Source organism: Ammodytes marinus, assembly GCF_949987685.1.
Source record: "Ammodytes marinus genome assembly, chromosome: 5".
In the NCBI taxonomy this organism is placed as follows: domain Eukaryota; kingdom Metazoa; phylum Chordata; class Actinopteri; order Uranoscopiformes; family Ammodytidae; genus Ammodytes; species Ammodytes marinus.
The window spans coordinates 19,823,235-19,957,997 of NC_137234.1; the positions used below are offsets into that span (position 1 = coordinate 19,823,235).

At 42.8% G+C, this 134,763-nt stretch overlaps 7 protein-coding genes across 9 annotated transcripts in view; 4 read left to right on the forward strand and 3 right to left on the reverse strand.

The window, feature by feature from the left end:
- The window catches only part of tsg101a (tumor susceptibility 101a), an 11,420-nt gene extending 8,261 nt beyond the window's left edge, over positions 1 to 3,159 (reverse strand). The window contains exons 1-4 of the mRNA XM_080027106.1: positions 2,804 to 3,159; positions 1,843 to 1,930; positions 1,673 to 1,738; positions 1 to 78 (exon numbers count right to left, since the gene is read on the reverse strand). The exon at positions 1 to 78 is cut by the window's left edge and continues 86 nt beyond it. Of these exons, the coding sequence (XP_079883232.1) occupies positions 1 to 78; positions 1,673 to 1,738; positions 1,843 to 1,930; positions 2,804 to 2,845 (274 nt within the window). The 5' untranslated portion in view covers positions 2,846 to 3,159. The remainder of the gene's footprint in view (positions 79 to 1,672; positions 1,739 to 1,842; positions 1,931 to 2,803) is intronic.
- Positions 3,160 to 9,381: 6,222 nt separating this feature from the next.
- LOC307250221 (GTPase HRas) lies at positions 9,382 to 25,149 on the reverse strand. Of its 2 annotated transcripts, none has more exons than XM_080027243.1 (6): positions 24,863 to 25,149; positions 16,999 to 17,120; positions 15,554 to 15,732; positions 13,448 to 13,607; positions 12,537 to 12,661; positions 9,382 to 12,344 (listed from the first exon to the last, which is right to left on the reverse strand). In XM_080027243.1, exons 2-5 carry the CDS (start codon positions 17,107 to 17,109, stop codon positions 12,542 to 12,544), a joined length of 570 nt encoding a protein of 189 aa, XP_079883369.1. In that variant the 5' UTR covers positions 17,110 to 17,120; positions 24,863 to 25,149; the 3' UTR covers positions 9,382 to 12,344; positions 12,537 to 12,541. The 2 variants fall into 2 exon arrangements, with proteins under 2 accessions (XP_079883369.1, XP_079883370.1); XM_080027244.1 differs by having other exon boundaries at positions 16,999 to 17,123.
- Positions 25,150 to 26,357: 1,208 nt separating this feature from the next.
- On the forward strand, positions 26,358 to 37,490 carry lrrc56 (leucine rich repeat containing 56; the record flags this gene model as incomplete). The annotated part of the gene is made up of 12 exons (XM_080028186.1): positions 26,358 to 26,522; positions 27,223 to 27,310; positions 27,942 to 28,002; positions 29,263 to 29,359; positions 29,818 to 30,015; positions 32,631 to 32,808; positions 33,208 to 33,420; positions 33,726 to 33,793; positions 34,356 to 34,498; positions 35,073 to 35,287; positions 35,477 to 35,798; positions 37,000 to 37,490. The coding sequence occupies 12 exons, from the start codon at positions 26,358 to 26,360 to the stop codon at positions 37,178 to 37,180; spliced, it is 1,929 nt and encodes a 642-aa protein (XP_079884312.1). The 3' UTR covers positions 37,181 to 37,490.
- A 9,286-nt stretch (positions 37,491 to 46,776) lies between these two features.
- Positions 46,777 to 77,507, forward strand: rassf7a (Ras association domain family member 7a). Of its 2 annotated transcripts, none has more exons than XM_080027467.1 (6): positions 46,777 to 46,930; positions 70,572 to 70,776; positions 71,703 to 72,658; positions 74,841 to 75,015; positions 75,390 to 75,500; positions 77,212 to 77,507. In XM_080027467.1, the coding sequence occupies exons 2-6, from the start codon at positions 70,674 to 70,676 to the stop codon at positions 77,241 to 77,243; spliced, it is 1,377 nt and encodes a 458-aa protein (XP_079883593.1). In that variant the 5' UTR covers positions 46,777 to 46,930; positions 70,572 to 70,673; the 3' UTR covers positions 77,244 to 77,507. The 2 variants fall into 2 exon arrangements, with proteins under 2 accessions (XP_079883593.1, XP_079883592.1); XM_080027466.1 differs by lacking the exon at positions 46,777 to 46,930 and adding an exon at positions 55,179 to 55,568.
- A 5,173-nt stretch (positions 77,508 to 82,680) lies between these two features.
- phrf1 (PHD and ring finger domains 1) lies at positions 82,681 to 97,302 on the forward strand. The gene is made up of 19 exons (XM_080028375.1): positions 82,681 to 82,744; positions 83,610 to 83,763; positions 83,934 to 84,047; positions 84,463 to 84,665; positions 84,796 to 84,879; positions 85,004 to 85,137; positions 86,818 to 86,912; positions 87,299 to 87,477; positions 88,720 to 88,852; positions 89,022 to 89,128; positions 90,186 to 90,379; positions 90,708 to 90,830; positions 91,320 to 91,474; positions 91,591 to 93,469; positions 94,225 to 95,516; positions 95,654 to 95,730; positions 96,098 to 96,208; positions 96,327 to 96,458; positions 96,628 to 97,302. Exons 2-19 carry the CDS (start codon positions 83,676 to 83,678, stop codon positions 96,778 to 96,780), a joined length of 5,253 nt encoding a protein of 1,750 aa, XP_079884501.1. The 5' UTR covers positions 82,681 to 82,744; positions 83,610 to 83,675; the 3' UTR covers positions 96,781 to 97,302.
- A 1,672-nt stretch (positions 97,303 to 98,974) lies between these two features.
- irf7 (interferon regulatory factor 7) lies at positions 98,975 to 102,741 on the reverse strand. The gene is made up of 10 exons (XM_080028151.1): positions 102,691 to 102,741; positions 102,120 to 102,273; positions 101,561 to 101,732; positions 101,350 to 101,450; positions 101,195 to 101,246; positions 100,955 to 101,071; positions 100,638 to 100,840; positions 100,097 to 100,298; positions 99,848 to 99,963; positions 98,975 to 99,733 (listed from the first exon to the last, which is right to left on the reverse strand). The coding sequence occupies exons 1-10, from the start codon at positions 102,696 to 102,698 to the stop codon at positions 99,542 to 99,544; spliced, it is 1,317 nt and encodes a 438-aa protein (XP_079884277.1). The 5' UTR covers positions 102,699 to 102,741; the 3' UTR covers positions 98,975 to 99,541.
- Positions 102,742 to 110,002: 7,261 nt separating this feature from the next.
- ascl1b (achaete-scute family bHLH transcription factor 1b) lies at positions 110,003 to 110,593 on the forward strand (the record flags this gene model as incomplete). The annotated part of the gene is made up of 1 exon (XM_080027392.1): positions 110,003 to 110,593. The coding sequence occupies one exon, from the start codon at positions 110,003 to 110,005 to the stop codon at positions 110,591 to 110,593; it is 591 nt and encodes a 196-aa protein (XP_079883518.1).
- Positions 110,594 to 134,763: the final 24,170 nt, after the last annotated feature.

Genomic DNA, 134,763 nt, shown 5'->3' on the forward strand with positions numbered 1-134,763 from the left:
GTTTCACAAAACATATGGGAGGGTTATAGGGATATGTGTCCAGCAACCACAAACAAACTGGGATGTTGTAGACGTTGCCTACAGGAGGAGAGAAAAACACACAAACACACCCATTCACTATGTTATAATGTCAGATTTGAGGGACACATTTGAATTGTTTTATTTTTCATTCAGCAGAAGTCAATTTCAATTATGATATGGTGTAACAATGTTTTGATATCAAGCAAGATAGCAATGAAAAGGAGCAATTCTAACTTCAATGTTAAAAAAACAATGGATTTGGCTTGAAGCTGAGCTGGACAAATCGATCAATTCAGGAAAGAAAGGCTGTGCCATTTTTTTTTTTTGCAGCAGCAGCAGCACGCAGTTGTGGTGCTGTCTGATAAGAATGAGCAACACTACTGCCGCTGTGTGTGTTTAGACTTCAGAATTTGCATCGCCCTTCTGATACTAAATATGTGAGGCTTTAATAATGCCGTCTATGCGTTGGTGGTGATTGTAACTTACTCGGCAGTAAACAGAAACTAACAGAGGGAGGCGGCTAACTGTACAGTCCCTTTAGTCGCAGTCAGATTGTGGACATGGCTCTGTGTATTCAGGCTCGAGAAATGCCATCAGATTGCGGAAGCTGTTCCCCTCAACAATGTTAACAGTCAGGATGACCCCAATTATAATTTTTGCGGTGGCTACGAGTAACTTTGGCGGTTGGCGGCCCCTTTGGACAAAAGAAGTAGTATTTTGAAGCAAAGTAAAATTTGTTTTAGTACCGCTCATTCATTACACTGCAGTCTAGTTCACTCCTGTGAACGTGTGTACACGTTGCTTGGCAACGCCCTCCTCCCGCCCGTCTATCACTCTCCCTTTTAGCTTTTCTTCATAGAATTTTAATTTTTTTCTTTGATGGTTCAGCCCCGTTATCAGTCATTATGACGACAAATAACTGTCTCAAACAAGGCTCCCGCTCCCCTTCCCTCACCTGGAGGGATAGGCTTCTCAAATCGCGTTGCTGAGATACCTTGAAATCTGCGACCGATACGAATATGTGACCATAGAGCCTGCATGCGCAAGCTGAAAATCGGACTGGGTATGCGACCAGACCAAATGCAGTAATAAAAACTATAGTCGGAGACGATGGTCTCGTTTGCTGTTAAAGGTAATTTATGATTATCAGAGGAAAAATTAGGCTGTTATAAAGATATTTAAAAGTTACTCGTAGCTGCTTTAAACCACAGAGTTTTTCTGCACGGCGGCTCACTCGTTCACACCGGCGAGGTCTCCCGGTGAAGGTCATTGACATCATGGTCGTAGATGAATGTTATAACTTTATGCTGCATACTTTACACTGGACTGGTTTTTCCTCTAGTTTGAAAAAAACTTTAGTGAAGCTGAGATTTTAATGCGCTCACATTGCAGAAATGAAGCGCGTGCAGCGCGCTCACGACCACCCATGAACTCGCAACACGGACATACAAATCAAATAAATTAAAAATTCCGATTCCTATTTTTGGAGTCGACTTGAGCACGAGTCAAAAATTGGTCGATGAGTCGACTTGTCACATTGTTCACATCCCTACTTTCTATGCCCCACTCGTTCAGATTTGACAGACCAATAATGTCCCACATGTTTTCATAGATAGTGTTTTTTTTAGAAAGAAAGAGAAAGGTTATTTACCTCTGTAGCTCACTGGAACAGTTCCTGTCAAGCTCATCAGGTCTCTTGTGGATCCATCGTTAAACACTAAATTGGCAAGAAGATCCCATGTCAACAAGCTATACCATCGTAGAAGCTAACAATATAAAAGAGAACAGTCAAAAACAGACGAACGGCGTGATTGAATATACCATAAGCATCCATAAGCGGCTTCAAGTCCTTGTACTGGGAGATGACATTGGTTATCTCACGTACAGTCAGATCTCTGTATTTGTATTGCTGGACGATAACACACAAAAGAAAAGAGGAGAGAAAGTGATGTGAGTTTAGAAACAATGCAGACACTTAAGTTGACACATTTAGATAGAGCTGACACTAATACTCAGTTAATTACTTTTGGAGGAATCAATAGTCTCCAGTTGTTTACTTGCCTGCTAATATACAATCATGTTGGATATTAGGTTTCTTGAAAAAAAACACAATTTGTGGTTGGATTGAAACTGTATCTTCCGTCACCAAAGTCAACACTCTCAGGGATGGAACCTCCTGTCACACCCAGATCAACCCAGTATGGTTCACAGATGTTGTTTGGCCAACAGTTGTATCTTAATTAACACATGAGTGATTTAAATTTTATTTAAATCGTGACCCATTATGAAGCTCACACAATGCTTTTGTTGATGTTTCATTTGAAAATTAAAGTGTTTAAACTTATGTACCTGTAATAAATGCACAGTTGATTGAACCTAAGAATAAACTGTATTTTAGCATGAACCGATTGTCTTCCTTTTACATAAAGAATCATGAATATGTGCCAATTGTTTTTCAAAACCATTTTGAAAAACAGCCATATATAAAACACCGAATAATTATTAAACATGTTAACATAATGGTGATGCTAGCTGGGTGGCTATGCTACATGGTTAAACGCAACACAAACATTAATGCGAGGGATCTCATCTGGATACGTCACATTGTGATCGAAATCACCAAATGGCCAGCACTTGAAGGGAATACAGTCCCTTTATGAAGTATTAGCCATTCCAGGAAATGTTAACTGCTAGCTAATTGTGTCATGTTTGGTTTCGGTAGCATTAGCCAACTTGCGACTGTTGAACAGCAAGTGCCATAACAGTTGAACAGTAAGCTTACCTTCAGCATTTTCTTCAGAGCGCCTTCGTTGACAACTGCCATGTTTTTTGGGGTTGTTTGAACTGTTCCTAATAATGTGTTAAAACCTGGCTTTTTAAGCTAGCTGGTGTGACAGCTACAACAAGCTAACTCTCTCGAGCAAGGCTCCGGTGAATGCTAGGCTAAAGTTAGCCCAGCCTCGGAACCGACTTCAATTAAGTCAATGATTCGGTGTTTGTATGAAACCCGCCAGTCCAACACGAGTTGTTGGAGCAATAGAAAATGGACAAAGAACGGTTAATTATTAGTTGTAAAAAGAATCCGAAAAACAAACATTCGATAGTCAACAAAATGAATTTCCGGCATTCCACCTGACTGCTTCCGGTCCACCGTCCGGTGACGTGACCAACAGACTAGTGGTTCCCGTTCCAGGGGTGTGGTCTGGATGAAAAATGAAGCCCAAAAGTTCTACCTGTTATAATAGGTCCATGGGTTCTACAGAAAAAACAAGCAAAACATGTAATGTATGTCTTTCATTTCCTCAGGACAAGGACGGTTTCTGTGAGGATGACAACAAAGGATTTGTTTTTGAGTGACTCGTAGGGTGAGTTGCCCTAATGTGGGACACTTTTTGCAATTTCAATTTATGTACGATATTAACATATGAAGCCAATACATTTGACCCATACATGATACCATTCTGAAATCCCCAAGATGTTGGCTAATCAAAAGATTAGAAATAATTCAGATATCATACTCAGAGAAGTAATGGCACGTATATTAGTGGTCCATGTGCAAAATTGCTCAGGAAAATGGGTTTGCTCTAATCTGGGACAGTGTGTCGCTCTAATCTGGGACAGTCTGTATTATGCTGAAAAAAACTATATCCCCTTAACTAATTCAAATCAAACGTATCTGCTCATTAACACTCATGGTCTTAGGTACATTACTCAGGTTTGATGGTTTCAATTTGAACAATACTTTTCTTGCCCTGGCTTCATATCCCAACTCTGCACTTTGCCATTATAGCCTGACCTGTAATACATTGCATTGAGTTAACATAGGACATGAGAAAATTACTATTTCCTAGGCACAGGGTTGAGTTAATTTATATTTGCTTCAGGGATGCTTTCTTTATAAGAGTATGACTGTCCCAGATTAGGCAAATCATGCTGTCCCACTTTTGGAAACACCTTTCCGAATGTGGGACAGCTACAGATTGATTGAAGATGAAAAAAACTTAAAACATTTTCCCAATATTATTGCATACTTTGATGCATAATTGTATCATAAACATAATCTGATAACAAATGGCAACATTGTTTTGTTAATGAAAAATGTATAGCCTTAGCATTGAGTTCCTCTCAAACCTATGTCACTGTCCTTTTTCTGGACTTCACATGGTTTACTTCCTTTCTGACTGTTGCCCCTCCCTTATCTTTAAAATCAAAATTGTAAATTCATGTGATTTCAATCACAGGGAACCCCTGCTTGGATTTGACAACAATATTAACTATTTACATGTGTCAGAAATATGAGATAAATGCTCTAGACCTTAGGTGTCCCACATTAGGCAGTGTCCCACATTAGGGCAACTCACCCTATGTGGGTGTGATATGTGATTTTTTCATTTCATTTAATTTAACTTTTATTTTTCCTCGAGAGACCAATTGAGGGGTGACCCTCATTTACAATGACTTCGAGTTCAAAACAAATTCAAATGAAAAACAACAATACATACAAAATATTCAATGCAAATACATAAAATACACAACAACAGGTGAAGAGAAAAAAACAATTGAAACATTTACACAGTGGTGAAGAGTGGCAGCAATTAAAATGAAATGGGTGAAAGTAGCCTACAATATAGCCTAATTAAAACAGTTACAGGTAGAGTTTGGCAGATTTAAGGTAGTTTGTTTAAATTGGTTAAAGGATATGAAGGTATTTAGTTAAATTTGTTTGCTGTAAGTTGTTCCAGGAGTCAGGGGCAGTGAAGCTAAAAGCTGTCTTTCCCAACTCAGACCGGCTTGTGGGACATAAAGCATAAGCATGTCAGTGGAGCGGGTCTGATAAAGCCCATCTGAAATTTGCAGCTTTTCTGTTAAATAACGAGGAAGCTTCCCGGTCAAGGCTTTGTAAATAAAAATGTGCCAATGTGCGTCACGTCTCTCTTTAAGGGAGGACCACCCAACCTTTTCATATAAAAGGCAATGGTGTGTGTCATAAGCATCTCCTGTGATGAATCTTAATTACAGCAGAGTGAAAAATAGAGTCTAGGAGTTTAAGACATGAATGAGATGCATGCCGGTAAACCACATCACCGTAATCAAGGACAGACATAAAAACTGCCTCAATAATCCTTTTCCTACTAAATAAAGAGAAGGTGGTTTTGTTCCTATAAAAAAAAAAGATTAGTCTCTAAAAACTCAAATTATATATCAGAGTTGGCTTAGTGAAAAGTTGGACAAACACTGCATGCAGTAAACCCTCGGTGTCACTGACAAATAGCCTAATGCGTTTGGTCTGCCTGTATGTGACCATAGACATATACGGTATGTGACTAGGCGCCTAGAGAACACAAGAGAATGTTGCATTTTTTAAACCTGTGATGGATGGAAAATAAATAAATACGGTAACTTTTTTTAAAAAAATCTCAGTGATTAAAAATCACAGAATACCAGAAATAGGAAGATGAATAGGCCCATAATATGAAACCACCAGAATGCTGCCAAAAAGCATTTATTCACAGTCCACCACAAATTATGAAACCAAAACACAGTTTGTTTGTCTGTTTGTTTGTTTTTCTTTAAATTCTAACTAAAGTTGTTCCCACAAAAACAAGCACACATTTTTATGTATCTTTATTTACAATAGCAGAATGCATCAGTCACTTTTCACAACAGGATATTATGATGTCAGTTATTAGTCCTGTCTTTAGGAATAGTTTGGACTTTTGATTCAGTGTGAAAATCTGCAGTTAATCTTAAACCTTAGCTTGTCCATCCACTGAAACTTGAAACAATTCACTGAGAAATGATTACAACAAAACATGATGGATTTACTGAAGAAGAAACTTGAAAACGACTGATCAGTAGTTTTTTCACCCTAACTGAAGAGTGGTCAGAACTTCTCTTCTATATTCTCTGTCAAAATTAACTAAGCTGCACTAAACGTTAATCTTAAAAGGTCAAAAGTCCAAAAGGTTTTATGGATATGGACACAACAACTGTCTGCCTTTGGGTGCAGTTAAGGTACAGTTTTATTAGCTGCTTGGAAATCGATTTGAAGCGAAACTCATAGGCATTCAAAGTAGTTTGTAATTTTCATATGAAAACATAAAAAAAAACATGTAGACACAGGCGGACATTAACAATCATACAAGAGAGTGACATACAGCAAGTTGTTTTTTTACCTGTAGATTCACGAATGACACGCAAAATAATCAATGGATACCATCTGACACGGTGCACACGTTAAAACACTTAATCACAGGCAACACACAGCCAGTCTTTCTATAAGAATGACTAACAGTTGGTTTCATGTTTTTGCATAAAAGGCACACCGTCTTCTCTCACTATATGCAGATAGGAACTTCCATCTTCCTTTGAAAGCACCTCTGCTTGTCTCTGAAACTGCAGCCAACCTAATAAAGAAATACAATAATAACAATTACATTTTCTTCCTTCAAAAAGGCTCGTTATCATATCACAACAACTTCATAAACAGGTTGACAAGGGACAGGTATCTTCAGCCCTAGATTTATGACTAACCCACATTCACATTAAATCACGTGTGGCCTGGATATTAATCTTGCCGCTGTCTTATCAACATCAAATTGTATCTAGGGCATATGGATGTTAGTGTTGTTTTTACAGGCTGGCTTTCTGCCATGTGCGAGTGGTATACTTACAAGAGGTTTGCTCAGGCTCTGGATGGGGCTGCATGCACACAGGAGGGAACTCTGTGAACATGTGAACCATCACCTGCAGTAGGCTCAGTAGGTCACATTTGTCCTGTTAGGGGGACAGGTAAAAGTTACACCATTGTAGGCTAACAATGCTGTAAAGCGTTAAAACCTTTAAAGACAACCTCTTTTCTTTTCAAAGCATGCAAGATAAATATTAACATATTCTCACGCTTTCCCACTCCTCCAGGTAAGGCAGCACCACTTCCCCATTGCTGCTGATATAGTTCCCTCTGAGGACCATCATCTCCTTTGTGGGTCTGACATAGCAGATGGGAGCAGTATGGGGGTAACTTTCATCAAGCCACAGGCAAACGGGGATGTTGAAGTTCTTGTCTTGTGTAAGAGGAAAATACATTTTATCTCACATTATTTTTAAAGAAATGACTTGGTCTACCAGAAATTGAATGCATGTCAATGTCTGCTTTCCATTCCTAATTTAGCTGTCAAACAAATAAAAAACGCAGAGTCATTACTTTCAAATTTGACAGGAATGGTTCCAGTGAGACTCATCATGTCCTTTGAGGTTCCGTCATTGAAAACTGTAAAGAAAAACAAAATGAAACAAACACTCTCACGTCAGTACTTGCTGAAATTATCCACACGTTGAGTAACCTCAAAAGCAGAATGTTAGATGGATATCATTTTGCTTCTTACCGTATTTGTCCATCACTGGCTCAAGGTATTTGAAGAGAGCCTGTGCAATGTATATTTCACGGGCTACATGCTTGCCAAAATATCTCTTTGAATAAAACAGAAAGCAAAGCAAACACGCATTGAACAACATCTGTATGAACAATTTGTTGTTTACGTTTGATTTAGAGAACATTCATACTTATTTTAATCGCTGATGATTTTTCTTACCTTTGGAAGCATTTTCTTAATCGTGCTCTGTTTGTATGGCATGATGCATAAGGTTTATCCGAAAGGAAAATATTACCTTGTTTGTCTATTGTCTATTAAGAACACCAACTCACACTATCCACCTTTCGGTCTGTCTTGGGTATATGTATAACCTCCAGTCTTATACGACCTTTGAGAGCCAGTAACAGAACAGCCTCCCAATTATGCAAATCATCCGCCCTAAAAAGCAAAAACAAGGTTCTATGGCTTGAACAAACAAGATAGGAATATAACAGTGACCCAATAGACCATATTAATATATTAACATATGACTGTGTAATCATTTATAGGAGCCATGTTTTGGTTGTTGTGTGAATGGCAAACATTGTTTTAAAGTAATACTTTTCTCACTTTATTTAGATCAATTCAGCACTTCAATGCAATCTTAAAGGTGCCATCAATAATCAATTCTTATCCTTATTATACAAACCTACACCAGCCGTAAAACTATGCATTCAAGTTTACCATTTGGTTTATATACAGGGTAACATAACCTAAATCACTCTCAGCATTAATACAATGCAAATACCTTCCAAGTGCTCTGTTTGTGAAAATGAATGTGTGTTGTACTTTAACATTGTATTTATCAGTAGAGATTGGCTGCCCTACACTTTCTCTACAATTAGCAGCTTCTGAGCAAAGCTACAATATAAAAACAGCTTTGATAATCGATTTGACATTTATTCTTAAAAAAAAAAATTGAAAATAGGTGAAATTATAAATGAGTATTATTCCTATGCCAAGCAACATTTGGGCAGCTGTTTGCCACACCACTATATAGTATTTCCTCCTTCCTGTTCAGTTGCGGGCAGTGACCATAACAACGACAAACACACCCAGGCACTTGACCTATTTTCCGGCAATAGGTTGTTTGTCTTAAACAGGGTCACAGTTTAGGACAATTTAGAGTCAAGACTTTCTAAGACTTTTTTTAATGCTACTCAGAAAAATAGAAAAACACCCACATCAGTTAGGCCTACGTTACTTTGATATGTTATTACTTTATTTCAGTTCCTTCAAAACACCAACTTAAAAGCCACAGATATTGTTTCCCTTCAATCACCCAGAGGTATTTGTAAATGATTTAGATTAGATTATACCTTTGCCTATTATTTTGAGATTTCTTATTGCAATGCCAGAAATAAGAGATACATATAAGAGTAGAAACCATGTCTTTGCAAATTATCTTTATAAAACAGTTAAGCTTATAATTGTCAAGAATTATATGATTAACTTTTTGGGCACTGACATATGCTTTAACAAGTTTGAGACAACCGATCAGGTCTGCTTTGTTTACCTGCACAACCTAAAACTTCTGGGAAGTGATGATGATAAAACGACTTGTGCCAACATAATTTTTAATGAGCGTACTTTGAGCTTTCATCACAGCTGTAGCCTTGCCCACATTGTGTAAAGTACATAATATATAACACATTATAATCCTGACTCAAAGCTACAAGTAAGTAGAATATTTGTCAAGAACATTTATATAGTGTATCCGTCTCTTGATGTGTTTATTTTAGTTGGTTTGTTAAGTAGTACTTTTGTAGGAATAACTGTCTTGTTTGTCGGCTTCTCAGACGTGATGCATAAGGCGGCCTGTAGGTGGCAGCACATTTCAGATTTAAGAGGAAAGATGATATGATAGTTGATGGTTGGCTGAGGGGCCGAAAAAGACACGGTTTTCATCTTGACATCTTTATTCCTGTCCTGCAATACACTTGCCACATTTCAAAGAGTAAATACATCTTAAATAGCTAAACAGTTGACATTTTCACAAATTCCTTCCACACCTCCGCTCCACAGTCAGCAAGGGAGAAACAAGCCCTTGAGCCCACTGTATAGCCTTGTGCAAAACTCCCTAATGGTCCATGAAGTCCTTGTCATGCTTGCAGGGGGGGGGGGAGGAGGGGTCTGACATGTATACCTGTGGTTTGCTGGCTGGAGTGTCCCTGCGTCAACATGACGCCGATATATCTAAATGTGGTGGTAATTTGAATACATAGCTCTGTGGGAATTCTATGGTGGCATTGTTTAAAAGATTGACAGGGAGAGGACACGCATACTATCAGGACTGTCATTACACGTTACAAACGCCACGCTCTTTTCCATTAAAAGTCAGGGGTACAATGGGTTGAAAAAGAAAGTGAGGACCAACACAGCCAAAAGTGGGACCGCAAGGATCAACTCCTGCAATTATTTCAATATTTTCTTTTTTTAATAAACATGAGGCTTCCCCTAATGTATCTAAAGACTCAAGCACATCCACAGTTCATATCCATCCTCCAAACGGAGAAAGGAACAGATTAAAAACAAAGAGACCACTATACCATCCACACAAAAATTAGACTGATCATATTTCCTTAAGCCATATTATGAGTGAAAGAGTCATTTGAACTATACAAAAATCAATTAGGCCAGACATAACTATTTTGTGTTTCCCCTTGAAAGGAGACAATGGCAAAATAACCTTTTAACATCTTGCACGGGAGAGAGGTCTGAAAAGTCATCCGAGGTTTTGCATCTGAAACTCTTTGCCAAAACCTGCCTGTAGTGTCTGGAACTTGGATGCATCATCTTCCTCGACTAAATCATCTGAACTGTTAAAAAGTAATATTAAAATATAACCATTTCTGGCAAACACCATCACATGTTCCATCTTAATGGGTATTAAACTTCATATGGAAATGGGAGCAAGAAGAAACACATGGCTTTGTCTAAAAGAATTCTCTCTTTTTTCAGTCTCATCAAAGAGAATCACATTCGGATGCACACACCATTACACAAACAAACTTAAAAAAAATCAGTGTAGTGTTTTTAGGGACTTGTCTTTCAAATTCTATACAGCGCATGTCTAAACTCAACACTCCTCTAGATATATATATATATATATATAATATATTTTTTTTAGTTGCACATAAAACAAACGAGCAGACAAAACAATGCAGAGAACAGACCACGCAGCTTGCCGCCCCAACATGGTACAAACTGGCTAACAACAGATAAGGCAAAAGTAATCAACACAGAGCAGTCTTTTTCATTTAGGCAGCAAATGAACACAGTCGTTGGAGAGCACAAGCTAGTCAGTATTGAGAAACAAGCTAAAATGCACTCCCATAACTCAATATCCATCACCCATTACACGCACAATAGTCCCATCACATATACAGTAAATAGGCTTCTGACATGATTAGCACCTGATCCGTTATTGTCCCATCGTAGAGCTGAGGTGGTGTAGAGAAAAGAAAGAGAAGCAGTTTGAGGATAGAATGGTGTGTGTGTGTGTGTGGGATAACAAGTGAAGTTTGACTCTGAGGCAGGACGTGTGCATGTTACACTCTGAAAAAGCTAACCGGTGCTAACCCTAATGGTTTCTACACAAAGGAGTGACTCTTGCACGTTTGAAAAATAGCTGTTACAATCTGATTCTAGGTGTCCTTTTGTCTAAAACCATAATCTGTCAATGTTTAACTGTACAAGTGTAGAGTTTCCCCTCCTATTCTACAGGCAACAACATTTCCGTGTGGTACCTCTCCTTCCTTAACCAAAGTAAAAACATGAACATAGGTAGCCGTCAGAGTTGGTTTTATTCCCAATGCTTCGTTTTAAATTGGACAGTGAGGAATACTATTGCACCAGAACCTACGTACACTTAAGCCATTACTACAATTATTATTATTATTGTTCCAGAGGGACAAATTCGAAAAAAACAAAGCAACGTCTGTAAGGAGAAGAGAAGGAAATTCATCTATCTGTTATATTCTCCATTCAAACAATTTCACCCCCCCCCCCCCCCAACAAAAAGGAATATCAACTATGTCAGGCAGGTCACGAAAAAATGTCAAAACCAGGTGCTGTCTCTAATAAAGAACACCCTCGCTCACATATTGCTCAGTGACTTCCAAAAATTTGCAATAACATAATAAAAAGTTCCATATCAAAAAGAAAAAATCCAATTTCTTCTTTTTTTCTTTTACAGCTAAGCTAAATGTTAAAAAAAAAATCAACGACAAATTATAAATCATCCCCATGTCAGCCTCCAACCCCCTTGAATCCAGTATATAATGACGGGACTACACAGCCACTCAAAAAGGGAAACCAAAGGCAGGTGGAGTGGGAGGGAGCAAAAGGGAAATGAGGGGTTATTTACGCAAGAGTTGTATTGGGTAACTTAAAAGTCCATTCCAGTCCTTTTTTCAGTTTTAGTCAGTCAGTCCTTCCCGTGGGCAAGCAGGGGAGGGGGGGGGGGGCATTAGGCTTTTCAAGGTGAGAGGAGGTCAGAGTAGACAACCCCCATTTAAGACCAGTGTTGAGACTGAAAACAATAAGTTAGCAGGAAAACTTGTGGAACCACCCCAGCGAAGACCACACTGGTGTTGGACTAGAGAGTCATTTAGTGGTGTGTTGCTCACAGGTCGACGTATGGACCAGTAAAAGAGGGGCCGGACCAGGCTTAGTTCAGGTATTCAGCCACTTTAGGGCAACAGTCCAAATCCTCCTTTTTTTTCCATTAAAAGGTCTATGGTTTCAGTCAGCTCTGGTGGTTTTCCTTGGAGAGCTTTCTGCTTCAATCATCCTCTTTTTTGAAAAAAAGTTTATATTTCATCATCGAGTTGTTTTTATCGTTCTATCTTTTAAGTCCATGCTGCCGCTACTCGCTGTAGCATTTCTCCTCAACGTGCAACACGTCGGCTGTGGGAAGGAAACCAGACAAGATAGTTAGTGCCATTTAACTGAGACATTCACAGTGAAAAGTCTGACAGAGGGATTTGATTTTACTTAGTGGGCATTACTATAAACTGTATCTAGCATAACACACTCATTTGGAGACGTGCCGTTATACTTTGTAGCTGTCTATAAGAATAACAAAAGACAGTGTCTCACCTGCATCATGATACCACACAGCGACAGCTCATACAGTCCTGACCGCTCTCATCAGGTGGATTCAGCTTCCTCAGCTTATGCTGTCTGATCTCCCTAACCAGTGTGTAGAAGGCATCCTCCACTCCCTGTGAAAGGCACAAACGCGTGAAAAGGTAGCTGAAAAACATGCTCACCCAAACTGTCAATTGTAAGTGGAGTACACTGCGCGCACCTCCTTTCACTGAAGGCGAACCTCGTAGGTGCACTCACCAACATCGCCATGGCAACGTGATAATATCAGACATTGTTAATCAAGAAATAATAATGACTAAAAAAGAAGTCATGGCTAATTATTTTTTTGCATACTCTTCCGTTTTGAATGAGGGACATTGCTGTCAGGTTCAGTGATGAATGCGAGCGTCTGTATAATGTGTGACAGTGAGTCACAGACAGTGGGAGCTGTGCGGCAACTTGTTTCTTTATGGAGGCCTTTCAAATACTGGAGCTGTGTTCTCTAGTCAAGAGAACCTGGCTGTGAGTCATTGCCTGCGGCATAAGAAAATGTTCCCCAGCAACACAAATCACATCGCACCGCGTGGCCATTCACACGGCTCTTCATGTGTATTCTTCACACACATGCAAAATATGTAGTACACACTAGAGCCCATACTAGAACACAGCTATAAGTTGTTGAATACAGTATGGTGCGGAACAGGAGGACTTCAACGTTTTATAGAATAAAATTAATGATTCGTTAAATTTAAACATGGATTTTAAATACCAGAGATAGAGGGAGAGAGTGAGAGAGTGAGAGAGAGAGAGAGAGAGAGAGAGAGAGAGAGAGAGAGAGAGAGAGAGAGAGAGAGAAAAGGGTTCTTCCAAGAAAATGCTTATGGCATGTAGGTGTGTATGCTTCTTGCTCACTGCCTTACCTGTCGTGTCTTGGCAGAAGTCTCTATGTATGGGATGCCATAGGAGCGGGCCAGCTCTTGGGCTTGCCTTGTGTCCACCGTGCGTGCCGGCAGGTCACATTTGTTTCCCACGAGGACCATTGGAACATCGTCCGAGTCCTTTACACGTTTAATCTGTTCTCTGTTTAAAAAACACAAAAGAAGAAAAAGTGTGATCATTTCAGACTTTCTCATTTTGCAAAACTTTGGCTTGTTTCCTTGACACACCCAAGCAAGCAACTGCATTTTAAGTAATGGGGCGACATTTCTCCTGTCTGGGATCCACACCCTGCTTCATAAACAACAGCAGCTCCCACACCACTGGAGAGCCAGCCACCCGGGGAGCACTAGGACCCTGAGGAGGAGCCAGGGCCCCGCCGGTGCTGGGCTGTGCTGCACTGCTGAAGGAGGGACAACAGGCATTACCTCATCACTACAGCAGCCAGCGCTAAACGCCAGGCAGGCAGCTAGAGGGGGGAGAGGAGTGGGTCAGATCAATCTATCAGCTCAGCCTTTCTTCTCTGTAAAGCCACAGTATACAGCAGGATGCATCCACTACAGTACAGTCTGCCCCGTCTCATCTGCAGTCAACGCTGCCGATTGCTGTTTATGACCACAGTTGCTCCTCTCACTCCACTCTCATTCACATTATAGGGATTGTCAAGTCTAATTAAAACCTATTAAAACGTTCAAATTTAAGACAAATAGAAAAAACAAGCTGCACTGCTCATTTTGAAGCAAGTGCTATTCCGGTTAGTGTAAACAGTGGAGGAGTAGTTTAAAAAAAAATGCCTTTGACTATTTTTGCCTGTGAAACAGACAACCGATCTTTAAATAACTGGGACACCACCACCTATGCATCATGCTTTAACAAGTTGCATAATAGTTTTACATTAATACGGGCAATATTGTAAGGCTGACAGCACATGCTGGGCTGAAATGACCTGCAAGCCAAACCCCAATGTGTGTAATTGACTCAAAAACTCTGCAAATCTGTCGAGGTGTTGGTGGCAAAGGTGATATGCCGTCAGTCGACTGACGTGCGAGACTGGCAATTGGGGTGGGGGGGGGGGTCTAATGTGATGAGAAAGACACAATGTGGGGAAAAGAGAGAGAGGGCACCGTCATCCCCCCCTCCCTTTCTCCTTCCCTGTCCTTGAACAGTGCTACCTCTCCTCCCCGCTCCTCTAATTGAGTCAGGATCGATTTCATTGGCATCGTGCTGTAATCCTCCAGTTGGGGGCTTAGCTTTCTTTAGCCGTGTTAAACGCTACAGCATGACATCACCCAACTACTGCAGAGAGCTGGCACACAGACGTACACACACACACACACTCTCTCTCTCTCCATCAGGACCCCATGGGAGTCCCTGTAAAACACACACACATAGCATATAAAAATAGGCCGAGACATGCACAGTAGGGGTGTGCGATATTGATAAAGAATAATATCTCGATATTGAATTGTTAATTGACGATATGTTGCATCTCTCAAATTTTGAAGAAAACCCCACAATACTTGGAAAAGCTTGTATTGTATTAGCTCACAATTGTTTTAATATTTAGAAGATGTTGATGAAAAAAAAACGTATTTAATAAAACCAGGTTGTAAGTAACAATATTTATTCATTTATATTTATCAATTAATAGCTGCCGCACCTTAAGGTCATGTTAGTTAGGTTTCCTTTTCGCTACAGGTGGCGTTTACGCACGTGAACCGGCGCACAGCTGCAGAGAGGAGAGCATTTCTGTTGGTGGGACGTGCGAGTTAGTTAAAAAGCAAAACTCTAAAACAAAGCTCTCTTTCTCTCACGCACACTTTCTCTGTCTCTCTGCCTTCACGGCTAGAAAAAGAAAGAAATATTGCCAAGTGATCCTTCAATCAATGAGTGACATACTCAACGTTATCATTTCACACGCTGTTAGAAGAACAATTAAGATTATGATGGTAGATGATGTATATCGCACACCCCTAATGCACGGACCATGAGAACAGAACAGAAATTCTTGTTTCAGAACACACACACACACACACACACACACACACACACACACACACACACACACACACACACACACACACACACACCTGTACTGGTGAATATCCTCAAAAGACTTGGTGTTGTTGATGGCGAAGACACAGAGGAAGCCCTCCCCTGTCCTCATGTACTGATCCCTCATGGCGCTGTACTCCTCCTGACCTGCTGTGTCCAGGATGTCCAGTAGGCAGGTCTCACCGTCAATCACAACCTGTTTCCTGTACGAGTCCTGCACACACAAAGTAAAAACGAGAAACTCAGACATATAAAGACACGAATCAAATGTGTGTGTGGGTGTGTGTGTGTGTGTAATCTGGAACAAAAAAATCAGACACAAAACAGATGGTTCAGGTGGGATTTAAAGGCAACAGTGGGTCACGCACTGACGCTGTCACATCTTTGGGCATGTGCATAATTAAAGGTAGCGTCATCGATTCTGGAGAATGCTTATTGTCAAAATCTCTTTGTCAAAATCAGTAAATTTCTCCTCATGATCTGCTACCTATCCAAAAAAAATCCAGTTTTAAAACACAGCCTAGACACTGTTAACTGGCATGTTGCTAGGGTAGCTAGAGTGGGGGCCCTTTGTTAACATATCAGTACACAGAGCCTAGGCTGTGTATTAACGCCAGCTTTTTTTCCCAGCGTGCACACTCGTAGTACTGACAGCAGATCGTGAGGAGATACTCACTGCTATTTGAAAAAAAGTGATTTTGACAACACGCGTTCTCCAGAATGGCTGACTCCACCTTTACATGGCATCTGATATTCATTCCCTCTCCACTTGCAGGTCAAACGCAGCACGGACAGATCAGAGGAGCAGGGTATCGGAGCCAATGTTTAGCCTTCCAGCACGCAGCCACAAAAACACAGAGTGCCGTCCCTTTGTTTGTTAGAGCATAGGGGCCAGGAATGCAAACACACAAAAAGGACATTGTCTGGCCAGAGGCAGGCGTGGTGAGAAAGAGAAGGAGAGAGTGGAGACAGAGAGGGAGAAATGGAGAGAGAAAAATAGAGAGGACAAAACATTCTCACTGGCTTCCCTCTCCTCTTGGCAACGTCTGCAATGTCTCTCTCAGTGTTGTGTTTTCATGAAAATGTAAGAATTACAGCTGGGCGGAGTAAATATTTCTTCCTAAAAGGAAAAAAATGGGAATTTCCCTTTCGAGACTGACCGTTTGGAGAAACGCCGGCCACAGCATTCAATTAATTAATTTAAATAGGAGTTGATTTAGACTGAGCTGTCAGTAGGGTCCAGAATATATTGAATTGTTCAATCGCTGGCAGTTTTTTGGAATAAAGCATGTGTAGACTAATGCATGCTCTTTCTAGTGCATAGGTGTCTACAAGCAGCTGAACAAGGAGCACAGAAGAATTAGCGTGGAAGGAGTTCACGTGGTCAACCTTTCTCTACATTTCCCACCAGCAGAAAGTTACCCAAGATGCCTGCCACAAGAAGAGCTGTGTAGAACAACATGCAGAAGCAGCATCATACCTCTATGGTGGGGTCGTACTCATCCACAAAGTGGTTCTGGATGAGCTGAATGGTGAGTGCGCTCTTGCCCACACCTCCAGCTCCCACCACCACCAGCTTGTATTCCGTCATCTTGGCCGCTGCTGCTGGAGAGAAGAAAGGGAGGGAGTGGAGAAAGGTGGAGGTCATTTCACTCTGAACAAAAAAAAGGTGTGGACAGAGCAGCAGACATATATACACAGATATTTGACAATGCCAATATCTGCCGTGATGCGCTCCACACCCGGTAGTACAGACAAAGCATATAGTTATTACCCATTACTGCCCAGTGGTGAGAAACATTAGTGGTTTGTGTGTGTGTGTGTATATGTGTGTGTGTGTATGTGTTGTAGTGTATGTGTGTGGTGGGGGCTGAGGTTGAGACCCTCAAAGGGGAATGTGAAAAATGTGCTGAAGGTACTCAATGTTCCAATCCTCTCCCGCTCAGAGCAGCAGAGTGTGCGTGTGTGTGTGTGTGTTGGGCGAGCAGGGGAGGCTATGGAGGCGTTGAGGGCATGACACTGGCACCTTCATCACTCATTGCATTACTGAAGCCTACCTTTGAACCCATTGTGATAGAGGCCAGAGTAAACAAACAGAAATACTGCAATGTAATGACAAATCCACTTCATGAAAACATACTTTTTAAATTGAAATGTCTTTTAAAGTGATGTTCAAACCCTTCAAAAAAAACTACGCTACTGTGTTATGAACTGTCCCATGTTGGCTTTTCTTGCTTCTCCCATAGGGACCATTTCCAAGAAACCGAATGAGGGGCCTGAAAGAGGATTTTATGACTCCAGGTGTGCCTGCTGCAGTTGTCCCCCATGGACCCACTGAACCCACTTAATAGGTCTAGTCGATGCAACAGGACTGCCCCGGACTATAAATCAAGGCATGTTATTAAAGAAACATGTCTCTTGAGAAAACATAAGTGATATCCATTTTCTCTAGGCTAAAACTTAAACCGGTTCCAACATTGACAGGTAACATTTCAATCAGAGTATAATACAGAGTTGGGAGGGGACATGATGCACAATTGGACGGAATAGGACATTTCTCTCACTTAAAAATGAAGTTTTTCCGCTTTTGGATGTGTCTGTGAAAAACACAGTGCTGAACAGCTAAGGGACATTATTTTTTGAAAAGTGTTTTTTATTTAATTGTAACTCAGTTCAAGGTGTGGATTTCATTGGTTGGGTTGTTACAACAACCGACCGACAGAGCAACAGATAGTAGCTGTGCTGAGGGATAGAGCAGACCTGGAGACAATATCTGGAGCACATGCACACACACACACACACACACACAGAGTGCTGGCCAGTGAAATTCCAGGCGTGTTGAGTCAACGGGTAGAGAAAGTATTCATTGGGTGTTTCCACTCCATACTGTTGCAAAGTGTGACTGAGCTTACTGCAAATTCACCAAATTACCAAATGTTTGACCTGAAAATGACCCGCAGTAGACGTCATGGCACACACACAATGAGTCAGAGAAAGGAGGACATGAAGCTATCATGGAGATTTACAAAACGAGAACACGCTAGGACTAGTGTGACCAAGCCTGTGGCTAACCACAGATCCAGTCTGCTGGAGGCCCGTAGCAACCGTCGGAGCCTTTACGTGGTAACGGCTTCAGTTTGACATCAGACGGACAACAATACATGGTCTAGAGATGTCATCCCAGCGATGTGACATCTCTGAAGTCAGAAAGAAGAAGAACAAAAAAAAGGTCAGAGCAAAGAGGAAAATCACTATGAACTCCTTCACCTTGGCTTGAGTGGCAGTTTTGTTTCACTTTCTGTCTGACAGTCCTGACCAAAAAGAACTCCTGTAACGTTTTATACATTCAACTTTGATTTTAAAGTAACATGGCCGATTTCAACACAATCTTAGAGTGATTGCATCATAATCACAATTATCAAAATCTGACACACACACAAAGCAGCCATAAACGTCTCTTCCTCCCAAAGTAGCCTCTCTTTACAAATCGCAGCTCAGAGTAAAATAAGGGCACATCATGGAGTCAAACCTCTATGCCTGTTCATGGACAGTGTCAATGAAGTCAAGCTGAAGAAGAAAGCCACCTGGTGGAGTCAGTGTGGGTAATCAATCTGTCAAGATTTCATGAGCACCACAGGTCACATATATGCTCTTTTACCTTCTCCGCCCGGGACACAGACTCTCATCCCCAACATAAAATGCACTCCTCCTCCATGTATCTCCATTACGCAAACTTCTTTATTTTCTCTCACTACAGAGAATGGAACATCAGCGCTTTAGCCAACCTGAGCACAACACACACCCTCTCTCTTGTGTTTTACCTCCCAAGGGAGCATGCATGCAGCTTGAGAGAATCTAAAAACGCCTTAACTTGTAGGGAAATAAGGAGTACCTTTACTTAAAGTATAAAAGGACATGTATAAAGAATGTACAATGTTTAAAGCTTATTAAGTCATCAGGAGTTGCGCCTCTATTTGTGTCTGGGGTGTGGTGCTGTATTTATAGAACCTGCATGCACCTCTGTAAAAAACCCTCTGTGTTATTTTTATCGGCGACGTGTGTGACTGTGCTGATGTGGGCACAGGCTAAGATTAGCCAAGACTCAGACTGGCTCACTGATGTTAATGATTGACAGAAAGGCAGGCTCGCTAACTGACAACACAGCCATTTACCTGCTCTCGTTCAATTACACAGACACACATACACAGACACAGACACACACGTTCCTGCAACACATCCATGATCCCCGTAAGCCATTGCTAGCCTTAATGGAACAGGTAGTTCGGAACACCATCACCAATATCAACAATGGCCTCCTTGTAAAAACACCCTCACTGCTATAATTCCCAAGCACAACAGGAAGCGAATTATCCTGACCTCTTCAATCTTGTGGCCAAACATTTAGCTTCCCTTTGCCCCACTGTATATAAATCAACCTGGTGGCGCAGTGCAGCCTGTTCCTGGCTAGCTACTGCAGCACAGAGACGGTGGCAGGGCCGCAGAGCTAGCCTAGCCTAGCTCCTCACAGCCTCCTAACCAAAATAAACAGCAGCTGCTCCAAGAAGAGAGACTATAGAGCAGGGAGGGCAGACTGCAATGGAACACCTTTGGTGACTGTGTGGGCTACAAGCAAAGGACAGGGCAAGGATTCATATCAGGGCCCATCAGACAAAGATATAGTTTTAGTTCTAGAACAACACAAATTAACATGTTAAATTACAGACTGGTCATTGTGGATTATGGTCACAACTAACCATCATTTTCATTATCGATCGGCACATGTTTCTGAAATAACCGATCGACTGTTTGGTGCATAAAATGTCAGAAAACAAAAAAAAGTTGTATATTATATTAGTAATATGTACTGGGCTTATCAGACTTCATGTATTTGTCCTGCCAACAACCATCAAACCAACCTCAACGCTACCTGCTTTACTACAAGGTCCAGGCACAATTAACGCTCACCATGACATAATAATCGTAAAGAAGGCAGTTAAACAACTAATACGGAATGGATAAAAATCCAAACCATTATCCTTAACAGATGCCTTTTCTATATTGTTTATGCATTTCTGTGTCAAATAAATGCACTTAATTGAACTGAAAAAGAGAGATTGACACACACACACACACACACACACACAGATCACAATTGTAAACCTCCCAAACGATTACAATTGACAGCCTAAAAAAAGAAGAAGCAAAAATTCAACACACTAAACCACCTGCTACTGGGAGACCGGAGAAAGGAAATCAACAGACAGCCGCGGTGCCATCTTCTCTCAAACTAGGCCAAGACAGCGGCTGATTAATAATCCACACATACATATGGAGATGAATAGCAAAAAATGAATCATTGATAGCATCGTGATGCTGTAGCTAGCTTTTCTTCCCAGAGCCACTTGTTGTCAGCATTAAGGCCTCATACAGAGCTGGTCTTTGTGCAGGCAGCGAGGCGGGCTGAGGACACGTCCGCTGGAGATCACAATAATAAGTTCACGCATCAGTCTTTTGACATATTTCATCCACACACACGGTCAAATTCTTATACAAGTTTATGTTCGTCTTTACACACAGATGGTGATCCTGTCCCAGTAGGCGTGTCATCCCCACACTGTCTGTTAGTGCACGGTTAACCTGTATATTTGCCCTGAGTGGTGCAACAGTTTACAGTTGCATATGCACAAGTTAGCCTGTAAAAAAATCATACACCTTTTCTTTCATTGAATGCACATATCAGGATAAAGTAATCATCCTAGAGGAATCAGAATCAGAAATACTTTATTGATCCCCGGGGGGAAATTGGGTTTGTTACAGGTACTCCAATTTAGAGAAGAAACACATGTAGAAAGAAATAAGTGTAAAGAATAATGTGCTTAATGCCACAATGTATATATAACCTTAAAAATAGAACACTATAACATAAGAATAAGAAGTAAATAATATGAACATCATATTACAATGTGTACACAATGTAAGTACAGCTGATCAAAGAGTAACCTTCCTGCCACCACTGTTCACATGCAGGACTGCCAGACTGGAAAGCTGCAGTGTCATCTACAAGTTAAATGACCTATTCCACTCCAAGTTCCCCGACATCTTTGTATTGCTGCTACTTTTTTTTTTTCCTTTTTTTTAATCAAAGAGCGGCACTATGCTGTTTGTCTGCATTTAGGAGGTTATTTATAGCTGGCCACCTCCAGGCCTGGGAAATTAACAGTTCGTTTTGAAACCCTAGAGCCCTGCCTGGACCGAGAGGATAATCTTACATGACAGTTTACGGAGGGTGCGAGTACAGAGCAGCGAGAGAGAGAAAAAGAGGGAGAGAGATAGAGAGAGAGGGAGAGAGATAGAGATAGAGGGGTGATGGGAGGAGGAGTGTGGCTGAGGGCGAAAGGGCTACGATATGCCAAGGGCACAGAAAACCACAGCATGGAGGAGGTGTCCAACTGGAAACTGAGAAATGTATGAAGAAATCAAACGATCATAAATGCTCAACATTCCCCAGATTTCTCCTCTATAGTCATAAACATCATCTGCTCGCCTTCTTCCCAGTGATTCCTCGCAACCCGGAAAAACAATGCCATCACTTCCATAGCCACACTGCAAGAAGGAAGGGGGGTGGGGGGGTCATGTGATGTGAACCGCCATCTTCCCCCACAATGCATTCTGCTCCCCCCCATTTAAGTGCTTAATTGGTTAAAGGATCTATACTGGCAGAGCCCACAAGCCCGCTGCAGAGATAATAGATTTTTAATGGAGAGATGATGGTAAGGAGACCCTCTCTAGGGAGGTATCACGGTCGAATGCTGAGACTTCAGGACCCATCCTAGAGCCTCCATAAGCCCACCACACCCTCCCACCACCACTGAGTCTCCAATGACATCATCCCTCCTAAACACCATCCAAAACATCAGCGTTGACCGGCAAGCCCAGGAACCAATATGCTGAGGGCCCAACCAAACACAAAGTGAGTGAGTAGGGGTTTAGCTTACAGCAGTTCTCATGACGTCTGTCAATTGTGAGATAAATCCAGTTGTGAAAAAGACCACAACTCTTTAAAAACAGCACTAGTATATCCATTTCATTCCTCCTCTAGGGTAAGAGGAAGCTGGAGAAAAAAACACCAACATATGAATGAAAACACCATAGTTTTGCTCACAGAAGAGAAAATCCTTTCATCAACAAATACTCCTCCCTAGATTTCTTCGCCCCCCATTGCAAGCATTTATATAAAGAGTGTCTGCAGGCATCTTTGTGCATGCTTAAACAAGCATCTCTTAAAAAGGCACTGGAGTACAAGTGAACTTATACCCACTGGGTCATCCTTGTTGCCGTTGGGTACATGGGTGAGACAGTGGAGATAAAAAGGACAGCTGACGTCCTCACAAATGGCCCACCAGTTAGAGGAGGCTTATCATCCATTGCAAAAAATGACATTAATACACACAATTAATACACAGCCTAGGCTCTATAAACAGTCATGTTGCTAATGCTAGCTACAGTGGGCCCTCTTTGTTTACATACCAGTTAACAGAGTAGTATTAACACTGGATTTTTTGTTGTTGTTGCACAGGTAGCGGATGATGATGAGATATTCACTGGTTTTGACAAACAAGGTCATTTTGACAACAAGCTGCTGTATCCAGAATTGCTGACTTCACCTTTAAACACAAATGCCAGCTGAACATGTACAACATCCCACCCGATGTGTTGTGGTCTGGCTGTTTCAGTTCTCCTCCTTAAGAATTATAATCCTAGAGACTTAGGAACAACAGCAGTATCATTCTTCACATAAAAAAAACCTGCTCACGTTCACACACACACACACACACACACACACACACACACACACACACACACACACACACACACACACACACACACACACACACACACACACACACACACACACACACACACACACACACACACACACACACACACACACACACACACACACACACACACACACACACACACACACACACACACACACACACACACACACACACACACACACACACACACACACAACCTGTACAAATAAAATAAGTGTGGAAAGCAGACATTTTAAAAAAGCCATCCAGAAGAGTCACATTTATTTGGGCCTGCAGCTTGGCAGCACCCTGGCTACAGCTGTTCACAGAGAAAGGGGGATGAGATCGCACCTCTTATCGCTGCTGCCACTGCTGGATCATCTCCAGCTGTTTTCCAGCTGCCTGGATTCTTGCCTTCCTCCCTCTGAATGCAGGCCACAGACACCGATGTCAAATTCACAGGACTTGCACTAGAGCAATTCTTAAACAAAATCCATGAAAGGCCAATGTACTGAACCACGTGGATATAACTACATACAGTAGACCTGTCTGACACATATCACTCATACATGATGTTTAGGTCAGCAGCAGTGATGTGATGGTGGTGGATAAGACAGGCTAATAGATGAGGCACTAACTTCAATAGCTTGATGTGAAAATGTATAATATGAGATAACAATGCAATCTGACATCGTTTGATTTCAGCTTGGGAGGGCTACATTGTTCCTCCTCTTGTCTAACAGCACCTATGGCCACGTTTTGAGTGACTGGCCAATGAAACATAAGTGCTGTCTTTGCCCATCTTTTCCCTTTAAAATGTACTGGAACAGTTTTAATACAAAGGCTATAGCGTCCAGAGAAGAAGTGATTCCAGGTCAGCTTTCTAAATGCCTTGTAATGGAATCTAACTTCCGCAGTGATACATTCAGTTTTTACTCTGTGTGACGGGGCGTCACCCTACTTGTCTGTGTGGCCACTGTCGGCCGCAGCAGCAGCACCTACCTCATAATACTCAACATTGTCTTCACATTACACACGCAAAAATAAATAAATACAGGAGAGTACAATAGGCTAGCGTAAGTACATTCCCCCAACATGTCTATGTTCATTTGAATGCATTCTGTTTCTTTTTTCAAAGTGAGAGGGAAATCCAGGGCGGTCAAATGTTATTCCTTCATAACCAAGTTACTACACCCGAACTCAAAGCGAAAAAAAATAAGAAAAATAAAAACAAATGTGTAGACCAAATCCATAACCTTTGTAACCCCATACAATTCTATCCAGGACTAAAAACAGCGAGAATGTGTTGTGTTGAGCAGGGTAGGTGAAGCTCGCCGGGCGTGAATTAAAATTGTTATGATAGCTAGCTAACATGTTCAAACTGTGGACCGCAGTCACACCGAGTCACACCAGCGGTGCCCCTCCAAAAAAACAGCGAAAGCATTTTTTTTCTAGCGGTAAAATGAGACAAAAGCAGTAACCGGCGACATATTTCGGACACAGGAATGTGCACTGCATACTTACAACAAGCAGAGGTCTAATTTAGCGCCTGGAGCGACGTTGCGTCCACAGAAGGAGGAGAGGAAGAAGAAGAGGAGGAAAAAAATCTTTCAACTCTGTTGCCTCTCAACTGTAATGAGGAGGAAACAAAATGTTCTTGGGCAGCTTCCCGCCGTCCTCTGATATCTGCACCTTATTCTCTCCGGGGGGGGGAAAGTGTTTTAATTTTCAGGAGCTAAAATACACCGAGGCATTCATTAGTTGTGTGGGGTAAAAAACGAGCCCGCGTTGAACAATGTGCTTCCACAGAGAGCAGAGGGGATGAGGAGTGTGTGTGGAGCCCACGCCCAGCTCTATCAAACATAGAACCGCCCCGGTTACCATGCATGTCACTGCTGCATTCGCGTGCTGCCGGAAATATGATGACTCCAACCGTGAAGGCCAGCTATCCTCATGATATGACTGCCCCCTCCCCCCCCCCCTAGATTTTTACTTTGCTGTAGTCAAGTTTACAAGTGTCCCTTAAACGTGACAGGCAAGGAATATATTATTAGGCTGAAGCATGGACCAGCCAGGATTTTAAAAATACAAAGTTCATCATGGGTCCACATTATCCACAGGACAACCCCACTCACCTGAGAAAATAAACCACAGAATTCTGTAAAATTTGTAAATGTAAGTTCATAATGATATTTTAGCCACATTTTATCACATTGTGGCCTTATAATTGTTTTACGAATCCATATCGGCATGTTTACTGAAAAGTATGTATTTCCAACTAAGAAACCCATTTCGATAATACACATATTTTATATAGCCGATTATAAGCCTCATTGTGTTCAAATGAATTTGAAAAGTCATGGCATTTTCAAAAGCAAAGCTTACGACCAGCATTTGAAGGCAGCACCAGACCAGCGTAGTCGGGTACTTGGAGCAGAGATGTACAAATTAATCTTTGATAAACCTAACAATATGAGGAATATGTGTAAACTATAGCTGAGTGTTTAGGTTTAACCCAAGAGTTGTCCTCAAAGCGCCAACTGTTACACTTGCACTACATGTCCCAGGGAGCCACGGGCCTCTCAGTGCAGCCGTATCCAGGAAGTCGTCTGTGGTTGTCAAGCAAACTTTTGCTTGTAAGCAGAGTGCTCCCAGTAACATGTATGCATCTTTTTAGTCTGCAGTTTCTCGCTTCAGGTGAATATATAGACTATTTTAAGAAAAACAACTATACAACATTCCGTTGAAAGAAAAGTTCATTGGAATGGTCTTAGAGTAGAATAGTAGCCTAGCTTAGTAGTAGCCTAGTATTCATTAATTTGCCTACCGCATTACAATCTCAACATTTAACCATAGCAGTTAACACTTGTTTATTGGCTAATTTCAACGCGGGTATACCTCAAATAAACTACATATAAAATAGATTACAACTTAGTATTTCCTCTTTGTTGGAAGAGCCATTCAACCACGTCGTAAACAAAGATGCTTCCACATTGTTCCTTGCAGCTGGCTGTGAAAGATGAGTTGCTGTCATGGGTCCGTAGCCCAGGGGGTCCGACCCGGTACGGCACGGGTACTAGTGACTGAGCTGAGTGGATCGGGCCACATCAACCCAACTCCTGCCACGAAACCCTGCGAGGACTCTGAAACTGCAGGAGAGCTCTACCTCTCTCAAGAGAAGCTGGTAATTTCACAGAACAGCCCTCAGGATATAGTCAAAAGTTCATCATCACACCGATACACCGTGTCCTGCCATGTATTTGACTGACTCGTGTTTTGTCTTTGTGCATCAAAGGATAGCCTTAAGTAAACCTCTTTCATCTGATATAGCTGTTATTTCTGAAGAGCACTGGTAGAGAAGTTTGTGTAGTTTTATTCCAATGTGTCTTTGGAGAATCTGCTAAAGCAAGGGAAAACAATAATACAGTATCGCACATGTCAGCAAAGATGTACCACTTACTGTATGCACACAGAGTACGAACAGGTAGCAGATCATGATGAGATATTCACTGATTTTGACTCAGTGGTTTTGACGACAAGCTGTATCCAGATTTGCTGACTCCACCTTTAATCAGTTGTTTAGTTATAAAGCCCAAATCACAAAAAGCCATTTGCCTCAGACAGCCTAAGCTTGACGAAAAAAATATTTTTTCCCAACAAAAAAAACTTTTAATGGGGAAACAATGTTGAGAATCCTCAGGGAGAGTGACAGAGGAAGGGATCCCTCTCCCAGGACAGACAGACAAGCAAGTTCACATCACAGGCTTCAAGTAAATTGTCACATCAAAGTCATAGTATATCTGAGGTAAATTCTGAATGATGAAACTATATCGCGTTAAGACAAAGTACAGAACATGTTAGCTGTTGTATTCTGTCCCTTACAGGAATCGCTTTGTGGGACTCGGGATCTCTCTCACGTGACGTCGCTGGAGATCTGCGTGGATACACAGGGAAACACACTGGGTAACTTTGGTAAGATACACAGGAAAATCAAAGCACCTACAAATATAAATTACGGCTTACCACTGTAGTTCTTTATTGTTGGTTTAATTGTATGAATCAAATGTTCCTTATGAAAACATGGCCACAAACTCAGAAGGCCAACTCCTTTTACATTTAAATTAAGATTTTTTTCTCAAGACTTTATGCGGTCTGTACAATGGTGATTCACTACAGATGCTTAGAATGACCGCATAGACAATCACGAGCCAGAACTATATACAGTAACACAAAGGCAAATAAAAAGACAGTGCTGTGACGCACACAACGTATCAGTACTGGGTGATCAGTCAGGTGTGCCAACCTCAGTACAAGATGACTGAGCTGATAATGTCGGAGGAACATCTTTATGGTGCCCACATCCTCACAAAATCCTAGATTGCACAACGAGCGCAGGCATGACGGAGCGGTGTCTGTACGTGTGTGCGTCACGCCCAGCCTGCCGCCTTAGGTGCTCTATCTGTCCTTCAGCTAATGATTGAACGCCTGATGAGGTGAATTTGGAAGTGAGCCAAGAGGCCAGTCTAATACCCAATATATAATCACCTCATTGTGACATGAAAGTGATAGAAATGGCTGTGTTGTTTATCTAATCATATTGTAGGTGCCTACTTGCCCAAGCTGGTGCGGCTCAAAATGAACAACAGCAAGGTTTTTTCCGTAAGGTAAGCATAGAGTTACATAACACATTTACCACCTACTGCATTATTTATTTTTTCCTGGTTTGCAACCTGTTCTAAAGAAGAGGCACGCAATCCTACGCATATTATGTTGACATTACTATTGGAATACCACCACACACATAATCAGGGAGAAGGAAATCCCCAAACCATAGACGAAATACGATGTCTGAATGTGTGTGCTACCTATGCATGCTTCTTGTTACTGTATTATATTTAGCTTATGCTTAGAAACAAACAGGTCCAGGTCTTTCCCCAAAGGAGAACTGTAATTTGACCCAGAACAGATGAAACCCATGGGGATTATGGTCACGCTTCACACTACTAGTCACATTTGTGTTAGGAGTCACACTTTATTGAGAGGCCTTGGAAGTCATAAAAAGACAATACTTGGAAGTGGCCATAGCAGGTCAGAAGTTACAGTGACAAAGAAGAAAGTGAAGTGTGTTTGCAGTGCAGGTGTAGTATATCCACTCTGCTCTGCCAATGTTTTTCCAACGGGGACTTGTTGTACAATGTTTCTGTTTTGGGGAAGCTGCGTGTTGCTGCTTGTAAACCAGACACCAGCAGATGTGGCGTTCACTTCGCTGTCTCTGAGACAAACACACCTGGAGAACAGGTTCACCCACCTGTCTCAGAATGGGACACAAACCTGGCTTCGTGGCATATACCATATACCAGCTTTCAGATTTGTCCACTTGGACAGTCGCAGGAAAAAAGGGACAGGAATTATTCTCCTGGATTGTCCTGGCAGTTTAAATGCAGCCGCAGCTGTGTCATCAAAATTTGATAGAAGAAAAGCAATAAACCTCCAGTATGAGAGAGAAAGAGAGAGAGACACACACACACACTGCAAATTGTCCATATTACAGGACAGGTGAATAATTGTTACCCCGACAGACTGCCGAGGAATAAGAGAGTGCAAACAGATATTAGGGAGATATCTGAAGTACAGCAGAGCCAGCCGGATGTGTGCTGCCTCTGATAGCATTTCCTGCTCTGGTCTGTGGGCTCTGTACTGTGTAGTGGAGAGGGGTTTGTAGATAGACACAACGACTGAGTCTATACTAAAAGGGTCAGATGAGGGGTGTGCTGTGGAGACAAGTGGGTGGAATAGGAGAGGCCTATTGCATATTTGGGGAAAGAGAAAAAAGGGGACTAGATTTTTCCCATGAATCACAGTGTTGTGTAACACCCGTTCCCCGCTGTCTCTAAAATCAACATTGTGCTATTTGGCCTCCTCAGAGACCTGGGAACCGCCCTTTCCCACCTGCAGGTGTTATGGATGTCTTGCTGCTCCCTGCAAGACCTAGATGGCATTTCGTCTCTCCTCTCCCTCAAGGTACAGTTTTTTTCTAGATTGCAGATGGCCTCCGTGGAGAGACCAATCTACGCTGCTTACCTCACTTGATTTTTAAATAGCCAAGACATTTCTTTCTTAACTTCAACATAGTTTACATGTGTTGTGTTGCACTGGTGAAAGTTTTGACAGCATGAGGCTAACAGTGCCGCGGATCATTTCCATATTACTTATCTCCCGATCTCCTTTTCTCATCCAAGTGAATTGTTTATCCAACGCACCTGCATCAAAGTTTCCTGGATGCGCGTATACTATACTCCTTGTTAAAAAGTCGGATATTTACACCGGAAATATAAAAAAAAATCCTTTGCTATGATATAAGAAATGTTCTTGTGATTTTTAAGATCCCAGTTTCTGTGAGATGGGGTGATAACATATATTTTGTCTCTCTGACTGTATGACATGTTCCCTTTCTATCCGTGTTGAATACATTTTCTCAGGAGCTGTACGTGGCCTACAACAACGTGTCAGAGCTGGGTCCGGTGGGCATGCTGGAGAGCCTGCAGCTGTTAGATCTGGAAGGGAATGATGTGAATGACTTGGTCCAGGTTCAGTATCTGGGCTTGTGTGGCAAACTCCAGACACTCACCCTGGAGGGAAACCCTGTGTGTGTTCGCCCAAACCCCACTGCCATCCAGGTATGGTAACAACATCACATTTTTTACTCCATGAAACTTAAATAATAAAATACATTTTGTAAAGAGTAGACGGCATTTGAATAAGGTCACATGGATTGGGTTTAGCTCCAAATGCTGGCTTTTACCTTCACTGGACTTGTTATCTTACTGTCCTTGCCAGGCTTCTTGTATGTCCTTTCTGATTCAGGAGTCACAGGTATTTGACAAATAAGCATTGTTCCAAAGGGGGTGTATTGGTGAAATTGGAGACATCAGGGAGAAAGCCAAAATGTGCTACAAAAGTCATATTTCTACTTGTGCTGTATGCCAGACCAACAATTATTACTGATCACCATCCATGCAGGGCGACGAGCTGATGATAATGCAACTTTTGATAGAGGTGTGTGTGTGTTTTAACAAGTTTATCTAATATACATTTAGCTATGGTTTTACGTACCCATTAACAAATTGCAAGCACAAAAGCAGAATACACTTAGAATCCTGCATCATTGCCACCATGAAGTGGCCCATACAAAGTGGTGCAAGGGTCAGAGTCAAAACAATCCGGCAAAAGATTTAATTATATTTTTTTCTAAAAGCAAAGCAAATGGGTGGATACATAAAAGTTCCTGAAAAAGAATGTGTTTGTTCTGTTCCATAGCAGTTATACAGTAAAAGCCAAATAGGAAATGCAACTTGTGCTTCAGTGATGTTGGTGCCAGCAGGCTGTCAGCCCTCATGGCTTTGTCAGATAATGACCCAAATGTAATTAGCATGTGCTGAGACATGAAAGTATCTGTGTGATCTCACCGCTCTGCATCTGGATATTCAACACACCAACCGGCTAGGCCAATGAGAGAGAGAGAGAGAGAGAGAGAGAGAGAGAGAGAGAGAGAGAGAGAGAGAGAGAGAGAGAGAGAGAGGGAGGGCAGCAGGCATCAAAATAACCCACAAAATCACACACTCATCACTCATCTCTGGAGACAATATGACACTCACATAATGTCTCATTATTACATTACAGTGTAATTTGATCTCTTAAAAAAATAGACAATACATTTCTATTCAGAAATACTGTATGGCTGTTGTATATTGGAAGATATGGAGTTAGGCTGGCTATAAAGGGGTAGAAGAAGCTGCATTTTTTAGCATTTGCTTTCTTGGAGACACTGTTTGCTGTGCTGAGTTAAAAAAAAATTGGCCACTCTGAATGTGTTTATTTACACCCACCAGCAGAGCATTAATTAAGGAAACTGGGGCAATGAGGGGAGATGCTGAGCTGAATATGCATCAGGCCTGCGCTTTGTGGGTTACTGAGGTTTGTCTCTCTTTGCCAAACTATCACTCCTCTTTCCCGCCCTCCTTTCTTCACACACACAAACGCACACATCCGCTCACTTCCTCTCACCCGGGCTTCATTCTCCTCCTCTTTTCTCTGGACTTTCCTCCCTGCCAGCCCTTCACTCCCTTCTTCATTCAGTGCATCTGTGTGGTTTGGTGGTGGAGGGCAGAAGTGCCGCACTCTAATGTGATCGCTCAGTGGCTCTGTCATTCCCTGGACTCTTTCTCTCTCTCTCTCTCTCTCTCTTTCTCTGTGTGCTGTTAAAAGAACACACCTCGGTGATAAGTTCCCATTATAGACTTGAGTAGCAATGATCATTAACTTGCATGGCTTTATGTCTTTTGGTCAAAGTGAGTGCAAAAAGATAAACTGCAGACTCTCTTATATGCGTTATTTTAATGTGATGTTTGTAAGACATATTCAGAATTGTCCTATTTGGACTGCTTTTATATTTTATGTCATACTCATGACCCCAGAGTATCCTGACATCTCCTTTGCTGCATATGCTTGTTCTGTATCATTTGTATGTCGAAATGTACCCCATAATATATAGGAATGCCTTCATTAGTATAGTTTATTTACAGCATACTTTAGCTCAAATAGAATTTAAGATTGTTCTACAAGTTAAGTGCAACCATTCTGTTTTTTTTTGGAGCCAAGCATCGTTAAGCATCATTAAGTCCCTGGAGTCGTCAGTGGAGATTTACATACAGAAGGCAAATCCTAAAAAATGCAGTTGTTTCATACACTCATGGTATTTAGTACACAAAGGGCTACGTCCTATTAACTGTAACAATTGTATCTGCTTTAAACCATGAATCAGCTCATTTGGTGTGCTGGTGAGAATCATTTTAGTGGAGTAAAAACAGTACGTACCGCATGTCTCGTGTTAAATAGAATGGAATGACAGAATGTGAGTTAACGTCGATACCAAAACCAATGTCGTTTACTGTGTGAACTCTCAGATGTTTTGCATTAGGTTGACGGTTCACGTCGGGTTGCCCAATGAGACACCAGAATCTGTCACAAGATAAACTTCTCAGTTTTCCCACAGTGCATCAGTCTCTGCACATTTTTCCCCACAAAATGAATGTCATTCAGAATATCAGTTATGACATTTGGAAAGAGACCATTTGAAATTCTTGTGTTCAGTATGAGTGCTAAGTTTCTAACTGACATCATGCTTCATCCATCTTGTTTTACTCCTGTTTGGTCCCCTTAAATGACCTATTAAAACACCTGTCTGTCCCCTACATTCACTCTGCCTCTCTCTTTTTCCTCCCCTTCTATCCAGACGGAAGACTATAGCTATCGGGCTATGGTGAGGGAGTTGGTCCCTCAGCTGTGTTACCTAGACGATTCACCAGTGGAGGAGAATGGGCGTAGCTGCGGCGGCACCATGGGAGAAGACTGGGCCATTCTCCGAAACTCCATCAGAGACTGCAACTCCTATCAGGCTGCTACTGAAGACGGTGTGTGTGTGTGTGTGTGTGTGTGTGTGTGTGTGTGTGTGTGTGTGTGTGTGTGTGTGTGTGTGTGTGTGTGGGTGTGTGTGAACCAATTTGAGTTTTAGAACTTATGAGTGAGGACATTTTTGGGTTAGGCCTTTAAAGGGACTATTTGAGGTTTAGCTCTGTGCTTGAAAGTTCATGTATGAATTAGGTTAAGGTTAAGGCTAGCGCTAGGGTTGGGGTTAGGCATTTTGTTTTGATGGTTGGGGTTAGGGTAAGGGGGCTAGGGAATACATTTTGTCAATGAATGTCTTTACAAGTATAGCCTTACAAACATGTGTGTCTGTGTGTGCGTGTTGTTTTGAGTCATTCAGTGCAGACCAGTTCATTACGGCTGTGTATTTATTTGTTTTTGGGCAGAGGAACCAGCAGACAGTACATTGCCCTACAGCAGACTCTCGTCAGCCAGGCGCCCTGCCTCTAGCCACTCCTGTGTGTGGCCACTCCCCTCAGCGGGCTGCAGACCCATGTCAGCATGCGGGCCTGGACTTCTCTCCCCCTCTGGATCCAGACCTGGCTCTGCAGACACAGCTACAGCAACAGTGGATGCAGAAACCAGCACTCTGACGCATGGTTAGGCTTTTCACACTCAAGTCTTCCTCTTCATCCAGCCACATTTGTCTTAACTTCATCCCTGTTTATTACCTTGCCTCTGTTGCTTCCATATACGTTGTAGTAACAACACTACTGACTCAAGAAATGCTTTTCCATCTGTACATTGTCATATAGTATCAGTTCCAGTTCCCTTTTCTCATTAGCAATCAGCCTCATCAGCAATCTTTACTCAACAGTGCCACCAAGAGGATTTTCTCTGGACCATGAAAGAGTTTGATTCACTGAAATCTTTTCTCTTTTATCTGTTGATTTGTTTGTTGAAGGAGCGGGCAAGATTGTGTTCTGTGGAAACCCTGTCCAGGCTGTTCGAGCGAGGCGTGAAAAGTTAAGGGTAGGTGGTGGTGGTGTGTGAAGCAGAAATGTATTTTTCCTCAATTCTGACTAAAAAAAAAAGATCTTAAGATGTTCATCAGATATCCAAACTGCTTTGTGCCAATTTATCATGTCTTGCATGCAGTAGAGCATTATGGGTAGACTGATGGGGGAATTACAAGCTTAATGGGGCTTTGAGAGACCCATTATGGATGTCTGTCTGATACCTCAAGCCCATCTCTTTAATGTCATGTCAGTATAAACAGCTAATTATCAACAGGAGTCACTGTCAGAGACTTAGATGGACTTGAAAGATGGGGCTCTTGTTGTCAATACCCTGTGATCTGTCATACTGGCAGATACAACAAACCGCTGCTGTCACTCATATGCCCTCCTCTTACCTTCCCCTCCCTGTTCTGTCTGCCCCTTTTTTATGTTTGCGCTCTCTCTCTATCTCTCTCCATCCATCCATTGCTCTACTCTCTCTGTTCATAATTAATGTAGCTCAGCTCTTAAGGCCTACGTGATGTTCTGTTTTCCATGCTCCTTCATGCTAGTTCTCCCTCTCCTCTGTCTGATAGACGGCGCCCATCAGGTCTACCTTCGCCCCCCGCCACCTGCCCATCCACGTGCCAGAACACACGTACGACCTTGAGGAGCCCGATGTTAGAGAGCGCGTCGATGTGTTTGCTGAGTTGAGAGCTTGGAGGGAGCAGCACAGCAGGTACTTCTAATTGTTCACAACACACCTCAGTTCCCTTTTTCTTTCCTAAGCTGTAAAATGCACACACATGACATCTAGGATTCACATGCACAATGCAGAGACTCTTGACCCCCGTTTTTTAAAGTTACTCCGAGGAACTTTCATTTTTTGTCCATTCTTGAACCCCCTTTAGACAAAAGCAGTAGTGTTTTTACAACGCCAGCTGTTGTTCCTGGGTGAGCATATTCATGACAAAGGCATTAAGAAAACCTGTATAAAAGTAGCATTTTTTTGCACTGATGGTCTTGTTTGTTGTAACTTGTAATTTATTATCATCAGAGGAAAGATGAGACTGTTTCAGATATATTAAAAAGTCACTCGCGGCACCTTTAAGGTGGAGTCAACAATTTTGGAAATTGCTTGTTGTCAAAATCACTTTTTGGTCAAAATCAGTGAATACCTCCTCACGATTCGCAACTTGTTCATACAGTGTGTGTACCAAAAATCCGGTGTTAATACACAGCCTAGGCTTGGTAAGGGTATGTTGCTATGGTGGAAATCTTCTGAATATCTTTCTACATTGTCTTTTTCTCAGGCGTCTCCAGGCCATAGAGATGGAGAGATTACCACAGGTCCTGTCTATTCGGCATAGCGATGAAGAAGACCTGGATGATGATGATGATGATGATCATGAAGAAGACTTTGGTGCTATAAGGAATTACATAAGTGATGAAGAATGTGGTGAGGGGAAGCATGGGGACAGCCTAGATACTGTCTCACTAGATTCCTCTCTCCAGACTCTCTCCCCAGGTAAAATACATTGCTCGATTAAAAAACCCTTTCTTCTGCTATTGGAATGATGGAGAAGTAGAGGAATCAAACAAAGATAATCCGCACTTAATAACATTGGAGTTCAAAACTAATGGATAACAAATGACACACTGAAAAAAAGCAATGGCTTGCACTAAAGCATTTGCAATGATTTTGTTGTGTTTTCAGACCTGTATCACACAGAGGACACGGCGCTGTCCCATTCTTCCCCTTCTCTCCGTGCAACAACAGCAGTCACTGGTCATCGGAAGCTCCCAGGGATCCGTGCACGTCGGCTTCGACTCAGCCACACCGGTTCTGAACATTTACCCGATTTAGCCACCGTAGGGCCCACAGTTGGTGCAGGTACAAGCGCAGGAGACACAAACCTGACCTTTCAAAGAGTCAAACAGCAGTTGACCAGGACCAAAGTGCCTCTGTTGCCCCCACCTGCACACAAACCCCGCCCGCCTCCAACAAGTGCCCTGGGTAAAGGGCTCATGGATTCAAGGTATACTCAATGCAACTTTATGTAGCACTTTTAAAGAACTCTAAGTCACTGATGGTAGGATATTATTAAAGGGTACTATAACACCAACGTACACATATTTATATAGTACAGAAACAGAGATTTGCTCATCTGTCAATTTTTATATAGAAAATATACTGAATTGCACTTTGAATTTAAAGGTGGAGTCAGCGATTCTTTTCAAAATCACTCTTCTGTGAATATCGCCTCAAAACCTTAGCCTGGCTCCGCCCGCCTACCTACTTCCGGCCAAATTTCATTTTCCCTTCAGTAGTCAGTCTGGGGACGGGGCGTATTAGTGGGATTCTGCTCAGGCAGATTTCTGCCGGTCCAATCAGCGAACAAAACGAGTGGCTGAGAACGATGACGTTGAAGTCGCGCTCCAGCTGCAGTTGAATGCTGCGTTCCTTTATGCTCGGAAGAAGGAGATTTCCGACTTGGTAGTTCCGAGTTCCGACCTGTCTGTGTTCCAGTGCATCTGCTCGCGAAAGTATGGACGCCTAAAACCGTTCTCATCCAAATAACTAAACGTTGGGCTCTAGCAAGTTACCGTTGCCAGGTTGTCGGTAGATTCATAGACTACAATATGTAGTGAAGTCGGAAATTTCCGAGTTTCCAGTACAACTGGAACGCACCGTCAGAAGCCGGCTCATGACACACGTGATGACCAAACGTTATGCGATTGGTTTGCTAATCCAGAGTGGCACTGAGCAGATCCAATAGTTTTAAACTTCAACAGACACCCGCCTCCAAGTGAGTGAACGTTTGCCAATTACAGCACTTCCAGACCTTCTGTACAAATGAAATTAAGTACGATGGTCTGGTAGCACCTGGCTATCAAAACCTGCTACCTGGCCGTAGTTTGTGTGTGCGCTGAAACAAAATTCAGTGTTAATACACAGCCTAGGCTCTGTAAACAGTTATGTAAACAAGGGGGGCCAACCGTAGCCAGCAACATCCCCATTTAAAGAGCCAAGGCAACACTGGATTTTGTTTCGGCACACACACAGTACGGACATGTAGTGGATCGTGATGACATATTCACTGATATTGAATAACAAGACTCCACCTTAACTGTTGCATTATACACAATACATGTTGTTAATTAGCACTGTGTGACAGTTTGAATTGAACTTTGTTTCTTCATATGTGGTGGTACTGAGAAAGGTTGTCTGTCTTTCAGTGCACAGATGGACTTATCCAGCGTAAAGTCTGGCCTCAGCAGGCCTCTAAGAACTCCTCAGATGTCCAAACTCCTAGACAGACCGCTGATCACTCGTCCTCACACAGCCAGGGCAGCACTACAGACACATCACCAGCAGCACAACTTCCAGCCCTGCAGAGGGAGCTCACACCCACACTGACACCACAATGGACAGAGCTTGTGGCTGCCTAGTGGCCAGTTATCAATAGGGTTAGTGTCACTGTTCCATATTGTTATGAAAAGAATGGTAGCATAGAGGCCTTTTGAGGGGGCTCCGTTTGTTCCCCTCATTGGCTCTGAACGTCACTCCCCCCACGCTGTTTTTTTTTCTTTTCTTTCTTTTCTTCTTTTAAACAAAAATGAAGACCCAGAAGATTTTGAGAGCATTCCCATGGCAAAGTCTTATGAAGTCATAACTCATGGTGCTCTAACATGAGTATCTGTGATTGGAGGACTCTATACTAAGTGAACCCCTCTGACGCTATTGAGTTGCTGCCTCTCTAATGGCATTTGAAAGTGAATTGGGGACGTGACTAGTACCTCACTTGTGCATTTCTCAGGTTGAACTGTCAAAATATTATAACTCAAATGCTACCTTGTGTTTTACGCAATAAAGAAAACATTTTAAAATCAATTTTTACAATCTCTTTCATCACAGCTAGCCGGTGCGTTCGTTTAATAAAATGTAACGGTTCATTTTAGCTCAGGTGTCTTGCAGTGACTGCGATTGACTTGATATTATTGTTGTAATTATCATATTTGGCCACTTGGGGGCACTATTTGTAAACCATAAATCCAAAATTCAATTGCTTTAATCACCTAGTGAAAACAATCCTTTAAATGTACCCCCTGGACATACAAGATTCATTCCTCTGGTTGCATGTTTGTCAGCATCCAAGGAAGCATTTAAATGAGAGACAGAATGATTCACAATATACATATTAAGGCATTAAGCATGCAAGTTTTGGTCCTGCACACTTTGCCAATACAGGAGAAGACGCTTCACAATGTATAAGCTGACACAATGCAAGTAACAGAGTGGAACAAATCAAGCCACCTAGAGTTGAGTAGTTGTGTTCTAACTGTGACATATCGTATTGTTTTCCAAAGGGCTTTAGGAAAGACCCAGCACTTGTGCGAATGATTTTGTGACTAAAAGTATTTGGGTGAATGAGGATCAGAGAGGCAGCTACATCTAATTCCTTTGCATTTTTTTAAGCTATCAACATTGAATTCCATTGAGGGGAGTCGCTATAGCCAGCACGCTGACATTTCCGAACTTGCCCGGTCTTTTCTACGAATACCTGACATGAGAGCACACACACACACACACACACACACACACACACACACACACACACTAGAAAGCGCTTCCCATATTTTTTGTTATCCATGTATCAGCGTTGTCCTCAGAAACAGGATGTAAATAAATGAGACAACGTAACAAAGTCACTGTTAATGCTCCTCGCCTCGGTGTTGGATTAGGAAAAGTAAACATGGGATAAAAAAAGGAATGTCTGATGTGTACACACAGGTATGTGCACATACCCACTCAACCATGGGACAGCTCTTATGTAACACTGTTAGTGTATTTTGTTATCTCCTAGCAAATCTTTCCATCCCAAAACTGTATCGCTGTATTGGATGGTCTGGCCCCCCCCACCCCATGCTCTCTCTCAGGTGTTTCGAGCGCCACAGTCCCATCTCACCGTGCTATTATGTCTCAAGACACAGACGGAGGAGGATGGGATGAAAAGGAGAGGCCTTTTTTATGGTGGGAAAGCAGGAGAGTGTCCGTATACTCTCTCTCTCTCTCTCTCTCTCTCTCTCTCTCTCTCTCCGAATAGTCTTGTAATTTCCCTGAAAAGGTTTCATTCTCACAGCTGGTCTGGAGGACTGGGGACCTAATCTGGCCTGTGAGAAGCTTTTTCCCGCTGCCCAGTTATTACCAGATGGTGGTTATCAATCAGAAGGGCCTGGTTTTATGTGTATGGCTTTGGGACAGTAAATACTGTGAGAAAAGCAGAAAATTAGCTTGTAAAGAAAACAACAATCTGTAATATGCAAAAGTTTCAGTACAGCAGGTACTTCTAATTGTTTCCTTTGTAGCATGTTGAGTCTATTGTCAAAGTGGAAACGGTTTCTTCTTCTAAGAAAAGCATGCCCCTGTCTCTCTTTTACTTAAAGGCCTACTTCACCGGTTTGAATATGAAGGTGTATTGAATTCTGAGATCCTATGTAGTATAAATGTGCAAAAATTTTTTAAATTGGTTCATCCTAGCCTGAGAAAAGGCAGAAAGAGTGTTTTTTAACCCTATATTAATCTTACTGTGACATCACAGTAAGATAAATATAGGGTTAAAAAAAAATTACTTTGTAAATATTACTGTGATGTCACAGTAGGAGATATCACAGTAATATTTACAAAGTAAGGTTTTTTTTTTAACCCTATATTTATCTTACTGTGATGTCACAGTAAGATTAATATAGGGTTAAAAAAAACACTCTTTCTGCCTTTTCTCAGGCTAGGATGAACCAATTTAAATTTTTTTTGCACATTTATACTACATAGGATCTCAGAATTCAATACACCTTCATATTGAAACCGGTGAAGTAGGCCTTTAATGAAACAATACTAGAAAAGCCAGGTTCCATACATGAAGATATTTTTTTGTTTGTTTTTAAACCAAAAATCACATTAAAAAGATAGCACTAAGGATAGCACTACAGTGAAATTTGCTTTGTGAAACCTTTCCCCAAGATGATTATGAAAAAAAACACGAAGGGAGGGATAATAATGTATAATAGAGTATTCAAGAGCAAAAAAATAAATCCCTCTCTGTCACACCACATGAAAGGGTGTAGAAAGAAACTGCATACATTTTCTACAGTCAGACTGAAGTGGAGAAAACTGTGTCAACACATCCTGTGAACACCACCAAGAGCAAATAACAGATGAGGTTGTGTTGTGATTCAATTGAATGTGTGATCATGTCAGAAAAAGGTTGTAGTTACATTATCTAAAATACCTCATCAAAGCTTTCAGAGGCAGGGGGAAAGAGAAAGAAACCACACAACAGCTTACCTTTGGCCGATTTGATTTTAATTAGGAGGTTTCCTTCTAGTTTTGACTTGAGACGTGTCAGTGGTTGTACCTGTGAAATACCATCAGTATGAGTCTAGACAGGCCCATGGAGAAGCTGTTGGTGGTAGAGGCTACAGTACACGTGAGACCAGACCACAGGATCCTGCTGGAAAGGAACATTGCATCCACCGCAAGATATTGAAGCTTCGTATAACTCATTTACTCTTGACATTTTTACCACCCAACCCCAGACATGGAATCCATAACAGTATACAAAAGGAATACAATTCATCACAATAACTCCTCCACATGTACAGCTCTCTGATTTGAATCTAATCTAATCCTCCTGACACACACGATGTTGACAAAATCTGTACGCTGAAACGATACATTTCAAGTTCGCAGGTAAAATCATTGTCTTTACCATTAACTTTCTGAGATCTACAATCAATTCTGGCACCAATGCAAATGTGATAATACAAATAATAATAATCTAAAACCAAAAAAAGAATGCATTTTTGTCATTTTTGATTTCTTAATAAACACTGTATGGAGAGGTTATACAAGCAGTAGCACGGTATGGAAATCTTCTGACTCCTCCTTGCTTTGTGATGCTGAGTGGATATGCCACAGCTAATAGTGAATTTTCCGCTCATTCTGTTTCAAGGTCATGTGTTCAGTTATTATGAGCAGCAAGAGGCTCTGGGGATACCTGTTTTTCAAAAGGAAGAGAAGAAATGTTGTGGGACTAGGATGTTTTCTGGCCTGAAGATGTTGCATACATTTTTTATCACAGAATATCTTGGCACTCAAAAAGATGAGGACTTAATAATGTGTTTGATAATCTATTCCAACATAACAAAGCCACAAACACAAGCTGTTTTAGAGCAGAGATTGTTATTTGAGGGATGAATAAAAAATATATTTTATTTTTGCGTATTTGGGCCAAGCCACATGAGAAACAATGGGGTAGTATTTATGTTATTTTTTTCCTGAACTCATCTGGGAAGTGTGACACATGGCATTTACGTTTTTTTGCTATCAATTATTTTTTGAATCATTACATTTTTTAACAATTTATTTAAAAAAAAATTTGGCCAAGACATTTGAGAACATGCTTTGCATCAGTGCTGCATTTTGCCACGGCCTCTATAAATGATGTCTGCCGCATATAATCTCACCTAATATAATATTTAGTCTGGAAACTGCAAGTAGGGTGAATTTCAATGTGCAATCTCCTGTAATTATGTTCAATGTCCAACAGATAATCCAACAATGTAGCATAGTGTAACCTAGCCTGTTGGCATTTCAGTTACTGTTCTCATTACTGGGGTTCAGATTAGGTATATGGCTGCCAACACACTGTGAGTCTGGGGCTTTCTCTAGCCATTTGTTGAAGTTGACTAGGGCAAAAGTTAGTTATCATAAGTGGTAAGCATTTAGTTCAGATGTTTCTCTATTCCTCTAAAATGTAATGTTTGTAGTTGTCATGTCAATACAATCCATGTGTGTCCCTAAGAAACTGACAGACTTTTTTTTACTTTCACAATAGTCTCCATTTATGCATTTAATTTGAAAATGCTGACCGGAACTGCATTTTTTCTATTTCCTAAATAGCTTGACACCATTTAATCTAGCTTGACAAATCACACTTTTTACGACGGGCACGAGAGGATGAAGCTTTCAACTGACCGTCATGTGAAGGAATACTAGCCCTGAATCTCTTGTAAGTAGTTTTTTAAAAATTATTTGCCAGAATAATATGAAATGTAAGTGTTTCTGAACATTTGTTCATGGTGCAACAAGTGTAGAGTGAGCTCAGAGCGCTGCACCTGCATGCTGATGTCATGGCCAACCATAAACTGCGGTAGCATGTTAAACTTTTCTCACTGACTCGGACTCTGAGGTGTAACGTTCATGCTTAGGTTAGTTGGTTTGGTTGTCAGTGAGTTTATGTTCAGTCAAATATTGTTTAATAGTGCACGACTAACGAAGCATTCGTCACTTTAACACCAAAAGCAGTTAAATTCAGTAAACGCTTTGCTGACGTGATAAACAAACTAGGCTCTATTAGCCCACCATACCATGCTATAACTTTTGTATGTTTTTTGTTTGTTTGGTAAACTTAACTTAAATTTTTTTTTTTTTTTTTTTTTTACAAACAACGGCTGCTCTTTGAGGGGCTATGAATTATTATTATTTGTTTTTAATGAAGTTGTTTAAAAGAGTCAATATTTGAATGCTAGCCTACTGGACACCCACATACTTTGCAGTGGTATAGGCTATTTAATTATTTCCATACCATACTAGGCCTAGGCTAGTGCATATTTAGTGCCCTATCATTGTTGATTAGTTTTTTCAGAACACTTTGTTGAAATGAGTAGAGATGTAGCCTATTGAGGAACTCAGGAATATTGCTTTGCTGGTTGTGACAATTGTATCTCACTGTATAGTAGGCTATTCCTTGTTCTTAATGTTATGTTATTTAGGCCTATTTAGTGTTTGGCATTTTGTTTTGAAAAAATTATTTCAAGCCATTAATAGATGGTGCCTAAATAACAGTTTACATTTTCTGTCAGATGGATTGACTCATCTGTAGCTATTATTTCGGGTGCAGTGGCCTATTGTGTATGTACCGTCACCGGCACATGTTGTTCTCTGTTTTCTCATCCATATCCTCTTTTTACCTGTCACTATGACAACACATGCATTTGTCTCTTCCTTTTTTATCTATGTCACTATTGGGTCTTTTTGTTTCTACTTTTCTCCACTTCTCCTCTGTTGTTTATTCCTCTTTACTCTTACTTCCTTGTTTTTTAATATCATGGCCTTTTTCCTCCCTTTTCCTCATATTTCCCCTCATGCCGAATGACCACAAGTCTTCGTGTTGTAGCTATATAAGCATTATTTACATATTTTATTCATGTCTTTGGAAGCCGTGATGTTTTTTTCCATTAGTGTTGTCAGTAGTCTTCCATGTCATGCGTTGTTTGTCCTTTAATCCTAGACTGATTCTATCAGGTTTATATTTGTGTATAACTCTTTCAAAGGAGGCCTAGATAGAATGCTGTTTTGCAGTTTTTTTTATAATCTTCAGCAAAACACATTCAATTTGATCATTAATTCAAAAGTCTTAATGGACTTGTGTCTAATGAAAGTTATATTTAAACAGCCTGATGTTTCTGACTTTGAGAATGGATTTAGGCTTAATAGTGCAAATGCAGTTCAGTATTTCCTCTAAATGTCCTCTATATTAATTTTTATTTTAGTTGCCGTATTACAGTTGTGGCTCACAGTGGTGTCATAATGCTGGAAATGAAATAAAAATTCGGACAAAAGGCTCAGTGGCTTGACCTCTATATGTCCAGGCCCGCCCCCCCCCCCCTCTTCTTCCTCACTGTGAAATCCCTCCATGGTGACTCATCTGTCCAGCTGCTCAACACTAGAGAACAAAAAGGCTTGTCTACCAGCTGAGAAACACACACACACACACACACACACACACACACACACACACACACACACACACACACACACACACACACACACACACACAACACACACTCATCTCACAGACACTAAATCATTGCAACACACCACCACCCTCATCTCACCCCGTATGCTAATATATTGACTTTCAGGAACACTGGGGTAGTTTAGAGCCACTATAGATCATACCAGCAGCGTGAGCAGGGTTCCTGGATTTGAATACAGACGTCAGAAGAACTGCCTCTGGAATGTGTGATCTCAAGCAGTGACTGCCAGCGATGAATTTCTTCTCCATCATCTCATGTGAACAGAGGTAGATGAAAAACACAAGTACCCCAAGTATTGAATCACACATTTGAACATGTAGGTGTAAATATATCCCAACATTCTCCGTTTTGACTTTTCTCTTTTTTTTTTTTTTTTTCGTAAATTATTGATTCCAAACTTGTGAAGCTGAACGCATTTGGTGTCATTTCGTGATTGGGTTTAATCTCCAGGTTGCGTGTTCCGTCTGCGAAAATTATCCCAAGAATGTGCTCTTAAGCCCAGAGAGCCAGAATCATCTATTGACACGTTGATATAGGATTGTTAATCCACAGGTAGTCCTCCTTTCCCATTACCCTTTTTTTTAAACAAAAAAATCAATGCTGGAGGCTTAGACTTGTCACTGCTGTCCATGTTTTTGGATGCTTTCGGCTTTGTCGCCCTCCTCTTGCCGTTGTCTCATCAGCTGTCCTGTCACATTAGCATTCACACTGCTATACAGAGGTAATTGGGCCCCCCTTTCCACTCGGTATTAAATGCTTTTTTCTCAGAGCCAGACCTTACCTTGCACAGCTGAAGTAGGGTAATTTCCCGCTGAGGAGACAATGTATTAAAAAAGGCAGATGATTGTGTTCAAGTGTACAGCATCATGTTTCTACGAAAGTGAGAGATGTGTGATTGCAGCCCTGAGGAATAAACCTGACATCCGTGGACTAAATTGTCTCACTTGTTCAGTTGGGAATGTACGGTTGGAGGGCCTCACTATAATTTAGTTTAACACACCGTGGCCAAATGCCAGGTAGCCTAGCATTGTAAAAACAAGATCCACTGCACATTCCTGGGGTTTTTGATTTTGTAGGCTATGTTTAGGGCTTATGTTTAAACCAGTGCAAACAACACGGTTGTAAACTGACATACAAGTGTTGCAGGGGCAAAGTCAACTTATAGTAATAAAACTATTTTGTTGTTAAGAATTCAGATAACAGCATAAACACTTGGCCATTAATACTTTGAGATAACCCTAACCTGCAAACATGTGGTTGTGAAAGACTAGCCAACGAGTAGTAGTAGGATGAATTTATGGGAGGACCGATTTTATAGTGAATGGAAAGGAGAAAATATTCCTACTTTACAAAGATATTTTCTGGGACCTCTTCTCTTCAGCCGTCCGGTATTATTGAATCAAAGAAATCAACCCTGAAAAAGGGATTTTTGCATGGCTGCTTTTTGCAGATGACGTAGCACTGCTCTGCTGGAACAAGTTCATTGTTACCTTTGGAGCTGCTGCCTTTTTAAAATGCAGGAGTTCAAGTATCTCTGGCTCCTGTCATGATTAATGGTAAGATGGTGTGTTTTATTGACGGATTAGCAGTGACACAAACAGCGTTGTGGACCGTATGGAGTCTTGACAATGATGGCATTATTATATGAAATAATGTAATTACTTTTCAGTGACAGTAACAGTGACGTGCTCACAGCTGTGTTGAAGGTTGATTAAGTGATTCTGGAGAATTCTTGTTGTCAAAAGGAGTGAACACTTCTTCACAAACTGCTAGCTGCTGTCCATACTTGGTGCACTGGAAACAAATCCAGTGTAAATACACAGCCTAGGCTCTGTAACTAGCATGTTACTATAGCTACGTTGGGCCCACTTTGTTTACATACCTGTTTACAGAGCCTAGGCTGTGAATTAACACCAGATTATTTTTTAGCATGCACACAGTACGTGTATTTACAAAATACAGTATTTTGACCAAAGGTGATTTTGATAACAAGCATTCTCCAGAATCGTTGGGCATGAGCAAGGAATAGAAAACCAAAGAACAAATGGACAAGTAAGACGAGAGTAAGAAAATCTTATCTGTATTTTGAATTAATTACAGTCTGCGTTTGATCAGTTGACAGGAGCGTCCCCATTGTATTAATCCCAGACAACCACCACCGCTGTAAAACTTGTTAAACCACATGAGTCAGCTTTTGCTGGAGGGGATGTCTCAACAATTATCCCAAGAATTACCAAAACACTTCGAAGAAAATGCCCTAATTCATTGGATAAAAAAAAATGCAGACGGTGTGAATTCAGATTTCTGTTCAGTTTCCCTGGAGTCTGTGAGTAGGCCTTGCTCAGCACAAAACCACATAGTCACTCACCTCTCTCATCTCAATTCTATGAGGCAACTTTTTTTTGAAGTGATTTCAGTCATACATTGATTATCAATGCTATATGAACACAGTGTACATGGAACCTTGCAATGTTACTCCGTATATAAATAGCCCGGCATGATAGTAGATAGGTAATGCTTGAGTGTGCCAGCTGGAGATAGAGCTGTACCATTAGTATCAAACTGTGCTGCTGCTCAGCATAGCTCCTCCTTAGCAAAACAGAAATGGGCTGCAGCGGCCAACCTGTTTGGTAGAAAAAAAGCAGCAGTGTGGGGAAGATGAAGTGGAAATAGTTTGTTCCTTCATGCAGACAGTCATGGGATGGCATCAGGACTGGTGACCTGTTTTTCTGCCTCTGTAACTCTGTCTGCCACTGTCTACTACTCTACTTCTTTTTCTCTGCTTTTCTTTCTGTTCACACCTTTTTTTATTTTCCGTTTCTTCTTACCACCCTCCCTCCCCCCACCTCAACTCCAAACTTCTTTTTCTGTTTCCCTTCAAAACTCTGTGCACAGGCATCAGGGAGTGGTTGCTTTGGCAGTCATGTGACTTTTTTGTCTGAACACAATTGCCGGTGTTTGCCATTGGCCGATTTGTCTTTTGAAAGGAGCGTTGGTTTCCCGGGTGACGGGGAATGGCGGCACCACTTCACTTTTTTTTTCTCTGTGCAGCAGCGTCGCTCTCTCCCTCCTCCCCTCTCTCTGTGCATTGCTCTGAGCCAGTGTCTGTCCGTCTCTTCCACAGGCTGGTGGTGGATCAGGTAGCCCTGACAGCACAACACACACACACACACACAGACAGAGAGACAGACAGGCACAGTGACAGGGCTGTGGAGCTCTTTCTTCTCCTCTCCCCTCTTCTCCTTTTTCATCAGGCAGGCCATCACAGGGACCATTTGGCTGCCCGGAGGTAAGTCAAACAAATGTCCTTGTTTGTTGAGATGAAGTGTTTTTTTGTTTTTCACTGCGTTCACTTTAATTATTTTTTTTGGTTTTATTTTCTAGTTAATGTGCCAACAATGCAAAAATAGAAAAAAAGAACGAGAAGAAAATTCAGGAGTTTTAGTTATTGTGAAATAGATATTAGTCTTTGTTTATTTGACATGTTCAGGGAACATCCATCTGACAAAATGCTATACGTTGAGGTGATATCAACGTATAATGATTTAGTCCGTAATATTTTTCAGCACCAGTTTGATCGCTCACTGTTATTACTACAAATGTAAATGTGGGTGTGTGTGTTCATTTTTGACACACATATCATGCATTTGTTATCGCTTGGCACTTAATATAAATAACCACGGTTGGCTTGTCATGGCTTTTTAAATATAGCCTAGCCTGGACTATGACTAAAACCATATGTCCATACCGCAGTGGAAATGGGCCAAAGATATCCACTGAGAGCCGTACAGTCAGTGGGCTTAGTTTTTACGTTCCATGAAAGATTCAACAGCTGTGCTGCGCTGCTCCGTGCTCCGCTCGTCAAGGCAGAAATACAACGTGGGTTTTGTTTGGGAAGCGAGCCACTTAGTGAGGGTTTGTTTCTGGCATGGTTACCGTCCTGAAGTGCTGCCCCTCTCTGTCCCTATCTATCGGGCTCCACCAACCAGGTGGTCTCGTTTGTATCTGGTCTCCATGGCAATGCTGGAAAAGGCCTTCCTGCCCCATCCTCAGGTGCACTTTATCTGATGACCTGCAGGATCACACACACACACACACACACACACACACACACACACACACACACACACACACACACACACACACACACACACACACACACACACACACACACACACACACACACACACACACACACACACACACACACACACACACACACACACACACACACACACACACTAGCATCTGTTGACACTTGACCCCTCATGGAGACAAGGGACTCATGAAAGACGAGTTTGCCAGTATGACAGAAGTGACTGAATAAAGTCAAATATTCTGTAGTCAAACATGTTGGCCTGGTTAGGCCTGCTGATTTTTAGCATTTTGAGTGTAGCAGCAAGGATTAAAGTAGTCCCAAGGTATTCTTTTCTTCTCCAAGCTTCCCCTGAGGTGATACTCATTCTTCCTGTCTGCTTCTTGGTAAACACTCAAGTCATTTATGTCCGGCTGTTGACCTCAGATCACCTCTCTGGTCTGGAGTCTCCATATAAGCTCGGGTTGTGTGTATGGCCATTCATCAGGGCTTGTTAAAACGACTGAGCCAACTCACGTTTTAGACCACAAATTGGACCCCATTTTAAGTGGTTACCTGCAGGAAAATCTAGGGTTTGATGTAATATATTATACAAAAAGGAACCTTTTCATGGTTTTAAAACATTCATTTGGGTCCCCGTGTCTAGAGTCCCTCTCTCTTTTTCTCCACTTCAACGACTCTGAAAAACCTGTGTTCAAAAACCCAAGTCAGATTTATCTCGTATGATGACGTCATAAGGGGTGAAGCCATGCACCGCCCATTACGTAGCACTACCTCCACCTGTGATAAGCACATCCCCGGATACCCCTGAATCAAACTGGCAGTAAGATTCAAACCAGCAGTTAGATTCAGGGTCAATCAGAGGTTTTTGAATACTGAGCTTTTCAGACAAAGGCTGAAAGAAGAGATTCAGCCATGGCACTCTAAGAAATATTTTGTTTTTTTTGGAACACTTCACTATGAAAACAGTTTTTAGTAGAATTCTATTTTTGAACCTGAGAATGAGCATAATATGTTCCCTCTAAGGCTGCATTGGTAGATGGTGGGGAAATCAAACTATGTCAATGAAGATGATGTTTTTAGTCATACAATTGCTTGTCTTGTATTGAATGTTCAAAGACTCCAAAGCGAGCTGGATGCGAGGTTGTAGTGTTTGTCAATGTCGCTCGGCCTGGTATTGCGTAGCTGATGCAACCAGTGGGAAACTGGCACTGAGGCCTTGTTGCTGCTTGTGACAGGCTGCTATGATGATGTCACACCAGTGCTGCTGACCCAACACTCCTATATAACATTCCTGCTGATGGGATGGTAAGCGGATGTGGAGGGGAGTATGTGGTGACGAGTGGGAGAGATGCGCAGACTTGCACACATATGGCTTTTGTCTAAACACTGATTAGTAATCACACACACACACACACACACACACACACACACACACACACACACACACACACACACACACACACACACACAATATTAATTCAGTCTCATGCACATGTCCACTCCAGCACACACTCAGACCCTGTACGGCCCGTTGAAGATGGTGATAGCTGTCTCCCCGGCCTCGTTTAAATTCAAACAGATCTTTTAGTGTCCGTGCTTGAAGTTCTGCTGAATTTCCGTTTTGCATATATCCTCTGCTTCAACCTAAAATGTCTCTTGATAAGATGATGGTTTGATTAGAGCGATGCAATGCCATTATGTGCTAGTGTTGTAATGTGTTCATGTGTGCGTCAGCCAGTGCTCAATGCGTGCATACATTTCTTCCTGTCTGCCTTTAGTGCCTGGTTGTGGCTACTAAAGACATTCTCACTATACCACAGCTACAGCGTTCCTTTGATCTGCTAAAGCCACACAGAAGGAAAAGAGATGACAGGCCCCAGTGCAGTGAAAGCTTTTAAATGGGCCTGTTCCTGCAGGTGTTTTGATAGTCCGTGTATACCCAGCCAGACACTCGCTATTGTAAACAGTCTTTTGACTAAATGTATAGAAAAGTGAGGGTGACATCTTAAGTCTTTATATAGAGGGTAAGTGGAAAAGCATTTAGCCTCACTTGACAAACAGAAATACTTTGTCAGACAAACAAATTACAGGCGGAGGCTTATAGAGAAAGGTGCAGACAGACAGACAGACAGACAGACAGCCTGGGGGTCAGTGAGCGTGTCCGGGGGGGCCTCTCCCTCGCTCTGTGTGTGGAGCTTAGAAAGCTTTTGTTCACCTTCCCGACCCCTTGACCTGCTCCCACCTGATGGCTTCCCCTGTCACTAACTCGCATTTCCTATCCATCAAGTGCCCCCCTTCTACCGGCTTTTGTTATTATTACTGAAGTCATGATTGAACCAGCAGTTCCGACCTCCGTGCAGGCTGGTATCTCTGCCCGCTCTTTGTCGTTTGGTCTCCTTGCTCTCCCAGTGTGTGTGTGATATGATTTAGCCAGGATTGTAGCTTGTGGGTTGGGAGGGTTCCTGAGAAATACTCGGTTTGGCTTGAAACGGAGGCTTGTTCGCAGGGGGTCACTGGCAGTAGTAAGTGTCTTGTTGACTTTGGCTCGCTTGCTCACTTCTTGCCTGTGTGTAGAGACCCAGAGAAGAGAAATAGAAAGGCGATAGGTCCGCCATAAGTCCCACTGTCAACATCCTCATCCAGCTCTGTGCACGGATAGGAACAGCACCAAGCAGCACAGTGTAATACTCAATGGTACAGTTTCATCTCAAGAGTAAGAGAGAAACTGAAAGAAGGACAGGAGATGAGACGTTTTGAGGTTAGCTCGTAGCTTTTAGCTGCGTCCAACATCAACACCTGAAAGCACTAAAGGACAATGTAGAAGCTTATGATTTAGGTCCAAATGTATTTCAGCTCAAACAATAGTTTTTTTTTTGTCATGTATAGGCTTTAACCAATGCGACACAGGGCCATGTTAGAGGTAGTATTATTCTTTAAATGGTGTTGGTAACTACTGGACCAGTTAAGACTGCTTCTGAAAAACCAGGGAGAAAAAGAGACGATGCAGAAAGGGTGCCGGAGTGCAGCCAAACTTCTTGACAACTTGGAAGCTGCTTAAAAGCCAACCGGGATTCTCTCATGCGCTTCATTAGTGAGATTTAAAGAGTGTTCAGGGAGAGAGAAAAAAAAACTGTTATGTTCTATAGGAATGCAAAAGTTTGTTTAGCAGCATTGAATAAGTATTTCCAATATGCCCTTCTCCCACTGTACTCCCGTCATGTCTTTGTCCTCTGCTTCACCTTTGGCGATGTATTTTCTATACATTGTTGTTTTGTTAAAGAGAGATGATATGGTGACATGGGTTCACTTTTCCAAAACATGAATCATCTCCTTAGCCCGCTTTCTGGGAAGAAAACAAAAGTCTTTTGTCTGTTTTTCGGTTGTGGGATGGATGTGCTATATTTACGTTGCAACAGTACAATTACCTATGCTGGTGAAAGCCAGCTCGCCTGTCATAATGATACAGACGACATGGCTGCACCACATGGAGCAACAGCATTAGTTTGACCATAATGAGAAAGCAATGCTATACTTAGGCGTGTTTGGCACAAACACCACATTACTACCTTGCGTTTTCTTGCTTATGAGTCAAAAGTTCAGGATTTTGTAACTTGTTTGGGCTTCTGAAAATAGATCTCTTGTTGTCTGCTCTCATTCCATTCTCTGTCCAGTCTTTAGTCTTGACCGACCTGTTGTCCACCTGTTAAAGGCTGTTTTTTTCCGTGAAAGACTGAATAAATAGAGAGAGAAGAAGGGGTGGGTGGGGGTTTTCACAGGGAAGACGGGAAAGGGGTGAGCCGTAGCAGCAACTTAATGCTATTCATTCTCTGTGAATAATAGCCAACAAAGACACTATCAGCATGTATTCCCCTCACTCTTCTCCCCTCCGCCAAACCTATTGAACTGCTGCCAGACCCGAGCAGTCTATTTCTCAGCCTTGGAGCCATCTTCCTGTCTCTTCCTGAGCTGAGTAATGGCATGGCTCGCCACTCTTTTTGGACAAATTTACACCTACTATCACTTGTTGAAGTATTCACTTAGTAGTTGGTGGTGATTGAAAGCAGACCATGGGAGTTGAGGAGTGCATTTTAAGTCTCGGTGCAATGAGGATAAATAGTAAAGAGGTTACGAAACCGGGTAAAGGATTTATTTTTAAATCACATCTTTTTTTAGGCCTGGGGCCAATCCGAATAGTCCAATCTCCTAACCTATAAGCCTCCTTTCCTATACCTTAACCCCTAAACGTCATCGGGGTTAAGGAGAGATGAAAGGTGCTTCCTATCGAACATAGGAAAAGACAGCACTGTTTCAAATGAATTCGACTCCACTTTTCCTAACCGACGTCATTGCGCGACGGCGAGTAGTGCTGACGTGAGTCACTAGCGTGAAACTACACTAGCCTATTCTCCGAAAATTGACTACAACAAGCGCTCGTTTGATCCATGCGTTCTTTTCATATTGATTTTAATCAGGTTGTCGCCAACAGAGTGAGAATCGCTCCTCGCATATATCCCAATTCACATGTGGAATAAAAAGAGGCTACACTTATGTTGATGTTGAAATGAACTGCCCCCAGTAACTTCATTAAATGTGAAGTTGGTATTTTATTTTCTTATGGTGTAAATGATGTGCTACGAAAATAACTATTATGATGTTGGTCTTTTATGAGTTCTTTATTATCTTTATGGGGAGGGGTATTTTGTTTTAGCCGAGTTAAATCTTCCTCTCTTCGCCTCTCCTCTCTTCTGTTTTACCTCTCGTTCGTATTCGTGTAGAGTCGGTAAACTCCGGCGGTGGCCTGTTGCTTTAAATCTTGCCGCCGTAAAGGATTATGGGATACCACTATCTCCTTTCCTTTCGCATAGGTTGGTCCGGAGTAACCTATGCTAAAGGAAGGTTAAAGGATGAATCGAGGCTCCTTTCCTATGCCTTTCCTGAGCATTTTGAGAATTCGAATCACCTATCCGCCGAGTACTTCCGGGTCATCTCGATAGGATAGGAAAGGAAATTTCCTATGCAAAAAAGACTATTCGGATAGGCCCCAGGTCTTTGTTTTTTTCTCTAGCTTCTTTGCTGAATGCAAAAGGGAGGGTTGGAGGAGGGGAGGGGTTTGCAGGAATGCTTGAGTCACTCACAGAGAAAGAGGGATGATATGTGGGCTCTGACAGGGGAGGATGGGATGAGGGGAGGCTCAGCAGTGGGGAGGTGCCCTGAGGAATGCCTAGAAGGTGTCTTTGGACTGATAATCCTCCACGTCACATTACAATACCCCCTCACTCAAACACCCACCGCTCTTATTTCCGCTCTGTTGTCTACTGATGCTGAGACCTTTAAAGGAAAAGCTCACTACCTGTTAACCTATTTGTATCATGTCTTTTAAAAAGAATGCCCTTAAATGAACTTGGTGTGGTGGATCTGAGGATGGACAAGCACATACTCCCACCGACGAGTAATAGGCTGTCAGAATCCATAAAGTGTACTTATATTCTCTGCTGCTTTTAAAATGTCACTCCTCCCTGGCACCTTAGCCTTTTCTCACTGTGGCCTTTAGTACCTAAGCAATGCCTCAGGAGGCCCCTCTCCCCACACGCACGCACGCACGCACGCACGCACACACACACACACACACACACACACACACACACACTTATTGCAGAATGTGGTTAAAGCGATTTGTCAGACAACGCATCTCTTAGATGTGCCAAAAGCTTTGCTTTATAGACACAAGAAGCAGTCAAACAGTTCATAGATGTGAACCGACTCTGCAGGCCTCTGTGACTCAACCTGGCTTAAAGCTACTTCATTCTTCACAGTGGTCTTCTGTTTGCTTGATTAAATGCATCAAATTAATGCAATTAATCCAAGACTTCTATTTTGGGAACATCTGCTTTATACAATGCGCAAACTGATTATTAGTCGCTGAGACTGCGTGTCCTCATTAGTCTGTTCAGATAACAATCTTACGTCAGATAAAGGCAAAGTAAACACAAGGATCAGGTAGGTATTTTCGATGGTCTGCTGTAGCCGAATCGTTTAATCTGAGCTCCATGACAACAGTGGTTTTGTGAACTCGAACTAAACAATTTTTCACTTTTTTTTGTGTATGTCTGGTATTTATTTATTTTTAAACTTTTGTCTGGCTCGTTCAAAACTTAAATTAAATTCCCTTCCTGAAACCTTTTTCCAATAACAGAGAGCCAGTATTAGCTTGTATTGGTGTTTTCCCAAATTCTGACAGATAATAGTGATGCCACGATACCATTTTTTTTCAAGAACGATACTAATTCTGCAATATTGAGTATCTGCAGATACTGACAGCCATCTGATCCGGTTGTTTTTCTCTCTCTCTCTCTCTTAAACAACTAAGAAGTTAATGATACGTTTGTATGGATGCACTTTGCCTAAGCTAAAAATACCAATACCTCAAACTGTGAACAAATGTTTTTTACTAACTCTCCTGAAGGAAGAAATGCATATCACACACACAATGACTCAGACAGTACAATCAGCTTCTTTCTTTTTTTCATGTTTTCTTTTTCATTTAGGAGATCCGCTTGGTATCAGGTCCAGCTTTATCGTCCAGTCTATAGTTTCAGGAGAGAGCGAGAGAGAGAGAGAGAGAGAGGCTGCTGCTGAGGGGCACCCACACATTCTGCTGCCCGACCCATTGGTCATGCATGTCTCAGCTCTGCGTGTGGGAGAGAGAAGGACACTTCAGGATTATTGTTAGTTTTATAAATGGATGTTTTGTTGAGTAGTCTTGTGTGGTTAATTGTAAGCTTTTGTTTTGTACATGTGTTGTTGTCTGGACTGGAGTGGTCAGATTGTGGTTGCTTCATACTCTTGTTTTTTTTTTGCCCACAGGGCGTGTCCGACTAAAAAACACACATACACACTTTGACCCACACACACACACTTTGACACACACACACACACAGAGCCTTTCCTATCGCACCTGGTCTTCCGGAGTCGGACTATGACCTCATTTCAGGAAAAGGAAAAATCACCTGACGGACTCATTTGTGTAATCAGCTGTTCATGTGACTGGAGGCCAGAGAGAGGGTTGGATGATGTCTCCTCCTGCCTCCACGTTATTAAACATACAAACAATCCAGACTTTCATGTAAATGCATATCATGTTTGCAAACAAGTTTCGGCTTTCATGTCTTGGGAGTTTTCTCACACGCATACCTGGATGTCATTGGTGAATGTTGAACATGAAGAAAGGGAACTGAGAAAATTGATACGGTGAGAGAAAGACAAGAGCACACTTTCAACTACCTGAAAAGGGGGAGGTTCCTGAATTGTCAGCAAGAAAAGGGAGGAGAGCAAGAGAGAGAGAGGAGTGTTTGGGAGGGTGTGTTTCTGTGTGGGTGAGAGACGCAGAGTGAAAGAGGGGGGCTGTAGAGAGAGAGAGAGAGAGAGAGAGAGAGAGAGAACTCCAGCAGTCTCATATCTTGGCTGTGGTGAGGACACCCACGAGAAGAGCATTCCGGAGGCAGCGAGCGAAGGAGAAGGCAGCAGGACAGAGCGGAGAAGTCGCGACATTTTCACCACTTTAAGTGTCTTCGCGACTGCGTCCATCGCGACTGCGTCTGATTGCCTCTGACCTCGGCTCGACTCGCACACCCCTCTCTCTCTCTCACACACACACACACTCTCTCTCTCTCTAACTCGCTGCCTGACACACCAGCAGTGCAACCGGCTCCGCTGCTCTTGTCAGAAGCAAAAGGACTTCCCCCAGTGTGGATAAAGCGACGGAGAGAATAAAAAAACAGACAGAGGAAATAAAGACACAGAAAAAAAAAGGATAGGATCCTGTCACTCGGTAAGTGTAAGGGCTTCTTCCAGGGTTAGTTTTGGAATAGATGTGTCCCTGCCTGTTTTGAGTGTGTCAGGAAGTTTTTCTCTGAAGTCCGCCGACCTGTCTGCGGCTTTGCTGTGTGTCCCCATCAAGCAAGTAAAGACAGCTATTATTACTATAAATAGTGTGAGATTGTGTGTTTTGCGTATATTAGTTGAGAGTGAAAGAGAAACAAAACTTATTGTGTTATGTCTTTTGGGGAGCAGTGTCTTCACATGTACCTGTTGACACTAGACCCAACACCTGAGTTTATTCTTCTCTATGAAACAAAACGTCTCAACCTGTTTGGGTGAAACCACACTCATGTTTTTTTTTCATTTTCTTTTGAAGTAATCCCAGTGTGAGTTGACGAGCCGGCTCAATGTTCATGTTTTTTGTGTGCAAGTATTTACCGTGTTGGAACTATGAGACAAGTGCTTTCAGCCAATGCAGGATTAAAGATTAATTTATGGAGGGCATGGGCAGAGTTCAACTCACTCGCTGCTACCACCTTTAACTGTTAACGTGCGCCACATCTCAAATGCCAACGCTGCAAGACTAATGCAGCACACCACCACTCACTCTAAGCCCTATTTAAACACTGACTCATCACTATGCGTGGCATGGTATCCTATTTAACATTTCCCAACGTTGGTATGGTGTCAGATAGTGGAACTTGGAGCTCATTAGCAGGCTGTATTTGTTATCCAATCGGGGCTAGTATCGATTGGAACCCCCTCCCTTCCCCTTCTACCCACACTCACAAACAACACCCCCGGGAGATGATTAATTTCCCCTTGCTGACCGTGGGAGTTACAGTTATACCTCATGCCTTATCTCAGTTTGTGTGTTTCACACAGTGAACTTGGTTCCAAAGAGATAGTGTCATCCTAATAGATGATCGTAGTGGAAACGAGCCAAATAGCCAACTTTAACTCAAGCATTTTTCAAACCTTAAGCTAGTAGGCTTCCTGTCATTTATTAATTTATTGGTTGTAGATATCTCACTTAATTGTTAACACTTTCTGTTGTCTTTTTCAGTCAGGTGTACCTGCACTTGTTAACCCTTGTTCAAACGTATTGGTCCCAGTTGACCTTTGCTCATTTAACTGTGGCAGCTTTGGATACTGACCACAAGCTACTCTAGAAACCAGTTATCTTTAGTATAGTATTGTATTGCCGGGAAACAGTCAAATGTAGGAAGTTTCCCAAATGTGCTTCAGTTACTTCAGAGGACAGGATGGACAGAGAACAGAAGACCTGATATAATGTAGCAGTACATTATCTCATCATGCTTTTCATACCAATGCCCCAGTCTATTTAAGGCACCAAAACGCAACTATCCGATGGCAGGATGACCATGGTTTTTTTTGCTGGGCCGTCTGGACACATTGTAAAACTTTCAACTTTCTTCCCAGCCTTGTATAGTTGGCACTTCTTCTTTTCCTTCTCTTTCCTCCTCTTCTTATCTCCGTCACTGATGATATTCTTTTATTTTTCTATCACATGAATGAGCCTGTTCAGCACAGTGTCCTCTGAGAATCTAGTGCCTTGTTCTTCTCTGCAATGTTATTTTTTACTGCTCCAATACACAGAAGGACTCCTTCCCTTCTTCTAGAATAGTCAGTCCGTCTGTCTGTATGTCTCTCTGTCTGTGTGTCTGTCTGTCACTCAACTCGCCTGGCAAAGAAGGCAAGTCCACACCCCTGTACAACCGAGATATCCCTAGGGATTCTTGATGGACAGTTTTATAGTCATCCTTTTATGCTGTGAAGTGACTTCAATTCTCACACTCCTTTTACACAGAGAGTGTTTCCCAACTCCTGCAAAATGCACTCTGAGCCAGAGGTAATTGAAAACACTGACAACATGTTGGTGAAATAATATGTTTGCGTGTTTCGGGGTTGTGATTATTTTTGGAAAGGTTGTTTGAACCACTTTTTCTCTCCCACTTACTCTCTCTCTCTCTCTCTCTCTCTCTCTCTCTCTGTAGCTGTCTTGCTCCTTCAAGTGTTACTCTGTCTACCTCTCTTGCTCCCTCTTGTTCTTTTGTGTGCGTCCTCTTTCCCCTGCCTGTGCAATGTAACGGAAGCTAGTGCCGTGCCGTGCTCTGCTCATGTCGGATCCATTAGGGATGAAAGCACACTGCACTGATAAAAGATTGATCCAGTCCCTCCTTGCATCACAGTCACATCCCTCACACCCTGCTCCCCTCAGCCTCCCTCACACACCCATATTTTCCAATCCAAAGTCAACCCAGTTCTCGATTTGTCAAATCATCTGTACTCAGTCTCCCCCCTAAATAAATCATCCTCACCCAGTTTAGCATGGCAAACTTTCACCATTAGGAATTCATAAAGGCGGTGGGGTGGTAGTTTTTCTTGTGCCGTATGCTGCACTCAGCCTGTTTAACAAGGTTACAAGTTCTCAGTGATGCAAAGAAACTTCTTCCTCCTTGTGAATTGTTATAGCCAGTACTTTTTAGTTAAAAAAAAAAAATAAGACTGTTCCTCCTTCGATCCTTAGCTGTTTATGTTGAACCAGGAAAGGGTATTTGTACTTGGCTAGCAGAGCTAGTAAGTGACTGGCACCCAGCCCAGCATACACAGGCCTCCGCTTCACCTGTTGTATCCGAGGAGGCAACAACAAACACAACCTGCAATTTGTCCCGTCGGTAAGGCTATAATTACTGAGAGGAAGGAGATGATTTGGAGAAGGAATTTCACTGCGGTTCTGCTTTCACATGTTTAGTCGTGGACAGTGCAAAAAGCACCTGAAAACAAATGTTGTTTGTTGTAAAACTGCTGAAATAGATGGACTGATGGGAAACAAATGAAGAAATCATTTGCTCCCTGGTTGAGTGGTTTAAATCAAACCACCCGCTCAGAATGTTCTTACAGAGTTTAGTCCACCTAAGAACACGTTCCCAAATACTGACTGTAAAGTTCACCTGAGTGAATGTTGTCATGTCCTGTCAGGGTTGAACTTCATGGGCACTTTCTTTTGTCGTGTCATCAAACCCTTAACTTTAAATATGGCAGGTTATAGTTGCTGGGCTTATGGACGTCTGTGTCCATTTGTCTCTCTGTCCATGGCTCTCCATTCTACTGTGTAGCGATTGTAGCGGTGGTAAACATCTCTGCCAACCCCCTGGGATGGTCATGTGATTGAACGCATCTGTGTGTGTGTGTGTGTATGAGAGAGAGAGGAGCCGGTTGCACCCTTGCTCAACCAGCCATGCTGTGTTGACTCTCTGCACACAGGACTCTCTGGGCAGTACATAACACGGTGCCTCTTGAGCCCAGGGCCTGAACAACAGGGCCAGGAGGGGGGTCAAGACGCCAGCAAGAAAAGAGAAAATGTCTGCCTCAGGGCTCGCAGATACTAAATCAACAGACAGGGCAGAGCAGAGAGGCAGGTGGATTTGACAAGACTCATCCCTCACGCGGAGAGGCTTGATGTTATAGACCTGTCATCCCATGTAGATGTGTTTGATCTAGCACATTAGAAAAGCATAACCAAGCAGTGGTTAAATGGCAGCCATTGGCACACGCACATTTGGGAACAAAATCACACACACAAATCCGGCCTGCAATAGTTTTGAAATAATGATGTGGCAAAAGTATTGACATTGATGACAAAAAGGTTCAATGACATTACGCTGTAGCTTGGTAAGACCAGCCTGATCTGGTGAGCTTCACATTTGTTTCTTTCTAGTGAACGTTAGGTCTGAATGCAGGGCCCTGATTGGCCAGGTCATTTTTTGACCCGGTCCCCACGGAGATTGGAGAAATGACCGACTGATCTTCTGGACAGAAACGAATGTGAAGCTTGTGAGATCAGGTTGGTCACACCAGGTGAAAAGTCTTCCATAGGGTCTACAACATTATATATGATTTGATGAAAAGTAATATAAGAAATATAAATATGCTAGATATTAAAGCATTGGTGATAACCATGTTACATGTTGCCTTGTTGTGAATGCGGATGTCGAACCAAAGCTTGCTGAGGAGGAAGCATGTGGCGGCATGAAAGAATGGTTCTTTTTTTAGTAGACAGACGAGCTATTGTAAAAGCCCCTAGGTTTCATGTACAAGCACTATGCTCAAAGCAACGTCTTCCCAAGGTAAATCTGTGCCCCTTTAAGTGCATACCGTTGCAGGCTTGAAACTGTTTTCATCCAAAAAGATGAACGGATAAGCCATATTGTCATATTGAGTGTCAGGTTACCCCCCTCGTGTTTGCGGTTTAAGGTGCAATGTTAAATTCAGTGCAGGGCCCAGTGCCAAGATGCAGGTTCACTGAGTTGCCTGGGTAGCTTTTGTAGAGTACAAACCGGATCCCCCTGATATGTGGAACATGAGCCACTTCAGGTTTTAAACAGCAAAGTTATCCAAATAATGTCAACAGACTTTCTTCTTGTGTCTGCCTGCTGCTAGATATTCCCCCTTGGAACAAACACTGGTCTTTGTGCCGTCTTGTCCGGCCTGCCCTTCATCACTCCTTTCCCCTTCTCTCTCTTTGTCCTTCCCAAAGGGGTTTCTGACTTATCTCTCATATGTAAACCCAGCCCTGTCAGTTTTAAAGCTGTGCGTATCTGCGTGTGTATCCATGACAAAGATTGTCCCGGTGATCTTGAGTCGAGGGGGTGGTGGCAGGCACTACGCAGCTTTCTGGAGGTGAAGGGAACGCTCCTGAAGATATACCGTCCTTAGTCCCAAAGGTGCTCCTAGGATACTGGGAATCGGCTGTAAATCTGCACCCTCCTCCTGCCTTTTCTCCTCAGGCATCTCTCCACTGTCCACACACATCCTCCACCCACTGCTTTGATAGGCGTGATCATTGCTCCGCCTCAAAGTAATGACAGGGAGAGAGAGAGTCATGTGTGTGACACCTCCCCATCAAACTATAAATCAGGCGTATTGAGTGGCCCACCTTTTAAGCCCTGTGATCCACATGCAACACAAACAAGAGTCTACCCTTTAATTACTGTGTATTTTGAAAAAAAGTAACTTTTAGCACTGGGTGTCAACCGTCATTACTGACTGGCCAAGCACTGCATCTCAAAAACTGTAGTAACTGTGATAGCTTGTGTTGAATGTCTGGGCAGATTTGTAATGTTTACTCGTCGTCTATTGTCAGATACTTCCTGATTTAAATCCAAATGTTTGTTTTTGGCAAAGTTTAAATAAGTTTGGTTTTGTATTTCAAACTGGAAAAAAGGCTTTTGTAGCAGGAAAATGCTTAGATTTATCAAAGTAAGATACTGAAAGCACTGCACTGTGTACTGACATTGGTGTGAAAAATCCTCATCCGAAAAGAAAAAAACAGCACAATATTCCACTCTTGGCACTGATACTATAATTATTATATTTCAGCTGACCTCTGAACCTTAAAAATGAACAGTCATAGAAAACTATTTTGTTTATCTTACACATATTCACTTATGTCTTTTTTTCCTTCTCTCTGAGAGCAATTCTATTTTTGTCAACTATCCTGTTGGCTAAGTTCCTGTCTCTGCTCTAACAATATGTCTTACTTTCACAATATAAAAGCTTTGTTCCTAGTTTTTGGACGTTTTGAACATTCCACAGTGCTTGTCTGTTTGAATCCCACATCATAGACCTTATCTCTGCACATACAAGAGCATGTCTGTGGAATGAATCACCTCCATGGCAACGAAAAAAAACATCTTATCTGTCTGTAGCAGGAATATTTTTGAAAGTGCTTCGATAGGTTACCTGAAGGTCTACACGCACGCACGCACGCACACACACACACACACACACACACACACACTCACCAACGCTGACTCTTTCACGCTCCATGGCTATGTTTACCTGCATCCATCTCTCAAGGCCAAGTATGGTGGAACTCCCTAGGTAAATATTGGGGAGGGTGCGAGAAGAAGAGATGTTGTGCACACCAGAAGGACCTTAGCCATGGAGTAATATGTTAATCTTTAAAGCCTGTGGCTTTCTCTCAAACTTCCTGGCAGTTGTTCAAAGTATGTCAGTGAGGAACTCTGGCCTTCAGTTTCAAATGTTGAACCAAATGGAAACCAGCGGTGACTGGGTTGCATTATCCACAGTGGTAGTTTGTGAACGGCCCGTGTAATGTCTGTGACCTTTTTGAATGATGTCTTGGGAGGAAACTAGGTGTAGCACTTTGATGTGTGTTTTCGTTGTAATATTACCGCAAAGGAATGTCCACCTGCTGTGTCCTGGCTTGTAACTGCCTTACCTAAGACTGAACTTGTATGTAGCACATGATGTGACATACATCATGCTAGCGAGTTTGCTGTGTGTAGGTGTATATGTCTGTGGCTTTTGAGTTCTCTTGTATGCACTTCTTTGCAGAAACTGATTGATAGTTGTCACCTTGGGCATGCCAATGGAAATATTCCCTCCGGCTCAGATAAGGACTGGAAAGTGTATATTGCATCGTGGATTGGACTGAATTAAAGTAGGATGAAATACCAAAGCCAACCTCAGTTACTGACACAAATATAGCCTCCCCTCGATACCTCTGCAGTCGAATGAGTTTCAACTATGTGAATTCAATTACATTCAGTTGCTTAGATTGCACCATCAGGTCTTATTTTGGATTGTGCTTCAAGACTGTGAGATTGCAAAAAAAAAAAATGCAAAAAAAGTACTGCAGTGAATAATTGATAGAAGCGGACATGGACTTTTTTAAATTACTAATGAGTTTAGCTTCAAACCTGTGACACTGGAGGCCGTGACATTGCTGTCTCCTCAATGACACACACACACACACACACACACACACACACACACACACACACACACACACACACACACACACACACACACACACACACACACACACACACACACACACACACACACACACACACACATGCAGGAAGGGAGAGTGGAGCAACTATAAATAGCATGTATTGGTGAATTTACGTCTACTAATTTCCACTCATGTCCTATGTAAATCGCATCCTTTTAAATGAGTGGGTTCGCTTTTGCTTTAGTTCTAAATTTAGACATCATAATTTAGTTTGAGTCAGCCTGTCTGCCGTCTTCCTTTCAGCTATATGTAGCATATTATTTTGGCAATGTGATTACTGAATATCTTTCCGACTCTTGTGTGTGCTCCCTGCACATTCAACCTGTGTTCGTATGTGTTATCTATCGTGGCTGAGAACAGAGCAATGTCCTCCTTCCCTGGCAAGCATTGCTGAGTCAGGTTGGGAGTATACAATTACACATGGGTGCCCATCTTGCAGTCTGATGGCCTTCTTCCCCAGGCTCACCCAACAATATAAACTCCTGTTCTCTCTGGGTCTTTCAGCCTTCAGGCAGCCTAACTAACCACTCATCCCAGGGCCGAGCTCTCTGCTTGAAGCCAGCTCTGCTGGGGCCGTCCACCCGGCTATGTGCAAATCCTGCATTATCATTCTCACCATTAGCTGCTGGCTCTGGGTGGATCCATGAGTCAGCGTAAACAAATACCCGGTCGTTCTCTAATGTACTAACTCGCCTCCGCTCCGTTTCCGGGGGGTTTGGAGAGAACAAGTGTATGACTGTTGCCAACGCAGGTATGAGCAAGTATTCTCACTCGGTGGTATGAATAAGGTACTATGTGTTCTATTGTGGCCGGGCTTGTGTAAACAATTGTGGCCGACATGCTCATGAAAGTGTTCCTTATTCCATATCCTTTTAATCCAATTCTAAAGTGTGCCAGAGACTTTATATTCCCATAGTAGAATAACAAAACCAAAACTAATTTCTCTGCATTTTCTAAAAGGATTTAAAATAGCTAAGGTTTCTCTCTATGATACCTTCCCTCTGTCTCTCTCTCTCTCTCTCTCTGTGTCTCTCTCTCTCTCTCTCTCTCTCTCTCTCTCTCTCTCTCTCTCTCAGGTTACCATCTGTCAGTGTGAGTTCTGCTGATGATTCATGATGACTGGGGTATTTCACATAAAGTGCAGTTTAACACAGTGTGACTGTAGTGGTAGTGACAGCCACAGGTGATGGCCAGGCTCTTAAATGGCCATGCAGAGGCCTTGCTTCAGATCAACTGAAATAACCAACCTTAACATTTTGAACCCCTCCTCAATAATCAATTAAACACGCAGTGATTACACAGCCTCTAAGTTTAGTGTCCATACCTTCAGTTCTGAGTTACCCCCATTTGCCCGGCTGATATGGGATTTGCAGCTTGCAGATTTTTACTAATGAGTTGCGTTTGTTAATTCTGGATACCACTGTGCACACATTTGCCCTTGAATTAGAGGCAAATGTGTCCCCTGTATTAATGAACCGCCGATCCACTCTTGATTTGGTATTTCACACTTGGACGAGCCAATGGTTTGTAATGGAGAAGGCTGCAGCGGCGACAGATCTCTGTATGCGAGTATGACGACCAAAGCTTATTAGTGCTGTTTGCAACTCCTTTACGCCGAGTCATTAGCACGTCACTAGAGGAGAGACACAGCCCTGACAAGGAGTGTGTGTGTGTGAGAGGGGAGAGGTGGGGGGGCATTTTCAAAGAGCTGGTCGCAACATCACACGCATTTTGGAATTTGTTCAGAGAAATATTTTTCCAAATTAATGTGCTGCGAGAAAAAATGCATTATTCATCAGGTGTGTTCAGTGAGGCTCTGTTAGCGGGGGAAACTAGGCAACCGTCTAATTAACGAGCAGTGTGTCTGGAGAGCCTGCTGCAGCCCTGGCCCAAGAAAAGCAACACAGTCACTGTCGTATTGAAATACACACAATCTTACACATACTGTATGTACATACACTGATGCCTGCATGCAAATGACATGTTGGCAGCGCAAACAATCCAGTCATCTTTTTCAAAAGCAGTGTGCTACAAAGTGAATAGACTGCCGTTTGATGTTTTGTTAACAGACAAACCAAACATCCAGCTGCGACTCTATATTATTTTTCCGACGTTTCATCGCCTTGTCACACACTATAAAAGCAGATTAACTCCTGCGTGAGAAGGGTGTATCCATTGGAAAGATTTTAAGTTTTTAATGTCGCCCAGTCAAAAAACCTTTTAGATCTTGGCTCTTGTTACCTCATGTGCCCAGTAGGCTACTCCCTGCTCTCTTGACTGCAGGCACTGGAGCCCTGCTGATAGTGCTTTATCCATGGGACCGGTGCTGTTTTGGCAGATACTGGTCGGCTCTTGGAGAATTTAGAAAGCAGACAGATCTGGAAGAAGATCTGTGAGCCAGATATACAATCATGTGCAGCTGAAAAGGCTAGGCTAGGCTAGGCTAGGCTAGGCGTGTCAGTTTTATTATGTAAAGCGTCTCCTTCCAAACATCTCCTTTATTTGCCCGAGGATTAGAGGGTTATAGGCTACGTTGGTAATAGCTTGCGCAGATGTTTTGTACAGGGATTAGCATAGCTCAATCTTTGAAGATACTTTTTATTAAGAATGTTATCGATGTTTAAGAGTTGAGCAATACTTACTGTGAAAGTACTGGTTAGTTAAAGACAAAATCCCTGCATTGAAAAGAACAAAAATCAGTACTGGTGTGAGAAATGCAATGGGAAATGTAAAAGTTACAAAGTTTAGCAAGCCTGCTCATTGTTAATAATGATAATGATTTTCACCCAGATGGTTGCTTCAAGCACCCCTGGATTATTCTGTGCGGTCACATAGGCAAAGATAAAACACTGAGCCGGTTAATTTGTTTAAATATAAAAGCCTGTGTGTGTGTGTGTGTGTGTGTGTGTGTGTGTGTGTGTGTGTGTGTGTGTGTGTGTGTGTGTGCACGCGCAGGACCACACTTTAAGAATTCTTCTTGCTGTGTAATGAAAAGTGACTGAGAATATTCAGCACAAGATTTCCACAGAGAACCACTCCTAATTGCTCAAGCAAAAGGATAATTTGCTACCATTATGAATAAAATATTAGGCTGCTCTTAACGAAGGGCATGTTGTGGAATTTTTGCTGTTTGTTGAAGCACATACACTGCGCTCACGTGGTAGGCCCAGAACACTGAATCATGATGAATAAAAAGGGAGGAGGAGGAATAAAGAATGCAAAACAGGAGGCGAGGGAGGACAAAAGAAAGTATCTGTAACCCCCGTTTGTATCAGTTTTTATCTGTGGTTAGCATGTGGACACTGCAGAGTGGCACTAAGAAGCTGTGGAAGCACGACAGACAGACCACACAACGATACCATGCAGGGCCCACAAAAGAGGCACAACACTGTCTGCTGAGTGTGTGTGCAACCAGATCAACAATAGCATCTCTGCAGTACAGATGAGAGCAGGCTGCTCGGTGCCAGCATGTTACTGGCTCTTTGAGTGTTTAGTGTGTCACTGCCAACCCGGACCAGAGTGGCACAGAGGGCACAGCTTTCTTCCCAGCACTGTTCATTGTCCTCCAACAGCAATGTCTAACATAGTACACTTTACCCAGCCTGGGCCAGGGACTGATTCTCTCTGGTGATGCTGATAGGGGTTAACTGTTTGTCTACACATGTCGTATTTTATTGTATCTGTATTGTGTATTTGTCTGTGGCACTGTGTGATGTGCACTCTTGCCTTGTTTTACTCCTGCCATTGTTCCTTGTACGTTCTGTTGCTGCAGAGATAGCACGGCAATCACTCTGGGCAACAGCAGCCTCTCATAAAGATAGGCCTTAAATGGCATGCCTGCTCGCAAAACACACTTACACATACAAGCTTGTACACGAAAAACGTACAACCCAACCTTTTGACCGTAGCACTAGGGCCTAGTGCTATGTGACGAGGCACTAGACCATAGACACAGTGTTCTGTACGCCACGCTCACGTGTGATGCTTCACACACCCAGTATGCATACTCTTCATGTAGCCTAAGGGCTCCAGTCTTGGAAAGCTACAGCAAAACTAATAACCTTCCTTCCCTGGAATTTTTCTATTAAGCTTTCTTCTTTCCAAATACTGCTCATGACTCAATCCTTCATGGCAAAGGTTAAAGGGAGCGTCTGTCCAGCTGGATGGATACTTGTGCAATATTCTGATTGTGTGTTTTTGCGTGCTAGTGTTTGCACGTGCATTGTGTCCATGTTTGGATTTCTCCTGAGTAAGAAAAACACATAAAATATGTAGAGAGTGTGGGTGTCTCCCAAAAGATTTCTTGTCTGAGCCAGATGTGCTGGTGTTTATCTTTAAAAATAGTGAAGAAATGAAATCATATCACACAGTGGGGAAAAATGTGCTATCAATTTATGAACAGCTGTAAGTTTGCACACGTCTCTCTGTGCCCAGCTTGTCCAAAAAGGCCAATCAATTCACAGCACAGACACTTGTTTCTGGCAGCGCACAAGGACGAGCCCAATCATGCCCTTTTGCGTGACTGTCCACAGGGCTGCCGTTCCAAAAACTGATTCTGCCTTGAGTCGAATGGAAGCTTGGAGACTTGTTATTGAAGAGAGACAGGCAGAGAGAACCAGACAGGGTGATGAGAGACACAAAGCTGGAGTTAGCTGGGTGGGTGAGCGATGATGAGAGGGAGAGAGAGAGAGAGAGGGCAAGGCGTATGTGGCTCCAATCACTTCTGTCTCTACCCACTCTTTTTCTCCCTCTTTCTTTATCTGTCTTATCTGTCACTGTGTTTTCCCCGCATTTATTCTCTCCCTTTCTCATTTACTCACTGTCTTCCTCTCCCTTTCATCGTACAATAGGAGTTGTCTGTTTTCTTTATTCCAGTAAAAGATCCTCCTGAAGTGCCTTTTTTTCCCCCTGTTGATTTGCTTCTGTCTGAGCCTGGAGTGGGACATTTTGGATTGCTTCATTTTGGTGATTACCTCCAAAGTGATGGTGCATTTTTTTTATTTCTCTCACTCTCTCTCTGTTGCAAAACATGTGACAGGCCAAAACTCTGAGTTTCAGCTGAAAGTTTGTCCTGTGTTGGTTCATTGGGAGGTTGGGGTGGGGCTGGGGTGAAAGTTAACGGGAGAGTTTGTTTTTGTTGTTTGCAAGGTTGGAGTGGGTGGGGTCTGTGGGGGTTGAGGTTAAAGGGTGGGGTGTCAACCTAGTTGCTGTCGTGGATAACATTATGAGTTCTTCTGGATAACTTTCGTGGCTCTTGGATTAGAGTGGGTGACTGTGTCTGCGCAGTAACTCTGAACGCATGCAAAACAGTCTGCGCGCCGTGTTTGTCCACATTTGCATGTTGACTAAAGTAGGCTCAGGGTCACTGTTCTTTTTTTTGGATAGCAAAAGGGGTTTGACAGACTGCTTGGTTTCTGCGATATTTTGAACATTATCTCAGACCGTATCATCGTAGTTCAGAGCCTACGTTGACATTTCAGCATTCTGAGATTACGTTTCACACAAGCGACATATAGGAGCCTCTTCCTTCATCTGTATTTCAGTGAGAACTTCCACAGGACTCCTGAGCTTGATGTGCGCTGTGATAGAAAAGGAGCTGGGTCAGGCGGATGTCTGGTTTCTCGGTGTTGTTGTGCCTGTGACAAAGAGAATAGACAGCAACCTGAGACTCCCAGGCCTGTTTGTTTCCTGTTAGAGCAGATTATCACATTTCACCAGCCGGGAGGGACGAGAGCCAAGCAGCATCATGGGAGAGAGAGGTATACGCTCTTTAGCTGCGAGATGTTTTTCGTGCCTGTGTTTCTCATTTAATGAGATTGTTACGCTACATAGAAAAAACCTGGACAGATATGAAAAAAAAATGGCTCAGTTTTATAATTCTGCAAGTTTATTTGCATGTAAAACGACATCTAGTCAGGTAGGACTCGATTACCCTATACATGCAGACATGTGCTGTATTTGACAGAAATGTCAACAGTTTAAACTTTTGTTTGTACTTTGTCAACATTTTTCTTAGAAGTTACTTCGAGGTATGCGTTTGCCTGGAGGAAAGCTTGGTTCAGGCCTGTAAGGTAGCATTACAATTTAAAAAGGATTCAAGATTGAACAATTTGCCTTTTTTAAATGGATGCTTGTCTGTCTACTCACTCTGTGTGACTCACTCATTTGGCCTTAATTATGTATTGCAACACAGCATACTATCAGCCCTCTCAAAGTATATTTTTACATCTATGTTGAAATGTGTGCCGTACAATTTTGATAGCGCTCCATTGTTTTAAAAGATGAAATCACCTCACTTTGCATGGCCTAAATGAATTTCTACCTGATGAATTCACCTGTCTCTGTCCTTTTGCGTTTTTTGTTGTCACATCATATGGGCTGTTGCTCCCCAGCAGAGTTTGTGTTTGGCGTCTAAACAGGGAGAGAGAAGTAATGGCGGTCGCGGAGGCCAGCCAGGTCAGAGTGTGGCAGGGGGGGGGGGAGTGGAGTGGAGTGGAGGGCTTTTGTTAAGAAAAAAAAAAGCAGGAATTCTTCCGGCTGGCAGATGAAGTCAGTGCATTCCTCCAAAGCAGCTCCCCTATAGACAGTCAGTGGAGCAGAGCCAGGCACTGAATGAGTGGCAAGAGAATGGTGCTGCTCAAGTATTAAAACACCTCCCCATTGAGAGACGGAGAGAGAGAGAGAAAGAACACCATCTGTCCGACTGCGGGTGAAGAGTTGTCTTTTTTTCTACCCACCTAGGATACAAAGTTTCATCTACTGTGCCAAGTTCTATAGATAATCCTGCCGCCTGCCGCCCAAAGCATTTAACTTTTTTATGAGCACTGCAGTGTTTTATTACCTCGTTTTGAAGCTTAGCTGTAAAAGTACAGACAGACAGACAGACAGACAAGACAGACTGAACATAACAGCAATGGTTTAGGGTGCACGTGTGTTAGGCTACCTACTGATCTACCCTCTTGAGGTCTGATGAGACCCAGTTATGGTCCTGTTCAGAGGGACATAAACAACAACACGCACTTGTTCTCTCTCTCCTGCCATATTTTTTGCTGTGTTTTTCTACCACGCACACAAACCACCCTCTCTACCAAACATAGACACAGTCGAGTTGCTCCACTTTCCCTGTCGGTTCCCCTCGGCAGTAAGCTATCATAACGGCTTTGAAGGCGGGCAGCCGAGCGTTTAATTGGGTTACAGATTGCCATTTATGCTCCCAGGTCCACAAGATACTGCCGCGGCTCTAAACTAACCACTGGGAACTTAACTAAATGCTACACTGCTCTACCCCCTTCGGCTGCTGGTCTCGAAAAAAATTACAATTCAGTGACGCACTCCCAGTAAGCACAGCAATATGTCTGACGTCAGTATTTGTTTGGTGTAGAAACTTTCTATTTCAACAAACTGACCTAGAAATGAGGGTGCTACGTATGTGAACGTTTCCAGTGTGTTACGGGTTCGGTTAGCAACCAGCAGTGTCATATGTCCGGTTAAGATTTAAAGCTCCCATATTATACACTTTTCGGTTCTATTATACACCATATTATATGGTCTTAGTGGTCCCTAATACGTTTTTCTTTAATTGTCTGCTGAAAAAAACTTTCAGATAATTTATTGTACTATGCTGATGTTCAGCTAATCTCACAATGGCCTATTTTTTTAAAAGAGCTGCAGCTCCCCTCGTAAATATACAATCTTTGAGCTGCCCCCGCCCCCTGTCCGAAAGCGAAGCCAGATACGCCTCGCCCTCTGTCTGTCAGGGCCGTGGACCAATAAGAAATAGGGGTGTGGGCTGCACAGTGGAAGCTTCTGACTTTCCCGTTTGTGAGGTCAGAAAAGGGGAAAATTCTGACTGGAGTATATTGGGGGGGAGGCGTGGGGGTTTCAGAAAGGGGGAGAGTGAGAACAGGAGAGATTGTTATTTTTTTAAATATTTTGGCAGTCTCTAGGCACACCGTGGACCCATGGATATGTTAGAACACATTTAAAAAGTGCATTTAGCATAATATGTGACCTTTAAATAATGATCCACAATCTGACGGTTTTGGTACCCCCCCCGTCCCCCTCCAAAAGATTGCCATTGTTTCTTCATTCACAATAAATGAGGGGAAAAATCATATCGTATATCAACACACCTTTTAACAAGTCTCTCTGGTCTTGTCTTTACAGAGTCAGTGCCATGCAGTGTTGAGTTGAGTCAAGCCAATCTGAAGTAATCTGTTCTGAAGACCCATCCTACGCCCTTCCATCCCTGTCCTGCCTGGTCCCCCGATGGAGCTCAAAGTGTGGGTGGACGGAGTGGTGCGCGTCGTATGTGGCCTCTCTGAGGAGACGTCCTGCCAGGATGTTGTTATCGCTCTGGCTCAAGCCATTGGTGAGTTAACCCTCAAAGTATATTTGTTTGGCGGTGAAAAAAAATCATTGTGTTGGATATACCAGCTCCCCAAGCTGTTGTTACCTGGCACCTTGTTTGACTGCTTAGAAGTTTAAGTGATTAGATAACCGTTCTGGTGCGAGTGAGAGAGTTGGATGCAGACCAAACAGGAGTATTGTGTTGCTGAGGTTGCAGCAATGTGGTCCGACCTGCGCTCACCTTTATCGTTCTCCGCTGACCCAGATTATTAAGGGGTCAGTTTAGATTTGAGCCAGCTCTATATCCTCCGGCTTTTCTTCATGCCATACGCCAACAGCAGTGTTGAAAAACATAACTCTCTCCTCCTTCCATGAAGTGAGCTGCCTGCCAAGTCATTAGGGAGGGTTTGTCCTAATTTCAAGGTCCTTGCGGAAACTTCAGTTTATTTGATTTTATTTTATTTTTTTACATGTTGTACAAATCTTACTCAACAGCCTTTTATTCCGATCCTTGGAGACAGATATTTAAAGGTACATCATCATAATACGTCTGATGTCACTTTGTTCACTTAGCATTTCTTGTGTGGAAGCATTGGGTTGAGTTTAATTAGTAGTTTAATTTTTTTGTATTCCCCCCAAAAAAACTGAATTCCAACTTTATTTGTTAAGCATTTTTCAAACACAAAAGTAAAATTAAAATTAAAATCCTCCAATTCACAGACAGAGCAACAAATTACTTTCAGAAATTGAAAGACACTTTAAAACACAGTAAAACTGAACTTGATAAACACAGACTTTAGTAAAACAAGTCAAATCATGGATCAGTAGAACAGTAAAACAAAACAACGGTGGTGTTGGTCAGGCAATGTAGGGTTTGTAATCTTTTCAGTTTTGTTTGCTTTTTCTTGTACTCACTTTCTTTCTTTTTTTCTCTCCCTTCCCCCCTAGGTCAGACGGGCCGTTACGTTTTGATCCAGCGTCTTCGGGACACGGAGAGGCAGCTGTTGGCCACGGAGAAACCTCTGGAGTCTCTGGCCAAGTTGGGCCAACATGGCAACGAAGTTCAATTCTTTCTACGCCGCACCGGCCCCAGCAGTAGCGACGGACCCGCCGGCTCCAAACCCGACCGAGATCTCCCCCTCCCCCTGCCGCTGCCCAAGTATCCCGAGCCGGAACCTTCCAAACGCAGCCAGCCCAAGAAAGCGCTCACCTTCAACCTGGGGCCATCCACCTCCCCTAGGTCCAAAGTCAAACAGTTTAATAACAATAAGAGGTCTCCACGGGACTCTCCGGAGCAAAGAGCCTCACCCTCCCCTTCGCCTAACCCCCTGTCCCCTCACGTGCTCTCCCCCTCCCCCTCCCCGTCTCCACCTGTCGGCCCATCCAAAGAGGAGGTGTTTCGGAAGGTTCTCCAGCAGCAGGAGAGACTGAGGGCTTTCGAGGCCCAGCTTGAAGCCCTAGAGAGGGAGTCGCACACTTGTGAGCGCCCCTACCCGTCTCCCAGTCCTTCGCCATCCTCTGAAGCCCGCTTGCAAGAAGAGATGGACGCTCTCGAGCAGGCTTCCAGGAGGAACCAGGCCGAGCTGACCCAGGAGCAGTACTGGGAAGAGGAGCTACAGGCGGAGGGAGAGAGGGAGCGAGGGATGAGGAGGAAACTGGGGGAGCTCCACGCGCAGCTGGACGACTGCGGACGGAGGCTCCACGATTTCTCGGTGAGGTCCACTCAGCTGGAGCAGGAGATCCAGAGAGAGAGCCAGGCGGAGGGGGCTAAAGCCGACGGACCGGAGGGGTCCCTGGAGGTGGTCAAGACTGAGCTCCACAGCCAGGAGAAGCACCGGAAAGAGCTGGAGGAGCAGCTGTCTGGCACCGACAAGGCCCTGGGCAAGGCAGAGTCTCTGCTGCAGGTAAGGAGAGAGGTCACGGTTCTGGAGAAAGGGCTCTAAAAATTGTCACAATCAAGCCCCCCCCCCCCTCCGTGTGTGTGTGTGTGGTCATTTTGACGGGTGTAAGCACAAGACCCTCTTCTATGCTATACTGTCAAAACTGGTATCCCCTCTCCTTCCTGCGTACTGCAGCAGACAAACAGTGCAGAGACTCTCTTAAAAGAAATAAGATTTCTGAGTACAAAGGAATCGTGATGTATTGTGCTATGTTTATATATATATAAACAGCTATTCTGGAAATGATAAAAAGACATTAACGCTGTATTACTCAAATCCTACCTTTTGTATGAAATTTTTTTTATTGTCTGAAGAACTATTTTCCAGTCTGGCTGAACTGGTTTGACGGGGTGTCATCATGTATGCATGTTCTAAACATGTGCTTGCGAATGGTGTTGACATTACATTGCCGGTGTCAGTATATTATTGTACCCTGTATATGGACAAAGAGATTAAAGAGGATTGATTTCTAGAAAACAAAAGCCCCGTTTATTGGAATCTACTAACTCAAGCCTCAACTTCTCGGAATGTGTGGTGTCATTGTTTGTTTACTTTTGGTTGTTGCCATAGACGCTGCTGTATCAATAAACGCCTAACCCGGTTTGAAGTGAAACTCAAGTTTGGTCATAATCCACATGACACCCAAGACTCGGATATCCATTCCACGAAGCTCAGTTGGAACAGCTCCAGCCAGGGATGAGAGAAAAGATAAATTCCTCGTTGATTGTACTATGGTAGATGGTGGTTGGAATGTTTTCACACAGGGAAATGGAACACACTAAATAACATTGTGTTTGCATGTCTTCAAAGACCATTCAGGCTGAAATACTGTTCCATTTCCAATCCACATAGGGCTCCAGGCAAAAAGTGGCAAACTGGCTGCAAAACTGATTAAAACAATAAGTATAAGCTCATTTGAGTCATCAGTAAGTCATCCTCATGGGGATGTGTCTGACTCTGGGGCTGAACTCAACGGATTTAGTGCCTGATTGATCGAACAGCGAGGGACTGTGTCGTGATCAATTTGCCAATTATATAGAAAGCATCCTGCTACAGAACAGAGGTATTAGGCTTTTGTTCTTTTTTTCATCAGTGGTGTGATATGTACCACCTACAGTACTATAAGTACTATATACTTAATAATGTCAACAGAACCCAGGTATAGCCTGGACGAGATAAGATTATTTTATTAACCCCAAACGACATGTTAGTAACAGTAATGAAAAGGTGCGTTTGTCTGGCCGTTGTTATTTGCTGATCTCTCAGCTGATTGGTCCAGGCTCGCCAGCCGAATGTTTAAGGTGTCGGTGGTGAAGAGCACAGTGTTCCTGTCATTAGGGTAATGGAGGCAGACCTGCAGGTGTGAACTGCTTCAGCAGGCTGCCTCAGTCCAACATCAATTAAACGCACGCACGCACGCACGCACGCACGCACGCACGCACGCACGCACGCACGCACTCACACAAACATACACACACACACACACACACACACACAGGTTTAGGGAGCGATACTGCTGCTGCTTCCTGTACTGTGTGCACATTGATTAAGCATAAATGGATAGTCGATAAGGAGAGATTAACTGACTGTTTCATGCGCGCCCTGGTTCAATCATTGGTGGTAGAGGTGATGCCACTGTCTCAGAAGAAGAATCTCTGATAAAACAATTGACACTAATGAATATCTCTCCCCCTTGGCATCTTATCAATTTGGCAAATGATCATTGTTATGTATTCATCCATATGTATGCGTCAGGCTGCTGGAATCTAATGGAGACAGAAAAAGCCTTGGTGGTTGTGTGACTTTGATGATTCATAATGGCTCAATGGTGTGATGATGGCTGATAGGTCACAGTCTCTCCAACAGTGACTCGAGACTAGATGTATAGACTCTGCTGCCCCCTTGTGGTGGAAATACATTTGGCATTTACAGCTTTAGTATTGCAACCTGAAGGCAAAATACAATGGTGCCGCCTTATAAATACATACGTTTAAGTTATCACTCAGAAGAGAAGAGAAAAATGCCGGTTCAGCTCACCCCATTTTCACGTGCTGTGTGCTCATTCCTGTTTTCAAGGCAAACAAGTTGTCAGTGTTCAGGGCTTTTTGTTTTCCTCCGCTCATCCGTGTTGTTTTTTCCGTCCCAGGCCAAACAGGAGGAGCTGGAGGAGTTGAATAAGGAGCTGAGGCAGTGTAACCTGCAGCAGTTTATTCAACAGACCGGTGTCCTGCCAGCGCACAGCAACTCACGCACAGATCTACAGGAGCAACTGGATCAGTTAGAACTGGCACATCTTCTGCAGGATGGATACACTAACGGAGGTATGCATGGCAACGAAGATCAATATTGAAAAAAACTCAAACTCACCACTGTTTACTTTGATGTTAGAGCAATAGTTCAACACTTTTTATTTTAAGGACCATTTAGTGATGTTGTAAAGATTATCTTCTGACTGTTGGCAGAGGCAGGCTGATTTTTCCAATTGACTACAAGTATTTGTTAAATAAGCAACCTTTGCCCATTTCTTCTTCAAAAAAATGCATGCACAGTTAAAGGAATGGTTTCCGTCGCCTTGTCATGAACACGAGAGTGAGGCGGCTGACTGGATAAACATAATAATAATTTGAACTATTCCTTTAACTTCAGAAGAAGACTTGTCCTCATACAAAACCATATTTATTTATTTTTTTCTCAGGCCTGGGCGGCGGGACTCCGGTGGAATCGCCGCCTCGCCCCACTGCCAAACAGTTCCTGGGACATCCACGCAACCTGCAAAACCCTCTAGTGTCCAGTCTCAACCCTGAGGGTGTGTATGTGTGAGACCCTCCATCCTTCATCTGCTCCTCCTCCTCCTCTCCTGCGCTGCCCCGTCCCCCTGGTCCTAGAGCCCCTCTCCCCCCTCCTCCAAAACTCCCCCCCCAGCTTTATTGGGTCTAAGGCTACACAACAGCTGCCGATTATGTGGTGTTGGGTAGTGGAAGCGTCTGTATCTGCGGCAGAGGTCTACCTTTAAAGGCCGAAGGACTTCTCTTCTGTGCCTAACTCTGTCTCCTGCTGATTCCTGACTTTTTTTTACAGTTGAATTAATCTTCCACATTCCTCCTTCCATTTGCTTGCATATTCGTGTAGGCTTTAAATTCTCTTGGTCTATCCATCCTTTGATGTTGTTTCTGGTTCCTCGCCCTCTTTCCCTCTCTCCGCCTGTTTCTGAACTAACTAACTGCTTTTAGTTCTACTTTAACACATCTGGGAACTTGCTCTTATTAACGCCCTCCCTCCCTCCCTCCCTCCCTCCCTCCCTCCATCCCTCCCTCCCTCCTCCTCTGCAATACAGAGCCGCCTTCCCACCCTCACGTCAACAATCGTCTATACCGACAGCTGCTTTTCACAGTATCTCCATTGACTGCACTGGGAATGACTGTAGTAGACATTCTGATTGCAGTGCTGTTATTCTACTGTGACATGGAAAGATACGTGACCGATGTCATTTCAGTATGCCTTTTATGTATGGATACTATTTATATATAAGGGAGGGGGGGGGGGGTCTATCTATACAATGCCTTGTACTTTGGTGACGCTTGACTTCCAAAGAGCAAGAGCCTTTCATGGAGGGCTCTGCAAAAATGTATTGCACTGTCCTATTCTCTTTCTGTGTGTGAAGCCTCGGCCCCCTGGTTGCCTACTGGGAAATGTATCCATCTGTTGTGTCAGAGAAAGTCATTTTAAGAGCTTATAGTTATTCTAACATAATCTATTTTTTGTTATTCAAGCTTATGACGCTAAAAGAAGGAATACATTTCCAAAGTGGTGCCACACGGGGCCACGGCATTTTCTTTTATTTTCCTCTATCGGGATGTATGCGCCTGGTTCTTTCGCTGTCATCACGCTTAACATTTGACCCGTCAGAACTTAGCAATGCGACTCAGTGTACTGTAGTTTTAGCATGAGTTTACGTTCCTATGTCCCAATAATAAACAAAAAAAAACGGGAGCTTTTCTTCTAATCACAATTTGGCCGTCTTCTCTTCACTGCTTTGATCCAGACAAATTACCCTCCCAAACACCTGAATCAATATTTTACTTTAACAAAGCACTTAACATTTAATCATTTTGTCTCTGCTATGCTGACTGGTCAAAGTGAAGTGTGTTTGAGTGTGCGCTCCCTTTCTAATCGTCTACAGTGTGTGTGTGTTTTTTTTCTTTTGTGGGATTTTACAACCTCTGCTTGCTTGATGGGAACTACAATGATTGTTATAGAAACTGGTCTGAAAACCAATTCTATCCCAAAATGCTTCTCTAACAACAAGACTTGAGTCTTAGTTCAGTTCCGAACCCCCTTTACTGGTGAAGGAATGAACTCATTAACTGGCCTTGCGTCGGCTTTTGCTTCTCGAAAGCATGTGTGAATATCTTGTTTGACCCCGGGGTCTGTTCTCCTGTTGTCTTGGCTGAGTAAAATGTTTAATTTTTTCCAAACAAAGGGATCATCATCCCCACTTATTTTTGTGTGTCTTGCAGTCCTGACATCCAGAGAGTCGTCATGGAGATAAAACATGGACCGCAGGGCCAAAGGGGGAAACGTGTTAACTGTTGTCTCACACCGTCACCTCTTATTTAACCCCCTTCTCTTTGTAACTTCTTTTGTCATTATTTAATCTGACATGATATATACATACTGTACATAAATACAAATATATTTACAAAGTTTTGTTACTGTAAACACTGCAAAGTATCTGTATGAAATGTAAAATAATTTAGAAAACCTTTTACCTAGAGCAATTATTACTATGACTGTGTATATAAATATAATAAAAATGTGCATTGTGTTTTAGATAACATTTTGTCGAGTGATTGTTTTTTTCTGAACGCCCCGTTTATGGAATCACATCTTATTATAATCATCTTTGTAACTAGTCATTATGAGCAGAGATGCATCTGCAATACCCTGAATTAATTATTAACAGAGCAGTGTAAACCTTCAAAAAGATTACAGTGCCATGGAGCCCCTATGTGAAATACATTATGAATATATTATAGGTACTGAAATATGCATGCTCTCTCCATTCGCTCATGACGCACTGTATCCTAATGTTGCACGGTCATTCCTGGGCATCTGCCTTTCACAGGTGGCTGATGGGAAGTTCATAAAGTGCATGGTTGGGGAGCAGATGGAAATGTGGCAAACATCCTGGCATGCCAGCGGCTGCTGTTATGGATTATGTAAGGCATTACCTCTGCAAGACATATGACCATAAAGGCATGATGAGGTCACTTTAGACTAGCAATCCACAGAGGTGTAAGTGTGCCCTGTCACTTGTTTTAAAGTTCATTGTACGTTCATGCTATCAGTATGATGAATTGCCTCTCTTTTGCTTTGCCCCAGAGGACATTGGATTACAGAGAATCGTGGGCTCTGCCCCTCTCTAAGGACATTGGATTACAGAGAATCGTGGGCTCTGCCCCTCTCTAAATTGATGTATGTCTTCTTTATCTCGCTTTTAAATTACTGAAAACAAAACCACTTTTTTGTTTGGTGGTATTAAGTTATTACATTAGTGATAAAAATCACCCCTGGCTGGATGGGCTTCTTCTGCGCAACACTTGAGAGTTCTCCACGCCTTTTCCTGTTTGTTTACCCTGGAGAGTTAATACACCGGCTTTCACACACTGAGGGACTTGAGCTTTCCTCGTGCTCTGGCTGTAACCCCGGTCTGTGGATTTCTATAAATACTCTCATTTGCTGACACTTCCCAGGTACTAAACCCTGAGCACGTACATATCTCTTTCCATTTAAATGTACAGGAGTGGTTGTCCAAAACTTTTTTCAAAGCATTGATAGCATATGTTTGTTTTTTTATAACATTTACACTTTGTTGTTAATTCTTGACCATGTGTTTGGAAACAAAGAGACGTAAACAAGACTTGAGATATTGTGATTAATCACAATTGGATTATGCTTATAGGATTTTGAGCTGTCTGGCTGGCTGGCTTGGCAGGGTTTGGAGAAGTTCCAAATCCTTGTTTGGGTCCAACTGTCTGGACAAGCAAACAGCATGGTGCAACGCTGACGCCTACCTGTGGACATGAAGGATACTGCATGCACATACATCTCAAGTCAAAATGACAGTCTTCAATCTTTTGTATGTCTCACCTACTTGCATTCCCACTGGCAATAATGGAGTTTTCAATGTCAGGTCATGTGATCCCTACTGGTGCAAAGAAAAAATCGCATTGCATCAGTTGTGCACCCAACAGATCTAATGTTTTATTTGAGATAACATCAGGCCAGTGTTGTGCTAGACAGGTGTATTCATTTGGTTATCCTACATGCACATTGAAATATATATATAACCTCACCCACATGTCTAAAACCCAGAGAGCTCCCATCTCATAAACGGGACATTAATAGATCATAACGATGATGCATTCAGGACACCACACAGAGGAAATTACTTTTGCTCGTACAATGGCATGGATAAAATATAATCATGCGTATTTAGAACAGGCAGTGGGTGTCTCCTCTAGAAAGAACCAACCTCCTTGATGTGGACGAGAGTGAGCGTTTGCACGTCCACATGATGGGATGATGAATGGATGGCCACTAGTTAATGAGTCTGACATACTGCACTTATCTAATTCCTCTGTGTCACAGTAAGCACTGTGCACTGATGGGAATAAAACGGCCCCTCTGATACCAATAAAATGCATTGCGTGGTAAAAAAAAAAAAAAACAGACAGTAAAAAAATGACATGATGCCAGAATTGATTTTAGGAGAACTTTATACTTTACTGGTCACTTGAGGAATAGTTATATAACAAAAATACATTGTACACAATGAGCGGATAGGATTGATTTTCACACTTTGTTACAATTCAGATTTGTACTGATCAAAGATAAGTTAAGTAGTTAATTAGTTCAATACATTAAAAAATTGTTTTACTTTTAAATGGTGTACATGTGTTGAATCAGTAGCCTACTATATTATGTGGTCTGATACCAAGTACTATCTTTATAGTAAAGCTCATATCTGTTGGAGTCCTTTCACCTCCCCCAACATCACTCCCCCCTGGACCCTCTTACAAGAACCCTCTGACCTAAAACTAATTTGAAACCAGGAGTACATGATGATCCTCACGTCGAAAACCACACTAGATGAAACAGAAACAAAACACTCACCAATAGTCTTGACAGTAGGGGGCATTAGAGAGTGTTTTTTTTCCTCTATAGGAGGCGATGCAAAAAGGTTGCTGGCCCTAAATAATAACGGGGACAGTATGTGAACATAGGAGGAAGTGGGCTACAGTACACATGGAGACCGCTGGGAGGGCAATGTCTACGGGACATGATGACCGAGGAGCGCCTGGAGATAATAAAGTAGAGGTGTATGTCAGTCTGTCTGTCCGCTCCGGCTGTGGCTGGCTTTGCTGGTCTCTTCAAAAATGATGTGGGGCATTCCCAAAACCAGGTTAGCCGCTGTCACACGCACAGTGGAACTGGCAAATGGCACAATGTGCGTTAGTCAGTGGCTCACCTGCTTTTAGATATCAGACACAGTGCACTGACAAGAAAAGAAGAAAAAAAGGCTAGCACAATCTGTGGAGCAAACACGGACAAAGGCTAAGAAATAAAGTGACATAATCAACATGAAGAGTGGAGATCACAGCGGCATCATTCATTCTTAATTAATATGATTATTAAAAACACAATGAACATTATATAACAAATGAGTTAAATCGACTTTTTTTTTTAAATCACATATTGTCCCAACACTGTAACAAAGTGTAGGCCCACTACATCATTACAAATGAGTCTACAGTCTGCTCCTAGTCCACGGTGTAGGCTATGCATTCAGCTACCGAGATATATGTAAGTGCTTTCTGTTTGTTTAAAAAAATAAGAAAAAAGTTCTCAAATGTTTAATAATTACACCTGACAATTGCAAAGAAATTAGTGGAAAAATTGACATCCAATAACATAGGCGTGATGTGGCCTATTCATCCACACCATATAGATAGAATTAAGAATAGTGGAGGATAAAGGGAGCTATACTTACCAGTCCCAAGTTTTCTTTTTGGGTTCATTTTTAAATAAAATTATATTAAATTCCCCCTGCCAGGAGCCTGTCTGCCAAACATCCTAAATGTTTTTTTTTTTCTTCTGGGAGAAATCTCAGTGCACGGTGAAACTTATAGGTGCATTTTGAGACTATAGTGTAGCCTACACCGACGCAGAAGTTGAGTTCACTTGCACTACCACTACCCCAACCCTGCCCACTCCCCTGCATCTGCAACCCGACCTGGTTATGCAAATAAGGACGAAACTGGCGTCGCTAACAGCCAATGGACTGCCGCGTTGGACACGAAAGCCCTGCCCATTACAGAATAACGACCAATGCAATTGCCTGAGAGGTGGGTTTTATGAGGGCAGCATTTAGGTTGACTTTGAGAGTTATAGTTGGGGTGCGGCGCGTTCAGTTTTGCACGTCGTACATTAGGAATGAACCATTATCGTGTTTACAGTTTCCTGCCATGGATTATTATTTATTGCAAAAGTCAATGCGACACAGGTCCCTTTATCCCCAAATAGACGCACGTGATGCGACAGCTGCTCTTGGGGGTGGGATGCGTGTGCTTTTATCCGTGCAAAGGACGCCCCTACCCCTACAATACGAAGTGGTTGAACTCGGCTTACTTGTGTACAGTGTTGCCATGAGCGGAGTGTGGCTGTGCACGTACCAAGGATGCAGCATGACAGTCTGATCTGATGATGACGCCGAGGAGGCGGAGGGGGAGGAGAAGGAGGACGTGATGATGATGAACTCTCAATTATTTACGGAGTGAGAGTTTAGGAACCCCCTGACATCGCTAACACAAATTGTATCACATCCCATCATTTCCCATCACTGCAATGTAACCTGCATTTCGAAAATATTTTTCTTTTAAACGTCACGTATGCTAAAGAAAAGTGTTACACTTTTATTAAACGGAATTTAATCAAATCATAGCATGAATTGATAACCCTGATGTTAAAATGTTACTATTAGGCCTAAATACTTTTTAAAACTCATCAGACATGGGTAATTATAAGAGAACACCTCTTTTTTAGACACACCCACACAAATCACTGTAGGATATTTGATTGACCCCCTTTGTAAACTCAGAAGAACATAATGTTCTCTGTTTTATTTGATATGATCGAATAACTTTTTGGGTTTGGGTAGCCTATGTTTACACTATTGTTTCCTTTTTGACCAGTTTTGACGGTCAAGACCTTGACGGATTATTCACAGCCAGGATACACATAACCCCATGACATAAAGTAGCAAATTGAGGATTACATTGTATGATGTAACAGCTGGTTTTGTCAAGTTAAGGTTACCACTGGGGGGAGACAGAGGGCACATTTTCGTTGTAGCCTCACTGTTAATAGACTGTTAATACAATTTCAATTAGCCTACATTTATCATACTTTTGATTTGATTTATTAGCCTTTTATATCCTACACAGTAAGGTTGAGGTAGCCTTACACTGGGTTGACTTGACAGTGTGGTGGACATTTCCCGAGCAGTGCATTCACAATAAAGTGTAAGGTCGTAAGGTACAGTGTATACAATAAAATAAATCCTTTTGATTGTTTTACAATGGAAAATATTGGTCTTTATTTCTACTCCAAAAACATGTTTAATCGTTTAGTGTTTGATTTGTTTTTAAGGGCTTCTATGGTTTGAATTTGGATTGCAGACTGAGCCATTAATAACTTGACACACTCTGGTACATAGTAGCTTACTAGATAGTTTATATACTATGCTACGGACACACCATATAGATATATCTATGCGGACACACTATAGTAGCCAGCCACACTGTATCTAGTTCACGTGTGCATGTCTCCGACCGGTTTCATCTATGGTTTCATATCAACGGACACTGTCTCTTTAAGAGTCGGCTGATTGCACTCGGCCTTTTCCGTCTCTAGCCAGCCGGTTGTGTCACTCAACAACAGTGGAGACTTCAAATCACTCTGACATACCTCAGACCACAACTCCATAGGGTAGGTTTGAAATAACTATGTAATGCTAGAGTATGACACCGTAGTAATGACGGTTGAATGGGGACTTTGTGTAAACTCCCTTACACACTGCGTGTTTTCCGTGCAGAGCACGAACGAGCTTGTAGTTGTCGTTCGCTAAATGTTGCTATTCTGAGGCTAGCTAACACGTTATGCTGAAGCTAATGTTACTCGCTAGCGCCATTTGTGCAGTAAGAACATCGTTATATGCTAGTCCCGCATGCTTGCAGGTCCGTTTATCTTTAATGTGGACATGCACGTGAACGCTGCACGTATATTTCATTTGAGGCACAGAGGGAGCACTCTGTTTGGTGCCTAGTTTTCTTCTTTGTTTACAAACTTAGCCTTAGCTTACACTGCAGCACACTGATGTTGCTGGCTAGCCAGTGCAAGGTTACCCTTTCTTGTTTGTCAGCCAACAAAAATACGAAATTCGGAACATTGATAAAGTTGTTTTATAGTTTCAAAGGTCATTCGTTGGTAGTAAGATCGTGCTTGACCTATCGTCTATTCACTGTATTGCTACGTCCCATGCATAGACCAAGAGGACGTGCTTGATGCTCATTTTCACTTTCTTCCAAGGATTTGGAAGAAACAAAACAAAACCTTTGTCATTCCATACATTTGGTTGAATGTCTTTCCGAGCTCACCTGGCCTTTTAAACAGTGAGTAGATTGGCTCACGTGCTACCATTACACTTAGCCCATAATGTGGTTTAAGCCAGAGACTGCCAGACTATTATGAAACCATTTGTTTGTTTTTCAAATATTGCACACAAGCAAATACAACCACTGTCTGGGATTAAAAAACAAAACAATGTATGCAATCCTTCTATCTATCTTCAAAGGATACGTTGGGAGGACATCTGTGAGAGGAACTATTGTAAAGGTGCTCTTCTTCTTCATGGTCAGCCATGGATGAAGATGACAGCCAAGACGAGCTGATCAACCGCAGTGCGTCCCAAAGCAAAGGAAAAAGGCCTGCGTTGTGGGACATTTCAGGTAACATGTTTTTGTTTTAGCGTTGGAGCATCATAGGCCGATGCAAGAATGCGTCGTTTTATTTTTTTTCAAATTCACTCTCATAAAAGTCGCTGTATCAAACATACCGTAAAGCTTGCAAACCTAGTGCATTTTCTGCGTGCTTTTTTAAACATTGTTTTCCCTCCTAGATGACTCGGAGGATGATGAAGCCGAGTCTGACGAGGGAGAGTCTGACAGTGGAGAGGAAGAAGGGGAGGATAACCTAGATGAAGATGGGGAAGAGGAAGAGGAAGAAGAAGAAGGTAAAGAGGAGGAGAATAATGACCACAAGAACTGGGACATCCTAAATCCTTTTTCTACCATACTAGATAGCAGAAAGTATGTGGATTGGAACGCAGCCTGTGCCATTTATATTGTTGTCAAAGATGGCGGTCTGTTCTTTTCCTTTTAAAGAAACGACTATGTTATCATATCACACATTTTTAGCTGGTCTGACTCAACCTGCAAACTATTGTAATTTTAACAAGCTATTAGATTTCCTCTTGAGTTGAAAGAGGAAAAGTAAGCTACTGCTGCTATACACACTGACGAGGTGAAATAAGTAAACCGTTATTTTGCCCACTACTTTTTGTCACGCTGCAATATCCTCTAACAATAAAAAAAATAAATGTCTGTATAGTACATGCATATCACATAGACTTCTACCCACTTTATCAGACGAGGAAGAGGAGGAAGAAGACGCTCAGGCCGAGGACGGAGCTCTTGGGGGGACCTCTGCTGACGTTGCGGGGCTGTCCAGCTCGGATGAGGACGCAGACAAGTGTCCCATCTGCCTTAACTCCTTCACCAGTCAGCCTGTGGTAACACCAGAGAGTTGTGAGCACTACTTCTGTCTCGACTGCATCCTTGAATGGGCCAAGGTGGGTTTGACTAAATGTTTGTATATGCTGCTGCTGCTGCTGCTGCTGCTCTGCATTTGAAGAAGCATCTGGGGGTAGAGAAAGCTGAATGGCTCATTTACATAATGTTTTCTGTTCTCTGCTTATTTAGAATGCAAACTCGTGCCCCGTCGACCGAATCACCTTCAACAACATCTACCTGAGGAAATGTTATGGAGGCAAAGTCAAGAAAGTGGTGAGCGCATTTGATGTCTTGGTCTCAAAACTCCTGGGTACATTTATTAACTCAGTTTTCTCTGTATACTGTTGTGTGGATTGATGGCTAATGTGGTATCTTTGTGATGGGCTGCTCAATTCAGATCACAGTGCAAAAGCCTGTGAAGGAAGTTGTGGAGGAAATTGTAGATTTGGACCTGGAGCAGACCAGCTGTGAGGTGTGTGGGGGCAGTGACCGCGAGGACCGCCTATTGCTCTGCGATGGCTGTGATGCTGGGTGAGAGATTTTATTTGAATAAAAGAACCCTTATCATGTCTTATCATGTTGAAAGTCAGTTTATGTTTTTATGGCTAAGATTGAATGATTTATTGGAGACAAAGGCTGCAATTAGGATCTAAACACGCTCTAAACTGTTGCGTTAATGGGTTTGCAAATTCAACTGGGGGCCTGTTCCAGACAGTGGGTTCAGTAGAAACAAAGCCGGTTCAGCTCAGCCCTGAGTCAGTTCCCTCTGTATCTTAATCTCAGAAAACCTGCTAACTGGCTTTTTTTGTTTCAACCAACTACGAGTTTTCTGTCATTTTAAACTGAAACTACAGACTGAAGGAAGTGTCTGAAGGAAGTGTGGGAATAGCACGTCTTTTTCTTCAAGAGTGGATTGAGTGAGAAAATAAAAATACTACACAGGAATCTCCATCTGGATGTTTTATCATTTCCCGAAGATGTTCTGTTCATTTGATCATAATCATATTACACATTGAGGACATTCTCTCAATTCAGAATTTATCATTTGTGTTGCATTTTTTTTTATCAACCTAGAGTTTTGTAACATCAGTGACACTTGGCATATTTCTGTCAGGCTAAAATGTGACGCTGAACGCAAATGTTTACTGTTCACTTGAGTGGTCCAAGTCACAGACCAGACGCTTTAAATAAATAATAGGTGTTTTAGTGAAGAAATGATGCACACATGTTAAATTGGATCACTTGCTGAGGAAAATTGATTTAGTTATAAATCAATCAGGTAGGCTACTTGAATGAATACTGTACTATTTGTTTGCAGTAAAGAATTTCAGTAGGTTTTCTGTACAAAAGGAGAGACAGTCTGTTTACTGCACATGATTTCAATGGTTACATCAATATTGCTACTCATACCGAAGCATTATGCTTGAGAAAAAAAATTTCAGACGTTTTTTTTCCTGAATTACCGAGATTACTATATCAGACTTGAGATAAGTCAAGTCAGAGAGTTGCCCTGCTTTCTGGAACAGGCCCGACAAGTGTCCCCGTGTAGCAGTCATGCTAACCAATCAGAAGTGGCCCAATGGGCTTTCATATACGCCCACAAACTAGGCAGGTGAAACGCGATACAAAATTACCATTGTGGTGCGATAAAATAGTCTCCTCTGATGAATGAAGTACGCGCGCCAAAACTCGTATTTGAGAGACATTTGTGACTGTTACTTCGTATCAAACGGGCTCACGAAGGCAGTGCGACTCGGTAACTACCAAACAAAGAGGATGGAATTCCTCCGAGCGCTAGATAAAATATGCAACTCGCTCGCGCACATACTTCAGTCAAAGACGGAGTCAGACAGCGCGGAAAAATTTCGTCACAACAACCGATTTGTGGTATAGCAAAATGATCGAGCGCTACGGTACGAGGGAACCACTGACTTTCAGTTCAATTTAATTAAGTCGTATTTGCATGGGAAATGGAAAAATGTAAATGTAGACTTGAAAAAAAAAAAATACACTGCAACTTTTTTGACAGATGTTTCTATATCTCTCTGTTGATCCAAAGCTTCATCATGAATATTAGATGCAAATCAAATTGTAGCTGCAATATCAGCCAGAAACATTGGAATTAGATATTTTCTCTGAATCGTTTTGCCCAATAAGCCGTTTTGGTTTGTCATGATCAGAAAAAAACTGATAAGCTTTTTTGTTCCGTAGGTATCACATGGAGTGTCTCACGCCACCTCTTGACTCAGTTCCTGTAGAGGAGTGGTTTTGCCCAGAGTGTGAAGTCAGCAACGTACAACACTCAAGTAAGCCTTTAACTTATATACCCTCTTCAATTCATGCAATCTTAATCAGTATTTTGGACTCGATTGTCATTTAGCCTACAGACAGGATTTTCTTTATTTTTTAATATTCCATTTTGTTATAGTATTACATATTACAGTGAATTTAAGTTATTTGAATTTTCTTTTTTTCGATTATTGGGGAATAGGTGTATGAATGAAAAATATATACATATTTCCGATATATGATATACACCCCCCAAAAAGAACATCTATTAAAGAAAACCATATTGACGCATAACTTTATTCATTATATTGCACGTGGCCATGCTTAAGCACTCAACTAATAGTTTTCCCTTAATATAATATTTTTTCACATGTCAGATGTTGATATCTTGTGTCCTCCTCAGGGGTTTCAGCTGAAGAGGTTAGCGACACAGAGAGCCTTCCTTCCAGCGCTCGTCCTGCCACCAGTCGATCCCAGTCCCGTGTTCCAGGTCCCACCAGAGCCATCGCCCGCACCCAGCACAGCGAGAGGGTCCGAGCCAACGTCAACCGACATCGCATCACACAGGCACGCACCTCGCAGGTTTGGCATGGAGGCGTGACGCTTCTGTCTTGGCTCATTTTTCTAATACACTTACACCAGAATAAAGCACAATGCTGATGGATCTTGCAGAGATTTTGTTGTGCAGATTGTATTATTTACCGTACTATTTACGTGATGATTTATTCTTTTGTGTGTTTTTTGTTAATGAACTTACGTGCTACTGGCATCAGAAATAATAGCATGTGGGTTTGACAATGTGTTATATTTGCATTGTGTTTGTGTTGTTGTTTCTTTGCATTTGTTTGACTCGACGTCATTGTAAATGAGGGTCATCCCCTTAAAGGCCTACTTCACCGGTTTGAATATGAAGGTGTATTGAATTCTGAGATCCTATGTAGTATAAATGTGCAAAAAAAAAAAAAATCGGTTCATCCTAGCCTGAGAAAAGGCAGAAAGAGTGTTTTTTTTAACCCTATATTTCTCTTTCTCGTGACATCACAGAAAGAGAAATATAGGGTTAAAAAAAACGTACTTTGTAAATATTACTGTGATGTCTTTTACTGTGACATCACAGTAATATTTACAAAGTACGTTTTTTTTAACCCTATATTTCTCTTTCTGTGATGTCACGAGAAAGAGAAATATAGGGTTAAAAAAAACACTCTTTCTGCCTTTTCTCAGGCTAGGATGAACCGATTTCAATTTTTTTCGCACATTTATACTACATAGGATCTCAGAATTCAATACACCTTCATATTCAAACCGGTGAAGTAGGCCTTTAATGATCTCTCCAGTATAAATAAAGGTTAAATGAAGTGAAAAACTAAATGCTTGCTCTCTTTGAAATGTTCCCACATTTCAAGCTTAAAGGTGGGGTCAGCAATTCTGAAGAATGCTTGTTGTCAAAATCACTTTTATTCAAAATTAGTAAATATCTCCTCAGGATCCGCAACCTGTCCGTACTGTGTGTATGCACGATTAAAAATAAATCCAATGTTTAATAGACAACCTGGTTAGTATGTTGTAAGCTGCACTGGGCCCCCTTTGTTTACATACCAGTTTAAAGAGCCTAGGCTGCGTATTAAAACTGGATTTGTTTCAGTGTACACACAGTATGGACAGATAGTGGATCATGAGGAAATGTTAACTGATTTTGACAACAGGCATTCTCCAGAATCACTTACTCCACCTTTAAGGAGCAGTGCATGTGTTTGGGTGTAGCATTTAGACAACATACATTTGTGAAAGCAACGTGGAGTAATGCAACTATTTCTGTACTAGTTGGCTCCCACGTATATGATGCAGTCCACTTGGCTGGATGAAACTATTAACGCTGTGGTGGCTGGGCTGAACACGGCCGTTTATGTACGGAACTTCACACCTCGTGTCCCATCTACCCGCAGGCGCAAGACCAGTAAGTAACGCATGCATTAAAATGTCCAACACATTTCCGATAGGGTTAGCATAATGATTAGCACAAACATGAACAGATATAGTGAAAGAAAAGTTGGAACTGGTGATGTGTGTATGTGTCTGTCTGTCTGTCTGTGTGTGAGGCATAACTTTTATGATTGATTGAACAGGAAGGCGCAGAAAGAAGACAACTTCTGCTAAGGGCAAAAACGGTAAAGTAGCAAGTACCGGAGTCAAAAGGAGGAAACGGAGGAGGACTAAATCCAGAAGAAGGCTGGTGAGTGTGTCCTCAACATTACTCTTGAAATGTTAAGTTAAAGCTACTACGAGTAAGTCGGCACGTTGGCGACACCTTTGAACAAAAGCGGTAGTATTATTACGACGCCAGCTGTCGTGAAGCTGTTTTGTAGCTCGTGCAGGCGTGCAAGATTCAAATAATCAGGAAGCAATATGGTGCGTGTCCGTGTGTTGAAAGTGTGAGGGCACCGGACTCTTTTCGGCTCCGTGAGTCTATGGGTGACACAGCATCAACTAATGCCAGTAAGTGCTAAACACACCTGATTGCAATGAGTTGATGCATTGTCACCTCTCACGGAGCTGAACGAGTCCCCGTGTCCTCACACAAAGCGAATGAACGAGAGATGGCAGTTAGTTATGGATCACGATGAGGTAATGTGTTTATGTTGTAAATAATGACTATTTCCGATGAATAATGGTCATCTGATGATGCTGGCGAGGCAAAGTAAACTTTGTTTTAGTAGGCTACCGCTCATTCATTTAGGAGTAAACACTGCAGTCTAGTTTCGCTGCGTGAAATTGTGTATACGTTGCTTGGCAACGCCCTCCCGCCCGACTATCACTCTCGCTTTTAGCTTTTCTTCATTGCATTTTATTTTATTTTTATTTTATGGTTCAGCCCCGTTATCGGTCATTATGACGACAAACAACGGTCTCAAACAAGGCCCCGCTCCCCTTCCCTCACCTGGAGGGATAGGCTTCTCAAATTGCGTTCCTGCGCCTCACTGAAATCTGTGACCAATACGGATATGTGACCATAGAGCATGCACGCGTGAACCGAAAATCGGACTGGGTGTACGACCAGATCAAATGCAGTAATAAAAACTATATAAAAACGTCTTTCTTTGCACTGATGGTCTCGTTTGCTGTTAAAGGTAATTTATGATTATGAGAGGAAACATGAGGCTGTTTAAAAGATATTTAAAAGTTACTCATTGCCTCTTTAAGTGTTTCACTATTTGTAATAATGAATGAATTTCGTAGTCAGAAGACACTTCTCTCACCACATAAATTCTATACCCATGTTCTCCCACTAGGTGTTGAAAAAGCCGATCACTCCTCGAAGCCGTATTGCTAACAATCTGGGAATTGTGAAGGACAAGAAGAGCTCCTCGCTGCCTACAGTATACCGGCCGGCAGAGAACACGCTAAGCAACATGCGTGCTGACATCGGCGCCGCATCCCTCTCTATCTACGGAGATCCATTTAACCTGGATCCATTTGTGGAACAGTAAGAAGACCATTTAAAGGACTTCATGTCATTTGTGGATAGTATAATATGTAGAGCATTCATAGTTACAAGTACAACATATCTCACCACTCAAATCATTTCAGTCCAATGTGTGCTTTGTTTTGATGCTACTTGGATGTGCGATGTTAATTGCAACGAACACCGATCTGGCTATCACTACTATCTATTTAAGTGTATAGGAAAATAAAATGTGCATATGTTGATTGTGGTTACATATGTTTCACCGTGTTATTTGTTTTTATGTAGCTGTCCATATAATACTGTAAATACCTAAACAAATGTTGTCTGGCGGTATTGATGTGAGCAGTGAGGAGGCGCAGCAGCAGGACCGTGTTACATCACTGTTGGAGGCCAAGAGACGCGGGATCTCACGCTCTGCTCTTCGCTCTCACCAGCCTGTAGCTCGGCCGGTCACCGCAAGCCTTTCCAGGTAACAGCCCCCTCTTGCCATAATGTCTTAGGCTGGGTTATATAGAACAGGTTCTGATACGGAACTGACTATAACCTGCTTTTGATTCTCCCTATCGATCCCTAACATGTCCAAGCATTTACTGCAGCATGGTGTAAGAATGTAATGTTGTTGCTTCCAACTCTAATGACCCCGAAGATTGGTTTATTGGATGTAAAAACAATTGCAAATTGAGATCATTTGCAACACAGCTTGATAGATGGAACCAAATCATGGTTATGGGAGTCCGCTTGGAATTAAACTATTTCTTGTTTTTTCTTAAATGTCTTTTTTTGGTCACACAACTAATGTGCATCATGTCTGACATCATAACTGCTGATATATGCAATATCTCATAATTATGAGTTGCCTTACCTGACTCAGTCTAAGTGCCCAAGATGGTATCTACTAGCTGGGTGAATACGTAAGAAATGTGGTTGATCTAATTGAAGGATTTATTTGCTATTCCAGGAGGGGTATGGATGTCCCACAGTCAGGGGGTGTTATGGAGGCGGCTCCTGTCCCTGACCTGCTGGGCAGCATCCTATCAGGACAGAACATGCTCTTGATGGACAGCTCCGATGTCGTTATCAATCGGGATGGTACCCTTAAAGCTACAAAGCAAAGTAAGAGTGTGTGGTGTTTTTAAACGTTGACAATTTTCCTCAACACTTTCATGTCTTCTGTGATTTGCTGACCATATACTTATAAACATATTTTGTTAACATTTTCTGTGTTACAGTGTTGCCATCTGCATTAACGCCTAGTTGCAGCAACAGCTCAGGAGATGCCAGCGCCGACATCAACCCAATGATGTCACCCAACCAAGTAGACAGTTGTATGTCTCCCCCGTACAGCAGTGACCTACCTGGATCCTCCCGCGGCTCCACCAACAGACCTTTCTCCCAGAGCTCCTCTCGCTTACCCTCCTCCTCCTCCTCCTACCTGCCCTCCAGCCAAATTCAACCATCTCCCCATTCTGACCTAGCACCTCGAGGTCCACACAGCCTGCAGCCACCTCGTCCAATCAGACCTCCCCAGCCTCCTGGTCACCGGGCAACCAACGGATTTCCCACCTCTTCTATCCACCCCACCCACCCACAGTCCCAACCTAAAAAAGCAGCACCTGCAAAGCCCATGTGGGTAGACGTTTCAGTACTTCCTAGGATACCAAAAATTAAAAGGGAAAGCGGCGGTATCGCAAATGATTGCACTAGTCCTGGTGGCAGCATCGGCAGTAATCGCAGCAGGAGTAATCGAGGAAATAGCAGTGATTCTACTACCAGTAGCAATGGTTACGAAATGCCAGAATCGGGCATGAACAGCCTCGCCGGGGACAAGGGAAGGCAGCAGAGTGTGGACCAGCAGAAGGGCAGGACAGACGGTCAGAGACAGAGACAGTCTGACGGAGGGGCGGGCTCATCAACATCAACAACGGCCTTCTCCAACTCATTCTCCTCATCTTCTTCCTCCACTGGCTCCCCTGCAAGCCATCCACGCTACCCCTCCTCTTCCTCCTCTTCATCAGCAGCAGTGAGCTTCCGCATTAATGCCAGTGGGAACTCCTGGCAGTCCAGACGTCTGAGTGTTGGCTCGTCCTCCGCTACCGGAGAGAGCGTGCAGGAGCGCTGGAGGAAAAAGGAAGAGGAAGTAAAGAAGAGACAGCTGCGCAGGGATAAACAGATGCTCCTCGCGTCACACACAGCAGTCGATAAGGAGCAAGAGAGTAGTACTACCATCTACGACCCCTTTGATCCCACCAACTCAGAGTCAAGCAGCTCGGACGATGAAGCCAAGAACACAAACCCTGGGGCAAGCTCCCTACACGCAACACATGAACGGAAGGCTCCCAGTTTAGAAAACAGGCAAAGCAAGCATGACCTGATTCATGTGAAAACCGAGAGGCAGGAGATTGAGGTCTCACAGGAGCAACCAACGAGAGCTAGTGCTCAGGAAACCCCATCGCAGGAGGCCAGGGGCTCACAAGAATATGTCAAGGTTAAAAAAGAAAAGACTGAAAAACAAACGGCATTACTTGACACCAAAGTTAAGAAAGAGCCCGAGTCGGACGAGGCAGATGAAGCTGAACTGTTTGCGCACCGTTTGAATTCAGACACGGCACACAACACGACGCCTTTTTATCTCAACCCGGATTTTATAAAGATGGAGAGAGACACAACAGAAGAGGAGAGTGGACCGAGAACGTCTAACAGCGTGTCCGCTACGTCTAAGAACGATTCGTCATCAGCGTCCAACTCGGCGTCAGACAAGAAGAAACAAAAGGCGGTGACTAAACCGGATTCCAAATCCTGTTCCAAGTCCCCATCGAGGGACGGGAGCCATAAGAAGAAAACCTCCCAGGCTCCTTCTAGGGAGCGGCGCTCCACCACGCCAGACAAGGAGCGGGGCAGGAGAGGAGAGCGCCACGCCTCGGGCCAAGCAGGCCGGCAGAAAGACAAGCAGAAGGAGAAGGAGAGAGAACGGAGCGGCAGGCGCTCAAGGTCCAAAGAGAGGAGAAAGACACGCACAGCCTCAGAAAGCTCTGTGTCAGATTCCCCCGATAGGACTCACAGAAAGAGACGGCCCTCCCACTCACCATCCAAAGACAGGAGGCGATCCAGGTACATATGTCATCATCATATGTCCGATAGGGACAATCAGTTTAATTTTTAATTTTTTTTCACAAAGTCTACAACGTCACGTCCTAACTGTAATGCATTGTGGTCAATGAAATCGATTAAAGTCCAGTGACATCTGCACCCTCAGTGGAAGTCTGCAGAAAGTCCACTTGAGGCCCCTTGTGGACTTGATGAGTTGTTGTTGTTGTTTTGGACAACCCAGAGGTCTCGTGGAATTCCCGGGGGAAGCTCCCGCAAAGTCCGCGAGTCCACTGAAGTCTGCACGTTTGGATTCAGCAATAGAAGGGTACTTGCCATCTTGCTCCAACAGCTGTTTCAAATCATCAACTCGTTATAAACAACTGAAGCTGCTTGATATCAAGCTGATCATTTGACTCAGCTGTTGGAGCCAGGAGCGCTGTAAAAAGTAAAGGTGCTGCAAGAGAGGGTTGAGGAACACTGCTCTATTAGACTATATATTCTGTAACAAGCCTGGCGGGGAGCTTTGATTTCAGTATCAATAATGAGCTTAATACACAATGGCACGAATGGACGAGTCCGCCTGTAAGTCAGAAGGTTGAGATTGTGACATCATTTCTATCGATTCCCGACTTACAAACGAGATCGAGACATCCCCTTATTGTCCCAATAATACTGATATCAAGTCTTTAGTAACAAGCTGTTTGAGCTTTGAAACCTGTAATTGAGTACCACATAGTTTTCTTACGAGGTATCTGTCTGTTATTGTTGATTTTCAGGTCTGGCTCCAGCTCCGGCAGCAGAGAACATTCAAGGAAGAAGAAGCAGAAACGGAGCAGCAAGGAGAGGAACGACGGCAGAGAGAGAGACACTGTGAGGAGACCGGTGTCGAGGGACAAGAGACGCGGTCGCTCTCGCACCAAATCTGTGTCCAAATCCCGTTCCAGGTCCCGATCCAAGGACCATAAACGCGGTCGGTCTCACTCCAGATCCCTTGAAAGGAGGAAAAAAGAGGCCACGCACACACGAGCGCAACCCTCTTCTCTCTGTCCCAGGGACAAGATGGAGTCACGGCCCAAAGACAAGAGGATACGCAGGTCCAGATCCAGCTCAAGAGAACGAAGGAAAGGAGAAGTGTCCTCCTCCTCCAAGAGTTCAGAGAAAACTTCCAAGCCCTCCGTTTCGTCTCGTAAGGACACAAAACCTTTACCGGACAAGAAAAAAGACAAGGGTCAGACACGCAGCTCTGTCAAAGAGCAAAAAGTTGCCTCAGGGACGAAAGCTGAAACTAAAGCTGAAGCTCATTCGTGCACCGTTGCCTCTAAAGTCAAAAGGGAAAAAGACCTTGGCACAGACAGCCAGGCCACAACAACAGAAATGGTCGAAGAGATCAAAGTTGAAAAAGAAATCAAGAAAGAAAAACGGCCATCTCTTGACATGTTTGACATGTTTGAAGATTCTCCCATCACCGAACCAATTAAGAAGGAAGAGGCCGACACACAGTCTTTGGCGGATGTCAAAGGCAAAGATGAGTTGGGAACGAAAGAGGTCACCGTCCAGACTGAAACGTGTGTAGTAATTAAGACTGAGCCTATTGACGATATTGAGACTGAACCCAGTGACATCACAATAATGAATTCTGAGCAAAGTTCACCAAAACTATGCGAAGAGCCACCTGTCACCTCCTGTTCCACTCAGACCATTCCTGTTAAAGCAGAAAGCATCCAGGATGACGTCTCCCAGTCTCACCCAGTGTCAATGGCCTCCGTCGAACAACCCAACACTGTTGTGTCGACTGTCCACATAAAACAGGAGCTTCAGCAACCCTCCGACTCCGATGATGACTTCAATGTTGACGTGATGCTAGACAACCTGGACTATGTCAAGTCTGAGCCTGAGCCCACAGAGGGAACTGGTGCATCTGTCAAACAAGAAAAGGAACCAGAGGAGGAGAAGACCGAAGGGCAAATATTACCGATTGTAGGCGGAGCAAAATCCAAGACTCAAGTTAAGAGGGTAACTTGGAACATACAGGAGCCCGAGGGGCCTCAGCCAGAGAAATCTGCAAGCAGTGAGTGTTGATTTTTAAAATTTATCCGGCCCATTTTTATGTTAGCTGCTCACATCACTTCAATAGAAGCTGCATATGTTTGTGGCTCATTTAAAAATGTGATTACATTGTTTTCTTCTGAATTCTTTCTGACACAGAGCTGGCCCTGTATAAGTTGAAGCTGAAGCAGGAAGGAGCTCGCAGACCGTCCTCAACAGTCCAGACATCCAGTCAGGTAGGACAAGGAAATACATCAAGTGTTTAATGTGTTGAAATGGCCAGAGGGTGGCAGTGTTTGACCGCAAAAGGAGCAAATGTGTTTCCCCGGATACAGTCACGTGGTAGAATCTAAAACTGATACCGAGGCATTTTCAGGGTAATCGAAAGTAAAAGCCATGTTGTGAAAAAAAATAAAAAGATTTGTCTACACAAATAATGTATTTGCTTATTACAAACTTATTTATTGTTATATCTAAGACTACTATATGACTTGCATACTATATATAACAGCCCTAAATAACTTAATCTATATTTATTTATTATTTCTTCCTGTAATCCTTTCGTCTGGTTATATCAATATAATGTCCCCATACTTTGGACAGGACGTCACTGGAGCTGTCAGTGCTGTTGGTCCAATCAGTAGCTCCTCTAGATCAGATGGTGAGGGGTTATCAACCAGCGGAGAAGGAGAGACAGAGGAAAGGACTAACCAGGTATTTCAAGTAGTGAAACATGAATTTGAAATACATATTATGGCAAACATTTCCTACTTTGAGAATACTTGTGGAAAACTATATCATGACATTTGTGTTTGTTTTTTCCTCCTGGCAGCAGTACTTGAAGAAGCTGCACATGCAGGAGAGAGCTGTCGAGGAGGTGAAGCTGGCTATCAAACCGTTCTACCAGAATAGAGACATCGACAAGGACGAATACAAAGAGATTTTACGCAAAGCCGTCCAGAAGGTGAGTTCCACATCTTTCAAAGGTTGTTTTTTTACCGACAAACAGTTGAAAGCCCCTTATAGCTTTTCATTACTAAACTCAGACATTTCTCAATCTGTAATGTATTCAGTTGAATGACCCTTTTCCGGAGAATGTATACATATAATTATTTTGTGTTCCTGGCCATCAGGTGTGCCACAGCAAGAGTGGGGAGATCAATCCGGTGAAGGTGGGCAATCTGGTCAAGGCATACGTGGACAAATATAGACACGCGAGAAAATACAAGAAGGGAGAGGACTCAGAGGGTCAGACTGAGTCCATGAATATCTCAGATAGCCCCTGAGGAGTAATGAACAAGGCAAGGACAGCCACTCCCAATTCAAACACTTTTTCATATATCATATTACAGTAAGTTTTCCAATACGTTTTCCCACTACTGAGTGTGATCTCATATCTCTCAGACATTACCCAATGATGTGAACGGTAAAGTCACAGATTCAGGATGGAGCATTTTTTCCTCTAGTGTTGAGCTTTTCTATCTTAACTGAATTTTGAGGACAAGCTTTTTTTTTTCTTTTTGGTTGGTTATCATCTGGACAACACCTATTCTATTGGTGTCTTGTGCTTGGACCGTCACTGCCAACAACTGATGGTTTTTGTGTAGTTTCAGCTCAGAAACCTAATAGGAGACCTTGAGGGCTATGCCTTAAAGAGGCAGATCTCAAAGAGCCCTCCATGGAGTGATAAATCAGGTAGCTTTCTCCACAGGCATGTCACTGGGAAGACGCAGCACAGGCTTTGAGTTTTTCTATGGCTGTTTTGTTTTGTGGGAGGGAGGGAGAGGGTATTTATCAGTGGCAAAACTCATCTTGGTGGCGAAGACGTGGTATTAAAGTATGCAGAGTTTGCATATTTAAGAAGTTTGTCACATTAAGGAAATACACTGTTATGCAACTTTTGTAGAACATTTATCAGTAAGCATTTTAGATTTGGTTGTAAATAATAGCTTTGATATATACACTACATATATTCATTTTGTCTGTGCTGCCTGTTATGAGTTAATGACAAATGTTTGTAGAATTTATTTGGTTTATGTTTTGTAAATGAAAGCTTCTGTTATGTCTTCCACATCTCTTAATATCCATGTTTAATGAGCTGATTCTAGTCTAGTGTACTACGGCAAAATTCTAGCTAAGTGGTTTTCAAATGAATAATGGAGTCACTCTTCTCAAATAACTGCATCCTCATTTTAGACGTACTTGTTTTCTGGTGGTATCAGAATTGTTTATTCTTTTTTTCAACCCATGATTGAAATGTAGAAATGGCTTTTAATCAACTAGGGATTATTTTTTGTTGTGCCAAATAAGTAAAAAAGAAAAAAAAAATGAAGCATTAACCTGAATAAGCGAGATTTAATTTATCTTTGGGCATTCTGTTTTTAAAGACTATGACGCCACAGTACTGTAGCTAATAGTTATATCTTTGAGTTAATATGATTGTAAAACAGACTTTATGCCTCACTAGCTGAGTTGCAAATATATTATGTCAACATTTTGTCTATGTCCAACCTGGTGCTCTCATTTCAACAAACCTTTAGACTAAAGTCTATTTTTTATTGTTATTTCCTAGGTTCATAAGTATAAAGCTAATTATGTTGTCATAAATAATAAAATGTCAGTTATAGTCCAAACATAGGAAAAATAATTGCATCTCCGTAAATCACAGCATTTCCAAGGTAAGTGTAGGTTAAAGGTGCTCCGAGGAACTTTTAGTTTGTTAATTCGTGCATCCCCTTTGGACTAAAGCGGTTGTATTTTTACTATGCCAGCTATAGTTCCAGGTCGAGGGACCAGTGGACAAAGGTATTAAGAAAAACTATACAAAAATAGCATTCTTTGCACTGATGGTTTCGTTTGCTGTTACATGTCATTCATGATCATCAGAGGAAAAATGAGACTGTTTCAGAAATATTTAAAAGTTCCTTGTAACACTTTTTAAGTTGGGAACATTAACAGCATCCTTTCAGTGTAAACCATGAGATTTCATCGTTGTGTCATTGGCCTTACTCTTGGTGATATCCTTACATTACAACACCCTACATTGCCTTATTTACAGACATTAGAAACTAATTCTGCTTGTTCACTTTTGTGTTGTCTATACTGCTTTGTCTGCCTACTGTAAAGACTGATTACCTGGATGGTTGGAGCTGCCTTGTAAAATATTTGTCATGTTTTAATTTGGCTTTATTAAGCCAAGGACTAGGGGTTGAAGAATCCTAATAAAACAGGTGCTCATGTTTAACTGAATGCAATATTTGTTTCTGCACTGAGGTGGTTGTCTCTATTTAATTAAAGGCATTTGCTTATTTTCTGTGGATAGAGACTTCACTTGGGTAAAGGTAAGCAGTAGATTATACTATTGACATTGTTCTAAATGTATTTAACATAAACTCCTCTTGAGATATATATATTTCTATCAGGTATTTGTGAGTCATACATTACCACTCAGCAGTGATGATTTCAGACCTCAATCAAGGTTAAACAGTTTATTTGAAAAAATAAATGCCATTTAGGTTTATTCAGAATGAACAGTGCAGATAGTGTCTGTACAACACATGAAAAATGTACACTTAATGTTGCCTTAATCTGCAGTTTACAAGCTCATAAATATGTGATCCAACAACTAACATGTACCAATGTATTAACCATCATGTAATGCAATTTGGTCCCTGCATACATACAATATTAACAGAACTATCCATTTCATCAGCAGATTTGACATTTACAGTGCATCATATAACAGTTTATTCTAAGGCAAAACCTTTGGCCTTTGAGTTAAGTAACGTAACAGTCCAATAGCAGAGGAGTCCGTTTCTACTTATGTAGTGATAAAGGTTGTTTTGCTACACTTTGAGGCTTGTGTGAACATGAAGTGAACAGGAGAGAGTGCAGAGAAGGAGGTTGGAGTGACGGTAGTATCAGTGATGGCACAATGCAATCCCCAATTTCATTTTGTTCCCTCCTGTTTCTGCTGCTGTAACACATTCAAGCAGTCAGCTGATGTGGTGCACCATGTGGTCCCACAGCTAGTTGGAACACCCCACCTTAGGCCACCTGCTGTAGAAAAGGTGCAGCAGGCCTCGCTGGATCCTCAGCTGTAGGCAAACCAAAGTAAGAGTGGATGAGATCATAGAGGCTGTTGTGTGACATCTGTAAGCTGACGTTAGCGCTGTGAAGAGACGAAGCCCCCTCCAGCTGGGCCATCTCGTGAAAGTGTTGACAGATCAGAGGAACCACCTAAGGAGGGCAGAGGGACACAGCAATTAAAAATGGCGGAAATTGAGCTGAACCTGGAATAGTACTGCATGCGTCCCTGAGGGGAAGCTCATGGAAAATAGGAAGGTGAGTTACCTTGACTGCGATAAGCTTCTTCTCCAAAGGTTTTCCATCAGGGAACTTCTCTCCAAAGCACATGTTGATGGCATACTTCGGGGAGCCTCCGTTGTTCTCTTTAAACTGTTTCAGTTCTGAACACAGATAACAGGCGGGACTGCTTATTGCACAGACGTAATGCTGGTTTCAAATGAAATGTACTAGCAGTCGTAAGGGCTATAAGTAGTAGTTGTGACAAAGTAAATGACCCAAGAGATCCACACCTACCAGTGACATACGTCTCAAAGTTGAGCAGCTCCACTGTGGTGTTGTGGGGCAGCTTTTTTGGGTCTGGGTGAGCCACGTTGGGGTCACTGGTGCTGGCAAACACATGGCACCTGTCCTGCCTGCAGGCGTAGATACCAGTATCGCGCACCTCAAGGAGTAGACCTTTCTGGATGCTCTCTAGGATGCGGTTGGTGAACTCAATCTGGTGCAAAGATAATAGGTTTTGGTTAGAAGGAGACTGTCACTCTGAGGATGGATGTAGAGCAATATATTGTATATAAACCTAGGGATTATTCTCTAAAGAGACTGTAAATCTCCATCTTTCCCCGTGTTTTGTAAAGGTGGACTGTGTCAACATTATCTCAGTCTTACAGATACCAAAAAATACACACTGAGATGAATTCAGCACCGAACTGACTGAACCTGCCTAGTAATGTTCGCAAACTATGTTTCTTTTAAGTTTCTTTACTGAATGTCAATTTTTTAAAAATATTGTGTTTTCTGTAGCGTTGTCACACAAATTGTCCGGCCGACCTTGTACCTGTTTGTGGTCTAGCAGCCCATCAGTGGAGGGGAAGCAGAGATGATGGGCATTGAACTCAGGGGCCTGGTGGTGGTAGTGAAGCTGCAGTCGCGCCGCGTTAAATGTGGTCTTTAGCATTTCCTTTTTCCTGTAGTGGATGGAGATCTCCAGGTCAAAAATGGACAGCTGCTGAGGTGAACTGAGGGCTGGCTGAGGATTTACTGTAAAAAAAAAAAAACACAAAAAAACACGTCACAATAACATAAAGCATGACAAAAGCCAACGGAAAATGTAACTTCAATGAAGACATTTTGATGACAGTTCGCTAAACATACCCTCGTAGTGAGGCGCCGGCTCTGGTATTAGCTGAGGGTGGTTCTCGGCCGCCGCAGGATAGCTTCCAATGAGAGCTGGATTGTTCTGGCCATTGTCCTCTACCCATAGTTGCGCCTCTGTTGAAGACAATACAAATGCGATTACACTATATTTAGCCATCATCACAAACTATTTAAAATCATAAAAGGTGGCGAGGATGTTATGAACTACAGAATTTGACTTTGCAAAAGACAAAGTACCTGATCCATAGTTGCCAAGCTCCATGGCCATGAAATTGTTAGACAGGTTAAACTGTATGGAGAAAGAAAGGCATATCATTTAAGCATTTAAATAATAGTTATATGAATCTTTGCAATATCAAACCAAGTGCACCAAGTGAACTATAATATTGCACCTCATTTCCAGGGGGGACGGCCTCTATGGGAGAGCTGTAGATGTCCAAGGTCATGTCAGAATCCTCCCGGGAATCTTGCTTTGGCAAACCTTCGTAGTTGTCTGCGGATAAAGAAAACAGGCCCAAATTATTATTTTGCATTCGAGCTGTAAATGGCTCCAGTCGCTCCACAGGGGAATTCAGGGCCAGGATTGGTTGACCGTCTTCTTACACTCTGTGTTGATGATCTCGTAGATTTTGTGAGGGTCGTCAGAATTCTTGGAGTTATTTGTTGTCATCTTGAATCGCACAGAGAGGTTGTTGAGAGCGCACCGGAAGTTGGTTTTCCACCTGGCCTTGTCATTGGGAAACTCGCTGATTTTGCCGCTTGCCACCGCCCATGCCTGTTTATACATGTACAAACAGTTACTGTATTAGCTTGCATTTCACTTTCCATGTTGTGGGACTTTAACGGGCTTCTTCACTAAGATTTTCTATGTGCATACTAACTAAATGTATGCAGCTTATGAAGTTACTAGATAACACAGATTGGTATCAAACATAATGCATGTGTCGGATTCAGCTTCACCTGCCTATGAGGACTGTTTACTGAGCAATATTATACTATTTCTATTATACATCATCTCCATCTTTCTTAAATCCAAAAGATATAAATGCAGTATTACTGTTGTTGGGAGTGTACGACAAATGTCAACAAAGCCATTAACATTGTATCTAATCACACGTCAGATAACACTGTGGCATTTTTTAATAGAGGCAGTAGAGCTTACCCTGAATATTTTACTGTCCTCTTCATTGCAGTCCTTCCTGGAGTTGTGCTTCCATGGGACTCTGAACTTGTTTTGGCCCACATAGCACAGGCCCGTGTACTGGCCTGTCTCCACCTGCTCTATCAGCCAGTTGGCAAACTGAGGCTTTGGAGGGCTGAGAGGAAACAAGAGACAAGAGCCTTAACCACACACACAACCACACACCTACAAAAAGATACAACACTGTGCTGAGAAGCATGCAGCATAGGCCTACCCAATGTGGATTGACTGTTTTTATAGCACTAGGCACCCTGTATTCCTCAACACGGTCTGGCAGAACTTAGCAACATGTTTACCATAGCCTACTTATTCAGTTAAAATTAAAGTCCTTAAACCTGAGGATTTGAATAAACCTACAGGCTACATGTCAACATAGGCCTACATGTTTCACTTCACGTGCATTACTCTCACAACACAGCAAAACAAATGTTTCACTTAACGTGCAATACTCTCACAACACAGCAAAACAAGGAAACGTAGGCAACAGATAATGTCCCAGATTGAGGAAGAAGATTATGTGTTTTCTCCCTACCTTTGCATTTTTTCGTAAGAAGCGTTTTTCCACTGCAGCTGTTTGTCTGAATCATCGAAGCCCGACTTTGGGCTGCACTTATAAGAACCTGTGACATCATGTGAGGTTCCGCCCCAGTGGGAAGGCGCAGCCACTTGTGGGCATTTCCGACGCACGAAGGGGTGAGTTTGATTCGCTGACAAGCAGGACGAGCGTTACACAGGCTCGCGAGCTCGCGAGCATGGACCTAATACAAAAGCCGCTCAAAGACAATAAATCGAACAAACCCTTCTATTTTTCAGAAGGCAGAGTAAGGAGAGAGGTGGAATTAGGGAGAAACTAGTCTCGCAAAGCCAGACCAAACTACAGCACATGAAACTGAAAGCCTAGTTTCCGGTGCCGTGGCGAATCACTTTTCTTGCATCACCACCTCAACAATATTTCGTCAGCAATTCCTAAAATAATATTTTTGTCGCCACCCACTCAAGCTCAAACAAGCTAAGTAGGCTAGTGCACAAAGCAAAGGTAGACCTTTATGTTAGTATGATTAGGCTATAATTATATGGCTGCTACTTTCACAGTTGAGTTTTGATGACATTCAAAATGATTTTATGATTGTAGGCTAAAGTGTTATTATTAAATTATATCGAGCTCTTATGTTGATTGCCGTCTGCAAACTTGTTTCCCGAGATAATGATACCAAGCCTACCAGCCTACTGGTTAGGTTTTTCCTGTTAAACCATGCCAGAGCCACGTAGGCTAATGCCAATTATTTCTGACCATTCAATATGGTGAGGATTTCTAGACATAGGCTACTATACAATGTGTATGTGAGACTATTGAAGTTTAAACAACATGCAATGTGATGCAAGTGACCCAAAGGGTGCTCAATTACACAACGTATTACAGGCCAGGCATAAAGGCAACTGTATACACATATATCATGATCACATTTCCTACATTGTGTCACTTCAAATGTGACAATCATTCAATTGAAATGCCCAAAACATACAGAGCCCACCAATCAGTTTTGAAGAAGTTTCAATTGAGATCACAACAGGTTAAAGTTCCTCCTGCTCTGACCTAATGTAGCTACTTTAGGAGAGCCGGTATTGCACACTAAAATAGCGTCCCATGAAACCACCCAGTTCCTGTGAATTTTGACTAAATCAATCCACCAGTGAACACATCTTGGTTGGGTGTGCAGTCTTTATTTTGGGGGGAAATTTCAGGGTCAGGATCCTGCAGGTGTGCAGTGCAGCTGTGTCATGTGATTGAATGACATTTAATATTTACACAGTGTGGGTGAAAGTGCAGTGGGGAGGGCCCCTGTCTGTGTCTACCATCATCTACATTATAGTCTAGTCTACTATGCTACTGAATATAATACCACAACTCAGCTTGCTCCAAACTACCACTTTTCTACCATTAAGGTTTCCTGACTTTACTACACAGGAAAGCACTATCTTCTTCACAACAACAGTACAAAAGGTCAGGTACTATGTGTTGCATTAGTGCACTAAGCCTGCTTTTTTTAATTTATTTTTTTAACATGCATCTAGGGAAGAGTTTGCTTTCTATTGTCTGACTGTGTCCTTACCACAGCCTGCGTTAGTGATAATATGTGTCGGCCTTCTTCCACTGCTGAAGAAACATGGCTCACAAGCTTTCAGCGCAGCATGCATGTGTCAGGAATAGGGAAGCGATACACACTATATTGGAGCAATTCCCTTTTCATGCTCACTGGAAGTACACCGCTACCGCTCTCAGTCTTTGTAGAAAAAAACACAGGCTCCATCACATCCACTGAGGAAGGATGTAGCCTTGATATTGACAGGCCGCAATTCACATCCTATTTCACACTTTGGCAAAAAAAAGGCAATATCAAGTGACTGCAATTGTCTGTTCAACCAAATGGTAACCTAGGTTATTCTGTGGCACAACATGGAGCAGATTGACTGTTGGCTCTGAGCACATTTGTCTAGTGTCCTAGCATGATGCCACAGAGCAGAACAAAGAATAGACCCTTAGCTTGCCTATAAAATACACATGCAGTATATACGAGCACCAGTCTTTGAAAGGCGAAGGCAAACCTTTTGATGTTTTTGAATGGGGATTTTATGGGGGAATTCTGACTATGTTCTACAGAATCCTTCCTAATTCATAAATCCCTCTTCTGTTTTTCTCTCTATCTCTGTAACACCCACACACAGAGACACACACATGCTTAGTAATAGTTAACTCACTCTCACCTGGGTTTGTCACATAATGATTCAGAGGTGTTTCATATTAACCTTGAGGCATTATATTGAAGAAAAAAAAACATCTTCCGATTGATGCATGTTGTGACAGAGATCAGTGTGTTTATAAAAAACTGTTATGGTTCTCGTAATCCGCCACACCCTTACCTATGAATGAGACTTTGGCAGCTACAATTGTGTGTGTGTGGGTGTAAAGTGTTTGTATTTCTGTGTGCACGTGGGAGTGAGCAACAATATCAGTTCATCCTTAAGTGTCTACTGAATTGCACATCCACTTCTCTTCGTCCAAAACAGAGGAGTCCAAGTTGCAAGAAACGCTCGACTGAAATCGAAAACACTATACTTCATAGTCACAAAATTCCTATGTGACCTGGGTCAATAAAGCAACAACATTATTGCTTCATGAAGTGTTTTCTAGAATACTTCCTTGTACACACACACACACACACACACACACACACACACACACACACACACACACACACACACACACACACACACACACACACACACACACACACACAGGCCAGGCGTTATGGCCCTTGACAGCTTTGGCAGATACTGGTTCAGATGTGGCATCAGGGCAGATTACGTTTCAAGATACAAGCCAGCCACTCTTAAAAACAAATGACATACAGAATGAACTGGTTCTCCCACAAGAGACTTTGCCCTGGTAGTACTTTCACTCAGCGCCCACTGCTGTTGACAAAGGGAAGGCCAGGCAGGCCAGTAGGAGTTATAGGGGAAACCCAAGAGGCTGAAAGTGGGGATTGCCTTATACCAGGGGTGTCAAACTCATTTTGGTTCGAGGGCCACATACAGCCTCTCTGATCTCAAGTGGGCCAGACCAGTAAAATAATGGCAACATAACGTACATATGTCAACTCCAAATCTCTAGCTTTGTTTTTCAGTAATATGCTTTATCACTCAGCCTACATTTGTAACCTACATTATCATGGATCACAAGGGATCTCTGTACCCCCCAGGAAATGTCTTAGTAAAGGTTGCTGCTGGCCATGGGAATAGGAGGTGCGGCGCGCAGCGCCTCAGCAAAAATTTTGGGGGTATTTTGCTCAAAGATGCCAATATACGCACTAATGAAATAAACAACTGTTTATTTGAATACACAAATACAACAGGCACTGACGTTACAGTTGTCCAATTTTGTTTACTATATGTACAGGGACACATTTTGTGCAAACATGCAGACAGTACAAAATTAAATTAAATAAAAGTGCAACTTCTACTGTTTTGATTTATTTTTAAATACAGAGGTTATTGGTTGTTTTGGAATTCGTTTGTCCCAATTTAAAACATAAAAATAAAGCAGCATGGAAAATTAGGAAATAAATCTTGTAGGCCTACACTAGCATGCTCCTGCTCGTTTCGCGCGTGCAGAGCCGCGGACACATCGCGCTTGCTAGTACATTAATTGTTCAGCACTAAAAATATATATACAGTATCTCACAAAAGTGAGTACACCCCTCACATTTCTTGAAATTTTTCTTTATATCTTTCCATGGGACAACACCGAAGAAATGACACTTTGATACAATGTAAAGTAGTCAGTGTACAGCTTGTATAACAGTGTAAATTTACTGTCCCCTCAAAATAACTCGACACACAGCCATTAATGTCTAAACTGCTGGCAACAAAAGTGAGTACACCCCTTAGAAAAAATTTACAAATTGGGCCCAAAGTGTAAATATTTTGTGTGGCCACCATTATTTTCCAGCACTGCCTTAACCCTCTTGGGCATGTAGTTCACTAGAGCTTCACAGGTTGCAACTGGAACCCTTTTCCACCCATTTATGACAGCATCACAGAGCTGGTGGATATTAAAGACCTTGCGCTCCTCCACCTTCTGTTTGAGGATGCCCCAAAGATGCTCAATAGGGGTTAGGTCTGGAGACATGCTTGGCCAGGCCATAACCTTTACCCTCAGCTTTTTTAGCAAGCCACTGGTCGTCTTGGAGGTGTGTTTGGGGTCGTTATCATGTTGCAATACCACCCTGCGGCCCAGTTTACGAAGGTTGAGTGCACGTGGTCAGCGTCGTACACAGAGGTTGGCTTTGGAAAATAGACGTATGAGTGCTGCCAGCATTGCTGAAGGGCTTGAAGGGGTGGGGGGTCAACCTGTCAGTGCTCAGACCATACGCCGCACTTTGCATCATACTGGTCTGCATGGCTGTCATCCCAGAAGGAAGCCTATTCTAAAGATGATGCACAAGAAACCCCACAAAAAGTTTGCTGAAGACAAACAGACTACGGACATGGATTACTGCAACCATGTCCTGTGGTCTGATGAGACCAAAATACATTTATTTGGTTCAGATGGTGTTAAGAGTGTGGAGCGGCAACCAGGTGAGGAGTACAAAGACAAGTGTGTCTTGCCTAGAGTCAAGCATGGTGGTTGGAGTGTCATGGTCTGGGGCTGCATGAGTGCTGCCAGCACTGGGGATCTACAGTTCATTGAATTCTAACATGTACTGTGACATACTGAAGCAGAGCATGATCCCCTCCCTTCATAAACTGGGCCGCAGGGTAGTACTGCAACATGATAACGACCCCAAACACACCTCCGAACGACCACTGGCTTGCTAAAGAAGCTGAGGGTAAAGGTTATGGACTGGCCAAGCATGTCAACAGTCTTAAACCCTATTGAGCATCTTTGGGGCATCCTCAAACGGGAGATGGAGGAGCGCAAGGACTCTAATATCCACCAGCTCCTTGATGTCGTCATGAATGGGTAGAAGAGGGTTCCAGTTGCAACCTGTGAAGCTCTAGTGAACTACATGCCCAAGAGGGTTAAGGCAGCGCTAGAAAATAATGATGGCAAAACAAAAAATTGACACTTTGGGCCCAATTTGGAAATTTTTTCTTAGGGGTGTACTCACTTTTGTTGCCAACAGTTTAGACATTAATGGCTGCGTGTCGAGTTATTTTGAGGGGACAGTAAATTTACACTGTTATACAAGCTGTACACTGACTACTTGACATTGTATCAAAGTGTCATTTATTCAGTGTTGTCGCATGGAAAGATATAATGAAATATTTGAAGAAATGTTAGGGGTGTACTCACTTTTGTGAGATACTGTATATATTTTTTTTTTGGTTTTTACTTTGCCATAAAGCACTGGAGGAAACATTAATAGCGGTGAAGCAAGATTGCCATTTACCATTTCCCACGTTGCTAAAATGTGCTTTTTTAAATTTTGGCTGCCCCCTAGCGGCTGGAGTGAGCATTTTGGTTATTTCTTTAAAAATTCATATCTCCTCACAGGAATGGGCTAGAGACTTACTTTTTTTTTTGAAATGCTCATAAATGTGTGCTCTACAAGTCGCGGGCCGGATTAAATCATCTCGCGGGCCGGATCCGGCCCGCGGGCCGTATGTTTGACACCACTGCCTTATACAATTTACATCAGAGAATCGTGGAAAAGCACACTGGTCAGCAGAATTCTAGATAACGGCACTGTCAAAATATATTCAAAATGTTTTAGGGAATATTACGTGAATTTGAATCTTATGTTGCATTGTGCTCCTTTGCTCCTTTGGAAGCCAAAGAGGACAGATTTAAATCGTGCAGAAGTGAAACATAATGGTGTGATCTGTGTGATATGTCTAGTTTAACCTGTATGAGAAAAAAATGGGCCATGGAGTTCTGAAGATCTGATTGCGAAAGTTGTGTCTTTATTTTGGGACTTGTAATTCAATGTGTGGGGTCTTGCCCTCGCCTTGCGTTAGAAATGACAGAACAAAGTTAAGTTGTTGTTATTTTCCGACCGCTAGAGGGCGCAAGTGTACCATCTTTAATTGTGGGGGGACGGTCTTTAGGTTTCCACACAGCCTGTCTCACTGTCAGAAGTTGTTGGTAAGGAGACGTTTGCACAAACAAAACGTATTTCAAAAGTCGTTGGACAAGAATGGATGAAACTAAATGTGAGCGCAATAAAAGAAGTAAAGAAAATAGAGCCACTTCAATAGGAAATAGTGCAAACTTAAAGGATGGCGAAGCCGATGTGTTTAACTGTCCAGTCAGATGTGGTGCTGAAATGCGTGCGTTGCTTGTGAAAATGTTTTTGATAAGGCTGTGTAATCACTATGCATAGCAAAGAGTACAGACACTACATAAACAAACGGGTTGCGTTCACATATACTTAAGTTAAAGAGTTGTAAGGAATTTAACAGGACTTTATAACCTGTTTACCGGACCTGCGGAACACTCAGGATCGAGGTCATTTTGATTGGCTCTTTCGGACGCCTCCGTGTCATAAACTCGATGTTTACATTGAATCGCATGCATCCCTGCGCGAGCTTTATAATTGCCAATTATTGTGGCCAGAGACACGCTTGCGATTTATTTCGCTCTGTAAAGCTGTAGCCTGGATACAGGCGAGAGCGTCCTTGGTATTTGTGATTGTAAAAAGCTGGAGGAGAAAGATAGCCGAAGGGGGGGGGATGATAATTTCAAGACTTGCCAGGGGTATTGTCAAATTCAAAAGGCATTTCAAAGAAACCACACCATTCACTTTTTCATTCTCTCGTCCTTTTTTTCTTCTCCTTTCGCTGTCTTTTTTCTCTCTCCTTTCTTTCTTTTCGCACGGTTGCAGGACGTTTGAATCGACCAATGGGCCTTCAAGTTAGAGACATTGGAATGTAAATGAGCCCAGCGCGTGCTCCCGGCGCAGTGAAAGCTCGGGATTGTTTATTGAGCTCCCGGAGCCACGCGCCTGGCCCGAGGGGAGTCGGCCCGCAGAAGAATCACACAGCGGGGGCGGGGCCTCGCCACGAAGCGTGCGTCTCCCGAAAGGAGGGTGGGTGGGGTGGGTGTTTGGGCGCGTGTTGAAAAAGAGGAGTGCTGCCAAAGTTTGGGTCAGATCTGCTCGTGGAGTAAGCAGTCAAGAGAGAGAGAGACTTGGACTAGAGCTTTAGCCACACGGTCCCACACGCGAAGGACACGAGAGCTGTACACTGCCAGCCAACCCCTCTCTGCTCTTCCTCATCCAACTGCTAAGAGGCTGCACTCGCCCACTGCATCCATCACTCCAGAAGAACTGTCAAGCCACATCATGGAAACCACGACTATCACCACCACGCAGACCGCATTCACGTTTGGACTTTCGGAACGCTGCCAGAGCCTCAGCCTGCACGCGCCGGCCCAGGACTGCTCTGTCCCCGCCGCGCACCCCAACACCAGCAGCAAGGTGCTGAAGAGACAGCGCTCCAGCTCGCCGGAGCTCCTGCGCTGCAAGCGGCGCCTGAGCTTCAACGGCCTGGGCTACTCCATCCCCCAGCAGCAGCCCGTGGCCGTGGCCCGGCGGAACGAGAGAGAGAGGAACCGGGTCAAGCAAGTCAACATGGGCTTCCAGACTCTGCGTCAGCACGTGCCCAACGGCGCCGCCAACAAGAAGATGAGCAAAGTGGAGACCCTGAGGTCCGCGGTGGAGTACATCAGGGCTTTACAGTCGCTTCTGGACGAACACGACGCGGTGTCGGCCGCCTTCCAGTGCGGGTTGCCATCCCCGGCCATTTCCAACAGCTACTCCGCCGACCCGGAGTCGCCTCACTCCACCTACTCATCAGATGAAGGTAGTCACGAGCCACTGAGCTCCGAGGAACAGGAGCTGTTGGACTTTACAACCTGGTTTGACAGGTACTGAGGCGTGCACACCACACAGCAGCGTCTGTGCGTAAAAAGCGGCTGGCTTCTGTCAGAAGTGCTCACAAAAGACTTGATAGAGGCGTCAGATCAGTCTTGCCCTCCGCGCTTGGAAGGGACCTGTTGCCTCACTCCCTCACCCGGGCTGCTTCTGCAGGATCAAAGCAATAGTGTTAAAGAAGGAGAGAGAGAGAGAGTGAGAGAGAGAAGGAGCCTCTTGTTGCAGAGAGCACGACTAGTCGCCCCCGAAGTCCCCTCGAGAAGGAGGGAGTTGGACTCGTCGGTCACGTTGAGGCGTGGAAGTAAAGAACTGTTGATGTTATGTTTTAACAAGTGCAATTAATACGCGACACAGCAGGCTCTGAGACGGCGCTGGAGCTCCAGAGGACGTGCCTTTGGTTCGTGTTTTCCCCAGAGCAGGACTGCCTTTCTCAGCTGCCATGTCTGTCAGTAGAAGACACAACAAAGATGATGCATCAACAGACTGTTTTGTGATGATGTAACCCCCCCCCCCCCCCCCCGCCCCCTAAAAAACAAATTGTATCATACAACGAATCGTTTTAACATGAAGACATATTTTTGTACATTGAGTCAAACAAACAATGTTCTTGAACAACAGTCACTGCCACTTTTCCTGAAATGTTTACGTTGAGAGCCGGCTTTAAGCGAGGCAGTGAGTTGGCACGTATGAGTTTGTGTGACTGGACAGCAATATCAACAATGCTACTACCTGTGACAGATTGTAGTTGTTTTGGTTATGTTGAAAAATACGTGTTAAGGAGACCTTTATTCATGTATGCACTTGTTCTCCGTTTCCCGTAGCCTAAAATGTACATATTCGATTCTAACAGATATATTTTGTGTACAACAAGTTTTAGAAATAAATCAATCTATTTATATTATATGCATTTGCAGTGGTTTGGTTCTTCGGCTGATATTGCACACACTTATGCTCAGACGTGTGTGAGAGGGGTGTGTGTGTGTGTGTGTGTGTGTGTGTGTGTGTGTGTGTTAGTGCTGGCGGTAATTGAGCAAACTATTGAGCTTCTCTCTCTGCCTCTCTTCTATTCAAAGCCCCAGCATGACCTTTTCTCGACTTGGTAGGCACACGGGGGAAAATTGCGCAGCTGGGTGAGCACTCAATAACCATTATGGACGTGCACCTTCTACAGCGCTTTGTCTGCATTCAGGACGGGGAGATTAATATTACGTTTCATGCATTGCATTGTTTCTTTTGCATTCTCTGCCCTTACCCAATAGCCTGGAGCGCGGGGAGAGAGGGAGGGGTTGGAGGGGTGCAATTCACTCCTCTCAAAAGGGTATAGACACTTTGAAATACGGCCCGGGGAAAGTCAGCAAGACAATGAGACGGGTCAAAATTCTTATTTCCCGATTGAGATCAATCTAAATAAAAACCTGGGGTTGTAGACTAGTTGTATCCCCGACTGTGTTTTTCATGGCGCACACAGCCCAATCAAAAAGCCCATCTCCTGCGGAATGGGGAGCACACCAACACATTGTGAGCGCTATTGTGTGCGCCTTTGCGCTTCATTATGCCAATTATGGAGGATCCTCCATTGTAATTAAACACTGATGCCCCATTCAGCGAGGCAGAACGAGAAATAACGAGTTTAATTTCACCTGGTTCTCTCTGAGGGAGTGGGAAATTGGGAGTGAGATTAAAGTTTTTCTTATAAAAAACGTACTATAAATGAAAGACTGAAATAAATGATATCAGCCAACTTTAATTCAAAAACGAAAATAATATGAGCCACCCCCAATCCATCCTGAAATCTGTGACAGACTGAAAGATGCGTGGAATGTTTATTTCTGTTTGTGGGCACCACACACACACACACACACACACACACACACACACACACACACACACACACACACACACACACACACACACACACACACACACACACACACACACACACACACACACACACACACACACACACACACACACACACACACACACACACACTGCAGCCTGCAGGTGTAAGCCACGTGCCTGTACTCGGTGACAAAGGCACTGGCGCTCCCATTGGTCAGTGGCTCGCGTATGTGATCCCTTTCTGTGAAAGGCAGTGACAAAAATCCACCAAGTGATAAATGACATTAATTACGCTCTGCTTTATAACCTCCTATGTCACCGGGACTCAAAAAGACAAATCAATGTAGGACTCAAAATACCCCGCTGCTCCATTATATAGGATTGAAATGGTGTTTCTGATGTCAGTGTCAGACAGGGGCCAGGGCACAAAGTGAAAATAAGCGTTTGTCTCTTGTCCTATAAGATGGATTTGCAATGTTCTCCTCAGCAATATAAGGAGGAGCAGGGGTTAAAATAGATTTATTCATGTCATTTTGTCCGTGGGTAATTTTCACTTTGACAATAAGCGCGATGTTAATTCTGGCGTATGCAAATGGTGAATAATAAATCAAAAGCTCCTAATGTATGCATGACTTTTCGTGCATAAAGCGATGATGTATGCTAACCCATTGAAACTCCAAATGCGCATAACATACCTTTACTATAATACCGGCTTAAATTGGCCAAGACTAGGGGTGGTGGGTGGGGGTCATCTGCTGGGTGGGGGTCATCTGCTTTGGATGCATCAGCTTCCTCAATGGATTGAAAGCCTTTTTGCATGAACCAGAGGCCACCCATTCTTACAGCGTGTGCGTAAATTGCGCATTGCCAAACAAGTTTGCCCTCGGCATAAAAAAGTCGTTTATTACTGTATGCCCCACAACAAAAATGAATTTGGAAGGTAGACGATATTTACATGATAACAGTCTTAACTGCCACTAATCACACGTTACCTTTCACCTTAATCAGACAGTGACAGTATGAGTCATCCAGAAATAACTACAGTATTTTGCAAAAAAAAAAAAAAAAAAAAAATATATATATATAGGGGAGAACGGGGAATCTGAGGCATCGGGTAATGTGAGCCACCCCTGTATCTAGGCAACGGAAAACATTTGTGGTCATGTGAGATATATGTTTTCAAGCCCCTCTCATTTCCCCATGGCCCTGAAAGAGAGGACCTCATGGTGCTGTGGTTAGCATGTTTTTTTCACCAAAATAGGTATTTTGCATGTAAATTTTCTTGCTGTCAACTTAATCAACTGTTGTGCCAAAGCAAATGTATTCACGTAGAAAAACTTCTATCATACGTGTCGATGAATTACCAACATATGAAACCATGTGATGCTGATAACTGAAGATTAGCCTGCAATGCTAAGAGAGGTAGTTTTTTCTCAAATTGTGGTGGTGGGGGAAAGTGAGCCAAATGCTGTGGGGGAAAGTGAGCCACTGTCTCACTTTCCCCCACCATGAGGCACAAGTTAAGTTTAGTCTTAAACATATATTACATAACATATGTTTTATTTTAATGTCATACACATTTTAGAAAAGCCATCATGCCAAGGAAATACACCAGGAAGACGACCTGGGGCAACCGCACGGAAAGAGCACCTTCTCATCTTTCCCTGTAACCTTCAGGGCTGGAATGTAGAGTAGGCCTAGTTGAAGAGTATGACAGGCTGATGTTATAATCCAGTTGGGTCTTTGCCTGTGTTCTGAGTCCCAGGCTGTTCTCGCTGGTTCTGATTTTCCTATGCTTTGACCCCCAGACACAAGCTGGCTCTAAGGGTCCTGTGTTCTGACCCCCAGACTGTGTTCTAATCTAACTGGTTCTATCTTTCATTTGAATCTTATTAAAACCTTTTGAATTATAATATGTTGTATTTGATTTTGTTCAGAGTTACTTTCAAGTGTTTAGAAAATTTGCTTTGCTTAATTGACCAAACCCCATCATTCTTTTATTAGTCCGACATTAGTTCTGGAATGTGTGGCTAGCTTTCAGGATTCTTACTGTTATAATATGTGTTGTTATGGTAGTTTCAGAGTGGAAAAAATAAGTGGATCAGTTTACCCCACAGCTGGGGTAAAGTGAGCCACATGACAACTTTTTTTAAAACAATCATATTTTCACTGCCCTTTGTCTTGAAAAAATTCTGCTAATGCCCATTTCTATGAAACATTCTGAATTAATGGGAAATGTGTAAATTTGAGTGATAAATCATTTTAGCTCCCTTAGAGGGGAGCAAATGTAAAAAGTGGCTCAGAGTGAAGGCAGAGCAACAGGTGCATGGTGCACTGCAGGTTAGGGTAAAAAGTCAGCTACTGGGGTTATAACATGTGGACACCAGTCTTTTTCCATTATACATTACATCTGTACTCAATCACAAGTGTCCATGTCTAATTATTGCAAATCAAAGACATATTAACCCTCTACTGCATAACGTTGCCATATGACAACAATTACTTTATCTGCGTTTAAATAAAAGTGTCTATCATAAACTCCATGTTTTTCTGTTTAGTTGTGAAAAGGGGAGCTTTTACTTTGAAGAGTGAGGAAGACAATGAGATGGAAACAAACCTGGATGAGAACATTTCAGACTCAGGCTCAGGCTCAGGCTCAGGCTCAGGCTCAGGCTCAGGCTCAGGCTCAGGCTCAGACTCAGACTCAGGCTCAGGCTCAGGCTCAGGCACAGATTCAGAGCCAGAGGAAACAGGTAGAGGTATTAGATAGTTCAATCGTAAGAGGTGTGTGTGTGTGTGTGTGTGTGTGTGTGTGTGTGTGTGTGTGTGTGTGTGTGTGTGTGTGTGTTAGTTGCTGCATGTGAGGAGATTGATGGACAAAAACAAAAATTAAACATTTCATTGGCTATCTATTGTAGTTATTTACAATATGAATCCTTATTCTAAATTTCAGAAGGCGAACAACTTAAAATGGCAGACCAAAAAAAACATTCCACCAGTTCCAAAATGAAAGGGCTCACTGCCTGAGTCAACTGGGGTACTAGAACCAGTACAATACTTTCGCCGCCTACTCCATGGAGAAGTATTGGAAGAGGTAGTCAGGCAAACAAATTTGTATGCCTTACAGTGTGAGGTCACCAAACCTCTCAATGTCAACCAAGCAGAACTTGAGCAGTTCATTGGAGTTTGCTTCTATATGTCCATCCATGGCTTGCCCAATACCAGGCTGTACTGGAACCCCCAAACAAGGGTGGATGTGGTGGCAAGTACCATGACTGTCAATAGATGGGAAAACATCAAGAGACAACAGTAAACAGGTGCCAGGGGGAGACAAGTTGTTCAAGGTGAGACCTCTCCTCAACTCTCTCAATGACAGCTTCAGAAGCATCCCTATGGATGAAATGCTCTGCATTGACGAGCAGATGGTGCCGTTCAAAGGGAAGAGCTCATTGAAGCAGTACATTCCCATGAAGCCGAAGCGCTGGGGCTACAAGTTTTTCGTCCTTGCGGACCATCATGGCATTTTTTTTAATACTTAGCTTAATTAAGCTATTTTAAATAATAAAAATACATTAAAACATTTTTTTCATGTTTAAAAATTAATTCATGCAGTAGAGGGTTAAGAGAGCTTTGATTAACAGAGTCAATATAAAACTATACACTCTCTGTCACAATTGATATCAAACAAACCCTGGTTCAAATATGATAAAATCAAATAAGTTTCAGACATATAGGACGGATGGTATACAGACCGAGCAGTGATGTTGATGAATGAAGCAATGCACGACCTTGAGCAATGCTTACAGAGGTGTTAATGTTTGAGCAGAGGCACAGGCACGTTTATATTTAACATAGACAGAACACACGCTGAACTGATTTGGACACACACACGCACACAAGCACACACACACACACACACACACACACACACACACACACACACACACACACACACACACACACACACACACACACACACACACACAGGTCTTTGCAGCTGGTACAGAGACAAATCTGTTGACCCCATGATGACCATTGATTGAATAAGGTCGTGGGTAGTAGAGGCACTGTGGACACATTAGTTTTTTTTGCAGTAATCACTGCTGCTGCTACTCCTTTATGGTCAGTCAATGCAGGTCACTTTGGCACTGAGCCATGCTAATAAAGACCCTTTAGATTTAAAGCTTCAAGTCGCTCCTCTCTTTACTAAATGTTGGGAGTTTCTGGTGCTGGGGATATTTATTTTTTGTACTGAATATCCTCTATAACTATTGTGCATAATTTCTGTTGCCCCCATGAGGAATTCTGTGTAATTACAACAACACTGTCGGCTGAGGAATTCTGTGTAATTACAACAGCACTGTCGGCTCATCAACATGAGGTACGCCTTGGGATATTGTGCATGCCACTGCCATGCTGAGAAATACAGAGAGAGAGTTCCAGCATGTGGAGCTGATAGGCTTAATCAACTTTGCGTCAACTTATTGCCGATGGCCTTGAATGTAACCGACATTCATTTACCTTATATGAAAAAGTTACGCACTACACTATAGCTTAAAACTAAGATGTTATTTTTACACTTAGCTGTCTTGTTCATAACTGTATTGAATGAAAATATATATAGATCAATGAGTTATTTTCTATGTGGCAAATATGAGCCCATCACATTTCTGTTTTTCAATTCTCTCAATACAAGCAACCCCCCCAGGAGTGTGCTAAATAGGAGTCATGCTCACAGCCGCCAACTCTCTCATTCGAATCATGTTTTCTTCTATCTATCTATCTGAAACAAAGTATTTCGCTTTTCGAATGGAAGTTTGAATGCGTACAGCTCAGCACTTTTTAACTGACACCTGTGTGTGTGTGTGTGTGTGTGTGTGTGTGTGTGTGTGTGTGTGTGTGTGTCTGGGTGAATAGGCCCTAAACTTCAGACGACCTAGAAGAGGAGAGAACGAGCTCAGGCTTGAAGGGTGGAGGGATGGAAGTGGTGGAGATGTGTAGTAGGGTGGCAGTGGCAGGGGGGGCTGTGATTTGCATGGGCCATTGTGCTGCACAAGTTTGGGTGCTTTTTTTTGTTGGCCTGGGCCCTTTCGGCCATTTACTTCCACTCTGGCTGGCTGTGGCGGGCTCTGAATAGTCTCTGCTCGGGAGGAGACACAAAGGCGCTTTTGTGCTGCGGCCCGCACCATATTCATCATGTAATGCCTGTAAGACAAATCTGATTGGACGTCTCTGTCACTTTGATGTGGGTCCAGGGTGCAAGTGGCCCTGAGATTGCTAACTTCACTCTCTATTGCCTATTCTGCAGCATTGATATGGGGGGGAGGTGGCTCGGGGGGGGGGGGGGGGGGGGGGGTGGGGGGGGGGAGAAGGAGGAGGGAAAAAGGGGAGAGCAGGCAGGGGGTAGGCCTCATTATTTGCAGGAGCAAATTCATAATAAATTTCCCCCCATTCTACAAAACCGGGTCGAGATGATTGACACTACTTTACGGCCCAGCCTGAACAAAAGGCCCTGATTTTAGCAGAATACCAAATGAATGGAGGCGAGCGTCGACTCATTTCAAACAATTTTAATCTCTCTCCCTGTCCTCCCCCTTATTCCTCCTCTTTCTCTCCCCCTCTCCCTCACACTTACCCGCTTTCTTTTTCAACTGCAACTCCCCCCTGCCTCTTTTGTGCTGCACATTCTCATTTTACAGGGTAATTCTACTCCAACGGATGTGCTAATTGTGCTGGGTTAAACTGGATGCTGCTGGACTGCTGTGATACAGAGCTTATTCTGGCCTAATGACTGTAATGATGGTTCAGAGAAGGCTGCAGACTGGAGTGGGTCTGCTTGGCCGGAGCTTGAGAGGGAGATGTTTTTTTTTCTTCTTCTTTTTCTTCACTTGTGAGGGCAGATTTGGAGCTTATGTCCAAAGCTAGGCATTTGGAAGGAGGATGATGGTCAGATGAGGGACTATCAACTGTTAACAAAACAGTACGTAGTACGTTTTACTATGCAACACAGTGGGAATGGTACTTGTCTCCAATCATATTTCCTGACAGTGATCAAAACAAACAAAAGATGCATCCTCACTCATTAGTTGTGTGTACCAGCAGACATTTTTAAGCCACAGGTTTTCACTTTCAGATATGGAAGGCATAAAATCCAATTTTCGGACAATGCTGTCAAAGCCTTGCTCGAGCTAAGAAAGAAGCAGCCATGACATTTGGTGGTCACATCACCCCAAAAACATGCATCCTTTTCAATTTCCATTCAACATTATGTATAATCAGGTTTGTTCACGTATAATGACAGAACATCCAAGCAACAGTAGATAAAGGAGAAATCTTAATATACCTTTAATGAGACAATAACAGTACACAACAGCAGCACTGACATACTTAATTACATTAGTAGACCAAAACGTGTTGACTTTTTGTTGCATAAAAATACAAATTCTGGATGAGCCAGCATCCTGTGGCCGCTATTGGAACTGCACCTCAAGACTGTTGACACAGCTTCTATTCTTTCAGCTAATGTACTAGAAGAGTCGGTGTGGTAGTGCTTTCTTTCAGTATCACTATCGCTCATGTTTGCTGCTCTAAAGAACCGCGGTCATCTCAGGAAAAACTCATCTACTGTTCCGTTCTGCCCTCACTTGTGTGTGATGACATGAAATGTTAAGTCATCAAAGAAAAAAAAACGGCAACTCCCTTTAACTGTCTCTCCAAAAACATGTTATGTGTGGGCTTGCTGTGTGTGTGCGCGTTTTTTCTTTGTGTGTGTGTGTGTGCGCGTGTTTGAATAGCTTTCATCCATGCTTCTGTTGAGATCAGGTGGATTCCGTCACTCAGCAATTCGTTGTTCTGTCTTGAAGGCTGTGTGTGCGTGGGTTGGTGTGCAAATTTTAGGATTGTCTGCGTGTCAAAGGTCACACCTCTAACCCTGAAAACACTTTTCTTTCTCTCTTTTTTCACTCAAACTAGTTCTAGTCCCCTCGTACACAAACACACACATACACACGCACGTATGCACACACACACACGCACGCACACACGCACGCACGCACACACACACACACACACACACACACACACACACACACACACACACACACACACACACACACACACACACACACACACACACACACACACACACACACACACACACACAGTCATGTCCTAGGGTCCTCAGCAGGTTGAGGCCTGCCCCTTGGAGAACCTGTTCACAGTGACACACCATGGCCTCACCAGTCTCTGACACGCATCGCCCTCAGTTTTGGGATCACATGCTTGATTCTTCTATTGTCAGACTCAGACAGACAGTAGCTCTCTTAGTTATTTTTCTTTTATATGCCTTGTGAATATATCTCTGTGTGGCACAATACAAGTGCCTTCTTTATGATATCAAAGCTTTTTGAAAAGTTGCTTCTGATCATGAAAGGTTTGTGTGTAAGGACACACTGAGAGGAAACATGAGAGCACATGCAGGATAAGGATACAAAAAGAAATCAAGTGAAGGCGGTTTTCATAATGCTGTTTTAATGCTGCAGAAATCACAATAACATAGTATAGCCATTCTGTCTGCATAATGAGTAACTGTATTTAGATTATTTGACAGTATTTTACTTTTATTTAAGTAAAATAGTTGAATGCAGGACCAAATGTTGATATCTCTAAACGGTGCACTCCACTCGTTATTGACGCATGATTACGTCAACCTAATTTGCATTACGTAAAGAAACCGAAAGGATCACACCTCCCTAACAACTGCCTTTAGAAAAATAAAGCTTTTCTGATCAAATGAGATATTATTTGCAGTTATGTCTCTCTCTTACACACACACACACACACACACACACACACACACACACACACACACACACACACACACACACACACACACACACACACACACACACACACACACACACACACACACACACACACACACGCGCGCACACACACACACACACATACACACACACACACACACACACACACACACGTAAAAGCACACACACAAATCCATAGTCTCACAGGTCCCCCTTGCTCCCCACAACTTATTATCAGCAGAGGTGCCTTGGTCTATAGAGCAGCGCCCCCTCCCTAAAACAAGGTAAAGGGAGGATTAGTGAGCACCATTTAGGGGCTCCTTTCAGCCCCCCATTTCATTTCATTAGCTTGTGACCTCTCCAGTTAATTATTTTGATCTGGCCAAAGGCTTGGCCTGTTTTTAATGATCCTGACTGACTCACCGCCCCCATCAGAATGCACAATGCTTAACACACCCATTGAGGGCAAGGAATAGGAGGAATGAAAAGGAAAGGAGGAGAGAAAAGGGAGAGATTGAAAGTGGCATTTACCAGTCACCGGCAGAGGCTGTATGGAACCTGGTGACGGCAGGGTGGCGTAACGCCCTCACACTTTTTTTTTCAGAATATACCTTTGTCCCTCATTGATGGAGTGGGTCTCCTTCTTAGAGGGCGAAATGGTTGCAGAGCTTTAAGCTGATTTCAGTGAAAAAAGAGAGGGGGGGGGCTGAAAGAAAGGGAATCCACTACACCTCCTTCTTCAAAAAATAACAGTGATGGAAAAAAGCTGGTCTTTAGCAACCATTCATCTGAAGTGTCATGGCAGTACAGAGGAAATAGTTCATTTGTACGCTAGAGATACAGTTTTGCGGCGACGGTTACATAGGAGTTGTGTTTTATCTAGTAGACAGAGCATGCACACAACTCATTATAGAATAGACCTCTATCTTTTCTTCTCCTCTTCTCTCAGTCCACCTGTCTCTCTGTTGCCGTGCTGAGCTAATTGCCTGTATTTGTTCATCCCCTGCGTGTTTGCAAAGGGATAGCTTCCATTTACCCATGGCCACACAGCTTCATATTCAGTGCAAACACAATAAAAATCTGAACAGATTGTGCCATATAACGCCCTATGAGTATGCCACCCAATATATTTCTCATTTTAACCAAACATGAAGGACAAAAAGTTATATGGAGGGAGCAAGCTGATGGTTGGGTTGGTCTGATAGCCCTGTATTGTTGTGTGTGTGTGTGTGTGTGTGTGTGTGTGTGTGTGTGTGTGTGTTTTTATTTTTCCTTCTTCCGTTCTCTCTAAGTCTGTTTTTGTGGCCTGTATTTTCTGGCAGCGCTGCTGGCCAGTATACTCTGTCTGGCTATGCATGTAAAGAGTGTCCCCTCTTTGTTCCAGCCTTGGGCCCAAAGCCAAGCTCCCCCTTCAAAACGTAAGCCACACACACACCCACATACACACACACACACACACACACACACACACACACACACACACACACACACACACACACACACACACACACACACACACACACACACACACACACACACACACACACACACACACACACACACACACACACACACACACACACACAGTACCCTACCCACCCCTTTTGACTTTTTTTCAGCACACACACACACACACACACACACACACACACACTCATGCGCGCATGTACAAAGTACCCTATTTTACCCCTTTTTTTCTCTCTCAAACAACTCTCTCCCTCTCCGCTGTGTTGCCCTCAAATTGCGAACAGACAAAAAAAGGAGGACAGAGCTGCAGAGACAAGCATCACTTTAGAAAGCAGGTGTCCAGAACTTTTCAGCGCTTGTCCATTTCAAACGGAGACCCTTTAACCTCCATGCTTTTCTAGCTGGTGGCTGAGGTAGCCAGTCAGAAGCCTAATCAGTCGCCTCGCACAATGCTGGGAGGTTGAGGGCTGTCAGTCCTTCTTTCAGACAGGGGCTCCAATGAAGCCGTGGCAAAGGGAACCCCTGATTGATTAGTGCCTCTTTATTGAAGTGCATGTGTGTGTGTGTGTGTGTGTGTGTGTGTGTGTGTGTGTGTGTGTGTGTGTGAGCAAGAGAGTGTGTGTCTATAGGGGCCCAGCCAGGAAGCTTAATTTAAATCCAGCCAGAGAGAGTACTATAATTATGACTTTTTCTTTCTGCCGGCCGGTTAAAGCTGACAGAAAGGGTTCTTATGGCTCACTTCACCCTCTCAGCCTCCTAAAGAGAGATTATTACTGGCCCTAAGAGCCCGGGCCAGTCAGTCTCATCAGCGTGGCTTTATAAACCTGAGAGAAGGGACCTGTCCAGAGTATAGGACTCAGAAAAGACAAGAAAGAAAAAGGTTGGAGGACGAGTTGAAGACAAGTCACTGTGTACTCCTATTTCAGCCTTATTCACTGATGCCAGTGGACTGAACAATATATGTGGCCAGTATGTCAAATAAATGAATGTTCTAGTAGAGAGCTGTGTGCCAGTGCACTGCTATCACTGGCATTGAGATGCGTTGCTCCACCCAGACAAACAAATGAACAAACACAAACGGAAGCCGACGAGGGGTCAGATGAAATAGAAACATCTACCGATCCTGTGTGGCCTTGTTGGTAGGAGGTCTTCCTTCTCTCACTCTCTCTCTCTCTTTTATCAGGTCATCCACTATCAGTATGTGTCTGCATCCCCCTGCAGTTGCAGTGATGGCTGGGCCTCAGCCCTGCATATATTGTTCACTGACAGCTCCTATCTGCATTTTGTGTGTGTGTGTGTTTACACTTACCTGCAACCAGGTGGGCCACTTTATAATTTAGACATTTAACTTCACTTTCATTTGAAGGTTCCCTTTTGTTGCATTGCTTGCAGATAAGCAAGCAAACACATTCTGGTTCAGTATAAGGCAAAGGGGGAACATGAAGCCCTTGAAGAGAGATTTCATTCATTCATTGTAAAGTTGTTATTTGTTCCAGACTCTAGGGGAAAGTGATATGTGTTAGACAGGCCTGTCATCATATGATTGGTTGAGTGGGTTAATGGTCATCATTAGCGTACACAAGAGGAACTGTATGCAGTATTTGAACAGGGCAACCAACTTTCGAAATACTTCCTTACTAAAACAAGTTTTGCATTTAAAATCTTAAAGTTTATCAGCAAATATATCTCAAGTCTCAAAAGTAAAGGAAAATGGCCACTACAAGTATCATGTTAATATATTTTAAAACTGGATTATTACTGATTCATTCGGTGTAGATATAATGCAGTTGGAGATTTCCAAGTACTGTGTATACTGTTGGGAATGTATCTATATCAATGCATGACAATTGATCATCATATGTTTGGATTTAACTGAGTAATCACAATGTGAGTACAATGTTTTCCTCTTGAGTAAGTTTAATGGAAATACTCAAGTACACATATAATTTATGAGTAGCCTATATGCCATTTGTTACATTCCACCACTCGATTATGGGCCTCTGCAGTCGACCTTTTCAAATGGCGCAAGTCACCTAGTGTGCATCCAGTGTGTGTGTGTGTGTGTGTGTGTGTGTGTGTGTGTGTGTGTGTGTGTGTGTGTGTGTGTGTGTGTGTGTGTGTGTGTGTGTGTGTGTGTGTGTCTGTTCACATTGTATTTGAGGCATTTTAACATGCACCTCCGGGTGTGGCGAGACTTTAGCTCTACTGACAGTGTCACTTTATTACATATGACACAGCAACACACACACACACACACACACACACACACACACACACACACACACACACACACACACACACACACACACACACACACACACACACACACACACACACACACACACACACACACACACACACACACACACACACACACACACACACACACAGTCCTCCAGGTTATCGTGGAGTCCTTGAACCACATTGTTTTGCCCATGTCCCTGTGGTAAACCGACATCACACGTCACAATTACTTTCACTCATCAGACCTGACCATCTGATTGTCTGTACCTGTGCATGGAGGTGCGGAGTGTCTGGCCGATGTTTGGCCTTATGGTACTGTGCCTTAGAGACACACTGAGTATTCATCGGTGAGTGAATAATGAGGTTTAGCTTCAACAGCATTCATCAATTCAACAGTTTCTGGTTAGTGCTTTACTAATGGCTCCCCTGAAGTGCAGCGCTTTCATCTCAAATCACCTTGTTCTTGTGTGAACAGCAGTCAAGCAAAAGTGAATGCAGTGACAGAGCTCAGAGTCAATATTTAGACTCAGGTAGTGAGAGCTCGGCCTTTCTCCCTTCTGCTGTGTTTCTGTTGCTGGCGGTAACAGTTTGGCCTATGCGAACAGGATAGGCAGCTCTTGTCATTTGACTCCTGGGATTAACAGAAGCAAAGAGTGTAATCCCAACACTATGAGCCGTGTAAGATCTTAACATCGCACATCACACAGAGCAAAACACCGAAAAACACCTATCATTGTTACTGATCTAAAGAAACCGCCAGCCTGCTTTTGGCTTAACATCACTCAATTTTCTTTCTGCTTTTTACTCATTGAAAGAAAGGTCAGAGGCATTTTTTTGGGCAGTAACAAAGAAAGAAAGAAAGTAAGTAAGAAAGAAAGAAAGGAAGCAGTGACTCAACACATTCATTCAGTTTAATTATATACCTCATATAATAGCATAAACAGCCTATCTCTCTTTGAGTTTTGTTGTACATGTGTGTTTGGGTTTTTAGTTATTTTGCCATACTGGATGGCGTGTGGCAGCAGGTCTGCTGCGTGCACCATTAATCACAGTTTATTAGATAACAACCCCATTCTCTCTTTCCTCTTCATGTCCTGTCCCAGTTCATGGCCTTCTCAGGTATGGAGGATCCACACGCATCAATACACACACACACACACACACACACACACACACACACACACACACACACACACACACACACACACACACACACACACACACACACACACACACACACACACACACACACGCAAGCACATGCACACAAACACACACACACCTGCTTAATTAACCCCTGTTAACTAAGTGAATAAATGCACATATCCTCTCTAATCTGTCAAACACACACACACACACACACACACACACACACACACACACACACACACACACACACACACACACACACACACACACACACATACTCACTCACTCACCTGTGTTTAGCATGTCTTTAGGTTAGAGCGGAAACATTCCGACATGAGACCATTTATCAGGGGGAGAAGGCAAGCGATTAGATATTGGTGATAAAGATTTTGAGTCAACATCCCCGGCAGGTGTCGAGCGCTTTTTACTGCACTGGAGTGACTTCACTCTCGGGTCTTTATGGGCAATAAAGGATGAAATCCCCCTCCTATCCCCATTCCTCTTCTCTGGGCAGAGTCCAGCCTGAGGCTTTACCATCCTGCAGACCAACAGACACCAAGCTGTGGTCCTTCCACTCACTACCCACTCACAGAAGCCTCTACAATAAAAATATAACTGTCTGGTTTTTGCAGAACTTGTACAACATGCTAGACTACATAAATGCATATAAAGACAATGGAGGTACCCATTTTTAAAGGTCATTACAAAGTAAATATTGGGTGTTCAGATCATAATATGCAGCAATCCATCACTTATTAAATTATAGCTGTGCAGTAGGCTGCAGTCTAACACCACAATGAATATGATTAGTGCGATATATGTCCGTCCATGTCTATGTTGAAACAGTATATCAGAACTAAAACTCTACCACGCCAAAATACTCTGAATTTACCAGAAATTCCCCTGAGCTCACTAGCAAGATAATCGCTAGTAACAATTTTACAAACATATAGGACAAGCAACAGATACCCTAAACTGGTACTTTCAGTGGCATTGTTATTGAGCGACACTGAAAGGGGGAACATGAAGCCTCTTCAGCTCTAGCTATCTCACTGAAAGTCATTATGTTCTATTTTACTTATATGATAAATTATAATTGACATATGTCAACTTTAGCTGCTGCCTCTCTATGCCTGTAAAATATTGAGTTTTATATCCAGTCAATTTTCAGGCTACTTTGCTGCTCATAAATACTACATACTTGTGTAGGCATCTGGCATGTTGGGAGAGTTTGGTGCCTCAGAGCATCCCAGAAGCATACAGTTTCTTCATGCCGTGACACGTTCCAACTCAGAATGTATAGATCCCTTAGCTATGATGATTTAAACTACTTACAATGCTGACATTCTGATTGCTTAGTAAAGTTGGAGCTACATCTTCATTGGACCAATGCAACCAAATCAATGCATCAGGTCTGTCAATGATAGAGGTTTACCGCTCCAGGGGATTTGACGCGAAAATGTGTGTGTGTCTGTGTGACCCGGAGGTGCCCAGTGTCCCTGCATAGATAGGTTATCTTCCTTAGTAGACGTATGAATGTGTGACATGCTTTCACCTCTACCAGGGGGGTCCACATTCACTCACCTCAGAGACAGTAGTGAGGACCTACAGCAGCAGTAGCAGCAGCAGTAGCATGTATGGCTACTAGGCCCCCCAATTACAAGCCACCATACTGAATCCAACTACTCCATCAGACATTGACGGGAGATGAAGCCACAGGCCGAGGAAATTAACTAAGTTAACCATTGAGATGCCTGCCTGGGCGAAGAAAAGGCAAGGCGGGGAGAATCTGCTCCAATTGTTCCCTGATCAATCCAAATGCATTCCCCGGCCTTCCTTTTGGGTTTGGGTTGAGAGAATTGGGTTGGATTGTCTTCCTCCCAGTAATCTATTCCCTGTGATCGTTTCATCACAATAGACAACAGAAGAATGCCAGTTGGTTCTCCTGCAGGGATTTCTTTTACTGTATTGGACAAATACAGATGGATGGACAGGGAGCTATTGTTCCACGGTGAGGGAGGTTGTCCGGCATCTGCTTCCTACTGGGACCAGTTAGTCCCCAAGAAAAAGTCAATTCATTCAGCCATTGTTTGTGTATTGTGGTACACTCATGTGTTAACATATACACGTTGTATATACGTTTTGTTCCAGAGAAAAAAAAGGGTCAGTTTATGACAATTATGTAATTTGGGGAAACTATTTTATTACAAATATCTAATATTTAACCTTTAACATTTTATGTTATGACAATATGCATGTGTGGATGTAGGGATTTTGCATTTATTTATTTTTGAAACTTTTTATTTTTGAATTCCGGGTGCCATTCCTGTTTTTTCATCAATTTATTCATAAGCTACAAACAAGACAAAAACACAATTCTCTTTATAGTTTACCTGATTTTTCCTCTTCTCTCCTATTCCCCCTGACCTCAACTAAGTAAAAGTACCTAAACACACATGGACACACACACACACACACACTCCGTCTTAGTTCCCTTGTAAATAAGAAAGATGCATCTTTAATGGCTGCCTTCAAGATAGCAGAAGGAAAGCAGAGTAAATAGAAAACATGATAAAAGAAAAAGAGGAACCAATGGCAGGCGGTCTGGTGTGCTGCCACAGTTTGCTTAATGTTAAACCAATAAGATAATACAGGGTAGTCTGGACTCGCTCCATTCAGAGATACAGCTCGGACTGGTGTGGTGACTGTGTGGCGTGTGGTCTGCCGGGTCCCTGTATCAGTGGCTCTGATTTTCAGTTAGATAGCAAGGCCCCAAATGTGTGTGTGCTAAGTTAAAGATAATGTTTACGGCACCTACTTATTGGGCAGGTGTGACTTTGAAGCGGAGCGCGTAGTAGCCCTGTGAACTTTGCTCCGTGGACTGTGAGTGTCTGGTGAAGAATGTTTTTGAGCGGGACAGATAAAACACACCAAGACATCGAAGAAAAAGAAGAAGGATGAGGAGAAAATGAAGATGTAGAACTAAGGGAGAAAATATGATAGGTCATCCTTCTCAGTTGGACCTACTGTACATCTACTATCACTGTGCTGCTGTGCCAACTATTGCTGAGTTCACCTCACCAGCCTCCACCATTTCCCCTCCACATTTGCACGCTCAAAGGGTTTTTCTCCTGCACGGCTGAGCAAGCGTGGACCTGTGTTGTGAACCATGTGGAAAAGGGAAAGGAATAGCGGTCTGGTTAGGTGCATGGGGAGGGGGGGGGGGGGGGACATTTGGTTATAGCCCAGAGGGAGCGGAAAGTTGTTCATGCAGTGGGCCTTCACAAATGTGGCACACAGCCACAAGCTCAGGACTGCAGGGCTTGAAAGAGGAAGATCAAGAGAAAGAAAGGATAGAAAGACAAGTGGACAAGAAGTGGGAGAGTTTTTTTTTATTCTAACTGATCTTTGTGAATCTGATGCTTGTTTTTATACTGCGAAAGTCCAATATTGAAAGGGATTCTCATGGCACATATCTCATGTTTGATTTAGTACATTTGTTTGCGTGCATATTAATGTATAGTGTTTGTCAGATGCTGAACACCAGTTGAGGTACACAGTGAAAAGGGGAGCGTGGAACCGTCACCCCACCCCACCCCTACACACACACACACACACACACACACACACACACACACACACACACACACACACACACACACACACACACACACACACACACACACACACACACACACACACACACCAATACATTTTTGTATTCTGCTGAAACATCTTGGGATTTGGTGTATTCCCAAGTACCAAAACAATTTTCCATTTGGATGGCAGAACACACGTCTTTGTTTATTCCCCGCTTCATTCAATTACCCCCTCTTTGGTTTGTTTAACGTTTCATACTCATGATCTCATTTTTTGTTTGGCTGCTCTTCAGATCTGTAAATTAACGCCTCAGCTGAGCGCAGAAGCTGCGTGTGGTGTAGAATTAATTAAGCCTCCTTGTCCCTCCCTGCTTGTGTGTGTGTGACTGTGTGTGTGTGTTCACATCACAGAGCGACGGCATCCCTGGAAAGAGAGTGTGAGCTTGTGTGTGTGTGTGTGTGTGTGTGTGTGTGTGTGTGTGTGTGTGTGTTTGTGCATGTGTGTTTGTGTCTATGTGTGTGTGTGTGTGTGTGCGTGCGTGCATACATGTGATGCTACGGTGAAAGGCACCATCTGTTCCATGTGACAGTAATGAAGTGAGGGGCATTGTGGTACAAAGCCTCAGACCCATTCATCACAGCTGTAGGCGGGCCAAGCATATTCCCCCTGTCTTATATAGGGATACCTCTGCATGCACACACACACACACACACACACACACACACACACACACACACACACACACACACACACACGCAAACACGCACACTGCAACTGCACACATAACTGTATGGTTCCAGTTTGCTATTACCTAAAGGGTGTGTGTAAACACTTGTAGAACAGTTATTCTGAGGAACCTAAATGGGAGTAACAAGTGTTATCTCTATGAGCAATCTTGCTCATTGTTTCATTTGCATATTATTTGCCATATCTGTTGTGCCATTCTGCCTCATTTACTGTACTTGACATGCTGTAGCAGGATGTTAGTGTGGGGTCGTTTTGAAATTGCAGTTACAACCGTGAGTTACCGTTGGACTAGAGAGCCTCGTAAATCATTTAGGTCATAAGTAACTGTTGAAAGAAGTGATGCAAAATCCCCCCTGAAAATCACAGAGGCCCTGTTTACAAAGGAGGGTTTTAGTGTACATGTTGCTACACCTTTTTGTTTGGATTTCACATAACATTTGTAATGAACCGCCACTGGATTCCTCTCAAAAAATTAATTTTTGCACGCATGAATTTTCAGTAACACATAACCATAAATGTTAATATTGTTGTGTCCAGATTCAGCACTGCCACTGAAATCAAATCGATATAGAAAATATAGATGTACAAACTACATTTATTTAGCTTGTTTAACAATCCAAAGACTCCTCATTTGAGATTACAGAAATTAATTACACAACATTTGATATTTTTCTGATAATTACTCTGTGAAATGTGAAGACACAATGAGGAATATAGACACATAATAAAGGAATTCCATTGGTGGGATTCTTCTCCAAGCATGAATGATCCACCTACAAAGGTGCTTTCACTTATTTAAGTAAATCACGCTCCTTTAAATGAGCATGTTGGTGGGTAAAGATGTGCACTGTTATCCCAGTTTGTTCAATCAATTGCGTTGAAGATACGTATAAAAACATGCCTCCTCATGCTCAATCCCATCAGACATTTGTGTAATATCAGGGTGACTTCCCTTGATCGATTCCACTGGCTAATGTTTGCACTGTTGATTTTTTTGGCTGTTTTGTGAAAAAAGATTAATTTAAATATTACACATGTGAGCAGAATTGCAGCCCAGTAAGTGAAATGTATATCCTGCTGCTAAATCACATCTTGTTTTAGCAGTGTATGTTTCCAGCACTTTCTACTATCGGCCCATTCAGAAAAACTCTGTATGCCTCCTCTTACTATGCGGGTCTCTCTCTATCGGCCCCACACCAGCGTCTGATCTATCAGATAAACCAAGGCAGACCTCATCTCTGTGCAAATGATTAGAATCATTGTTCAAACATTGACATCAGCTGGAAACGCTTTATTCCCTGCTCTGTTTAACCAGACAGGGCTTTCCTGATGCCACCAACACTAATATTGACTCTTACAGCCTAATCCCTCAACGTCTTGCCTTGTCTCAAAACTATCAATGCCAACATTAAACAGGCCATTTATCATATTTCCAGGGACTCACTGGAGGCATCCCCTCTGTGTAACCTGCCCGCCCTCCTTCCTCAGCCCATTGATAGCATTGTTAGCACACTGTTCAATGCCAGTATGCACTTTCACTTCACTGTTGTTGTAGTTTTAGACCCCCCCCCCCCCCCCTACACACAGACACACAGACACACAGACACACACACACACACACACACACACACACACACACACACACACACACACACACACACACACACACACACACACACACACACACACACACACACACACACACACACACACACACACACACACACACCAACATGCATCACAACCACCACCACCACCACCCCTCAATGCTGGGCATCTCCCTAACGGACATACAATGAGGTTCATTCTCTCTACTTGTTGCCCTCTCCCCGCATGAGTTGCTTGTGTGTCCTCCATTTTTACACTATATCAACACAAGCTTTGTGCATAACTGCCCTCTGTGACCCCCAGACTGAGGCTGCTCCCTTCATCCGCCACCCACACACACCCACACAAACACACACACACATAAATAGACACACACATTTGCATGTTTATGCATGATGCTGATGATGATTGTGCTTGTATGTGTATTTGAATGTACTTAGGGTGTTTGTTTGCTGCTCAGGCATTCTTCCCTCCTCAACTATCTTTCATCCGTGCATGAAAACCTAGTACGCTCCAGGATTCACCGACCGTCAGAAACTATAGGTTTTTATTTTTACGAAACATTGAACTGAACTGATTCACAGAGGAACTGACATATACAAAAAGAAGAAGGTATAAAGTCCCTTTTCATGCTTTGTTGTCACTTGCAGTTTTACAAATTGCTCCTTACATGTTTTAATGGTTCTCCTCTTCTAGTCCTGTTGTGAGCGGGGTTTAATTCTCCTCTCTCGTCATCGCCGTCCTGCACTCACCGACCCGCCCTCTCCCCTCCACGCCTCCTCCTCCTCCTTATTTGCTGGGTCGCTGGTGTGCCTCATGCTCTGTATAGGGCCCCACTTTGCATTTCCCTGCCTATCAGGCAACTTGTGTGTGTGTGTGTGTGTGTGTGTGTGTGTGTGTGTGTGTGTGTGTGTGTGTGTGTGTGTGTGTGTGTGTGTGTATGTATAGGGACCCCCCTCTTCTTCTACCGCTAGCTGAAAGCGTAGAGACAGCGTCCCTCTCCTTCAGCCCCAAGGCTAAGTCTACTATCATGCTAATGCCCATGTCCTGAGACTAATAGGTCCTTTTACACTGGAGGTTTTCATTCCCCTTGCCTCACTAAAGGGTTTAGTGCCAAGGCCCTTTCTCTCCTTCCTAAACTTTTAAACAGGATAAATATTTCTGTGATTCCTCCGCCTGGACGATGGGTTAGTTTGGAGACCGCTCATTGTATAATTGGCTCCAATGGCCTCGTTACGCTTTCTGTAAATACACACACAGACGAGATGCAAGAACGCAAAATTAAAAAGTGTGTGTGTGTGTGTGCGTGTGTGTGTGTGTGTGTGTGTGTGTGTGTGTGTGTGTGTGTGTGTGTGTGTGTGTGTGTGTGTGTGTGTGTGCGTGTGTTTGAGTGTGGTTTTGAATGCATGTGGGTGTGGGTGTGTGCCATGCGTTTATATTGAAAGATTTGGTTTAGGCTCTTGGCATATTCGCACCTTCTTGCTCCTTAAACATCCTGATGTGGAGATAATTCAAAAGTGGTTTACCTGCAATCAATGATCTTCATTGACACTAATGTGAATGAATAGGTTACTTTTCCTACTCAACCGCTCCACAATGCATTGCATCTTTTCAGACGGCACGGAAGTTCTTTTAAAAATTCTTTATCGCATCTGTATATTTCAGTGTAAACGGTCCGACGAACCTCGCATACACAATCGATCGTTACGTAGACAGTATATACGTACATGCTGAGTATGTAGGAGGGAGGACGTTGGTAGGCCGTTTCGAACACAGCCCTTGACAAAATATGAATCAAATAAGATTGTGTTGGATGAATTATTGTTTAAATGTTGAAATGAACAACTCTCTCCTCCATGTAAGACGATTGATTGCCTTTGGCATGAAAAAAAGGATGACTGTTGGAGCATGCTGATGTTTTGGGTTTTGGTTATCTCCCTGTACAGTAAACAAACAGACAAGGCGTTGGCAGTAGACAATCAAAGTGTAGGGCCAACTGCTTCATCCCTGTGTGTGTGTGTGTGTGTGTGTGTGTGTGTGTGTATGTTCTTTTCAACCTGTGACACACACACACACACACACACACACACACACACACACACACACACACACACACACACACACACACACACACGCTGGAGCACAACACTGGAGCTCTAAAGGCAGCCCCTGCCAGTGTTTATATTTACATCAAGCATGAAGAAGGAGTCAGATACCGCTGGTGTTGTTGTTGTGACACGATTCCACCCATGGTGACTAAACAAGATTCCAGCAACGACATTACATTTCCAGTTTACTGTTCCATAACGACCAGTCTGTCAGTTCTTTTCAACCTGCATTAATATAATTGTAAAAACGCTGCCTTTTTTTCTTGGCAACAGTACATCGTCTCAAATTCCGCAATTGGCATTTAATCAAAATGGATCTACAGTCATCAGTCATGAGTTATGAGTTTTATATATGTCTCACTTATGAAAAATGATTGGACCTTAAAGAATGTATTATGATAGTTGTGGGGTATGATTTATGAACTCAACCCTTGGCAATGGGTTCATTTGCATTAACACATGCATTGGTCGCAGAGATAAGGGTGAAATCCATATAATGGTGTTGTGGTATCATGTTACCTGACTCAATCTTCTAGTATTTGCTCAACACATACATACTGTACATACAGTATCTCACAAAAGTGAGTACACCCCTCACATTTCTTCACATTTTTCTTTATATCTTTCCATGGGACAACACTGAAGAAATGACACTTTGATACAATGTAAAGTAGTCAGTGTACAGCTTGTATAACAGTGTAAATGTACTGTCCCCTCAAAATAACTCTACACACAGCCATTAATGTCTAAACTGCTGGCAACAAAAGTGAGTACACCCCTTAGAAAAAATTTACAAATTGGGCCCAAAGTGTAAATATTTTGTGTGGCCACCATTATTTTCCAGCACTGCCTTAACCCTCTTGGGCATGTAGTTCACTAGAGCTTCACAGGTTGCAACTGGAACCCTCTTCCACCCATTTATGACAGCATCACAGAGCTGGTGGATATTAAAGACCTTGCGCTCCTCCACCTTCTGTTTGAGGATGCCCCAAAGATGCTCAATAGGGTTTAGGTCTGGAGACATGCTTGGCCAGGCCATAACCTTTACCCTCAGCTTTTTTAGCAAGCCACTGGTCGTCTTGGAGGTGTGTTTGGGGTCGTTATCATGTTGCAATACCACCCTGCGGCCCAGTTTACGAAGGTTGAGTGCACGTGGTCAGCGTCGTACACAGAGGTTGGCTTTGGAAAATAGACGTATGAGTGCTGCCAGCATTGCTGAAGGGCTTGAAGGGGTGGGGGGTCAACATGTCAGTGCTCAGACCATACGCCGCACTCTGCATCATACTGGTCTGCATGGCTGTCATCCCAGAAGGAAGCCTATTCTAAAGATGATGCAAAAGAAACCCCACAAAAAGTTTGCTGAAGACAAACAGACTACGGACATGGATTACTGCAACCATGTCCTGTGGTCTGATGAGACCAAAATACATTTATTTGGTTCAGATGGTGTTAAGAGTGTGGAGCGGCAACCAGGTGAGGAGTACAAAGACAAGTGTGTCTTGCCTAGAATCAAGCATGGTGGTTGGAGTGTCATGGTCTGGGGCTGCATGAGTGCTGCCAGCACTGGGGATCTACAGTTCAT

Bases quoted from the DNA above. Each gene is read 5' to 3' on its own strand.
- LOC307250221 (XM_080027243.1), bottom strand. From the start codon at position 17,109: ATGACGGAATACAAGCTGGTGGTGGTGGGAGCTGGAGGTGTGGGCAAG. The intron at 13,608-15,553 runs GTGTGTGTGTGT...TTTTTTAAACAG, and splicing joins GAGGATATTCACCAGTACAG to AGAACAGATTAAACGTGTAA. The intron at 12,662-13,447 runs GTAAGGCAGTGA...TGCCTTTCACAG, and splicing joins CTTCTGCCAAGACACGACAG to GGAGTGGAGGATGCCTTCTA.
- rassf7a (XM_080027467.1), top strand. From the start codon at position 70,674: ATGGAGCTCAAAGTGTGGGTGGACGGAGTGGTGCGCGTCGTATGTGGC. The intron at 70,777-71,702 runs GTGAGTTAACCC...CTTCCCCCCTAG, and splicing joins CGCTCTGGCTCAAGCCATTG to GTCAGACGGGCCGTTACGTT. The intron at 75,501-77,211 runs GTGTGTATGTGT...TGTGTCTTGCAG, and splicing joins GTCCAGTCTCAACCCTGAGG to TCCTGACATCCAGAGAGTCG.
- phrf1 (XM_080028375.1), top strand. From the start codon at position 83,676: ATGGATGAAGATGACAGCCAAGACGAGCTGATCAACCGCAGTGCGTCC. The intron at 96,209-96,326 runs GTATTTCAAGTA...TCCTCCTGGCAG, and splicing joins CAGAGGAAAGGACTAACCAG to CAGTACTTGAAGAAGCTGCA. The intron at 96,459-96,627 runs GTGAGTTCCACA...CCTGGCCATCAG, and splicing joins TACGCAAAGCCGTCCAGAAG to GTGTGCCACAGCAAGAGTGG.
- irf7 (XM_080028151.1), bottom strand. The intron at 101,733-102,119 runs GTAAGCTCTACT...ATGTATAAACAG, and splicing joins AGGACAGTAAAATATTCAGG to GCATGGGCGGTGGCAAGCGG. The intron at 101,247-101,349 runs GTGCAATATTAT...TTCTCCATACAG, and splicing joins CCGTCCCCCCTGGAAATGAG to TTTAACCTGTCTAACAATTT.